Raw genomic sequence first — 118162 nt, forward strand, 5'->3', positions numbered from 1 at the left:
TGTTAATTGATGGTATTGTGGGTTTTGCCCAACCAAACTAGGTAAAAGTGATGTTAAATGTTGAGTTGTCTATTCTTTTGTCGTTTGTATTTATTTTTGCATCACTTTCTGCATGTAAAACTGTAATTATTGTCTATAAAAATGTGTTTTGTGTTAACATTTTTGGGTGCCTGGAACGGATGAATTGGATTTCTATTATTTTCAATGGGAAAATTTGCTTTGGTTAGAGTACGTTTTGGTTCGAGTTGGACCTTCTGTAACGGATTAATGACGTTAACCGAGGCACCACTGTAGATTTAAGTAAATGTGTGTTTGGTCAATTGTGTTTATGACAGAAGGTAGCTGACAGGATGTCTGCACCAAACAAGGAGGATCGTCTCCTTGTTGGGAGGAGCTACAGGTCACCTGAGGGACTTGGGCACCATGTCAGCATATGCAGCCGAGGTGAGAGCTACAGCCCTTTATGTGGCGTAGAGTCACGCCCCTTCCACGCCCCCTTTGTGTAGCGCAGAGCCATGCCTCCACGAACCATGGAGCCACACTTTTTATGAAGGCTCCAAGTATGACCCACGCCTTCATGAACCATAGATCCACGCCACTGTCAGGTATCACTGAGCCTGACAGGTATCCCCTTCATGTAGCATAGAGCCACGCCCCCTTCATGTAACATAGAGCCCCTAATGTGTCTTCATCTTCAAGGCTGTGTGCTTGTGTAGTGCGGTGCTGGATGAATGTGTAATGTCTGTCCTAATGAGCGCTGGCAGCGTATTGGCTAACATGTGAGCAGGAAGCAGATGGTTCTCGTCCCTCTGCTGGCTTCCAGCCCAAAGCCACTGAGCTGCTGCAAGCCACTTTGTCAGCGCTCAGTCGACATGTCTCCTCCTCCTCACAGCGCCTCCTCTCTGTCAAACATCTGGAAGGAGAGCTGAGCCGCTGGTGGAAGTGTGTCAGCATCTCACACACACACACACACACACACACATACACACACAATGTTGGTCATTTGATGGCCTGCATGTTGTGTTGTTGTTACGTAACTGTGAGGGGGAAACCTTTATTGTTGTAATCTTTCGTTTTTAATTGGCATCATACCCGCGTGTTTAGCACGTCTGCCTCACAGCCAAGTGGTTCTGGGCTAGAATTTGGCCTCTGACCTTCTTCTCCTCATGCTTGTGTGGGTTCTTTCCCCGCCACAGTCCAAAAACATGTCATCTTCTAGATTATCCGCATGAGTGTGAATGCTGGGATAGGCTCCAGCTCAGCCATCAAGAGGATAATGGATGTATTTTTCTTCTACCGTACTTTACAAAATAAACGTTTTAAGTGTGAGAGAACCCGCTAAATGTAGCAAACAGTTCATCAGAGGTTAGGTATTTGGGCTGTTTTTAGTGGTTCCATTTTAATTGTGGTCCGTTTCTGCAATGTTGGGGCCCCAGGGGTCGCTCAGTGCCGGCCGCATGTATTTGTTGTCCTCAGTGGGAAATGTGCTGATGTGATATGCGGCAAGCGGACAGCTCATGAATCAAAGGCAACGAGGAATTGGTTTAACTGATGATGTCGCTTCAGTCACGCTGTGGCCACCCAAACGACACCATTCTACACTGCTTTGCTGTGCTGATTGCTAGTTCTGTCCTTAGGTCTAGCCCAGTCCTCCTGCAGGACATGAAGATCCACTTGACTGAAAACCATCTCCCCATCCCAAGTCCACAGTCCTTGCTAGGCTAGTGTTACAAAATATATGTAAATGTGTGTATACAAAGAAATAATAAATGTAGCTGTCAATGGTGTGTTCAGGTGATGGACGGTGGCTCACAGACACCACTGAGGTCCTGCTGAGGAAGGCTGGTGTCAACAAACAGGTTTGTTCTAATCCACTCATCTCTTTGTTGTGAGGAAAGTCAGTCGCTCTGACGGGAAGTGATTGATTAGCCTCCGCAAGCAGAACTTCCTGCTCCACTAAAACTCTGATCCCCCCCCCCCCCCGACCTGAAAGATGTGATTGCCATGGTTACCACACAGCCTCAACGAGCTAGACATCACTCTTCCTCATGACTTGCCAAACAAAGCATTCAGACTCCGCCCACCGACATCAGGACCACGCGGTCGGTGCCCACGGACCTGGGCCAACATGGCCTCCGTGCCAGATCATGTGACTTCAGTGAGTCAGATGAGGTCTGCATGTTGGTGTGTATGGATTGCGGAGATGTCAGACTATAGGAACGCTGGAAGCCTGGATTGCCGCCATGTTGTGATGCTGTTGCTGATGTTCAGGTGATGCTGATGTTGAGTAAGTCGTGATGCGGCGTGTTTTCGCTTGCTTGAGTGAACCTGCATCTTGTGAGGACTTCTCACCTTTTTAACCCTTTAGCACGCTCACCACCCCTTCTCACCCCCTCTCCGCCACTTTGTAATTAAGCGTTTAAAGAACATCATGCAGCCATTTGCAGCCGCTCTCTGGGGAGGGGTGTGCAACTCCTCCTCCTGCCTCTTCTCTCTCTTTCTGTCGTCGTGACCCGGCTTGCCGCTGATTCTGTCTCGCTGCGCTGGGGCATCTTTGAGTCTGCTGGACGGATGTGTAGAACCCCGCCTCCTCCTACCTGCCCCCCGCCACAACAAGCATTCATCTCCCTGCCGCCTTCCTTCCGACAAGTCAGCAGCGTAACCTGAGGCAACACTTTGTCACGCTGCCACAGCCACAGAGACCCCGCCCCCCCTTCTCGCTTACCTCCACGCCGCCAAACAACACCCCCCTCCTCTCCGCTCGCCCCCCAGCCTGGCGTGAGCGAGCGAGGCAGCGTGGGCTGAGGCAGAGGAGAAGCAGGCAGGAGCAGCATGGAGGGCAGCTTTGACACCGAGGAGAGTTTTGACGACCCCTCCTGTCTCGCCCCCCAGCCGCCCGGATCCGTGTCGCCCGCCAGGAAGCGCGTCAATGAGGTGAAGGAGACCAAGACCACGGTGAGTTCTTCTTCTGCCTCCGTGAAGGTGCGCGCGTGTGTGTTGCTGATGACAAGATAGCCTTCAGTTGTGTTTCTTCCTGATGTTTGAGAACTTCTCTTCTGTCACATGACACCCTTGACACAAGCTGTGTGTTGTGTTGTGTATGTTGATGACGTGTGTGTGTAGGGGGTGAGGGGTAGACGGACGCAGGTTTTGTGACCCGCAGCCGTCGTGTGTCTGCCGCCATTGTGAGAAGACATGCAGCAAGTCCAGTTTCCATGGCGACAAAGCAAAAGCTGAGCTTCAGATCTTCAGCGAATAAATACAACAGCATCTTCACACACACACACGTCAGTGACGTCAGGTGTTTTTGTGCACTGTTGCGACTCGCGTTACACTTTGCCCCCCCCATCCCCCACCCTTGCGCACGCACTGTTGTCATGGAGACGCACACATGGCTGACCCTGAGGTACAAGATGGAGTCGTGACCTTGCTTTCACCTTCACGGTGTGACCAGCATGAAGTCTCGGCGTCTCCCAGAGTCTTTTTGTTGACTTGTTGCTTGGCAGGGGTGCGTAGTAGTGGGGGCGGGGGGTGTATTTGGACCACGTTGTTTGGAATGATGAAGACGCGAGGAGGCGGCAACAGATTGTTTTGTGGTGTGGAGAGGGCCAGGCGGATGTTGCCTAGCAACAGTGGCATCCTTCAGGCTGCGCATCAGCTGATCACACCTTCATCACAAAACCATGATGAGGGACGACCTCCGAACCCTCACGTGCGCGCTCTCAGTCTGACAACAGGCCAGCGTCTTCGCGGCTTCAATAACTCACATGGCTGTTGTCATGGCAACCACTGCCCATTACGTCGGCCTGTCAGCCGGAAAATGAACAAAGTGATGCTCGCTCGTCACGTTAGCGTAGACTAAACGCTCCACTTTTCTTACCACAAGCCAAATGTGTGTGTGTGTGTGTATGTGTGATTATGTAAGCGGGTTAGTCATCTGTTTGTGGTCCACAGGGACATTATGGGATGGAGGATGGAGGCGTCCAGTGCTCATTAGACTGAAACAATGTTAAACATCTGTGTCATGGTGTGTGAAGCTCTTCTTGCTCACAAATATCATGTACCATCATTTCAACACAATTTATGAGAAAGATATGTAAGAGTACGCACAAAACATGCCGAAAATAAAAATATTTGTAATGCTACGGAGAAAAATGTAATGTCTGTGTCCAAATGAGCAGGTATTGCTGCTTAAGTCCGGGAAACAACACAAAGAAACGCAGCAACAAGGCCACAGGAACAATCGTAAAAAGTAGGGCTGTCAAAGACGGAAGTTTCCTTTTTCATGGCACTTTTTTTTGGACACGCGATTAACGTGTGCATGTCCTGTTTGACCCTCAGCCCACACCGTAGTTTGAGGAACGCAGCTGTGACTGTGGAGCCACAAGCAGGAACAAATATTGATCAGAAATGGAGAAAGAAAAGGCTATTTTGATTGGGAAATTTGCTTCTCACAACAAGACCGTTATTTGAGTCTACTTTCACTGTGAGTTTAGTTGTCACGGCCGCTGTTTTTTTCAACTGTCATTTTTACAGTGGTACCTTGGAATACAAGTGTTTTTTAGATCCGCTGATTTTTGCTTTGAACTGTGAGATAACATTTGGGTTACGAGCTGCTATTTACTGGCCGGCGTAGCAGAGGACAGCTATTTGGGGGCTTGTGTCAATGTGACCATGACTCAAGATGACAATGGATGTAAATAGCATTAGCAGTGCTAGCATTAGCAGCGTGCTAGCTAGTCACCAGGAAAGATTTTCAATGCATCAACAAAACAAACGTACATGAGAACCATCTAATTGATCTTATGTATTGTGTAAAACTATGACGGGGACATCAAATTAAAAGCACTAAATGAATACAGAGCTACCATCCACCAGTACCAGCCTGGACTTGTTTTTCAGAGCGGTGCACCACACAAAAATCACATTAGCGCTTAATAAGGTCGTCACATTTGACCTTTATGCATTCTCTCATGGTATCAGCATTTGGGAGCAAATAGCAATCACAGGCACAATGTGATTAATCGTGATTAAATCTTTGAATTGATTGACAGTCCTCGTAAAAAGTACACGTAACAAAGGGCCATAAAAGACAAAGAACTGAGGAATAAGCGGGAGTGGAGTGCTCTTGTGTGCGCGCGTGCGTGCGTGCGTGATGTTACATATGGAGGGGGGGCTGTTACATCATTTCGTCCGTGAGACAAATGAAAGCTGCGGAGCATGCAGTCTTGGCTGGGATGTCAATCTCCCCCCTGAAGACCTCCAGAGCATCACCTCATGGTGGCGACTACTTGACCTTTTTCCTGTTCTCACGCCTCATTTTCCATCCCGTCCCACACGCTTCACGTCTGCTTTGACTTCCTGTCTCTCTCCGTTGGCTGCAGATCAACGGCGTGACGTTCCCGCTTCCTGGAGAAGGACCCGAGCAGCAGCTTCTCAAACCTAACGAATGGAGCTACTGCGATTACTTCTGGGTGAGTGACGCGAAGACATCATCGTGTTGAACATGTCCTCGTCTTCCTTACAGTAACATGTATCACTCATTCTAGATACTCTACAAATACGTTGCATTCGCGTTAAAGTTGATGTGGTGGCCAGCAGGGGGCAACCTCCTCCCACATGTCCAATGATGGACATCAGGTCATGTAAGCTAAACCTTTCCTGTTTTCCAGACGGACAAGAAGGACCCTCAGGGGGCAACGTCTGTGGCGGGCTTTGAGGTTCTCCTGCAGAAACAACTGAAGGGCAAACAGATGCAGAAGGAGATGGCGGAGTTCGTCCATGAGCGGTAAAAAGACTTGTACAGTAGATCTTCTAAAACTGTCCCTGTGCTGTCCTTTCACCCGTTGGAATGAGCGCATGACTTCTTTATCATTATTATTATTATTATTATTATTATTATTATTATTATTATTATTATTGTTAAGACATTTAACATATAAAACGTCAGGCCTCAATGCTGGGGTGTCCAACATCCGGGCCGGGGGGGGTCATTGGCTTCCCTTGGCTTGGTTTTGATTGGCCGGTCTTCCCAACATTGGACGCCAACTAATCCGTGGTGTGTTCCAGGATAAAGATCGAGGAGGAGTACGCCAAGAACCTGTCCAAACTGTCCCTCAGCACTCTGGCGGCGCAGGAAGAGGGGTGAGGAGGACCGACTGGCCGTCGTCGTCAGGTGTACCTAATAAAGTGCTTGTACTTTTTGGCAGGACTTTGGGAGAAGCTTGGACTCAACTCAAGAAGAGTCTCCACGACGAAGCAGAAGTTCACCTCAAGTTCTCCAACAAGGTGTGACTCGCTGACCCGTCATGAACGCACAAATTATGTTAATGAATACATAGTTTCTTGTGAACACGTGAATATGTTATGAACACATGAATATGTTGAGCACATGTCTTGGCAGCTTCACTCTGAGGTGGAAAAACCTCTGCTGACATTTCGAGGCGACAACTTCAAGAAGGACCTGAAGAAGTACGACCATCACATCGCCGACCTCAGGAAGCAGCTAGCTAGCCGCTACGCTGGCGTTGACAAGGTACGCTTCCTACATGGTGGGAGAGGCTGCATCTCACTTGCACTCTGTCTTTTGATTGCACAAGTGTGCACTTGTGTCCTTATACTCAGTCTTTTGAGTGCATAAGGGTGCGCTTGTGTACTTGAACTCAGTCTATTGAGTACATAAGTGTGCACTTGTGTACTTCACTCAGACTTTTGAGTGCACAAGTGTGCACTTGAGTACTTGTATTAAGTCTTTTGAGTGCACAAGCGAGCGCTTGCATACTTACACTTAGTCTTTTTGCATAAGTGTGCACTTGCATACTTACAGCAGTTACTCTTTTGAGTGTGTTCACTCTGACAAGTACAGCAAACCAACTTCAGTAGTCGCCACCCTAGCTACGTAGCAGGAGGGGAGGGGCTAATTGTAGTGGTTGCAATTTACGATTAAAAAGGAGAGAAGAAGCGGGTAAATTCTGTGATGGTTATTTTAGGTAAGTGTACAATGATAGTAATTGATTTAGGACAGCACTACACTGGCAACACTCACACACTGGATAACTAAGTACACCGTGTACAAAGTATACTTGCTGAAGTGTACTGACACAGCTACAAGTAGTCTTGTATGACGCCCCCATCAGGACACACGTCACATTGTCAGCTATTACCGGATAAGAAGACGTGTGTGTGTGTGTGCGTGTGTGTGTGTCTGTGCATGTGTGTGTGTAAAGGCTCGCAAAGCTCTGGCTGACCGACAGAAAGATCTGGAAGTGAAGACCCAGCAGTTGGAGATCAAACTGAGCAACAAGACAGAAGAAGACATCAAGAAGGCTCGCAGGAAATCCACACAAGCAGGTGAGAGGTTGCAGCAGGGTCAGAGGTCACAGCCAGAGCATGAAAAACATGACAAACACAGTCAAAATGAAAAAGCTCTTCTGACTTATTAGCTCCCTCTCTTGGCCACTAAAGGCAATGCTGCTGCTGCTGCTGCTGCTGATGATGATGATGATGGTGATGGTGATGATGGTGGGGTGTGCGTGTGTGCGTGTCCTTTCCCTTCAGGAGATGACCTGATGCGCTGTGTTGACCTTTACAACCAGACGCAGTCCAAGTGGTTTGAGGAGATGGTCACCACCAGCATGGTAGAGACAATCAGTCATAATACTACTACTACTACTACTACTACTACTACTAATATCCATCACAAGCATTGATGTTGTCCTTTGGTGTCATCAGGAACTGGAGAAACTGGAGGTGGAACGCATCGAGTGGATCCAGCAGCATTTGCGCCAGTACACCACACTCAGACACGAGACAGACATGTTCAACCAGGGCGTGAGTTTCACAACCTTTCACTTCCTGCTTCACACTCTCACATCACTTTTTTTTGCTTCTGACAACAATCAATCACTTACTTACTAACTTACTAGGTCATTTACTTACTTACTTAGTCATTTACTTAGTTACTTAGTGATTTACACAGTTACATGGTCATTTCCTTACTGAGTAATTTGATTAAATACACTCGCGTACTTACTTATATACTTAATCATTTACTTCCTTAGTCACTTAAATACAGTCACTTAGTCATTTTGTTAGTTAGTTGCTTCGTTATTTAGTTAGTCATGTACTGTAGTTAGTAGCGTGTGGACACAAAGCACGTATGCTGAGTGGACGTCGTAGTCGTAGCGTGTGAAGAGAAACATGAGGTATGTCCTGAGCGTGTTGGTTTATTTCTAATAAAGCGACACCAAGGGTGTTAGATTTAATGAACAGTGTGATTGATTGATTGAAGCAGAGGAGTGAAAAAAACACCTCAAGAAGACAGCAGCATTGTGGTCTGCACATTGAAGGTGTGACTTCCTCATGTAGTTCTTTCCGTGCTCTGACGGGTGGGGGGTCTTTCTTTGATGCGTCACCCGATTTGGTTCCTTGAAGCAGTGTGTGCATCTTTGACCGTATCTTTGGGATGGTGTTGTTCCAGCTTCTAAAATGGCTCCCAGATTTGAAGCAAGGAGCAGAAGTGTTGCTTTTCATGGGGTTTAATACGTTCATCCAAATGTGGTCATTAGAGTAAACTGCTTTACTTCTTGAATAGAGTTAGACGTAGCAGGGGTGAATAAGTGAACGAGTCATCAGAGACCTGTAACCGTGAGTCCAAATTCAGTTTTGAACGACTCGTCGATGACTCGCTCATGTCTCCTCCAGACGGTGGAGCCGGTGGACCGGCTGCTGCAGACGGTGGACCCGGCCAAGGACAGAGAGCTTTGGGTCAAAGAGAACAAGACGGGCGACGTGCGGCCCGTGGACTTGGACATCTGAGGCCACGCGGGGTGTGCACGTGAGCATGGCGGCTAACACTGATCCAGGGACAGCGCATGAGGGAAAGAAATGGTCTCAGTACCAGCACCAATATCAGAACCAGGACCAGCATGTTCCATGTACATCTGCTTGAATGCCATCAGACATTTCGTGCTGTTGTGATGTCACCAGTTTTCTTCTTTGTATGAACAAATCTTGTCTTTATTTTGGATATGAAGAGGAACTGTGAGAGTATTTTCTTCTGGGTGGAACCGCATGCTTCTTTGTGGACACGTCCTTCAACTGCAGCAACCTCAACGAGAAGGTTTGGGAATGCTTGGGAATGGGATCAGTGTGCAGGGAAAACACCGGAACACCTTTGAGTGCCTAAAGTGTTCTTGATCTGTTCTCCAGCGTTTGTCTTATTTTTGATAATTGTACAGCCATGACGGCCCAGTGGCCCCCCCCTGCTGGTTTTATCTGTGACTGCATGTACGTGAGTGTTTGTGTCTACACTGTTTGTGGCGTTTGTCTTCTTTTGTTGAGATGTTTCAGTGGTGAGTCCACAAAGCTCGCTCATTTGTGCTGTTGTGTTAAATCCGTGTTCTCAATGTGACACGTTCTGTTGACCGCGCTCTTTGCTGCCCTCCTGTGGTGACACTTGCCCATGTCATGCTTTCCATACCATGTTTGGAATGTCCACACTGGAATGCGGCGTCCATAATAAAGCTCCTCTTGGAAAAATCAACATGGCCTTTTCGTGTCGTTATGTAAGCACAAAGCGGAACATTCTGACCTTTTTGTCCACCCGACGCTGACGGCTTTGTCCCGGTGCACACTGGGGGGGGGGGCAGGTGAGGCCAAGCGAACCTCCGCAGGCTCCTTAAATTCATTCACAATTCATTCAATTAAACACTGAAACAAAGCAAAAACACTGTTCTTTAAATGACACATTTAATGTTGGAGAAATCACTCTTTGTATTGCCTGGTGTGATTGACTGTATGTTTACTACTACAACCACAGCAAACTATCGTATTATTAAAGATTATTCTAGTCTCTTTGTCGGCCAGGGTGTCCACATTTTTTCCACTGAGGGCCAAATGCAGTAAACAAAGAATGTGGGGGCCATTTTATTCACTGAACACGATTAAACCAACTGAGTGTAGGCCCTCAGGCAGCACTTTGGACACCCCTGTTGACGCCATCCTGTTAGCTGTTTGAGTGCTGATTTGCTGATGACTTGAGCTGGCTGCAGCTTGCAGACTGTTTGAACATTTGTCAGTGTGTTCGTCGCAGACAAAGGTGTGTTGGGAGTGTGTGTGCCTCATCGGTTGAGTCAGTCGGTTTCGACCTTCATGTGGTGATAGGATTAACGTTGTTAACCTGAGCCGTATTCCTTTCTTAAGGAGCTCAGGAGGCGCAGCGTTGTTGCTCTCTACTTAATCAACTAAAAACACACGCACACGCACCCACACACCCACACAGCATCAACACAACCACAGCAGACACCACAACTACTGGAAGTCCACGCAGGTTTTTACTATCATGGACGTGTTGATCCAAGCCTACATGGGGAACACACCTTTGTGAGACAATGCTAACTTCGCATGAGCGTGAGTTTTTGTTTGTGTGTGTGCGTGTGTTAAAGTTTCAGTCCTGCTCTTTTTGTCCCAGACAAAAACCTGTGTGGCCACTGGCAACAGCAGCCTACTGTTTCTTCTCCTTCAGCTTGTCTTTAATTTTCTGAGGCTCGTCGTATTGGATCAGGCGCAGGATGTCCTTGTTGTCCATCACACCCTGGATGAACTCGCCCTCCGAAATTTTATCTGGCAAACAATCCAGCAAACATAAACTCTAAATATTCTCATTCATGCTGGTCATTTTATTCTCCGGGCATTGAATGCATCGCATCTGGACTTTCCAGAAGACATTTGGCCTCTCATCTGAGCAGGCTTCATCGGGTCATCGTGTGACTAGGTAGGACAGCTTTAGTCTGAGGGGTTGGTGCAGGCCGGGCTACCACACCACCTCTCCCCCGCATCCAGTGCTGCCTTTTCATCCGAAGATTCAATCTAAGAAATAAACAAGACACAGCCATGTTGGTTTCAGGCGTGTCCATGACCATCGTTACGTCTGAACGGGATGCTAACAAGTGGATTCCACCCAAACGACCGTCAGTGGCTGACAGAGGCCCCACTCCATTGGGGCTTAACAACCGTCGTTTTTGTCCTTGTCTGGATGTGCCTCCTTCCTTTAGAGGATAAATACTTTGGATCCTACCTAGTCATTGAGCATGAACTGATGAAGCCTGCTCAGATGAGAGAAGCGTAACGCCTAAGAAGCATCTAACCTGAAGTCCGCTTGCCGTGGATTCAAGGCCCTGAGAATCCAGCAAACACAACAGCTGACCTTTAAAAACCTTTAAGACGGAAACAAAAAGACGTCTGTGGTGCTTCAATTACCGTTCTCCTTCTTGCCGAAGAAGCTCCAAATCTTCTCAGCTCTTTTTTCGGGCGTGTTTTCATCTTCTGGAAGATTCTCCTGGTCATCAGCTGGTATCATGTTGAAGATGGACTGCATGCAAGTCACATGACTTTTTAACGTTAACCATGACACTTCTTTGGCTTTTTGTGCCACTTTGTGGACGTGGAGTCCTGCAGTGTACTTTGGTGTCTGCCTGGCTACCGATCTAAGAAGAAGATAGCAAGGTGAAGAAGAGGCTCCTACCCTGACAATCTCCAGGATTTCGTTCTTGCTGATGGTTCCGTTGCCGTCCACGTCGTAAAGAGCGAAGGCCCACTCCAGCTTCTGCAGGGTCTTACCGCCCGAGGTCAGGTGCAGCGCCACGATGTACTCCTGAAAGTCCAGAGTGCCATCGGCGTTGGTGTCGAAGCTCCTGAAGACGTGTCTGGCGTAGGCGGTGGGGTTGGCGTCGGGGAAGAAGCTCGCGTAGATGCCCTCAAACTGTTCCTTGCTGATCTTTCCACCGGGACACTCCTTCAGGAAGGACTGATACCAGCTGCACAGCTCGGCCTCTGAGTACTTGGTGTTAGACTTCAGCTCCTCCAGGAGCTCCTTGGACAACGTGCTGCTCTTTGTGTTCCCCATTGCTGCTGCTTCTTCTCCTTGGCTGGTCTATCTGTGTTCACTGTGGCAGCAGAGGAGATTATGATCATCCAGATGGCTCCGTGGCAGATTTAGAAGATGACCACGTCACCGCGCTATGACACCTAAGAAGAGGATTAAACACAGCAGGCTTTGGAAGCTCCTTGCAACGCTACAACGCTGAAGATCCAATGGAGATCTTCAGAAGAGCACTTCGTACTACTGAGACACACTGGATTTTATATTCGGACGTTTTGCCTGAACACATTCAACATCCGCAACAGACTCTGGTCCAGGATTAAAGATGCGGCAGCAGACTCTGATCCACTTCTAGAAGTCTGTTAGGTCTCCTCAGAATCAGAACTTCCTCCCTGGAAGGAAAGTTGGGCAAGTTCCATGCTGATGGACAGGTTTCCATGGTTACCAAAAGAACCAGCCATCCATCTTCTATGGCACTTGTCCTCATTTGGGTCATGGGTGAGCTGGAGCCTACCCCAGCTGACTTTGGGCGAGAGGTGGGGTACACACTGGACAGGTCCCCAGCCAATCGCAGGGCAATTTAGAGCATACAGTTAACATAAGGGAGGAAGTACCCGGAGAAAACACACAAACACGTTCCCACGGAGATCTGAACCCTTGATCTCCTGACCGCGGGGCCGACATGCAAACCACTTGACCACTGTGTGGCCATGGTTGTTCAGAGATGATGGTAATCACAATATTCCTCAAAGGTTGAATGGAGGCAATGGAGCCTGTTAGGAATGGAACATTTTCCACTGTGTTTTAGGAGTATGGCGACATATTTGTGCTTATCTAGCACACAGACATAACACACTCAGAAGACCTTTTGCTTGGAACAAATGCACACTGTGCAAACACACACACACACACAGTGTGTAGATATGCCACCCTATTTCATATCTGTCTGAGGAGCAACTGGCTGTCCAAACCTCCACTGGCTGGAGCCTAATATCCCAACAATTAAAAAAGGGACAGAAGTCATAAAAGAAAGAGGAACATTGGCCGCTAATCGCTCTCTCCAGTGCTGGCATTGCGATTTGATTTCAATTGTAAACTGTCCTTGAGACTCCTAGACAAATTTAAAATATAATAAAATAATTAGAATAGTTAGAATAAAATAATCGCCCTGTGAAAGGGCCGGTCTGAAGAGGAGTCTGCCTATTTACGTCTCTGGTGAATGTGTCACATGGGGGTGGTCACGGTCGGGTTGTTGTGACTGGTGGTAGACCATCTTAGATAACAATAGGTCGTTCATCTGCCTGGTCTTCTTCACCTTCACCTTCTCAGACAATCTTTGGGGGAGATGGGTATGAGGACATTGCTCTAAGCAGATGATAGATGATGGTGTGAACCTACTCATCTGTTTAGATTGACACAGATGGCTTCTTTCACACCCCATCCAGAATTTAGACATTGATTCCTCTTGAGATGCTCGTGTGTTGCTGAGTCTGGACCTGAAGAACCTGTTCTCCTGTGTTGTGCCATGTGTTTGTGTACGGGTTGCTTGGTCTCTCCAAGGTAGAGGTCATTGTGTTCCTCACTGCACGGCACTGCAGAAACAGCATTGCTCGGTTTGACAAATAGAAAGCGTACCGGTGCCTCCATTTAACCTTTGAGGATCTGGGTGATTGACAACCTACACAGCTTAATAGCAATACAGACGTCCCTCGCTACATCGCGGTTCACCTTTCACGGCCGCGCTGTTTGGCAGATTTTTTTGTGTGTCATTTTGTATGCTTTTTCTTACCGCGCATGAATGTGCATTGTTTTCGGCGTCCTGATTGGCTAAGGGACTGTAGACCATTGTCAATCTAACTCCTCCGTGCCGTGTCTCCTGTTGCGTTCGATCGCTAGCAGTGTGGCTCTGAAGTGCTGTATGCTTGCAAGTTTTCTACCCGACAAAACCCACAATGACGACGAAACGTTCTGCACCTTCAAGGGCACCTGCGGCACCTCACTATTAATAACTTCTTATGTGTCCAACCTCATAGGTTGATGTTTAAAATTCAGAAAAATGTGAGAAGATGTTGATGCCTGTCTGAGAAAACATATATACTGTAATATATTAGATATAAAACATATATAATCACTGTAAAAAATAAAGCTGACAACTTCGCAAATTCCGCCTATTGCGGGTTATTTTCAGAACCTAACCCTCGCGATAAACGAGGGACCACTGTGCTACATTTTAGCAAGTTGATGTGAGAAAGCAAAGAAAGTGAGCATCTTCACTATAAAGAGCTGAGATTATGTTGAGCGCTCTGATTAGCATTAGTATTAGCATTAGCTGCAGGGAATGAGTTGATTAGAAAGTGCTGTTTTGTCTTGAAGAAACCTTGTCATGGTTTCATGTTGTCCTCACCCTATCTATCTACCTTTGACCCCAGTAAGGTCACGGACGTGAAGGCATCTTTTGAGATTGTTTTTGGCCTCCGCTGCGTAATCCTGCGTGTTCATCCTGCATGCCTACTTTCACCAAACCAGATTAATTTAATCTTTAAAAATGTCCTCGTGTACTTTGGCATAATCACATTACGTTCAGGAGCTCTTTTTGTCACAGAGCACACAATGCTCGGCCTCCCTGGGGGGTGGGGGTGGGCAGGTGGACAAGTAATACTCTGATGTAACCACACATGAAGCAATCTTACATTGTGTTAGAAACCAAAAGGTACACGAGCATCACTGCAGGACTCAACACATGCTCCAGTTCAAAGGTCACGGGGACAAAGAAGAACCCCCCCGCCCCCAAGGACAATGTAGCTCTAACAATGTCCGTGGAGACGTCAGCGAGACGCAGCAGCAGTTGTAGAAGATTCTAGCAAAAAGCCTGTGGATGTTAGCAGCGTGATGCCAGTTGATCTTGTGGCTGCAGCGGGCAGGCGGAGAGTAAGAACCTTGTTGTGGATTATAATCCCTAATCTGTTCTTTATGAATACGCCGAGCGCAAGTCTGGCATATAATTTGCCATTTGTGGCCGGCGATATGGCGGCAAAGATTTGGAAGGGGAGGAGCGACGCTGAGGAGCGGAAAGAGCGGACTTTGTGTGGCGCCAGCGGGAAGCGCGGGGATGACTCCCTAAAAGAAGCGGGTTTCTTCACGGCCAAGGAGCCTCCACGCCAACCAGATTATGAAGATTTGACGCATCTGCCGGCAGGCGAAAGACGGTGGCTGTGCGTCAAAAGCCGGGATTAGTCGCCTTCTTGGTTCCGGCCTGGACCATGAGGCTGGAGCGCGGACGGCGGGCTTCGCTGGCGCTCACCCTCAACTTTGTGGCGTTCGCCTTCGCCCTGTCGGCCGTGAGCACCAGCTACTGGTGCGAGGGCACCAGGAAGGTGGCCAAGCCCTTCTGCACGGGGCCGCCCGTCAAGGTCAAGCAGTTCTTCTGCATCCGCTTCAACAGCTCCAACATCAACGACAGCCGCCTGGTGCAGTACATCTTTGAGACCGGGGAGGAGAAGTTCCTGCTCAGGAAGTTCCACACCGGGATCTTCTTCTCCTGTGAGCAGGCCGCAGACATGAACGGTAAGAAGGGGAGCCACGTCCACTAACATGTCAGACGTGATGTCGAATAGGAGCTTTGAAGCTGTGATGACAAAAGACCAAAGACGTGTTCAATGTTTCAGTCCGAGCTGCGTGAAAGCTCATCTGAGTGAAGTCATTTTCTCTGCAGTCGGGTGACAGCGGATAAAAGGGCAGACTTTAGGGGAGAAGGTCAAGCAGTGAAGTGAGTGAGCAGTTTTGTCATGTTGTGATGACGGAATATTCTATATGTGTGATGGCAGGCTTCGAGTGTCGAGACTTCTCTGAGATCGCACCTGAACACGAACGAGGTCAGTACCTCGTTTTGGACACATTCTACAAAAGGTGGGGTCCAAACGTTTTCCTTCAGCGAGGGCCACATAGTGAAAAATGAAAGGGTGCAACTTTGCCGCTTTGATATTTCATAAAACAACACACGTAGTTATGATAAGAAGTACATATTACATATATACATACATATTATATATATATATATAATATATACATATTCACCTCAGCTTTGTCATATCGGTGAAAAAGCCTATTATTAATATCAAAATTCATTCTTTCCTCTTTTTTGCAAATTTTCCAAATATTTCAAATTTCTTCTTAAATATATTTATATTTTTTCATCTCGTAATATTATGACTTATGATTTCCTAAATATTTTAAATTATTCCACAGCCTGATTTTCCAAAACTGACCATTTATTTTGTTTTGTTTGTTTCTCATATTACAACTTTAAAAAAATAATGTCTTTTTATTATTATTATATAACTCCTATGTGACTAAAATGACATTATTTTTCTTCATATTACAAGTTTGTCAACTTTATTCTTGTAAAATTGCAACTTTTTTCTAGTATTTTGACTTTATTCTTGTAAAATACAGCTGTTTTTTTTCAATTTTTGCTGTTGTTGTGTTTTCCAACTATTTCAATTTTCTTCTTGTAAATTTTCTTTCTCTTTTTCCTGCACCTAATTTTCCAAAAACAACTTTATTTGATGCTTTATTCGACTTTCACAATAGTACAAATAACATCTTTTTTCTTTAATGTTCCAACTTTGTGCTACAAAATGATTGTGATGATATTTTCCTCATAATACTACAATGTTATTGTAAAATTCAGGCTTTTTGTCATTAGATTGAAACTTTTTTCTTTTAATATTTTCACTTCATTCTTGTAAAATCCATTTTTTCTATTTTTTTTTTTTTTAGCTTTCTTGTTAGAATGTGCCGCCGGCCAATAAAAAAACAGGCCCCTGGGCTGCCTTTGGACAACCCAGTTCTAGAAGCTGGTCTCATCCACCATGCCGGTGCTTTAACTGCATGATGACATGATGATGATGGCTAACTATGGTGTGTGTCGCAGGCGTCCTGTGGCTGTGCATCGTGGCCGAGACCTTGTATCTAACCTTGCTGTTTGCCGGCGGCGCCCTCATGACCTTGGAGCAGTGTCCTTGCTTCAGCGTCATGAACAAACTGAAGCTGAGTGCCTTTGCCGCCTTGTGCACGGCGCTGTCAGGTAAGCAGGGAGGATGTCAAGGTGATTAATTAGCCATGATGCATTCACATGTCATTTTTGTGGACGCTGCAGGAGACAAAAAGAGAGCAAAAAACAAATATAAAACAAATAGATTTAAAAATACAAATGAACTTCCTTCTCTCCTTGCTTTTTGAGGGTTTTTTTAAGTCACAAGCAAGAAGGAGCCCCATGTGTGTGCTACTGCCAGGGTAGTAGAAGCTGCTCGTTGAGAAGAGCGATACGTGCTTTCATGCCTGAGTCTCTAAAAGGGTCCAACAAGACCAGAGAAAGTTGCTAGATTTGTCACTTTTTTTGAAAGCCAGAATCTGAATAATAGGGTCTGAAGACTGGCTAAATATGGCAACAACGTGGCTAAGTTGGCAACGCTGATCCCTCCTGCTACGTCTTCTTTTTCTCTGGCAGAGCAGAGAAGAAGCTTCTCTGTTAAGAAGCAGAGTTATGATGCCATCTACTGTAAGGGGCTGGAAGGACAAGCTACATTCACCGACAGTCCCGTTATAATGTGTTTATGAGCGAGGGCCAACAGGTCGCCAAATCTATTAGTGGCTAATCAATGAACACATGAAAGACTTTGCCAAGTAGAGTTTGATAGTAATGTGAAAGTAATCTATGGCTTCACGTTCTACTATGGAAAACTCCAGAAGACTCCAGGACTATAGGACAGTCACATTAGAGTAGGTCTCGCGCAAGGAGGACTAGTCAGACTAGTTAGACTAGTTACCAGCAGGTCATTGTGGTGGTCTCCACTGGCTGACTGAGGATTTGCTCGCTGGTTTGTGCAATAATCCGATTGGAGGCGGGCAGCTTTTGGGCCGTGACCAAGACCTGCCCAGTGGACCTAAACACCCCCGCCCCCTCCCCTCCCCTACCCGCACCCACCCCTCCCTCCTCCACTGTTGTTAGGATTTAATCCTCAGTAAAGCTGCTGGGAGGCCGACCGCTGGATGAAAGGGAGGGCCAGAGTCCCACTGGGGGGCTGAGAGACGGACCACCCTGCTCTGAATATGATCCCTCCATAACAGAAAAATTAGAAACATGATTTGATTCTCTTGCATGATCACTTTTGTTGGGAGCCAGGTATTATGTAAGATACAGTGTCAAATACGTTTTTCCGTCCAAGTTTACCCTTTTACAAGGATATGAACATTCCACCATCTGTATGGAACTTTCATTGCAACAGAGAGATAGAATGTAGAAAAAAACATTCAAAACACTCACGTGTTCGTTTGGATTTGATGGCGTGCACAAGCGGTAGCAGATTTGGCCCGTCTATGATGTCATCAGCGGGTAACTTTGAAAAATGTTTACACTAAACATGTTTTTATAGTTTTACAATTACAATTTGACATGCATAAAACAGTTCTAAAAGCACATAAATGATGAGTGAAAGGGATAAATGAACATTTAAGCTTACTTTTACCTTGACTGAAGGAGAGTTAAAAATGGATTCGTTTAGCATCCGTTTCGGTTAGAATTAACGACGCTAACCGAGGTTCCACTGTACTCCTAACCTCAACTCATGATGTGTATAAACGACACCTGTCACACAAACACTCTCTTCCATTCAAACCTCTCCAACCTGGATTTTGTTTACATTCTATCTCTCACTGTGACAATAAAGCTACTACGTTGAAATCTGTGTCGGGAGGTAAACTAATCAAAACTTCTTTTCCTCAATGTATGCACTTGATATACATGCAAGCAAATAACGATGTTTCATGGCGTGTGAGGACTAAACAATGATTTGAATTCTGCAGGCCTTTGTGGGATGGTGGCCCACATGATGTTCACCACCATATTCCAGCTGGCCGTGGCCATGGGCCCAGAAGACTGGAGGCCCAAAACGTGGGACTACAGTTGGTCTTATGTGTAAGATTATTTTAACTACTAAGATAACATTAGCATCAGCTGCTGCCAATGCTAAATGTGGGTGTTTTTGGTGTTTTTTCTAGTTTTGAAGTGATGTGGTGAGAGCTAGCTTCAACATTGTTAATGTGCACCTGTGTTCGCCATCAGTAAGCTCTAACTCCCTCCTCCTCACAGCCTAGCATGGGGGTCTTTCGGCACCTGCATGGGCTCGGCGGTCACGGCGCTGAACCGCTACACCAAGACCATCATCGAGTTCAAGTTCAAGCGGCGGAACATCGAGAAGAGCCTGCTGATCAAGCAGAAGCTGATGGAGCTGGACCTCCACGATCACATGTGGTACATGACGGCTGATGCCGAGGCGCCGCCGCTAGAACTGCCCATCAACGGACACAAGCCGTCCACGGGAAGCGCTTACATGCTGGAAATGGACCGTGTAGCGGAGCCGCAAGGAGAGGCGTACTGCTAAAGCAGAGCGGCCCCTTCTGCCCCTGTGGCCCACTGGAACACATTTCCTTGATCCCAATTGACTGTTGGATTTAAAAATCTAATACCGGAATATATTGGTGTGTGTGTGTGTGTGTGTGTCTTGTGGAAATAATGTAACACGCTCGGCTTTGAGACAACATGCATCTCATCAAATCTTCCACGTGATCATGTGATATAACAAGCGGTGGGAGGAAGGGCCGCCATCTTGATGCTAAGATGCATCCTACATGCTGCCTCTTTGACCACATGACCTTTGACACAGCGCTGCATCAACATATGGACGTCTAGAGAATCATGTGACTGGACATATTGTTTATGTAACCACACAGAGCACCACATGGCGGTGCTTACATTACGTTGTGTGTGTGCTGATTAGCGCCTCAACACATGATGACATTGATAGTGAGGGAAGGATTATTGATGTACAGTAATCATTGCCACTCATTGCCAATCATTGTGGATTATGCACCTTTTATTTAAGTTTGTTGTCTGTGTCTACTCATGCAGCATTTGGAGTAATTACATCATGTAGAAACTTTCAGTCAGGTTTTTACTATGAAGCTTTAATATTTTTGACATGACACAGATCATTTGTTGTATTTGCTCATGCACTGTGTGTGTCACTCACTGAAGATGTCCATGAAGATGCTAATAAATAAGTTACAGTATGTCATCAATCATCATGAAAAGCTCATTACCTCTTTTGAAGACAGAAAGGGGGCAATATGATGAGTTCCAGAAGTCTTGCCTTATTATCAAGTCCTCTTCCAGCAAGACATTACTTCCGGGGGCGGAGCTACCGTGGCCAGGAAATAGCCGCTAACACATGTCTGACAATGCTAATGCTAATGCTAACGCTAGCGTTAGCATTGTAGACCAAGCATTGAAGTACCTCACCTCCTTCATTGGTGAGTCCTTAATATTGATTATAAATTGTGCAGTGTAAACTGCGTGACTATGTTGTATAGTTTATTGGTTCCAAAAAGTCATCTTGTTTCTCGGAGGGTTTGGGCCGACCAGCTTCTTCTGACAGGTGTTAGTTTAAGGCTAGATACATACTTTGTCAGGTCGATACAAATATCTATAGCATGGGTAATATCAGTTTCGGTTCGATAATAGCGTGATGAGATGGAAATTTTTCAGTTTTCACCTGTTTCTTTTTTTTTTTTAATTTTTATTTTTTAACAAATATGTGTTTTATTTGTTTTTCATTGGGCCATTAAATTGAGCTGCACTGGGGCACTCTGCTGCACGTGCCTATCCCTGAAAGGCTATCGCGTGGGCGGCTCTCTTTACACTCAGGAGTGTATACTCTATAGGTAATATTAGTTCATATGTTTTAGTTATTTATATGTCCAGTGAGATTTTTCTTTCTAATACAGAAGAGACAGTATTTCTATCATTATTTAATTCCAGAGAAGTTATTTTTTCACCACTGAAACTATATTTTAATCATAATGAAAACGAGAAGCCTATCTAAGTGTATTTCTTTGGTAGATAGTATCTTCTAATATAACACTTTCCCATCCATACAGAGGAGGGATACTTTGAATGTATAGAAATGATGAAGGCACCTTTGAGTACTTTCAGTATAATTTGAGTTTGTCATTGCTGGACTGAGTGTCCTGTTTATTGTTAATGAATATATGGTTAGCCTAACAAAAGGGAATAATTGTATTATATGTATATGTATTATTATGTTCATCAGTATACATCTGGGCAATCAATCTGAGGAGATTGCAGTCATGATGAGATGATGGCCCGGGCGAGGTGGAGATGAATGCATCGGCAGTCATTTACAAGTAAAAAAATAAAAAAAAAAGTTTAAGTGTGTGTGTGTAGGCTCATGAGGCACAGAAGGGAGAAAAAGGATAAACAAGAAAAAAGATGTAGAGTCACAAATTTTATTAAGCTTATTTTTATGTCAGCAACAAAGTCAACATTTGTAAGGTCACATGTTCATTTGGTGTCATGTTTCTTCTTCAGTCTAGTTGAAGAGGACACTGTCTCCCCCTGCTGGTGAAAGACAGAACAGCTCCACAGGTCTTCAAAGCGTGGCTCCTGCTGGGTGTTTGCGGGCGGGGGTTTGACGTGTCACGGCCTAAATAAGCACTAGCTGCGCAACTTTTCCATCTTCATTTGAGGTCACTAAGAACCTCTACTTTTGTTTTCCAGCAGCAGCTAAGCATTGTTAGCATGAATGTGATTATTATCAACTCATTCGTTTATTGTTCTTTAAACTACCTGACATTGTACACAAAGATTTTTTTTAAGTTGACACTTTTTATTTTTCAAATGTTTAGCTGACAAGCTAAGGAGTCTTTGTTTGCTAGAGTAGTACCTTGCGAATGTTGGAGCTTCTGAAGCTCTAGCGTGTGTTATGAAGGTGCTGAATTGTTTTGAATTGGGTTTTTACGGCATGACTTGATGCATTGATGTGAATGAAGTGTTGCGATTTAATCTGGCTGCACATTGACATAAATCATTGGAAATATATTCTATGTCACTATGGAGGGCTGAGATACTGCAGGTTTTCTCTCCAACCAGTTTCTCCAGCAGGTGATTTCATTGATGAGCTCCTTCCCTCAAATTGAAGGAGGTGTTGATCATTCAAATCACCTGTTTTAGTAACCAGTTAGAAAGAAAACCCGCAGTGGCTTGGCCCTTCATGGCACAAGTTTGACACTCCTGTTCTATATGAACTGAATGCAATGATACCCCGGTCCACGCTCAGCTACTCGCCTTGTTTTTCAGGCGGCTGAAAGGCATCACAAGCAGAGAAGTTGTGATTATTATTTGAGGAAGGTGATTGTGAACAAAGCCACACTGATGTTCCAACATATGAAAGACTCCTACCTTGGGTCCGATGTCGCGACTCTTGGCTCGCATCTTGTTGGCAAGCGATTCAGCCACATCAGCTCTCTCTTCGGCCTCTTCCAGCTCGTGCTGAACCTTCCTGAATCTGGACATGTGCATGTTGGCCTGCTCCTCCTGGGGGAGACATGAAGAGTCGTAACAGCAGCCACTAGCTCGTCGTGGCTGACCGTGACGATGGCGGCAGACTCACAGCTTCTTCTGCGTGACGTTTGTAGGACTTCATCTTGATCTGGAGCTTGTCCACCAAGTCCTGCAGCCGAATGTTGTTCTTCTTGTCCTCTTCAGCCTGGAAGAGGCCACACAGCCTGTGAAGACGCTCTGACCCGAATCAACCAGTGAGATTGTTTTGGTACCTGATAGCTCAGCTCTTTGACCTTCCTCTCATATTTGCGGACTCCTTTGATGGACTCGGAGCATCGCTTTTGCTCGGCTTCCAGTTCAGTCTCCAGCTCACGAACCTGAAGAATATTTTAGAGAAGACCAAGTTGAGCTAATTGCAAATAGCCACTCACGTTTTAGGTACATAGTGACAGTTAAATCAATTGCCAAATTGATCATTTTTATACCCTGGCCTCCAGCTTCTGCATCTGTTTCTTCCCGCCTTTCATAGCCAAGTTTTCCGCCTCATCCAGGCGATGCTGCAGGTCTTTGACGGTGACTTCCAGGTTCTTCTTCATCCTCTCCAGGTGGGCGCTGGTGTCCTGCTCCTTTCTCAGCTCCTCAGCCATCATGGCAGCCTGCACGTGCAGCAGGTTCAGAATTCTGCACATAAACAGCAGCTTAATGGGAGCACCTTACATCTGTGATGGCTTTCTTGGCCTTGTCCTCTGCATTCCTGGCCTCCTGAGCAGCTTCCTCTATTTCACCATGTAGCTGCGTAACATCTATCTCCAACTTCTTCTTGGTGTTAAGGAGACTGGTGTTCTGTTGAAGCCCAAGCAAATGTTTGAGGTAAAAACCCACAAAGACAATGGTTGAATGAGGCTTGTGATAAAAAACACCTGTGAATGAAGAAGTCCAGCACGCTCGCTGGCATCAATCAGCTCTTGTTCTGCCACTTTGCGGCTTCGTTCCGTTTGCTCCACGACTCCTCGAAGCTCCTCGATCTCAGCCTGCATCAAGGTGGTCCTGCGCTCCATCATAGCCACCTGCTCCTTCATGTCATCGTGACTTCTCAGTGAGTCATCCAGGTGGATTTGGGCATCCTGAGAAAATATTTTGTTTCCTCCATGATTCCATTTGACCAAACAATCTTCTGTCAAAACAAAGCAACAAATATTCACACCTTGAGTTGCCCCTGGACGTTCCTCAGCTGTTTCATGGCTTCAGTTGCCTGCCTGTTAGCATGGCTCAGCTGGATCTCCATCTCGTTCAGGTCTCCATCCATTTTCTTCTTCATTCTCAGGGCATCGTTCCTGCTGCGGACCTCAGCGTCCAGAGTGGCCTGCATGGATTCTACGACTCTCTGGTTGTTCTTCCTCAGCTGGTCGATCTCCTCGTCTTTCTCTGCTACCTTCCGATCCACTTCGGCCTTCACTTGGTTCAGCTCCATTTGAACGCACAGGATTTTGGATTCCTCGTGTTCCAGGGAGGCCTTAGCAAGCGAACATTGTCACAGGTTACACTAGTTTATGTTCTTTGAATGTTTCTTGGCAAGGCATGCTATTGCTACCTCAGCTTCTTCCAGCGCAGTTTGCATGTCATACTTTTCAGTCTCAACACTCTTTTTGAATTTCTCCATTTCATGGATGGTTTTCCCGCTTTCCCCAATCTGTTCTGTCAGGTCTGCTATCTCCTCTAGGTGTGTAATGAGACACATTTTAGGAAGTGATCTCTGAAACGGATTATTGTGCTAATGTTTAACTCACGTTGCAGGTTTTTGTTTTCCCTCTTCATTGTCTCCAGGTGGTCCAGGGCCTCCTCATAGGAGTTCTTCAGTTTGAACAGCTCCGTGCTCAGTGATCGAGATTCCTTCTGAGCGCCTTCCAGCTCAGCCTGAGACTCTTCATACTTCTGCTTCCACTCAGACAAAATCTGAATTCATGGAAACATTTGGGCCTTCTTTGTTAATGACAGGAAGTAGTGAGTCGGACCTCCAACTTGCGATCCAAATACCTTGTCAAAGTTTCTTTGCTTCTTGTCCAGTGTGGCAGCTAAGCTGTTGGACCTTTCCACATCAACCATGAGGTCCTCCATCTCGTTGTGAAGTCGCTGTTTTGTTTTCTCCAGCGAGGCACACTTTGAATTTACCGCCTCGATTTGTTCCTCGGCCTCTTGGAGCCGCTGGGCCAGCTTTTTTCTGTCAGAAATAAAATCCTATAGACTTTGTAGTCAGTAGAATTATTCCACGCAGGAGCCTCGGCTTACTTTGCTTCCTCCAGCTCCTCAGTGCGCTGGATAGCATCCGTCTCATATTTGTTCCTCCAGAGAGCCACCTCGGTGTTAGCTTTCGACAAAGTACGCTGCAGTTCCGCCTTAGCTTCCTGTTCCTCCTCGTACTGTTCACGGAGGAGATCGCAGTCGTGACGAGATGATTGTAAACTGTGCGCCAGAGCGTTCTTGGCCTGTGGAGGGACATAGACGGTCATTAATAAACTACTTAAAAGTGTCTGCAGTTGTCATCTTTGATTACTTTTGTTTCCTCCTCCATAAGTCTTTTCAGGTCATCAATTTGTGTGTTGAAGCCCTGCTTTCCTCTCGTCAGTTGGGATATGACACTCTCTCTCTCTTCCAGTTGTCGGGATAACTCGGCTACACCAAGCAGAAAAATGTCAGTTTGACTTTCACAACATTTGTTCAGAAGCACCTCATGACTTTAATTTGGGGCAATTTGGTTTCTTCAAAAAAGGATGCAAACCAAACGCTCACTGTTTATTGGTCTTATTGAGCACGTGTGTGTGATGAACAGACCAACTTTATTCAAAGACAGAATTCACATACCGGTCTCATTTTGAAAACGGGCCTTCTGATTGGTGAGATCGGAAATATTACGTGTGTTTTCATCATTCTTGGTCTTTAACTCGACTAGCTGATCCTCCATGGAGCGGCAGGTCTTCTCCAGACTGACCTGTGCAGTTGAAAATATAAAATGTATCACAATAGCGTCAGGATTCTGGAATCATTCCCCTTTTCTCACCTTAGTTTTAGCCACAGTTTCCATGTTAGTGGCCAAATCATCAATCTCCATTTTCAGCTCGCTCTTCTCCTTCTCAAGTTTCTGCTTGATTCTCTGCAGGTTGTCTATCTGCTCTCCAAGCTCAGCCATACTGTCCGCCTGCTTCTTGCGCAGTGCGGCGGTTGTGGTCTCGTGATGGAGCGTCGACTCCTCTAGGTCTCGCCTCAGTTTCAGAAACTCGGCCTCCCGTTTCTTGTTCATCTCAATCTGAGCAGCAGTCGCTCCTCCGGCCTCCTCCAGCCTCTCACTGACCTCCTCGATTTCACGGGCCAGGTCAGACCTCTGCTTCTCAATCTTGGCTCTCATGGCACGCTCAGCCTCTACTTCTTCCTCAATTTCTTCAATTCGAGCCTTGGAAGAATAAGAGGAGGGGTGTTATGGAAGAGGTACTGTCAGCGTGGTTCATGTTTGACTAAAAGCGTCTTTACATGGAGTTCCTTCAACTTCTTTTGAAGCTGATTGTTGATTGTTTGCTCATCTGCAATCTTGCCGAGTAGCTGGTTGTTTTCAAACTCCTTTCTGTGGTGACAAGAAAATAAATGTCAGGTGCAACCGTCCGCTTGTCTCTTTTGTACCAACACATTCCATCCACCTACTTCTTCATCCTTTCCTCAGACTGCTGTTTGTCATTTTCTAAATCCATCACGGATTCTTGTGTAATTTTTATGTCCCCCTCCAGCTTCCGCTTTCCCCTCTCGAGGTCCATGCGGACTTTCTTCTCTTGCTCAAGTGAACCTTCAAGCTGGAGAACAAGTCACACGGCTCAGGTTGAATTAATGTTTTGTCATTAGCTGCGACTCACATCATCCACTTGCTGCTCAAGCTTTGACTTGGCCTTTGTCAGAGAGTTGACTTTGTCTTCCTCAGCTTGAAGGTCATCCATGGTTTGCTGGTGGGCTTCTTGAAGGGCCTTCTTCTCTTTGCTCAGCTTGCTGATGCTTTCCTCCTGAGCCGCCAGCTCCTCCATGAGATTTTTAACCTGCAAAAGGAATAAAGGTAACAAGAGTGTCATCAGTTTTGTCATGAACATCACAAAAATGCCCAACAGTCCCACAATCAAACCTTGTTTTCAGTGGCGTGTTTCTCTTTCTCCACTTTTGCCAAAGTTATCTCGAGGTCGTCAATGTCCTTCTTAAGCTCAGAGCATTCGTCTTCAAGCTTTCGCTTCTTCGTGGTCAACTCAGCGTTGATTTCCTCTTCATCTTCCAGCCTCTCAGTCACCTCTTTAAGTTTGGCCTCCAGCTGGATTTTACTTTTAATCAAGCCCTCACATCGTTCTTCTGCATCGCAGAGGTTCTCAGAGTCCTGGGGAAGTGTAAAAGAGAAGTCAGAAAATAGCATACAAGGTTTCATCGGCAACTGTAAAGCACAGTGACACTCACAGCTTGTACTTGAAGTTGGAGATTGTTCTTCTCCTGCAGCAGAGAAACCATTTTCTCCTCCAGATCCTTCCTCTTGGCTTCTGACTTGGCTAGGTCCTCCTTACATTTGATGAAGTCCTCTTTCATGGTGGCCATCTCTTTCTCTGTCTCTGCACTCTTCAGTAGAGGCTTTATCTTGAAGAAGAGCTTCATCCATGGCCAATGTTTGACATTCATGAACGAGCGCAGATTGTATTGTAAAATCCAGACGCAATCTCTGTCAGATATGCAGATCACATGTTTTGGCCTCTGCTCAAATAATTTCATTTCGGAAAAGCTTAAACTTCATACTTTTGAGCAATCAAGTTGGAGTATTCTTTCCTCATCAGGTAACCACGACAAACTGCTTGTGTCTGCGTGACAAGAGAAGCTAGTTTTTCATCTCGCAGCTCCTCCAGAGTTCCAAGTAGACCAGCTTTGAAGAACACCTGGAAGAAAACATCCTTTGCAACAAATTCATGTCGGAAAAGTTAAGCACAGTGTGCCAGAACGCATACCTTAGTCGAGCCAAAGCGGTACTGACTGTGATCAACATCAATAGAACCCAGAAGCTTCTCAGAAGCTTTCTTGCCATCGATGAACTGTCCCTCTGGGATGGCGCTGGCATTCAAGATTCTGTATCTGCTCGTTTTGAATGAAGGTGATGACAAACTTTAGCGATGTACACACAAGCATAATTACATAAGCCGTATTGGACCTCTACAGGACCACATGACTCCAGACACTGTATTAGTATGTAGGACAGAGTATGAAGGACCTTTGTTTGAAGTCTGCATACAGAATCCTGCTAGGGAATCCCTTCGTGCAAATTCGAATTCCTTCCAGCACACCGTTACAGCGCAGCTGGTGGATAACCAAGTGGTTGTCCATTATACCTACCAAAACCAAAAACAGTGTGTGATGTTTTTTTATTATTTGGGTCTTCATCTTTAATTTTATCCAAAATGACATCTTTGTTGTACCTGGAGTTTTAACCTCATTCGGAATCAGACAACGTACAAAGTGTGGGTGGGTGCTTCTCAAGTTAGTCATCAGCTTGCCAAGATTTTCCTATAAACGATACATTCCAGGAGGATGGTCAGCATAATACAGAGGAAATTATATTTTGCTAAGAAGTAGCAACATTTTTTGTACTCTGAAAACTGCAGACACTGTCTGAAAGGAGCCGCCCTTCTTCTTTGCACCTTTCTTCCCACCTTTGCCGGCATCACCACCTGAGTCTACGAGACAGAAACAGAGTTGTGATTTGCTTTGAGGACTTCTCGTTGGTGTATGTCACTGTGCAGGTATCTCACCTGCTTCAGCACCAGAGAATGAAGCATAGAGGAAAGACAGCAGTTTCAAAGATGACTTCTGGTACAGCTGCACCACAGACTCGTTCAGCGGGTCTTTGTTCTTCTCCAGCCAGCCAGTGATGTTGTAGTCCACAGTGCCGGCATAGTGCACCAAGGAGAAGTGAGCCTCCGGCTTGCCTTTGACCACTTTGGGCTTTTGGAAAGCATTATTTTTTCCAAGATGTTGGTCGTAGAGTTTGTTTTTGAAGGAGGTGTCTGATGACTTGGGGAACATACACTCCTCTTCAAGGATTGAGAAAATGCCCATTGGCTGTTGAATGGAGAAAAAAGTGTAATGATGTCTGACAGGAGGCATTTTGTGGATGTCTTAGCACATGTACATGTATGAGTGCCTAGCGCCTCCCAGCCAGGTCGGAGAGGCGTAGCTGCGAATTGGCAGCCACATTTCTGTCAGTCTAGCCTAGGGCAGCTGTCGCTACAGATGTAGAATACCACCACCAGTGTGTGAATGTATAATGGGTTCACCGTGAAAGCTCTTTAGGTACCTTTTAAAAGGCACTAAATAAATGTAATCCATTATTATTGTTATTATTATTATTATTATTATTATTATTATTATTATTATTATTATTATTATTATTATTATTATTATTATTATTGTCTTAGTGGGCCATCTACAGTAAGGGTTAGGAATGTCTTCATTGTAGATTGACAAACTAGGGGCCCCCAAACAGCATCTTGCTTAGGGCCCCCACAAGGCTAGAAATGGCACAGTATGTGTCTCACCTTCTCAATGAGCTCGATGCAGGCTGCCAGGTCCATGCCAAAGTCAATGAACTCCCAGTCGATCCCTTCCTTCTTGTATTCTTCTTGCTCCAGCACAAACATGTGGTGGTTGAAGAATTGCTGCAGCTTCTCATTAGTGAAGTTGATGCACAACTGCTCCATGCTGTTGAACTAAGATCAGCAAGATCACTTTATGACCTTCCTCCACTATAGCCACAGCATTAGCAGACCAAAATTAGGTAAGAATCTGAACTCACGTCAAAAATTTCAAATCCAGCGATGTCCAACACTCCAATGAAGAACTGTCTTGGCTGCTTTGTGTCCAGCATCTCATTGATGCGAATCACCATCCACAAGAACATCTTCTCATAGACAGACTTGGCCAGAGCGCCAACTGCATTGGCGACCTGAAGTAAGAATGAATTACTTTTGTACTTTAGCTGTCATCAGCAGTTTGGAGCTGTTTATGTTCTGAACCAAATCAAGTACATTTATCCCTTGCCACTTCAAAGTTCGAATTTTGCAGTGTCAGTCTATCACGGTTTTTCAAAAATATATCAATTAAATAAACCATGCTGTTTTGTGGTTTAATACCGCCTATTGTTAGTCAGAAATATGCATATTGAAGTAAGTTTTATGTATTTTTTAAATTAAGCATTTCCGAGCACAAAAATGGCTAAATTAACTAAATACATATACTGTATAAGGCATTTGGAAGACTCATTCAAAGACGCTGTGAATGATATGTAGTACTTTACACTGGTCACAAGGTGTCAGTAATGTTACAGTAATGTTCGGTGATACACAAGCATACTGCACACCCATTTAACCCGCATTTAATGCTAGCAATTGATAAGCATTTAGACACCACCTTGTTTGATGAGAAATCCTCCGGTTATTGTACTTCTTCATGCTCCATACTAAATAAGACTCCATTCTTAACTTCTGGAGGTTCAAATTGGTATTATGAGGCTTGCTTGCCAATTCACTCATCATGGGAATCATTGACCTGGGATGACATGCATGGTGTTGGAAGCGGTACCTGAGGGACCGTCTGACCCTTTGTGACGAACTCATTCCCCACTTTGACGCGGGGGTAGCAGAGGCCTTTCAGAAGGTCGGCGGAGTTTAGCCCCATGAGGAAGGCCACTTTGTCAGCCACTGAGAGAGAAACAGCAACCTTTTGCTAGTCTGAATCTCAGAGGTAACAGAAAGACCAGAGCCTCACCCTCAGTGCCGTCGGGCTCTGCCTGCTCCTCTCTTTGCTTCTGCTTGAACTTCATGTTCCCATAATGCAACACAGCACCTGTCAGCTTGTAGATGGACATCTTCTCTTCATTTGTGAAGCCAAGGATGTCAGTGGCCGTCTGTTGGATTGAAAAGGAGTTAGGTGTACACAATTAAAGGCATGTTTACATCATAGAAAGGACAGCTAGCTTACGTCTGTAGCTACAAGCTCCTCTTTGTCATCAATGCTGGCCACAGTGATCTGCCCCTGACTTATCAAGGGGAAGTCGTATGGATTTGTACTTATCAGCAACATTTCTGCACAAAGAAACAATTCCATTCCTTTAAATGTCATTCTCTGCCTCACTACTGCTTTCAATGTGTTAGCTGCACCACCTATGAGCTCTGGTTTGTGTCCAGTCATAATCTGATAGAAGATGTGGTAGCTTCTTTCTTCTGTCAACTGAAAAGTTACTCTTGACTTCTCCAGCAAATCTGCAGCAAAGAACAAGAACTGCTGATACCTGCACATGGATGGACATTTGGGTTTGAAAAGCTAAACTTACACGTTTCAATATCAGCTGAAGCAAGCTTCCCCGTTGTTCCAAAGTGAATTCTGATGAATTTTCCCTGAAAGATGTAAAGTCTCCTCACCAAACAGAAAAAGGTCAATATCAAGACATCATTCTGGAGTCTCAATGAAACACTGACTTGGAAGATAATATCCACGATAACCTTTAACCCCACTAAATAACTGTACTAATCATTTAGCGGTGGGAACCTAAAAAGTTCAACTTTTCTTCCCTGCTACTTACAAAACGTGAGGAATTGTCATTCCTCACAGTCTTGGCGTTCCCAAAAGCCTCCAGCAAAGGGTTTGCTGAGATGATTTGATCCTCCAGCGTCCCCTGAAAAACACAAACATCAGATTCTGAACTTTTCAAGTTCAAGAGAGTTCAAGAGAGTTTTATTGTCATGTGCATAGTACAACAGCAGTTATACCATGCAATGAAAATCTTATTCTGTTCATTCTCCCAAGAAAAGAAAGAAAACAAATGAAAGAATAAGAACATAAGAAACATAAACACATAAACATATATACCAATAAATTAAGCAACAACAACAGACAAGACATTAATACAAGTAAATAATACAAATAAATAAATAAATAAAGTGCTATGAGTGTGTGCGTGTGTTGCGTGCGGCGTGTGCGAGTGCTTCGTTGAGGAGCCTGATGGCCTGTGGGTAAAAGCTGTTTGCCAGCCTTGTGGTCCTGGACTTCAAACTCCTGTAGCGTCTGCCTGACGGTAGGAGTGTGAATAATGAGTGTTGTGGATGTGTGCTGTCCTTGATGAGGTTGTGTGTTCTTCGTAGGACTCTAGATTTATAAATGTCTTGCAGTGAGGGGAGGGCTGCCCCAACAATGTTCTGTGAGGTCTTGATCACCCGCTGGAGTGCCTTCCTATCACGTGTTGTACAGTTACCGTACCAAACAGTGATGGAGGCGGTAAGGACACTTTCGATAGTGCATCTGTAGAAGCAACTCAGGATTGTGGTGGACATGCCAAATTTCCTCAGTCTTCTCAGGAAGTACAGTCTCCTTTGGGACTTCTTCAGAATTTGTTGGGTGTTGTGAGACCAGGTGAGGTCCTCGCTGATGTGTGTGCCAAGGAACTTGAAGGTTTTCACCCTCTCCACCTCAGTCTCATCAATAAACAGGGGTCTATGCGGCTCCTTTTCCCTTGTTCTTGGGTCGATGATCATCTCTTTAGTCTTATCTGTATTGAGAAGGAGATTGTTATCACGACACCAAGCTATGAGGTCCGCCACCTCTCTTCTGTATGATGTTTCAACACCACCAGTGATCAGTCCGATGACTGTAGTGTCATCTGCAAATTTAATGATGCTGGTGTTGTTCTGGGAGGCCACGCAATCGTAGGTGAAGAGCGTGTAGAGGAGTGGACTCAGCACACACCCCTGTGGGGTCCCAGTGCTCACAATTCTTGAGCTGGATGTGCGGTTGTGGACTCTGACTGACTGGGGCCTGCCTGTGAGAAAGTTAAACACCCAGTTACAGAGGGGGGGAGACAGGCCAAGTGTGAGGAGCTTATCTGTGAGTTTGTGGGGGCAGACTGTATTAAAAGCAGAGCTATAGTCTATAAATAGCATTCTGACGTATGTGTCCTGGCCCTGTAGGTGAGAAAGGGCTGTGTGGATGGCAGTGTTGACTGCATCATCCGTGGACCGGTTCTGGCGATATGCAAACTGTAGAGGGTCCACGGTTGCCGCCGGGATGCTCTTTTTGATGTGGGTCATGACTAATCTTTCAAAGCACTTCATAACAATAGGAGTGAGTGCTATAGGGCGATAGTCATTCAAGCAGGTCACGTTGCTCTTCTTGGGTACGGGCACTATGGTGGTGGACTTAAAGCAGGTCGGTACAGATGCTTGTGCAAGCGACAGGTTAAATATGTCAGCAAGCACATCAGCTAGCTCTGATGAGCAAACCCGAAGTGCACGTCCTGAGATGTTGTCTGGCCCTGCTGCTTTTCGTGGGTTTGTTTTGTTCAGAACCCTGCGCACATCAGCTGATGTCACCATGAGAGGTGAGTCCTGTGTGCTCCCCAGGTTCAGCCACCCTCTCTGCTCATCAGGAGTTTGGGTGTCAAAGCGGGCATAGAACTCGTTCAGCTCATCTGGAAGTGTGGTTTGGCTGGACGTGGCTACGCTACTCTGCTGTCGATAGTCTGTGATGTGCTGGAGCCCCGCCCACACGCGCCGAGGGTCTGAGGTGGAATAGTAGCCCTCCAGCTTCTGTCTGTACTGTCTTTTGGCCTCTCGTATGGACCTCCTCAGGTCATATCTGGCCTTTTTGTAGTCATCAGCGGTGCCCATGACAAATGCAGTCGAACGAGCACGTAGCTTAGCCCTTACATCACAGTTCATCCACTGTTTTTGGTTAGGGTATTTTCTGTAATACTTGGTGGTGGTAACAGTCTCTATACATGTGCTAATGTAGCCAGTAACAGCAGAAGCATATTCATCCAAATCAACAGTACAATCTTCCCTCCCCGCTGCAGTTTTAAACACATCCCAGTTTGTGCAGCCAAAGCAGTCCTGAAGTACTTGATCAGTTTCTTCATTCCATACTTTAACTGCTGTACGTACAGGGGGAGCTTTTTTAAGAAGTTGTCTGTATGTTGGATAAAGGAATATAGAGATGTGGTCAGCCTTTCCAAAGTGGGGTCTTGGAACAGCCTTCAAAGCACCTTTCATGTTGCAGTAGACTTGGTCCAGGATGTTATTTTCCCTTGTGGGAAAGCTCACATACTGGTAATATTTGGGGAGGACAGTCCTGAGGTTACAGTGGTTGAAATCGCCAGATATAATAAATACAGCGTCTGGGTGTTTGGTCTCGTGTTTATCAATGATGTCATGCAGGAGGCCTAGTGCATTAGCAGTGTTAGCTCGTGGTGGGATGTAAACAGCAGTTAAATACACAGCGCTAAACTCACGAGGCAAATAAAAAGGTCTGCATTTCACCATCAGCAGCTCAATGTCCTGCGAGCAGTGCTTTTCCATCGTCTGTACGTCTGTGCACCACCGTTTGTTTACGTAAACACAGACGCCGCCACCTCTGTGTTTACCAGACGCTAAAGTCCGATCTCCCCGGTAAGCAGCAAATGATTCCAACTGGATCGCCGAGTCCGGTATATCCTCCGTCAGCCAGGTTTCTGTGAAGGTGAGGACACAGCATTCCCTGATCTCACGTTGAGCTGTAATCCTTGCTCGTAGTTCGTCCATCTTGTTTTCAAGAGAGCGGACGTTGGCTAGCAGCAGGCTTGGTAGCGGTGGCCTCGTCGCTCTAGCTTTTAGCCTAGCATGCAGGCCGGCTCGCTTGCCTCGTTTACGCCTCGGATGCTTTGCTCGCCGGGTATTCAGCTCACCAGGTCCGCAGGCTGCTGCGTTCTCCCGGCGCAGAAGAAAGGCAAAGTCTGAGAGGCTAAATGAAGGTTCATGGTGAACCCTGCCGATGTTCAAAAGTGTCTCTCTGTTGTAATGTACTGCATGAGTGTGTTGAATGTCCAAAATGAACAATAAAATAGCAAAAAATAGAAAAACACGGGAGAGTGTCACAGAGACGTCTGCCACGGAGGGCGCCATCTTTGATCTGATTCTGTGATCTGATTTTCTCCCCCATCTTGGATTGCATTCTCATACCTGCATCTTTCCAGATGTTTGTTCTTTCTTATCACTGCCGCCAGCCACTGCGATTGTCGCAAAGTACTGGATGACACGCTTCGTGTTGACCGTCTTTCCTGCACCAGATTCTCCACTGTAGAAATAGAACGACACGTGCAATGAACAACTGAATCGTGACAAAAACACACATTCAAGTTCATGCGAGTGACTCACGTAATCAGGACAGACTGGTTCTCACGGTCTGGTAACATATGAGGAGGTTTCAGTCAGCATGCAAAGTTTAAGAGGTCAGTTTGGACAGAACCTTGACGTCACCTGTGAGCATGTTCTGATAGGCATTATCAGACACTGAGAAGATGTGAGGAGGAGCCTCCATGCGCTTCTTCCCCCGGTATGCCGACACCACTTGTGGGTCATACACCGGCAGCCACTTGTAGGGATTGACCGTGACGCAGAACAGCCCCGAATACGTCTGTGGGCAGGAGAGTACGTTAAAGGGGAGAAGTGCAAAAGCATCTGCGCGGCTTCATACTCACATATATCATCCATGCTGCATAACGATCTTTGAGGTTAAACAGCACAGACGGCTCGTTGAGGTGGGTCATCATTGCCATGTCCTCAATCTTGTCGTATTTTGGGGGATTCATAGGATGGCAGTCTTCATCGCTGACTGTTACAGTCTGCAGTGTCAAGTACACTCAGCAAAGTTGTTCACCAAGTTGTATCTCAGGCAGCCTCTCAGCCACTTTAACGCCAACATTTTATTATTTTCTTCTTGCAGCTTTGAGTTCAGTGTGTTTTTTTTTGTCTTCATATGTGTCACATTGAAGTAAGGACAAATCAGTTATACCCCAAGACCTCTAGCCATAGCGCAAAACTGTGAATAATGGATGTGCCCATAAAAAATGCCTATTTTTGGTTATCTAAACGCTATAATATGCCTCCCAGGGCTATTAAACAATTTTTTTATTCAATCAGATGCCGTATTCTGCAGAGTAGCTCCAGTATTTCAGAAGAGGCAGTAAAACATGAGAAAGCATGCCGTGCTGTATACTATGCTTTGTGAAATGAGAGGGACATGCTGTTCCTAACAAGGAGCCCTAGACTACTTGGACCTTTCTTCTCACCTCATTTTTTTCAGTCTTCACTGTGGCTTTGCCACCCTCTTTCTTCTGGACGACACCTTTGATGTACAGCTCCTTGACGTCGGGCACAAAGCAGGCCGTTTTGGCATCAAACGGTCGGTTCTGCGCCTCAATCCGCTCCTTCTCAGGTTTGCGGAGATAGATGGATGCTGGCCCATACTGAGCCATCTCGGCGTCAGAGCTCATGGTGGCGCCTGAAGACGATGAGAAAACATGAGAACATCAAACTACATCACAGCACAAAGATGAACAGTCTCAGATTTGGAATCAGCTCACCTAATTGTCAGTGACGTTGTGTGCTGTGCGTTGTGTCAGCTGGCCTCTGATGTCTGAATGAGAAGCTTCAGCGTGAATTAATGAGTGAAGGAGGTTCCTTTTATCAGCATCAATGTTCTGGCCAGACAAACCGGACATTCCAAACTTGGCAATGTCACTTTTCTAATGTCAATCCGTCCGCATTATCGATCTCGGACGGTTCTTAAAAATGGTGGAGGATCTTCTGGAAGTAATAAGAGGATGTCTTTTCGACAGGTGATGATCCTCCTGCTCTATTTTTACTTGGCTGCTGTACGTTGAGTTGCTGTCATCAGATACTGCATATTGCCTGTTTCACATCTCGTCTTTAGCACTGACTTCATGAAACAGTGCTGCCAAACCATGATGTCTATTAAGTGTCAGAATTGTTATGTTCAAGAAGGCAACGCACATGACCTCTAGTGCATTACAACTTTCACATTCATTCTTGACTCAAAGACCACCTGCTTTGTCTCCTTCAAGGCACCTTTCTTGGCTTTACAGGCCTTAGCGTCCAGCAGAGGTCACAACAATGTGTTCTTTCACCGCTAACACAACAAAGTCAAACTCCCAGAAATGAACAAGTGAGCTAAGCTTGCACTGATACATTTGCAGGAGAAAGGTCCTCAACATCCACTGGACTTTTTAAGAACAACACTAGAAATTCACAGCTGGAATCAAAATCAGGATCCACAAGTACGTCTAAAGACTTTTAAAGTGACATCCTGATAAACTGTGGCAGGTACTTTAGTGTTGTGAGTCCACATGGAAAGTGGAGGTGTTGGCATCAGCCAGTATTTAAAGCATTGCTCTTTTGTATGGAAAGGAACTGCCTTGAAATCTTTACTGACATAAATGAAAAGTATCTTGACACTAACTGACTTATAATAGACTTGAAGCAGTCATTGCAATGCCTTCACACAACCTGCCGTATTTCCAACTTAAGAGGGTGATGGTGTGTGGATGGGAACACATGAGGGCTGCATTTAGCCCGGGAGGGTGTGTGAAACCTAAGCTGGAGAACAAGGTGTGGAGATGTGTGAACAGCATCACAGCTGAACCAGCAAGTTTGTTTGCCTTCAAGTGTCACGCCATGACTCTCTCCTTCATGTTGGCTTATTGAGGTTGCCAGGTCGGCCCACTGTGCACTTCCACTCTCCAGCCAATCAGTTTCTTGCATGTCCTCTTGTCTCCTACATAGAGTATGACTGCTTTTGATGATGGAGTTCTTCTTTCTATTTACCTTTGTCATTTGTTGCTTTGAGTTGGCTCTTTGGGTGTAGAAAGTCATCAGCATTAGCAGGGGTTAGCTCGACACGCTATGTTTGTTAGTTTTTATGACAAGTTTTTTTTTTGTCTTTTTTTTTTTTTTACAAATCAGCTTCCCGCAACACTCACCCGCATGATGAGCATTATGAGGACATGCGTAAGCATGTTGACGGAGGACTGGACAGTGTTTGTCCTCTCTTGGACGTTTTTGACCTTTATCACGAGTTCATCAGCTTCCTGCTGACAGATACAGGTGGTTCACTGTAACTGTACCTCTTCTTGTGGGATTCCTGCAGACGCCTGCAAGACAGCTGGATGTCCTCATCTCAGAGTCGACGACAAACGTTCACTTTTATGCTCAAGATGGAACGGAATGTTAGTGGTGCTTTGACAGCAGACAACATACTACATGCTCATTTACTTTATAGACATAAAGATGCTGGGTAAAAGTTTTTATTGGAAGTAAACGTGAACCAAGGTTAGGTGTAAAGCTTAGTGTAAAGGGGTTAGGGTTAGTAAAGTAAGTTAGTAAAGTAGTAAGTGTAAAGTTAGTAAAGTGTAAAGCTTTCTGATCATTTCTATTAAGAGAACAAAACATTTTTAAGGAATTTGAGTGACCTTAAAATGTGGTGCAAGTACAGTGGGCTCTCGTTATTCATTTGTTCCAAAATGTCATACGAAAACCAAAGCCATTTTTCCCATAGCAGATAATGTAAATCAAATTAATTAGTTCCAGACAACCAAAAATATTAACAAAAAATACATTTTACAGTGAACAACTAGTTTTACATTCAGAAAACAATATGAAATATCGATAAATGAGGAACCTTTACCTTTACTGAAGACTTGAAAATTGTGGGGTGGGAGGGATTCACACCAACAACAGCTTCTCAACATCTTCCATCGTCTGTTTTGTTAACACCTTTAGCCCTTTCCTATTAGCTTCCTTGTTTTCTTCATTCTTGGCCAGGATGGAAATTATTGTTGATGCGGCAAACTGACTACTTTGTGTAACATTTTCATTTGAGTCTGCCAAATGGAATGAAAACTACAAAATGACACTAAGTAGTGTGAGATATCGGGTTGGGTGTGTGATCCAAGATGGCTGAATAAACAAGCAATGCTGGGAGTATCGTTCACACCTTTATTAATACCACAAGATTCAACACAAATACAACACTTTGTTACATGCAATACAGAACGTGTACGATAACCGAGACAGTGTAGGAGAACCAAGGCAAATGGAATCATTTGAAAACGACGATGTTTGAAAACCGAGATTTGACTGTATTAGAAACAGCTCTCAGTATGATGCAAACTACAGGCATAATAATAATCATATTGTTCAAAGAATACTTCTCGGCGTGTCATTAGAATTATCAGACTACAGTTTCACCACAATAATGTTTACATGAGTGGAACATCATGCAGCTTTCTACTCCACTTTTCCAACAATGTCACGACTCTTAGCTCGTAGTTTATTCAACTGAGACTCTGCGACGTCCGCTCGCTCTTCAGCCGCCTCCAGTTCGTGCTGCACCTTGCGGAACTTTGTCACATGAATGCTGTTTTTTTCCTCCTGTGATTGCGGAAGACGGGGAAAGACATCAGACTACTATCAAGTGATGTCATAGTTACATAATTCTTGACAACTCACCGCCTCCTCACACTGGCGCTTGTATGCTTTCACTTTCAGCTGCAGCTTGTTAACCAAATCCTGAAGCCTCACCGTGTTCTTTTTTTCTTCATCACTCTGAAACACAGGAGAAGGGAGTATGATTTTTTGGGGCTCTCTTTGGAGCACCCGTGAAGCTGAGTATGTCCTTCTGACCTGATAAGTCAACTCTTTAATCTTCCTCTCATATTTGCGCACTCCTTTTATGGCCTCACTGCCACGTTTCTGCTCTGCTTCCAATTCATTTTCCAACTCTCGAACCTGAACAAAAAAACAGTTGAACTCGTCTGTTGTTTTTGTCTTTTTTGTCAAGGACTCTTACCCGGTTCTCCAGCTTCTGAAGCTCCTTCTTTCCTCCTTTCAGAGCTAGCTGCTCTGCCTCATCCAAACGCAGCTGGATGTCCTTAACAGTGGTCTCCAGGTTCTTCTTCATCCTCTCCAAGTGAGCGCTCGTGTCCTGCTCCCTCTTCAGCTCCTCGGCCATCATGGCAGCCTGAGTGAAGGCATTGTCCAAGTTAATTTCTCCACCACTTCCTTGTTTAATTGACAGAAGAGCGATGTATCTTACATCTGTGATGGCTTTCTTGGCCTTCTCCTCAGCGTTCCTCGCCTCCTGGACCATGTCCTCAATCTCCAACTGTAGCTGAGCCAACTCAGTCTCCGTCTTTTTTTTAGCGTTCAGTAGTCCGGTATTCTGCTCGATGCACATTCTTACAATTATTATAATATTAACAGTGATACAACTACTGCATCATCAAGATAATAATTTACTCCAAGGAACTCAAGGAGATCTTTTAAGAAGCTTGCAAATGAAAAATAATTCATACCACCTCCTCACCTGTGAATGCAGCAGCTGAATCCTCTCGCTAACTTCCATCAGTTCCTGCTCAGCCAGCTTGCGACTACGCTCTGACTGCTCCAGTGCCGTCCTCACCTCCTCCATCTCAGCCATCATCAGACTGTTGCGTCGCTCAGCGATGGCCAGTTGCTCTTTTGTATCTTCCTGATTGCGGAGCGCCTCGTCCAGGTGGACCTGAGTGTCCTTGACACAAAAACATTTTGTTCAGACGAGTGATCCCTTTGCTTTTCTACAAGAATCATGCAAACCTTCAACTGGATTTGCAGGTTCCTCAGTTGCTTCGTGGCCTCAGACGCCTGGCGATTGGCTTGGCTGAGCTGGATCTCCATCTCATTTATATCCCCTTCCATCTTCTTCTTCACCCGAACTGCGTCGTTTCGGCTGCGTGTCTCAGCTTCCAGCGTGCTCTGTAAAGTGTCCACAGTTCTCTGGTGGTTCCTCTTCAGCTGGTCAATCTCTTCGTCTTTCTCAGCCACCTTTCTGTCCACTTCGGACTTGATCTGGTTGAGCTCCAGTTGAAGGTGCAAGATTTTGGCCTCCTCATGTTCTAGAGAAGACTGCAAAAAGAATAATAACTACCCTGTAGGGATCATTTGGATCATGTGATGAGATCGCCACAAACCTCAACTTCCTCAAGAGCCGCCTGAGTGTCTTTCTTCTCCTGCTCAGCTTGTTTTGCGGCTTTATCCAGCTCGTGGATCATTGTAGCCGACTGTCCGATGTTCTCGCTGATGTCCGAGATCTCCTCTGAGTGATAGAGTGAGAGTAACCATCGCTACATCTCCAACAAAGAGAATGAGATGTGTCACTCTTACGCTGAAGGTTTTTATTTTCTCTCTTCATGCTCTCCAGGTGATCCAAGGCCTCCTCGTATGAATTCTTCAGTTTGAAGAGTTCGGTGCTCAGGGCTCTGAACTCTCTCTGAGACCCTTCCAGATCCGATTGACTCTCCTCATATTTATGCTTCCATTCAGACAGGACCTACCAGTGTGGGAAGCTACGAATGAACTACGAACTTCTACAAATGAAACCTTGGTTCTGACATCGGAGTTGTCCCCTGCTTTCCAAATACCTTATCAAAGTTTCTCTGTTTCTTGTCCAAGGTGGCATTGGCTGCATTTGACCTTTCAAGCTCCACCATGAGGTCCTCCACCTCAGCCTGCAGCCTCTGCTTGCTCTTATCGAGTGATGCACTTTTGACATTTGCTGCTTCTGTCAGCTCCTCGGATTCCTGCAGCCGCTGGGCCAGCCTCTTCCTGTGGACCCCACAGGAACAGTATGAGGGGAAGAACCGCAATGAGGCAAAAAACAATGCATAGTCCTCACTTTGCCTCTTCAAGTTCCTCTGTGCGCAGGATGGCGTCCGTCTCGTATTTGGTTCTCCACTGGGCCACGTCGCTGTTGGCCTTGGAGAGGCAGCGCTGTAATTCAGCTTTAGCCTCCTGCTCCTCTTCATATTGCTCCCTCAGCAGCTCACAGTCATGGCGGTAAGACTGCAGACTGTGGGCCAGGGAATTTTTTGCCTGAAAACACACATAGCATATTGGGGCACCCTCTCCAAATGGCCGAGAACAGAAGATCTAGCATCTGCTTAGAGGATGTATAGCATATTAAACATACCAAATATGATCAAACCTCATAAAGAACAAACTAACTTTAGCCCCTTCATCCAGAAGCCTCTTCAATTCTTCAATTTGTTGACCGCTGACAGATTTGGCTCTGCTCATGTGGCCGAGAGCACCTTCTTTCTCTTCCAGCAGACGGGAAAGTTCACCTACAAAAACCACAAGCAGGTTTCAAACTGTTACTCTAACCTCTAACCAGATCTAGGTTTCGCATCTCGACGCTCACAATTCTCTGTCTGCAGCCGCGCGTTGAGTGTGGTGTAATCACTCAGCGCTTGTTGGGCTTCATCAGATTTGGTCTTGTACTCGTTTGCCTGATCTTCAAGGTACCGGCAGGTCTTCTCCAGGTTAGACTGGGAAGTTAAACATTCAGAGTCACGTCAGTGCAGGGAACTGATTAGTGATGCCAGCCATGACAGTCTCTTACCTTGCTCTTCACAATACTCTCCACATGGCTCGCCATGTCCTCCATCTCCATCTTCAGCTCATTTTTCTCTTTTTCCACTTTTTGCTTGACTCGTTGCAGGTTCTCGATCTGGTCAACCAGTTCGGCGACACTGTCGGCTTGTTTCTTACGCAGAGCTGCAGTAATGGATTCGTATTGGAGGGTGGACTCCTCCAGGTCGCGGCGCAGCTTCTGAAATTCAGCCTCACGCTTCTTGTTCATTTCTACCTGAGTGGTGGTGGCGCCTCCGGCCTCCTCCAGCCTCTCGCTGATTTCCTCCAGCTCCCTGGCGAGATCTAACCTCTGCTTCTCTACTTTGGCTCTGGTGGAGCGCTCTGCCTCCATTTCCTCTTCCATCTCCTCAATACGAACCTGCAGTAAACATTTAATACACTTAAGCCCTTCAGCAATGACCACTGTTGAAGTATGTCTAGAGTCTTAAAAACCTGAAGTTCTTTTGATTGTTTTTGTAGCTGAGTGGTGAGGGCTTGCTCATCCTCGATTTTGTACTGCAGGTTGCTGATTTCTAAATGTTTTCTGAAAAATAACAAATGTTTTTGTTCATGCATTGCTACCATCTCATTCTTCAGTGTTAGCGGCTGTTTCTGTCACATTAGAAGCTCATGCAATGATCCCTTGACCATGTAATAATCACAAATATAACTTGAGTTGAATGTGAATAGAAGACACTAAACTGCGTACTTAACAAGTCTTTCCTCCATCTGCTGCCTCTCATTCTCCAAGTCCGTGATGGTCTCCTGAGACAGCTTCATGTCTCCGTCTTGCTTTCTCCGAGATCTTTCCAATTCAGCTCGCAACTTCTTCTCCTGCTCCAGTGAACCCTCCAGCTGATGGAGAGAAACAATAATGCACCTCACACAATAAGCTTACAAAGATTGAAACAAATTATACCTACATCATCAACCTGCTGCTCCAGCTTGATCTTGGTCTTCATCAGCACGTTTACTTTATCCTCCTCAGCCTGGAGGTCATCAAGCATCTGCTGGTGAACCTCCTGCAATGATTTGTTCTCCTTGAAGGATTTCATCAGGTTCTCCTCCAGAGTTGTAACCTCTTCTACCAGGTTCTTGACCTACAAAGAGAAAGGCCTGAGCTGTGACCTTCAGTGATGGCATGTTCTCCAAGGATTTTTGACAGGTCGGCACCTTGTTTTCAGTGGCATGTTTCTCCTTCTCCACTTTGGCGATGATCAGCTCCAGATCGTCAATGTCACGTTTGAGCTCGGAACATTCATCCTCCAGCTTCCGCTTCTTTGAGGTGATGTCAGCATTGATCTCCTCTTCGTCCTCTATCCTCTCAGACAATTCTTTGACTTTGGCCTCCAGGTGAATCTTGCTCTTTATCAGACCTTCACACCTCTCCTCGCTATCACATAGGTTCTCCCGTTCCTGTGGGACATGGGCCAGATTTGGATTTAGAGATTTGGCTGTAGCCACCACCAGCTTCACGAAAATTATGTTTTGCAAAATGATTCTCAAAAGTAATTTGAAAGTTGATTACAAATTTGTTTCCTGGTTGTTCTGCACTAAATTCAAATTTTGTTGTAGATTTCTGGACAGAGCACCCAAATGAAAGCTTCTTTCAGTGAGCTTTGTAGGTGGTGTGTTCACGCACTGCTTGGATTTGAAGGAGAAGGTCATTCTTCTCCTGGATGAGCACCACTGTTTTCTCCTCCAGCTCTTTCCTGCGTGTCTCTGACCCCGCCAGCTCCTCCTTTAGGTGTGAGAACTCCTCTTTCATTGTCTGCATCTCCTTCTCAGCCTCTGCACACCGCAACAGAGGCTTGATCTTGAAGAAGAGCCTCATCCAAGGCCAGTTCTTCACATTCATGAAGGAGCGGATGTTGTACTGGATGATGAAAATGGAATCTCTGCAGAGTGGAGAAAAAAGAAACAAGAAGTCTTTCCAATAACCGAGACAGCGTATGAAACCGCGACATATTTGGGCAATAATCGGCAAAAATATAATCCTACAAAAAACAAGGTAGCACGGTATCTGCTTTACAGAAGTCACCCTCATGACAGAAAACCTCATTACATAGGCTGCTGTCCCTAATAAATTGGCAAATGAGTTTCTCAAAAGACCTTTTCTTTGTCATCTCCTTGAGCTTTAGCCTGATGACATAACCTCTGGCAACAGCCTGGATCCGAGTCATCAGCACGGCCAAACGCTCATCTCTCATCTCCTCCAGAAGACCCAGAAGGCCAGCTTTGAAGAAGACCTGCAAGGAATCATTAGCATCATTGCGAAAGGGGAAGAAACTTCTAGTGGAGCAGCAAAGGTTTCTGAGTAACACCTTTGTACATCCAAATCTGTACTGGGCGTGGTCCACATCGATGGAGGAGAGCAGTTTCTCTGACGCTTTCTTGCTGTCGATGAACTGTCCCTCGGGGATGGCACTGGCATTCAGGATCCTGTACCTGCAGTAAACATAGTCCAGAGTTAATGGGGGGTTGTGGCATATGTCATCATACCAGATGTGGTACCTCTGTCTAAAGTCTCCATAGAGGATCCTGCTTGGGAATCCCTTCCTGCAGATCCTGATACCTTCCAGCACACCATTGCAGCGCAGCTGATGCAGAACTAGATGGTGGTCCATTGACCCTGCAAGAACAATCCCTCTGTCATCTCGTCTTCAGACACTTGTCTTGTGTGTTCTTACCTGGAGTCTTGGTCTCATTGGGGATGATGCACCTGACAAAGTGCGGGTGTGTGGACCTGAGGTTTGCCATTAGCTTGTTGAGGTTCTCCTGAGGAGGTCATCAAAGAAACAGGCAACAATCGTGTGCAGAGGTCCACAAAACCAGCATCATGTTTGTATCATACATTCATTTATTTTATCAGATTATGGTCAAATGTCATCAGTTGTCATCTATCAGACCACCAGGTGACACTTTCACCTGATCTTATTACCCTAAAAAGTGCAGAGACCGTCTGGAAGGATGAAGCTTTTTTCTTGTAGCTTTTCTTGACTACATCAGCTCCTACAAAAACAAAGAAACAACAACAACTGTACAGTGACAGAATGTGTTTTTGTTCGAATATCTCCTTGATTTCATGAAAGAGAACTGACCGTCAGCTGAGGCGTACGTTGCAAAGAGCTGGGAGAGCAACTTTAGGGATGCTTTTTGGTACAGCTGCACCACATTGTCATTTAGCGGGTCCTTGTTCTTCTCCAGCCAGCCGCTGATGTTGTAGTCCACTGTGCCGGCGTAGTGCATCAGGGAGAAGTGAGCCTCAGTCTTTCCTTTGGAAGGTTTGGGCTTCTGGAAGATGCTGTGCTTGCTCAGATGCTGATCGTAGAGTTTGTTCTTGAAGGACACATCTGTCGCCTTTGGAAACATACACTCCTCTTCCAGAATGGAGAAAATACCCAGTGGCTGCATAACACAGTTTTTATTGATGGAATGTGATGAACAAATTATTTCAGACTAGAAAATACATTTACTCAGAAATAGCAGAAAAGGTGATTTTGATGTTGAAATTATTGAAATGTGTTTAGAAATGTCAATGCATGACTTTTCTGATGTCAGCTAACAGATATGAGAGGTAGGAGAGAAGTGATGCACCTTCTCAATGAGCTCGATGCAGGCTGCCAGGTCCATGCCAAAGTCAATGAACTCCCAGTCGATCCCTTCCTTCTTGTATTCTTCTTGCTCCAGCACAAACATGTGGTGGTTGAAGAACTGCTGCAGCTTCTCATTGGTGAAGTTGATACACAGCTGCTCCAGACTGTTCATCTGGCATAAATGTTACATTAGGAACATCTGTTTTTAAATTTTTTTTTAACTTGATGTCTAATAGGGCTGACTCATTACCTCAAAAATCTCAAATCCTGCAATATCCAGTACACCAATAAAATGTTGCCTTGGGAGTTTAGTGTCGAGTTGCTGGTTGATCCTGGTGACCATCCACAGGAACAATTTCTCATAGACAGCCTTGGACAGGGCGCCCATAGCGTTGTTCACCTGAGAACCAAAGCATAATGTCATGTCATGTGTTTGTATGTTCATGGGTTTGACATGTTGAGTACCTGCTGAGGCGTCTGGCCTTTGGTCACGTATTCGTTACCGACTTTAACTCGAGGATAACACAGCGCCTTCAGCAGGTCAGCGGAGTTCAGCCCCATGAGGTAGGCAACTTTGTCAGCCACTATGGGATGTATGGACAAAGTCACATGGACACGTGGGGGTCTTGTTAATGTACTGTAGAGGAAAGTTTTGCTTGACTCACCTTCAGTGCCGTCAGGTTCTGCTTGTTCCTCACGCTGCTTCTGCTTGAACTTCATGTTTCCGTTGTGCATCACAGCTCCAGTCAGCTTGTAGATGCCAATTTTCTCCTCCATGGTGAATCCCAGGATGTTAATGGCACTCTGGTGGAAACAACTCAGTGTTTCACCTGCTCTAGTAGAATCACAACATAGTACATACAGTTGTTCTGCTGACTCACGTCTGTGGCCATCAGCTCCTCTGAGTCGTTGATGCTCAGCACAGTGATCTCGCCCTGGCTGATGAAGGGATAGTCGTAAGGATTGGAGGTGATCAGCAGCATCTCTGCAGAAAAAAAAGGGCAGAGAGAGTCTCACCATCTTCATCTCACATCCTCATAAATTAGTTTTTACCGATGAGATCAGGCTTCTTGTTTGACAGGATCTGGTAGAAGATGTGGTAGCTCCTCTCAGCTAGAAGCTGGAAGGTCACCCTGGATTTTTCCAGCAGGTCTTATCAGACATGGAGCCAGAGAAGAAATATTGATTACGCCATCGACTCATTCATTGTGTCATCGTGTTACATTGTGTAACGTACATGTTTCTATATCAGCTGATGCCAACTTGCCCTTTGTTCCAAAGTGGATGCGAATAAATTTCCCCTGCAGAAAGATTTTTAATCATCTTGTAGGTTCCTCATAATGATGTGTGATTGTTGCTCTCAGAAGTGGGAGTGACATCATACAGATCATACAGATCACACGTTTTGAGTTGGAGCTCACAAATCGAGAAGAGTTGTCATTCCTCACAGTCTTGGCATTCCCAAAAGCTTCCAGCAGAGGGTTGGCCTGGATGATTTGATCCTCCAGTGTTCCCTAGCAGAGAGGCAATCAAACTCAGCCAATATTTTACGATGATTAAACATCTACCCATGAAGGAAAAAAACCTGCACTTTGCCAGGAAGTTGCTCCTTCTTGCTCGAGTCTCCAACAGATGCAATTGTTGCAAAGTACTGGATCACCCGCTTGGTGTTGACTGTCTTGCCAGCGCCAGACTCTCCACTGACACCATGAAGACACCATGAAGACATCACGAAGACACCACAAAGACACAATGATGACATCATCAAGACATCAGGAGGCCACCATGAAGGCAACTTACGTGATCAGGATTGACTGATTCTCTCTATCTGTAGAAAGAAAGGACATTGGGATGTTATTGATCTTGATGTGTGATTTACTGATATCAAAGAACATTCTGGGTTGTTCAAATATTCCAGAATGTTTTGTTCCAGATCCAGAAGACCATGGAGAAGAGCATTTGTGAGGCCAGAAGTCACTGATGTTTGTTCTGAGAAAGGGGGGTACCTCTGTTGTAGTTCATTCTTCCACACCAAAGCCACGCAACACCTGTCACCTGTGAGCATATACTGGTAAGCGTTGTCAGAGATGGAGAAGATATGTGGGGGGGCCCCCTGACGCTTCCTGCCACGGTAGCCCGCCACAACCTCCGGGTTGTAGACGGGAAGCCACTTGTAAGGATTGACAGTCACGCAGAAGAGACCTGAGTACGTCTGGCAAAACCATCAAGACAAAAACACCACAGCTGAACCACCAGATGCATGGCTGCTGCTCATGTGTTGATGCTGCTCACATAGATCATCCAGGCGGCGTAGCGTTCCTTCAGGTTGAAGAGCACGGCGGGTTCATGGAGGTGTGTGAGCAGAGCCATGTCTTCTATCTTGTCAAACTTTGGTGGGTTCATGGGGCGAAGGTCATCCTGGTGCAGTGTGACCACCTGGAGCGTGAGATCCTTCTTAATACTTTCTATGTTCTATGTGTGTTCTATGTTAGTGATGGACATGCAGTAATTGACTGCAACACGCACATACAGTTTTTCAATGCTAATATTTTTATTATTGAGCTTGTACAACTGTACTGCCTCATATTGAGTTGCTTTTAATATTTTGAGCCTGTGGTGTAGCTGAGTAGTGACCAAAATGTTAACAGTAACAGTATGTTAGTGTACATTTGTACAAGCACAATAATAAAAATGCCGGTTTTTTTGGAATCTCAGTGAAAACAAAAGATTGACAAATGAGAATAAAACCTCAGCCCACCCTGCCGCCGTCCTTCTCCACGGTGACCATGCTTCCATCTTGGCTCTTGATCTTGCCTTTAACATACTCGTGCTTAGAGTCGGGCACAAAGACGGCCACTTTGGCGTCAAAGGGCACATTTTGGGCTGCGATTCGTTCTCGCTCTGTTTTGCGCAGGTAGGCGGCAGCCACTCCAAATATTTCCATGTCGGCATCACTCATGTTCTCTCGCCACCTTTAGCCTGAGGACAAACAGAAGTAGCTAAGAATGAAGTCTGGGATGAGTCGCGTCACACTCACCCGAGTGCTGCTGATCTTCAAAAGAAGTTTAGAAGTTTGACAGAAGAAAAGTCGGCCGTGAGAAGCTGCTGATAGACGTGAGACCACAACATCGCCCTCCACAAGACACCAGCAGCTTTTATACCTTCTTCACTTTGCTTCTGCTCTATTTGGAGCTGAACTATGTGCATTTTCTATTTCATATGTCTATGTTTAGCTGTCTTGTGTCACTTTTAAACATGTTAACCCTTTGGACCCAGCATTAAAAACCAATGAACAGCTTACAGGCTTTAGGTGCCCCAACATGACCAACCTCATTTTGTGGGATCACAGGAGATTAGGGTGTGTTTGGGCGTCGCTGGGTTGATTGTGTGTGTGTGTGTGTGTGTGTGTGTATGTGTTGGAGTCCAGACTAAGGCCTGGCACATCCATGGCAGTTATTCCTCATCACGTACGCTTGTGATTGTGTTTAATCCGCCCAAAGACAACTGTCTGAACATGCCTTCATGTCCTCCTGTTCCTACAGTATGTCCACCACACTGAAGATTCTTTCTGCATGTTTACGTATATGCTTACTCATCTGTTTGGACAAAAAAAATATTATTGATGTCATAATCATATTTGATGATGAAGAGCTTTTCTTTCACAGATGTCAGAGATGTTTGATGAGGATGTGATGGCTGTGTTGGGAGAGAAGACAGACCGTCTAATTGGCTGCTAATGTCAACTGACGGCCTGGCAACAGCTGCAATTCTGACATGATTGCTCTTACACTTTCTGGAGCTACCGTCTCGTTTTCACAGCAAATTTGACAAAAAATGGACTTTTCTACACAGCAGTGAGTTGGACCATGTCCTCCAGGGAAGAAAAAAACACGAGAAAGTAGTCTGCTCTGGATGAGAAGGTCAGTGAACAGTGCTTGTCCAACAACGTTTCTCAAAGCATGCAGACAATTCATGCTGACAGTGGGCGGGGCCAGCAGTGACTGCCATTTGGAAGCATTGAGTCGTCTGCTCTAACGACTTAGGGCTGGAATGCCCAGCAGACAGTGAGAATGACTTTTTAAAATGCGGCGATTAGTTCAGAAGTCCAAGTGCTCCATGTTGAGTCGGAGCTGAAAACGAGGCTGTTTGCTTTTCTAATCCACCTTCTAAAAGGAGGAACACAACAGGTGTGCAGTCAAGTCAGTCGGGTATTCTAATACATGACAGCATTTTCATCAGATCCTTGCAGGTTTTTTATGTGTTTTAAACAATGACATCACTGTCATCATGTGCACTAAACACCTACTATAAACAAAACACGAAGTTTAGTTGGGCAAATTACTTTTAAAAAAGTAATTATAGATAGTAGTTACTTTCCCCAAATAGTAATTGAATTAGGAAGAAAATTACTCCATAAATGTTATTACCAGGAAATGTAATTACAGTGTTACTTTTATGAAAAAGCCTCAAATATGTAAAAGAATTGGGAGTTAGTTTTATAGTGCAGAGTTTCCCCTAGGATTTTCTGAAGCTGTGGTGGTGGGCTGCATGGGACTTATGCCGCTGCTGCATCTGCAAATTTTTTTTTTTTATTATGAATTTTTTATGACTTAACGTTTTTCACAAACGGATCCACTCGTAGTGATGTCATCACACCACACGTGCAGTCTGTGACATCATCGCTTGAGTGCTCAAAGCCAAACGGCGCAGTCGCATGACCGCTGTTGTCGCACATCAAAGATGTTGCGCATCGTGGACAAAGGAGTTGTGTGCGCGGCGTACTCTTGCTGGCCGCGGTCTGCAGTGTTGTCATCGTTGTCATGGTTGTGAGGGTCAAGGAGAGTTTACGTATACCAACATGTCAGCGTTATCTCTGGAGGATGACTGCCTGCATCCTGTTTGCCACGAGGTCTTCTCCAGCAAGAACTACAGCTACCAGCTTTTAAGCATTCTCGGAGAGGGACGCTTCGGAATAGTGGCCAAGTGCCTCAACTTGAACACATCGGATCATGTGGCGGTCAAGCTCTTGAAAAGATGCAACATGAGCAACTTCAACCAAGAAGTGCAGGCGCTCCAAAAGATCCGCTTCCTGGACAAACACCGAAACAGCTTGGTGAGGTTTATAGAGCACTTCATCTTCCAGGACTTTCCTTGTCTGGTTTTTGAGATGCTGGACAAGAGCCTGGAGGACCTGATGACGGAGCGAAACATGACACCCTTGAATCTCCACCAAATCCGCCCGGTCATGTCGCAGCTCCTGATGGCGTTTGAGGCCCTCCAGGCTTTAGGAATCACTCACACGGACTTGAAACCTGACAACGTCATGCTCGTGGACCACAAGCACGTGCCCTTCCGAGTCAAGCTGATCGATTTTGGCTTGGCCCACCCAATAACATCGGTGCACGCGGGCATGACCCTGCAGGCCGAGGCTTACCGGGCCCCAGAGGTGACGCTGGGCCTCCCCCTGTCGGAGGCCATCGATATGTGGTCGCTGGGATGTACCATCGCATACCTCTTCTTTGGATTCGACCTCTTTGATTGCATTTCCCTTTGCAACAGCATGGAGACCATCTGTCATCTCTTTGGTCAGCCTGGAGATCATCTTCTCAACCAGGCCAAATACACCAGTGACTACTTCACACTGGACGCGGACCACCGATGGACAGTCATCTCAGCAGGAATGGAGCCGGCGATATCTCGATTTAATCTGAGCTCGGGGTCCACTTTTGAAGACCTGGCTATGAGATTCTTGCAGACCACCTCCACTGTGGAGTATGACGACTGGCTGAAATTTGTGTGTCTTCTAAGATGGCTTCTGAGCGTGGACGCCAGGAGCAGAGCCACTCCCAGACAAGCTCTGAATCATTCTTTTCTTACCATGGCCCACCTGGACGACTGCTCCTACAAGGAGACCACGCTCGCCTGCATGATGGTCGCACCCATCGATGACTATATTGCAGTTATAGGCAGCCATGACGGCTACGACGAGGAGGAGCCTAACTGTATGGAGGAACTTCATGGAGAAGGGGAACCCGAGGAGGTGGTGGACTTTGACGTTGAAGATGACTCTGGTTGGTTAGTGGATGCTGATGGTGTGGTGGTTCTTGACAGTGAAAAGGACATTAATGTGTTGGGAGAGCGTCCTGGGGTTCTTGTTGTTGATGTTGAAGTGGACCCTTGTAAAGTGGTGGACCTGGATGGTGAAGATGATCTTTATGATGATGAGGACATTGAATTAGCAGAGGATGATGAAGATGCTGAGAGCAGAATCATCAGTGAGCGCTTAACAGAGGACGACGCTTTACTTCCTTGATGATAGAGTCCAAACCAAGGATGAAGCCAGGCGTTCACATGATCAGGAGGATCATCAGGTGCATCTTTCCTAGCTGCCTTCAAATGTGACCTTCAGAGTGAGGACATTGGAGGAGTCTGATACTAAAGTGGACTTCATCATTCACATGCTTGATGACTTTTATTTTGGAGTAAACCATCAATACTTTCCATACACACAAAACAAGTTGTGATCTTTTGATTTGACGGAGATTTCCTTCAGGAGTTCTGATGAGAAATATTCAAGTATCTTCATAAGGTGGTCGTTACCTTGGACTCCAGTCGACTAAAGCACGCTGGATAATTATTTAACACGAGCGTCAGTGTGTCCTGTCCACTCAGGACAAAACCTGGACATAGCAGGACAGGAATGTATTGAATAATCATTTATAATAGCTTATAATGATCACATACGACACAATCCCTTCAGAATCAAATCATTTTTCTTTCTTGTATTTCCTCATGTGAGCCGCGATGGCGTTGGATATCTCCACATTTCTTTTGTTCTGACCAAAATAGTCCACAAACTGTCCATCAGGTCCAACCAGGTACATGATGATGGTATGGTCCACCTGAGAAGAAGATGAGGTCGGACTGAGAGGAAGCTCTTTCACTGTTTGATGCATGCTTGTTACATGCGACTCACAATGTAGTCGTTGTCTTCGTCTTTGGGTCCTTGGCTGTAGTAAACTCTGTAGGACCTGGACACTTGCTCCACTTGAGCACTGGTCCCCGTCAGACCAATCAGCTTTGGAGAAAACTCTAGAAAACATCAAACGCGAAGCAATGAGCACAGCTCACCATTATGGTACGGAGTTCTAACAACAAATCCCATTATAATGTGTTTGTGAGTGAAGGTGAATAGATATCTTAAAAATAATTAAGAAAAAAAGGCAGCACTAAATCCACCTGTGGCGCTCCAAATGTACAGTATTTATGGCAGGCTGCCAAAAATGAATGAATGAATGAATGAATGAATGGAAAACATTGAAGTCAACACAAGACGACAAAGTGAGAGTATTTGCCGTATTTTTTGTGTACCTTTGACGTACGTGGCCATGGCTTCTGGCGTGTCCCTGTCAGGGTCAATGGTGATGAGGATGGGCGTCAGTTTGGGTAAAGACTTGATTTTGTCTCCACAAAGACAAAGCAGGTGTTAGTTGGCATCACAACCTCCTGACTGTCCAGTCTGATTTCAGTAACACTATAAACCAAGCTTTTTTATTTTACATGCTAAAACCGCTCCAGTGTCAGTCTTAAGCTGTGGGCAGCGTTGAATGGGCGCTTGCACCCCCACACAACTCAGGGTTCATGACTTGGAGGGCAAGCACATTCCATTTCCTGTTGCCATTGGGCGGCGCTGAGACAAATTAAGAAAGTGACCAATGTATAGATTGAAGGTGTCTTCATTACTGTATTATATGTACCAATGACAGTATGATGAAGATCTGACCTTGTGTAAGTGAGTCATTGACGTTTACAGTTTATAGTGGCGAATTGTCTGATCATCAAAGATTGTTGCCAGGCCGTGCCCACATCTTATGGAACAGCCTAGAATCCTTCCCAACATAACATCGTCCATCTGTCTAGTATGCATTATTTTCATTTGGGCTCATTTGGTGAAAGTGCCGAGGACTACTTGGTTGAAATACAACCCCTCGTTTTTGCCTAAAACTGCACTGGAAACCAAAATGTCCAATTTCTGTTCGTTTTGAAACATAGGTTGTTGAGACTTTTTTGTGCATCCTGCCATGATTGACGTCATTGTGACGTTCTGTGAAAGTGGTGGCAGGTGGTAATTTTTTTCAAGTTTAAAGGGGGCGTTACTGAGTGAGTTTGGGGGGGGGATTCGTGTTAGGGACCCCTGTGCTATCAAAATTTTCCCCAAACCTGATGCATCTGCAAAAAATATGTTTCAAGATGGCCTTCACATGTCTGTGCTTGGGCCCTAATTAGTGGATAACTTCATCAAACATTCATCATTTGTCTTTTCAATGTGGCCCTAACCCTGCTTTATAATGTTTTATTTTATGTATGGAACATTCCCTGGTGGCCAATAAAAATCAAGCTTTGGGCCACAATCGGCCCCAGGGCCACACTTTGGATACCACTGCACTATATGGACGAGAGCGGTAAGGCCACACATCTAGAACCTTCCACAGGCCGTTACTGCCTTAGAAAGAGTGAATCAGCAGCTGGCCATGCTGAACATCCAAAGCACTTTTTTACCAAGTTCATCCACCACCTCCATCATCTTCTCCAGCTCGTCCGGGCAGATGTCAGGACAGTGAGTGAAGCCAAAGTAGATGAGGATCCACTGGCCCAGGAAATCCTCACTCTTCACCGCCTTCTTGTTGTGATCCACCAGAGAGAACGGTCCACCAAGTGCCGGACGTCCTATCGACTTGTTCCTCTCTTTTTCCATCACTGCAACAGTTCAATTGATTAGGGACATGTGTCGTACTTGACGTGAAGCACACCTCCTGCTGCACAGCTTCACTTACTTTCTTCTTTTTCGCTCTTGAAATATTTCATCCCCCCAAGCAGCGCTCCCCCGATAGCGAAGGTGATGGCTAAAGATTTCCACGTCACAGGCTTCAGGGGAAACAATCATGTGATTATTGCCACTTGAATACCTGACTGTCCAGGCTACTTACGTCAACAAACATGGTCCTCATGCTATACAGGCAGTCCTCGCGTTACCACATTTACTGTTCTGACGCTTCGTGGTTATGTATGCACCCCTATAAAGGATTAATACCGTACAAAAAGAAAAAGTAGTTACACGCACACAGCAGCAGAATATTTAGTCATGTGTCGCTGCATCGATGAACATGACTTTTGTTCTTTTTCGTTAACTCTTTTCCCTTCACGATGTCTTCCAAGCGTGAGGGAGACTCTTCTGATGTCGGTGTATCAAAGAAAAAAGTGATAAGTGAAGTTAGACCTAGTAAAATTAGGAAGTGGAGAAATGAACATTGGTGGCATGCTCGCTCCAATTAGCCGCTCAAACGCCACGACCATCATGAAGGACAAAGATGGTATCGCTGAACATGTGAAAGCATCTGCTGCCATGAAATGGACAGTGACAACTAAAGAGCATAGTGGTTTCATTATTTACACTTCCTCCTGCCAGTAAGCCTGTCTCTCCTTCATTTGCAACACCTCTACCAGTGTGCAAGACAACCACAGGGAAAAAAGTAAGGAGTTCTCTTTTTCTCATTTTATTGTATTTGATATGCCCTTTATGTGTTTACAATGTGAGTGACTTAGGTGTTCATTTAGATATAATTCGACTTAAACTAATACTTTCCTTACATCGCTGTCGTAGGAACGGAACTTGTACACAGACCGATGACCACCTGTATAAATTATATTATTAAGGAAATGTCGGTCGAAAAGTTTTAGGGTTGAGGGCGCCACCTGTTGGTGACAACAGCAACAGGCATTGAAGGTTGAATGTTTGGTGTGCTTCAGCAGAACTTACCCCAGACTTATTTGATGTGTCGTGTGATGGAGGAGGTGTAGGAAGTGTGGAAAACAGCCTGGAGCTCTGCTGATGTCGACATGGTGGTGTCCTGCAGGCGTGACGCTGACTCACATGAAAAATGAATTATATTCATCAATTAATCACACTTGACTCACTGCAGTCCACATTGTTGAGCACCGTTGTCTTAATAAATGGAGTCTTTTCATGTAGGCAGTGTTTGATCATGCAGTGATCGCTGATGAACAGAAAGTTTCAGCCTTATATTTTTCCACCTAGTACTTGCTAGCTTTGACCTACCCGGCAGCAGAAGCTCCATGGTAGTGAGAGCGTGTGCGTTAGTCCTGTCTCTCCCCGAATTACACTGTGAAGAAATCTGACTCTTTGTAAGACTTTAACGTTGCCGCCAAGCAGCCTGCAGCCAGCACGGAGATGCACAACATTCAGTGACATTTTGCTGCACCGAAATAGTTTACAAAACGTGACAACACGAGAGAAATAGCAACACGGCATTCACATTGCTGCTCCCAGAACAGCTATTCGAACCACAGCAGGTCAGCGGAAGCCACTTGTGCTGGTCTCAGCTCAATGAACAGGAGGAAGCGGAAAGGGATTCTTCTTCTGTCATCAACTTAGGTTTCTCCGTTGCCCTCTAGCGGCTGTAGAAAGAGCTACATTGTTAGTGAATAGAAAAGTCAGAAAGTTACCACACGTTTCAATAAAATATATTAAATAAAATGAATACATTAAATTTATATTAATCATATGATAAATAATTACAGATAAATTATATTTAGATACATGTTTAAAATATAAATTAAATATTTCAAATGCAAATTACATGAAATAAATACGATACAGCACAAAATCTGATGCAAAATGTCAACATTTAATAAAATAAAATAATAACATTTCAAACACAAATGACGTGAAAAAATTATAACACAGCACAAAATCTAATGCAAACTGTCAAAGTTGCTTGTTTTCATCAAACAGTCTTATTGGTCTTATTGGTCTACGATTGTCAGTCAAACAGCAGCCAAAGTCTTCCTTTGAATTTGCTCTTAAATTGCAGTTCTGCAGTGCGTTGGCCAGTCGGACCTGTTCTTGTTGTGTACGTGATACCAACACACAAAGGGAAAGATGGTGATGAGGACACCTGCAGAGACTCTCAGCTTCCCCACCGTGGACCTGACAGAGACAAATGGACTCGGTTTATTTCCCCCAACAAGAAGATGTGACATTCAACAAGCTGGTGTTCACTGCACCTTCCAGAGTGGCGACACAGGAGAAGCCACACCACTGTCAACATGAGACCAGAAATCTCTCTAAAGGAAAAAAAAAACACCAATTTAACTTCAATGTGTGTGTGAAGATGTAGTTTTAATAGACAATATAAATTAACAAGTCATGACCTGCCCTCCTCCTGCTGGAAGATATCTACCGGGTTCTCTTTATAAAGTTTCCATCCCATCATCACAACGACTCCGCAGCACATCGTCATGTGGAGGTCAGCTACGCGTCTCCATGGCAACGTCTCTGCAGTCAACAGCAAAACAATGTAGGATGACTTGTGATCTGACACTGCGGCCACTTGGGGGCACTGTGTACAAACATTCATTGTTGAACCGTGAGTTAAAATCAAAGAGCAAAAAAAAAGACATGAAAAGTTGCATGTCAGCTTGAAATATTGCTGCTCGGTGTTATATTGATACAAAATTAATACCAGTCACTTGGTGTTGGAGGCCAATGAGTGCACAGAGGAGTGCAGGGACGCCATAACCGACCTACACCATAACACAAACATTGTAAAGAAAAAACACAATTGGATTAGTCACCGGAGGCAAACAAATTATGTGAGGTGATGTATTTGCTATTTTTTTTGTTCTATGTTTATTTGCTCACCATCCACAAGGCAGCGTCCGGGTCGTTGATCTGAGAGTTCAAAGTTCAGAGTTGCTGACAAAAGTCTCAACGATAAATAAAAAGTTGGAGAGAATAAAAGCTCACCTGCACGTAAGTTGCAAGGCCAAAGAATAAGCACATGAGGACGTTGCACACTCGCCAAATGATGAGCAGCAAAGTCTTGAAGCTGACTGATGAGCTGAATTGTCTCATGTTTCAAGTCTCTCCACTTCACACGTCTCCGCCCGCACGCGACGTTAAAGTGTACTTCACCAAGCACACCATTGGGAACTCTTGTAGTTTGTATTTCCCAATAATAAATGTATAATTTTATATATTGTGTTATTATACATTATACTGTATACATTATTATCACATTGTTTTAAAGCGACATTTTGTAAACTCACAAAGAGTGTAGATGGTGACGGTGGAATTAACAGTGGGAAACGAGCGAAGCACACCTGGCAACGTTCGCATTCTAAAAATAAGGGAAACTGTGGTAAATTCTGGTGTTCTGGTGCTGCTAGCGTAAAGACTCAACTGCCTGCTGCTTTACAACAGTGTTACTGGCGTTCTTTTATTTTGAAGGCCTGGTATGATGCCGATGTTGCCCGAGTGTTGCCGAGAGGGCCGGAAACTGCTTTTTCATTAAAGTTAAAATACGGGAAACTATTAAAACGACAGGGCGAAGAAAAAGGGCAAAATACGTAGGAAACCAATAGACAGTTTTTTAAATATTTTTAAATTGCAAATTAACTCACACTTTTGGTAAGTTTGAAAGACAAACGCGAAAGTGCCGATGGTGTTTTTTTTACTTCCGGGTTTGTTAGTGTTGGTGTGAAAAATAATAAATAGCAATAAAAATAATTGAAACTATTTCAATGTCATCGTTTTATTGATATTTATCACCGTCTTGCAGAATTTACAATTATATATATATATATATATATATATATATATATATAAAACTTTATCCCATGTCAGTGTCACTGGTCAGCTGATCGCTGCTTGTCTCCTCCTCCTCCTCCTCCTCCTCCTCCTGCTAGCTTAGCTTAATTTAGCTTAGGTTAGCCTAGCTTAGCCAAACTGGATGTTGTTGTCACCGCCGCCTTTGCAGGCAGCTTTTAACACCGCCTGTTAACAGCCTCGTCCATTTACTGCACTCCGAACTCTCCAGCAGCCCCCAGCCTGTATGGTGTTGTGAAGCGGAATAAGAAGAAAGAAGCCGCCGGTGCTGCTGATGGAATTTAAACACACAACAATGGCGAGTCCCAGCCCCAACAAGTCGTCTCCGTGCAGCAACAACAGCGGCTCAGTGGGCGCAGCGTCGGCAAACAACCAGCAGCAAACATCTCAACACATTACAACAGTCAGCAGCTTGCAAGGTGAGTTGATCTTATCTTGAAGGTGAAGGTTAGCTGTTAGCTGCCGGGGGCTCAGGCTACTCCCTGGACTGCAAAGAGCAACCACATCATCAGATGTCATGAAAATGAACATTAACCGAGGACATCTACCAAACTCCACTGAAAAACGTGTCGATCCTGAGGTTCCATGGAATTAATTTGTCTGTGCACATTACCGTACACTAGCTCATGAAATAGCAACAGCGTTTGTGACTCAAGTTCAACTTGGCTTGATTATTCCTGCAAACACAATCGATGATGTTTTGTAGCCTGGACGTGAAGGCGGAAAGTGTTGGGTTCATGTTGAATGATGTAAACACTGTGGCGGGATGATGTTTACAATCTAGCTGCTCTGCTGTGAGATCATTTCACGTGTTCACTTCCTGTCAATGACTGCTAAATCTCTGATTGTAACTTCCAGACTCCAACACCTGCTGGAGATGTCAGAGTGAAACAGGTAGGATCATTTGATGTGTTTCTACTGCATGGCTTCATTTGATATCAGCCCAGCTAATGACTTGCATTTGATGAAATCCACTTTATTCACACTTGACAATGAGTCACAACCCAGTTGCATGTTGTGTTTATAGCTGCGCTAGATTGGAGGGTCTTTTAACCTGTACCAATCCACATCCATTTCAAGTGACATGATGGTACATAGTCCATATAGAAGACAGTGATAATGTTTTTCTAAAATACAGTACATTGCTCCTTTTCCGGGGGTTATGTTAAAGGACCACCAGCAAATGGTGAAAAAAGTCATACGCCCATAAAAATGTCTGTTTTTAACACACGGCTCACTCCTCCCCCTCCACACCCTCCCGCTTGCTTGACATTCTCCGATTTCGGTTCAACATTTGCAATAAAAGTTAGTTGTGTAATTACTAGCTTACATTCAGCTGTATTCAGGCACACGCTCCGAGCAGCCGGTGCGCCTCTACGGAAGTCAGGAGAAGCGGAGTATAGAGTGGGAGGAGCTACCTGGCATGGCCCAGCAAGGTGCACTGTATTCAGGCACACGGTCCGAGCAGCCAGTGTGACAACACAGAGGTCTCTGGCAAACCTTTTGCACTTTTCAAACACTGCGGAGCTGGCGTTTCCGGTGGCTGATAAGGTTTCTTGTGTGCTCAATGTGTTTTCCCCCCCCCTCCTCATCACGCAGCATTTGGTACAAAGGCCTTCCCATCAAAATGTTTGTTTACAAGTGAGCTCAGGGAAAGTTATGACAGGCCGTTAACAACACAGGCAGGAGAAAAAAGGAGCGCTTGATTTGCTCACCCACACAGTATGGGGCATCTCGCCTCATTGGAGCACTTTTTTTTAATGATCAGTTATCTGAGTTATTTTTTAATGTTATCGGATTGATTGATGACGTCATAATTCCCTGAAAGCGGTGCGATTCTGGTGCCCCCCCCATAATAAAGTATAGAATGATGGTAGTAAGATGGATGCTCCCACAGCTTTAGATGGTGTGGTGCTTCCACGTTGAGTAATCTTGTCTTGTGACTTCTCCCTCTATGCTGCTATCTAACTGAATGACGGTGAGCTTACCAACAACACTCCACTTAAATTTTTTTAAATTTTTTTTTACCCTTCATCCTCACGCCACCCCAGCCCTCCTCAGCCTCATTGTCAGCCGTGTTGGATGTCTCCATGCTCGTGTGCACGTGCATGTCCACGTTCAGCCTGATAGAGAAAGTTGCCAGAGAGCAGGCCGGTGTGTTTTGTCAAGTGTGAAGGAAATAAACGTTGTCTTCTCGCCTCCAGGCTTTCAGATAAACCTCTCTGGCGCCCCCCCAAGTAAGACAAACCTCGTTTTGTTGATGGCTTTGCTTGGCTGTCCTGATGCTCACCACTAATCCACGTCAGCAAGGCTCCAAATGGGCTTGTGCCTGAAGGGCAAGAAGATGAAGCTTGAACAGCAGACGCCCCCCCCCCCCCCCCCCCAAGACTTGAAGCTAGTCGTCCTTTTCAACACTTGTCTTGCAGCCTTTCAGCTGTCTTTACGTCACGCTGAACCGCATCACAACATTCATGCTGACGAAGCAACCAAACATGTCCTCCATGGTGGACTTCATCATGAAAACACGCACACACACACACACACACACACACACACACACACCTATGCATGGACATTCATAATGATATCAACCCATGCAGCGTTTCCCATACATTTATTTATTTTGGCCAGCCCGCCATTATTAAAATTGGACCGTCACGGAAAATTTGACGCCATTTATTTATTTATTCATTATTTGGCGCTAACTGCTCACCCTCACAAACATAATAGTGCTGTGTGTGTGTGTGCTTTGTGTAGTCTATCGTTGCAATTCCGTCCAGTAGATGGCATCGTAACGCTGCATAGGTGCTCTTTGAAATGCAAGCGATAGCCCAACACTCTCGCTTGACGGACAGACGGTCTTCGACGTGACACACAACAACAGGGAAGTAGCATTCTATGTGGCAAACGACGACTAACAACACGGAACTTAACTGTTACTTACAAAGTGTCCGCAAGGCATTCTGGGTACTCTAGTGGCAAAACTACGATATGGTGAGATATTAGCTGTGCAGCGATGTGTATGTTATTTTTGAAAAGAGCACACACACACACACACACACTGATTTATCCATCGTGGCCGATTATGCAAATTAAACAATGACCCAACGCCGCAGATACTTTGCAGTCTTGTGGGACAAGGTGTTGTAACGTCACGCAAGATGAGCTATAATGTGTGGAACACTCTCCACTCACTGGACACTGGATTAGGTACGCCATGGAGTGAGCTCCACGTCAATGCAAACACGAGCTAGCAGACGATGGATGGTTTGTTTCTAGCGTTCATCAGTCAGAGCGGCACAAGTCCAAAGCTCAGAGCCTCTTTTAACTTCTTTCTTCACAGGGACCACTCTTGCTCTCTTTCGGCGTCTTCATTCCTCAGTGGAAGATCTAACAAGCGACTGCACTCACGCTTTGCTTTGGTCTTCTTTGGTCTGCATGACAAGACTACCACACACACACACACACACACACTTGAGTCACCACTTGAAGCCGTACTTTGCCTTGGTTGGAATTCCAGCACACATTCTTGTTGTGTTTGGATTTATTATGTCATTGAAACACTTATTATTAAATACATATTATTATACTTAACTGACATACATACATGGTCTTTTGGAGCAGCTACTATACTTTTATGCAGTACTGATCTAATATTAATGAATGGACTGTTCCCTGTATTGCCACTAGGGGGTGCTAGTGTAGCGTAGCATGACTCTTACGTTGTTTTCACTTTTATGTTCATGTGCGTTGGTCTTCTTCTGGCGTGTGCTTCCATGCATGGACCATCTCTTCCCTCGTGCATTGGCGTCTTCTTTGCACTCTCCCTTTCACCGCTGACCTTTCACCTGGTGTGTTTGTGAAGCTGATTCCCTTCTTCTGGCTCTCAGGTAAACGTAAAGCCCTCAAACTGAACTTTGCCAACCCTCCCATCAAGCCCACCACCAGATTCACACTGAACACGGCCGGGCTGCCCTTCCAGAACCCGCACATGTGAGCTGCCACCGCCGTTTGCCGTGGATGTCATTTTGTGTGTGTGTGTGTGTGTGTGCTGACCTTGTGTGTGTTGAAGCGAGAGGCTGAGGACGCACAGCATCGAGTCCTCCGGGAAGCTGAAGATCTCCCCGGAGCAGCACTGGGACTTCACGGCCGACGACCTGAAGGACTTGGGCGAGATTGGCCGCGGGGCGTATGGCTCCGTCAACAAGATGGTGCACAAGCCCAGCAACCAGATCATGGCGGTCAAGGTGAACATCTCGACAAGTGATGGAAATTTTGGCTCGGCTCACTAAAAAGAGCCGTCTCTTTTGGCTCCCAAGTTACAATGCAAATTTCTCACAAACGAATCGACTCTTAAAAGCACCACAGCGTGTTTAACCCCCCCCGCTCAGTGTGGACACAGGGAGCCACTCATCTTAACCAATGACATTCGCCTTTCTTAGAAAAAAGACGTGAAAAAAAAAAATTGGCTCCCAACAACACGAACTGGCTCCTGTTGTTCATTTCAAGGAGCCGGCTCTTACAGCCAATTTGTATGCGACCGACACATCACTAATCTAGACGCCATACATCCGTTTTCTATAGCGCTTGTCCTCCTTAGGGTCACGGCGAGAGGCAAGGTTCACCCTGGACTGGTTGCCAGCCAATCACAGGACACGTACAGTACATACAAACAAGTATTCCCACTTACTGTACATTCACACTTACGTGCAATATTAAGCCTCCAATTTGTTTTCTAATAAGACAAAGTCACTCACTATCGCCTCCTCAGGAGCAGTGTGGTACGACAAGACCTTCAGACTAGAGCTGTCTTCTTTAGACCTTTTTTTTTTTGGTTGTGATTATATTTCTGCCACGTCTTTGAGTTTCTGACATGTTCTTATTGGTTGTCAAACATTGTGCCATGACGTCATCAGAGTGTGTGTGTGTTGCAGAGGATTCGCTCCACGGTGGACGAGAAGGAGCAGAAGCAGCTGCTGATGGACCTGGACGTGGTGATGCGCAGCAGCGACTGTCCTTACATCGTGCAGTTCTACGGCGCTCTTTTCCGAGAGGTGAGGGAGAATGACACATATTGTTATTATTATTATTATTATTATTATTATTATTATTAACAGTCGTGATAGTGACAAAGCTGTGTTGTCTTGCAGGGCGATTGTTGGATCTGCATGGAACTCATGGCTACCTCCTTAGACAAGTTTTACAAATTTGTATATTGCTCCTTAGATGATGTGATTCCAGAGGAAATCCTGGGAAAAATAACTTTAGCTGTAAGTTCCGCACGCTGTCCCTCCATGTCAGCAATGAAGAACGACTCTGACGTAACTTTCTTTTGTCTGTCAGACTGTGAAAGCACTTAACCACCTAAAAGAAAACTTGAAAATAATCCACAGAGGTAGCTCACGTCTCTTCTACTCCTCCTCAGTACCGTGAGATTCCGTCTTGCATGTTCTTCTTCTTCTTCTTCTTGTTTCCTGTGGCAGACATCAAGCCCTCAAACATTCTTCTGGATAGAAACGGCAACATCAAACTGTGCGACTTCGGCATCAGCGGCCAGTTGGTGGACTCCATCGCTAAGACCCGGGACGCTGGATGCCGACCGTACATGGCGGTAAGTGACCTCGCTTGAACTTCCACTGCTCCTCCTTTTCGACCAAGGGTGTCCAACCTTTTTCTTTTAAGGGTTCCACACATAAAAATGAAAGATGGGGGCCACTTTTTAATCCATGTTGTATGTTTAAGATGGTAAAATCAATCTAATGTATTTCAGTATATGCTCAGCTATCTCAACAAACCATCTTAGCTTTGTCTTTTAACTGCCAAAGCTAGCAATTAATGCCATACAGGGGGTGTCCCAACCTTTCCCAGCGAGGATCATAGTGAAAAATGAAGAAGTTACGTATATTTCAAGAAGAAAGTGCATCTCAGCTTTGTGATACAGCGTTCCCTCGTGCATCGCAGGGTATAGGTTCCCAAAATAGCCCGCAATAAGTGAAATCCGCGAAGTAGCCAACTTTATTTGTTTACAATTCTCATATATGTTTTAAGGCTGTAAAACCCCTGATCGAGATAATGGAATCATCCCGGATACTATGATGCGGGCTGCACTTTGTACCCTCTGATGTGATTATATAATATCATATCATGTTAATAATCAATTCATGCTGCTTTCCAATGATGGTGAGGGCCCCCAGGCCACACATTGGACACCCCTACTCTAGAGGCTCTATTTCTACACTCCTCTACTCTTATTTCATCCTCCTGATGGATTCCACTTCTTACATTCTTCATAAACTGTGTTTTAAGCACTTTTTAAATCTTTTATTTTCACACTGAAGCATTAAAAAAAATATTTTTAAAGGACACCTCCTGAGAAACTGAGCATGTCGACCTTTGCCAAAGACGTGATGTCATCTGGCCAAGGTTATTTTCTATCTCGGGGGCGGGGTAATGCTGACATCAGCTGAGGGAACACACTCCTCTTTACCCCTTCCCCTACAGTGCCCCCCAGCAGTTTTCCACTCTAAATTTGGCGAGGGCGCTATCAGGACACACAAACACACGCACACGCATGGTGGCAGCGGTGAGTGTTGTGATGTGAGTATCAGCAGGTGTTAGAATGCGTCGATGCTTCATTTCCTGTCTGAGCTGATGTCACAATGAAGTTCACCAAAGAGAAGGTCACCAAAGATGTCTCCTGATGCTGGATGACATCAGCAACTAATTCAGGCGTGTAAAAGTGTCGCTGCCGCTGCCGCCATGTGACACACTTTGTGGGCGACACCGCTTTAGCATGCGACAAGGAGCGAGCAAATTTGAATTTGAGGGAATCACTGATGAATTCACGTCAACTCGCTGACACATCTGATCCGTATCTGTCAACCCTCCGATTTTCCTCGGGGATCTCCCTTATTTTGCCCTTCTTTCCTGGCGCCCTCCCGCTTTAATAGTTTTGAGTATTTTCCTAAAGATGAGAAAGCCAGCGTGAAAGTGCAGCTTGATGAGTGTTTGATGTTGTTTCCAGCCAGAGAGAATAGACCCCAGCGCGTCCAGGCAAGGCTACGACGTGCGCTCTGACGTTTGGAGTTTGGGCATCACGTTGGTGAGTTGGATAGAAGTCTGCCTCCCAATGTCATCACCTTGTTGTCTTTGGCTCCTGAAATTATCGTTGTCATGATCACCTTTCAGTATGAGCTGGCGACGGGCCGCTTCCCCTACCCAAAGTGGAACAGCGTGTTTGACCAGTTGACCCAGGTGGTGCGGGGCGAACCCCCCCAGCTCAGCAATTCTGAGGAGAGACGCTTTTCTCCCAAATTTATCTCCTTCGTCAACGTGTGGTGAGACCGCTTGTTGTGTTTTCTGTAGGGATGTCAAAAATAGCGCGCTAACGGCGGTAACTAATTTATTTCATGAATTATGTTCAAATTCTCAGCGTCATTACCGCATGCGCATCATGTCAAGCCACCCTTCTGTTGTGACGGCAGATGGAATTAGTAGTACTGTCGTGTTCCAACACTCACAGAGTTTGCCGCTTTTTGATAACTTTATTCTGATCTGAACACATCAACAGCAGTGCACTTCCAACACCATATAAACTATGTATCGCCAACTCACTAGCACGTCTCTAGTCCACTCGTCCTGGGAACCACACTTCCTCATTGTCACTAGACTACAGTGAGGTGCGTTCAATTTGCTGCATTTAAGTATGCTTGGAAGTCCCAGAAAATACATCTACGCCACGGGTCTCAAACTCAATTCACCTGGGGGCCGCTGGAGGTAGAGTGGGTGAGGCTGGGCCGTGTCAAGTATTGGGAGTAGGGCCGGGAATCTCAGGATACCTCACGATACGATATGAGATGCATGGCTCACTGTAACGGTGAGATCTCGATACGGTGATAGGGTGAAACAAATAAATTATTTCATAGATTATATTTTGATGCATTCAGTTGGGATAGGCTCCAGCGTACCCGTGAGCCAATGGGGATGAGCAGTATAGAAAATGGGCGGAATTTTCACAGCATATTTAACGAGAATGTAAGCAGCAAGGCTGCAAAAAGTAGTTGCCCTATGAGTATTTACTGACCTGTTACATGTACTGTCATGTTATTTTGTGTGTTAGCACCACGATTGCAGGTAGTGTTCTGTCTAGTGACCCCCCGTTCATTTTTCCAGGTGACATACTCGCTCTTAGTTAAATGCTTGCACCCTGTGAGCATCATTGGCTTAACTTAGACCTCGCAGGCCGGATTTAGAACAGTCTTTGATGTCAACTTGCATGCCGCAAAATTTGACTAGGTGGGCCGCAAATGGCTCGCGAGTTTAGTTTGAGACCCCTGATTTACACTCAAAATGTGAATTCAACTGAAGTTACGTGATGTCTTTGAACGCATCCCTTTATTCAGAAGTTCTGCTACTATTAAAGAGACTATGATTAAGCCAATACATGCTATCTTTTAGCCTGATTTACATTTTCAGTTTATTTGGAGCTGTCAGTACATACAAATATATATTTAGATAGAATTGTGTCCTGTCATTTATCTTTCTTTTCATAAAATACGGCAAAAATGGGCATATTTCACACATAGTGGCAAATGGTGATTAATCATGGTGATTAATCATGATTAATTTATTTGAAAACTAGTTAATTTGCGTACAATTTTGAATCATTTGACAGCCCTGGTTGCCGTTTAGACTTGTATCGTCCAATAATTAGGTGGAACGTGCCTGCCCCCTAGTGGCCAAGCTTCTAAACTGCACTTTTTCATGTCACATTATTTCTTGAAGCCTTACCAAGGATGAGTCGAAAAGGCCAAAGTACAAAGAGCTGCTGGTGAGTTATTATTCTTTGAACTTGTACTGCTGGATTGACGTTGGTTAGTAGTCACTGACTCGCTCATGTTGTCTTCATGGTGTGCACCTTCAGAAAGACCCGTTCATTCAGATGTACGAGGAGCGCTCGGTAGACGTCGCGGCTTACGTGTGCAGACTTCTGGATCAGATGCCGACCTGGCCCAGCTCGCCTTCCTACATGGACTGACTGCAATGAGCAGACGCAACAATAAAGACTTCATCCTGGAAAGCAAACAAAGCTCTCGTGTACATTTGTCCCAAGACAAGCAAGCTGATCATCTCATTCACGTCTGTAGGATGCATTTCTGTTGGGCATGTTTTCACACACACGATCAGTCAGTTCAACAAATAACATGATTTATTATTATTATTATTATTATTATTATTATTATATAGAGTATTGACTCCTGCTGGAACCATGCTGTCTGTGAATTGTTACTCTTGATTGAAAGCGTCGTCTTTGCTCTCCTAAGAAACATGTTTGTGTAAAAGTCAGCACTGAGATGCTGACCTTCTCTGTGTAAGTGAGGGTATAATGCTGATAGTATATTAATAAAGACAACAAGAGAATGAAATCAAAATGTGTCTGTATGTTATTCTACCTCTCCACGCACTAGCAACATACAGTAGCTTTCATTTCTTAGTTTCTTGAGGTGTTTTGGATGGAGTGAAGTGACACTCGAAACATGTCAAGGTAAAATTTGATCTAATATACCTAAAAGATACTAAACATATACTCAATAAAAACACATAATGAACCTATTCAAGCTATTTTGGTGTGACTTCATGACGTTTTTTAAGTTAGTTTTACCAAATTAGAAGTCTTTGTTTTCATTATGCAAACACAACGTTTAGTTTGGTAGATCTCACCTTTTCATACACATTTTGTATGATTTTGAACATTTGAAACGGTCATTTGAGGTAACGTTTCCCTGAAACATTTGTCTGTTGAAACAATGACCAGGAGTTATGAATAGTAGTTGTAATAATAGTAGTTTGTAATCATTAATCATTTATTTTAATGTTTTTATTATTTTACAAATTGTCTTTCTTATTATTTAAAATGCCATTTTCACATATTTTATGATTTGGACCTCTTTCTGTTGTTGTGTATTAGCTTGGCTATATTGTAAATCACAGCAATATAATTCAGGGTTTAAAATAAATCAATAATTATTTAAGTTAATTATTAAGTTGTAATAAAAAATGAAGATATAGATTTTTTAATTGTAAATGTATTTAAATGAATAATTTCTTAAATGAATAATTGATTTAAGTATTGTATTCTTTACTTCATTTACCTGAGAGTTGGTGAATTTGCAAAAAGTATGTGTATCGGATCAGTATCGCCGATACCGGCCTTAACTGTACTCAGTATGGGATCCGAGACGAAGTCTGTGGTATCGTACATCACTATCCCAAACTGGTTCAAGCCCCGCTCCTACCCTCTGAAAGCGACTCTTGATTGGTCTAGAGTGTAGGGACGTTCTGCAGCAAATTCTTTGACGTCATCAACAAGTGCCGGAAGTGTTGTGTTGACATGTGTCTCGCCAGCAACCTCTAATTTCTGCTTCATGTCAACATAGAAACTTTTATTTGATATTTTCCCCAAAACGGCTGCTGGGAAATGTTTGAGCAGGAATCCACGTGAGAGGTTTCGCTTTGTTTTGGCGTGACTATTATGAATCTGCTGAGCTCAGCAAAAGTCAAAAGTCTGCTGTCGGCTGCTCTTCCGCTGCTCGCCCGGCGTGAGTGTCCTCGCCATCGCGCCGTCTTTCAGCTGTGTCGCTCCTTGGCCGCCACGAGTGTTGTTGTGGACAAGATGGACAAGGCAGCCAAGCACGGCAAGCCGCTCCGGAGGCTGAAGGCCAAGGAGAGCCGCAGCAGGCGGGGAGACCTTCACGGACCTTCCACCGTGTACGTGCAGGTGGTAGGTGCAGGAAGCAGGGACAACGCCGCGTCGCTTTACGTCTTCTCGGAGTACAACAGGTGCACAGCCACACCCAGTCTTTCACGTGCAGGAGGTCCTCGGTCTACGTACGACTTCTGTTGTTACCCGAGCGATGGAAGTCGAGTTTAGTGTGAGTCAGAATTGATACATTTAAAATACACGAATAAAAAGATGAAATACAATAATTAACCAGCAGGAGCTTGGAGTTTGTTTTTCGGAGAGACGATTATGGCGTCACTGTTTGATGTGTGCGCTAACAGGCTAGCATGGAGGTTGTGCACCGAATAAATATGCACATTAGCACTCAGTTACATCACCAAACCTCACCTTTATTAATTCCCGCACAGTAACAACATTTATGATAAAAAATATATACTGAATATACTTAAAGTGTGATGTACAGTAATCTCTCGTTTATTGTGGTTAATTGACCACAGTAAGTGCATTTCCACAAAGTAGTATTCAATTTTAATAAACGGAATATCTTCCATAGAGCATATAAAACCTGTTTATAATTTTCTAAATACGGGTTTTAACATTATTAGCCCTGTCTCCATGCAGTGTGAAAGGTAATGTAATATAACATTATGTCCCGTAACGTTACTGACAACAATACGACATATAACTTGCCTTTCAATATTTTTGACGAATAATAGGCCATAGTCAAGCACGAAACGGCCATCCATTTTCTATGCTGTTGTCCTCACTAGGGTCGCAGGGTGAGAGGCGGGGTACACCCTGGACCTGTCGCCAGTCAACTACAGGGCACATGTAGACAAACAACCATTCATAACTATAGACAATGAATGAAATGAAACGGTAATACACTGAAAGGGGCGTTGTAAGGGAGGGAGAGCTGGCTTAGTGGGAGTCATAAAACTATGACGCTACAACCACCCATGTATTCTTTTGTCGCGTTCTTTTTTTTTTTTGGTACAGTATTAATCATCGACGGAAGTGCGTACGTAACCATGAAACACGATAAAACGAGGACCACCTGTATTTCTTCTTATTTGGACTGACATGTTGCCACGACTGGTGGTGATATAGAAGCGGTGGTTGTGCTCGTGTTTCCAGGTATTTGTTCAACTGTGGTGAAGGAACACAGAGACTCATGCATGAACACAAGTATGCACACGTTTCATAAACGCATCATGGTGATGATGATGGTGATGACGATGATAATGATGGCTTCCTTGTATCAGACTGAGAGTGTCTCAACTGGACAACATCTTCCTGACCAGGATGAGCTGGGAGAACGTCGGCGGTCTGTCTGGTCAGTCATTTGTCACACTTGTCATATTTCACGCCTGCTCCTCCTTCATGTCCACGTCAACGCCTGCAGGGATGATCCTGACCTTGAAGGACACGTGCGTCCCTGACTGCGTCCTCTCCGGACCTCCTCAGCTGGTCAGTGACTCTCAGGCTGCTTGTCTTGTTGTTGTTGCTCGTCAAAGAAAGTAAAAAGTGTTGTTTGTGCTGGAAGGAGAGCTACGTGAAGGCCATTAAGACCTTCTCTGGACCGCTGGACAGCATCAAACTTTGTACGTCTTCAACAACTTTGTTTGCCGTTAATGATGTCTTATTTTCTTGTTAAAACTGTTTTTGTGTTGTTTTTCTCGCAGCAGTTCGTCCGTACACTGATGAGACGTACACAGATGACACCATGAGCGTCTATCAAGTTCCTATATTTGGTCAGTAGGAAGCTTCTCTCTCGTCATTTCCTCAGTCAGATGTCTCCTGTGTCAACTTCTTCTCCTTTGCCAGCAGCGTCGCCTGAAGGTAGCCGTCCACCAGGGAAGAGCCGCCCGCCAAGTCCCGCCTCTCCCGGCAGGAAAGAGCAAGCAGGTGACTTCCTGTTGTGTGGTGTTTGGAAAAGGTGGAAGGTTTGATCGTCTATCTTATCATCTTTTTATGGAGGAGACCAACCACAAGCAACAAGAGATGCGTCTTTGGTGGTGGCCTTTATCTGCAAAGTAGGTCAGCTTCTCCTACAAATGCTGCTTCTTACCACTTTCTCTTTAAAATAACACACGTGTGTGTGTGTGTGTGTGTGTGTGTGTGTGTGTCAGCTTCATCCCAAGAAAGGAAACTTCTTAGTGGCAGAGGCAAAGGAACTTGGACTTCCTGTGTGAGTCATTAATTCCTCCTTGACAGGAAAACCAAGATTCATGTTGCTTTTAAAATAAAAAATAAATAGTATCATTCTGTCATAGCGGCACAGCGGCGATCGGGCCGCTCATCACTGCCCTGAAGAGCGGGAAGAGCATCACATATGGCGACAAAGAGGTGCGTGTTTCTATTTACAGTCGTGCCTAGCTCCATCGCGGTTTGAACATCGCTCTCTCACTCTATCGTGTTTTTTTTCACAAATTGATGAATAAATGATCGCTGTTTCCTTGAATTTATCATCTTTCATGCTGTAAAGTAGGGGAATTGGCGTTTGTGACAAAGGAAAAGTGCACTTTTTGGGGAATTTTGCCCATCATCCACAATCATGAACACGTCTTTCTCTTTTCTGTGCGTTCTAAAGATATGAAAACAGATAAAAAGAGGCCGCTAAGAATGCATGTAATGGGACACAACCATTCAGCCTAGAAAGCCTTCTGAAAAAATCTCCAAAAAGCACCAACAATGCTCCATTTACATAATGTGACCTGCATATTAACCAAGCTACGACATTGTTAGCCTTATTGTGATTGACATTGTTACGCCCAAGAACTACGTTACAGGCGTAGTGACACCTCGTCACACCACACTGGCTAGCTACTAGCCGGCTAGCGACAAGCTTCACCACACACTCGCTCACAATGCCTCAAGCCACTAGCGAAAGGTAACGCTACATGTTGGAGCTGCTGCTACTGCAGCTGTGTTTTTGTTTTTGCGTTTGGAAAAGTTAATGCTAGGTGTAGCATTCCTTTCTATGTTGCTATGTGAAATCTATGCTTAAAAATATGGAAAAATAGTGTAAGTATTACATGTTATCATGAATGTACTTGTTACGATATGCTCACTGCATGGATAAAAAAAACATCAAACCTTGTAGGAGCTTTTTGGAGGTGTTTTAATCACGGGCTTTCTCGGTGGAATAGGTGTGTCCCAAAAAAGTGCACTTTTCCTTGAAGACCAGAATTCAACCTGTGACTGTAGTATCTTTCATTGGCCACTAGGTGACAGTAATTGTTCGGCGAGACAAGCACCAGACGTGATCGTCGGAACAACAGGCTTTTATTGCAGTTTTAATTTATCTCACAACAGGCACCGTAATAAAAACATAATAATAGTAATCGTAATAAGACGGGTTACCGTTGTGGCAATAGCCCACAACAAGCTAAAACTGAACTCTGAACCCCCAACGTCACTTCCTGTTTGCAACCAATTCTGTTCCCCTACAAATAAACTTTCTTAAATGTTTTATTTTCTCTTATTATATCTACTATACTGGGTAATAGGAGTGTAAAAGTCACTATAGGGGTGTTATTTCATGTCTACAGGGCATAAATGATGTTAAAAACATATTTAGAAGGTGGTAACCAGGTTTTCTATGTCATAACTGTGAAAATATTCTATTTATAAAGAAGGAATTCTACTTGGCGCAAATTAACTTGTTGCGGTCGGGTCTGTAACCAATTAGAAACCAGGGATTACTGTATTTAGTCGACAAAAATAAACATTGCCGCTCTCCTTCAGATCCGCCCAGAGCAGGTGTGCACGCCCACTGACCCTGGACCAGTCTTTGTGGTGATGGAGTGCCCATCAGAGGACTTCGTCCAGCCTCTTTGGGACAGTCAGCACATGACGAGGTCAGGTGTTTTACGGGGGGGAGGGAGAGGACATACTTGTCATCATGTAATCATGCAATTGTTGATTTTGCATAATTGGCCATGAAGCTTTTGCAAGAAGTGAGTAAAAAACATGAAAAGCGAAAGAAATACTTTCTGCTGTCGCTGCTTTTTGTTGTTGTTTTTTTTTACATCACAAACAAGATGGAGCTGCATCCGCTGCTCGTTGAGAAGAGCGATACGTGCTTTCATGTCAGACTCTCCAAAGATTTCTTCATTATATTTGTTGCTAGTTAGTTGGAAAAGAGTATGTAGAGGAGTCTTGAATACTCACTGAAGTGCGTAACACCTGCTACGTCTTTTTATGATTTAGGTGTGTTACAATGTGTTTATGAGCGAGGGCCAACAGGTAACACCAAAATATTTGTGGCTTCACCTCCAGGTATCAAAGCGGGGGCACGGAGGACCCTCCCGCCCTTGTGGTCCACATGACTCCGGAGTCGGTGCTGAAGACGGATCAATACCAGAAGTGGATGGAGAGGTCTGCGCCCTCACCTTTTTCTCCACTCGGACTTTCTACCTTCTTTGACCCTTGACGTCTCGTTTCACCTGCAGGTTCCCGCCCACGACGGAACACCTCATCCTCAACGAGCACGCCAGCTCCGCCCACAACATCCGCAGCCACAAGATCCAAGCCCAGCTCAACATGATCCACCCAAAGATCTTTCCAGACCTCCAGTCTTGGCGAGCTAAGGTGGGTTTTCATGACGCAAAGTGAGACAATCTAACCATGATGAAGTTGGTGTTGTCACGGCGACTCAGGAGTCTCAGGCTGCTCTTCGGCCATCCAACATGCGAGCTGAGTGTCTTCTCAGGTTCCAGCTGCGACCTGTCGTGGAGTGGCAGAGGTCAGCGTGACCTTCATCAGTCAAAGGCGGCCATATTGTCCTCCCTGTAACCTTGCCTGTGTTGTTGTGCTCCTTTAGAGACGCCGTCCCCACCTGCAACAGTGAGGACTTTGTCAAAGAAGCCTTTGATGTCCCCAACTTCCTGCAGGAAGTGGAGAAAATACGCTCCAGCGGCGCTGCAGAACCTTCTGGTGGGCTTCATGAAAATAAACAATTGTTGCATTTACTCCTTCTCTTCCATGGAATGTTCTCTGTCTCGTTTGTCTGGTGCTGCAGGACAACCGGACTATCCTGAGCTGGTTTTCCTGGGAACAGGATCCGCTCTGCCAATGAAGATGAGAAACGTCAGCGCCACGTTGGTCAACATCAGGTTAGCAGCTGACACCCGAACCTCTAAAAAGCTAGGAAGTTCCCTCAGGTCCTTCCTGCTTTTTAAAAGTTGCTGCCAAATATCTCCATGTTCTCCCAGCCCAAGTCAGTCACTCCTCTTGGACTGCGGCGAGGGAACCTTCGGTCAGCTCTGCAGACACTACGGCAACGGCGTGGACGAGGTGCTGTCAAAGATCTCCACCATCTTCGTGTCGCACCTGCACGCCGACCATCACACGGTCAGATCAATCAATCAAGCACCGTCTCAAGAATTAGAACTTGTTTTGACTAGAACTTTGCATCCATGCAGGGCCTCCTCAAGTTGCTGTACCAAAGAGAACGAGCGCTGGTACGTCACGATGATGTTTGTACTTCTTATTCTCTGATGACTCTCTAATGACCGTTTATTTGTGGCGGCCCACATCAATGTATGGGAAACCCTAATTGTACGTGTGTGTGTCAGGTGACTTTAGGGAAGGCGTGGAGTCGTGTCTCCCTGCTGGCGCCCGCAGACATGATGAGCTGGCTGAGGCAGTACCACCACGGCTGTGAGGAGATCCTCCACCACGTCAGGTACCCGCATGCACCTCCACCGCCACGTGAGAGGAACGCGTCCGCTTGGAACGTCACCTTTTCTTGTCTCTTACAGCTTCATCTCAAACGACGTGCTGCGCTTGAAAGCCAAAGCGCCAACGCCAAGGACGCAGGCGTCCATCCAAGCGATGCTGAAGAACAACAACTTGGACAAGGTCTGATTGGACTCTTCAGCGTCAACGTCCTCCTAGCACGATGACGGTCCTCACTGTGTGTGTGCGTGCGTGCGTGTACATGTGTGTGCGTGTGTGTGTTAGTTCCAGACATGCACAGTGCGTCACTGTAAGAACGCCTTTGCCTGCAGCTTCACTCACCAGACAGGATGGAAGCTGGTCTTCTCTGGAGACACCATGCCCTGTGAGGCCTTGGTGCACATGGGTGAGTCCACCTTCCCACTTGGACGTCCTTCCTGAACATTTCTCAATCTGCCATGGTCCATCTGGTAGCTTAAATATTTCTGTTCACGGATTTAATCCAAGCAAAGCCCCCAGCGTTCATTAGAGACCACTCGGCTGACTGCTTGGTTTCCTGTGGGACAGGAAGTGCATGATTCCTCTCTTTGACTGCAGGGAAGAACGCCACCTTGCTGATCCACGAGGCCACGCTGGAGGACGGCCTGGAGGAGGAAGCTGTGGAAAAACGCCACAGGTGAGGACATACTCGACGCTACCAGATAAAGATAACCAATCGTCACTTCTGGTTTGTCTTCTGGACAGCACGACGTCTCAGGCGATTGACGTCGGCATGAGGATGGAGGCGGACTTCATCATGTTGAACCACTTCAGCCAGCGCTATGCCAAGATCCCGCTCTTCAGCGAGGACTTCACCGAACGCGTGGGAATCTCCTTCGACCACATGCGGGTGAGCCGCAACGCATGGTGACGTTGTGTTTTTAACACGTGACCTCATTCTGTTTGTGACCGCCTGTCTTGTGTCAGGTTCGTCTTGGAGACTTGAAAGTCCTTCCCGGGCTCATCCCAGCACTGAAGACTCTCTTTGCCGAGGAGCTTGAGGAGATGGAGGAGAGACGAGAACGAAGAGAGCTGAAACACCAGCGAGCCATTGACTCTGACGTGATGGTCAAGCTGGAGGAGGTCCAAACGGGCCGAGGGGCCAAGCGGGACCAGGAGGACGTGCTGACCTTGGAAAGCAAAAGACTGAAAAGCCACTGATGTGTTTCATCTGCTTTGACTGACTTATTTTCAGTTATTTCATACAAAATGAACATTTAGATTTGTCAGTTTATTTTATTGCAGTATTTTTTTCCCTTTAAATAAATTAAAGCGGCGCCATGGCGTCTGCACTTAAGTTTTGTCTTGTTCATTGGTAAATATAAGCAAGGCTGACAGCATTGCCGCCAGCTGTTTTGGTTTTGTGTGTCTTTGTGCTTGTCACACAATGGAAATCACACCTCAAGAATGAAGAACAAAGTGCACTGGGAGCTTAGTCATTAATCATTTCAAGACTTGGAAAGCAAAAAACTATCAGCATGTAAATAAAATGAATGAAACACTAACACTGGCTGTGTTTGGTCGGATGTGTGATTGTGTCGTGACAAACTAGCAAACCTTTTAAACAACATGTATTATTAGTCTGTGATTTTCATTACATTTACTCTTTAATGACAATTCCTACCAAATGTCCTTGTAAATAGCTGTATTATTGTCAATTATACTGCTGAGTGATGACATGGTTAGATCTTTGAGCTAATATAGGAGTCGATAAACTCCCTCAGGCGCTCCGCGACTTCTTTGGGTCTTCTTTCTCACAGACGCTTAGCTGCTGTCATTAGCTAATCATGCTAAGTGTTGCGTGTTAAGTATTTGGTGAGCAGTGATGTGTGGGAGCACCAAACACTGAGGTACAAATTATGAGTTTAAGTAACACAATTATAACGTTTTTAATAAAAAAAAATGTTAGCTTAGCTTGGCTTTAGCTATACAGGTGGGGAACAAGGTGACTGTATCCTGCTAACAAGGCCTGAATTATTGATCAATTCCTGAATTTATAATTCGGATGTGTGAATATGACTGTAATTGTCGTTTTTAAATGAACCAACAAAAAAAGTCGATGTGTTTTTTCTCCAGCCGAGTTGAGGTACCAGGACACCTCCTTCTATGTCCGCATGGGGGGGTCAGAGAACCATGAGACAAAAGCCTCCAAGCTGTGACGCAGTCAAGCACCAGTGTGACGTCAGAGGGTCCAGGAATGTTGTAGAAGATGGTCAGGTTAGTGTCATGTACAGAGCTGATGTGTTGTCAAGCGAGCACGTTTTGATTGGCAGGCCCGAGTGCACTCTGGCATGGCTGAACTTTGGTTTCCCAATGCTGACCTTTCAATTAGTGAGAGAAAAGAAACCCAGTGGAAGGCCACGGTTCCTCTGCTCTCTCCTGCCTTGTTGCTGTTTTATCTTCCTGTTTGTGTCCCAGCTTGTCCATCACACAGCTCATACTCCTAATACTTAAAGCATCACAGCTGCCTCGTCACTGAATGTGCTGATGATTCAAATGTGACTTTTCAGAGATGAGCTATTTTCTGAGGCGTGAAGCCGTCAGATGGAGACGCTTGGAGACTCCTTAAAAGGTCTTCACTGCCAGCAAGGTCACCTAAACGATAAGCGGCTTTTGCGAAACGCCGCCTTGATAGACCCAATCATCCCACCGTGAGGCGCTATCTAAAAGTATTTATCATAAATTTGGTAAAGCAGCTGTGGCTTCATGCTCAGTGCTCAAACATGATGGATGGATTTCACAAGCTGAGCTGATATTTATGGTCAAGCATGGAGGAACTTTGTGTTCCTTCAGGAGCAAGCAAACGTGGATGTTACCTAAACAGAAGGAGTGAATGTTTGCCCTACTTTACACACGCACTCGCATGCACGCTGCTTAGCTGACTGTAATGTGATCGCTTCCCTGTTTATTTGCACAAGTAATATAAAGGTAGGGCAAACGCAGAGTGGTTTACCCTTACAGTAGAGCCTCGGCATTGGCAGGGGTTGCGTTCCAGGACCACCAGTAAATAGCGAACGTCTGCGAGTAATTAATACGCCCATAAAAATGCAAATTTATTAAAACGTTTTTTATTGACTTAGGGTGAATGAGATGTGCTTTCTTTGGAAAAAATGGCCTATTTTTGGAGCAAAAACAATAAAAATGAAAAAATTAAAATTAACCACAAATCCACGGGCTGTGAATACTGAATCATGAATATGTGGGATGCACTGTGCAGTAATCCCTCCTTTATGGTACTTAATTGGTTCCTGACTCGACCGTGATAGGTGAATTTCCACAAAGTAGGGTTCCTTATTTATAAATGGAATATTTTTGTATTTACAGCATACAAAATTTGTTTACCACCTTTTAAATATAGCTTTTTAACATTATTAGAGCCCTCTAGACATGAAATATCACCCCTATAGTCACATTTACACTCCTTTTACCCAATCTAGTAGACATAACAAGAGAAAATAAGACAGCTAAGACATAGAAATCCTGTTTACCACCTTCTAAATGCCCTTTTTAACATTGTTATAGTCCTCTAGAAATGAAATAACACCCCTATCACATTTACGCGCCTATTACCCAATATAGTAGACGTAATAAAAGAAAATGACATATAAGACATACAAAACCTGTTTACCATCTTCTAAGTATGGCTTTTAACATTATTAGAGCCCTCTAGACATGAAGTAGCACCCCTATAGTGACATTTGCTCGCCTATTAGCCAATATAGTAGACATAATAAGAGAAAATATGACATATAAGACATAAAAACCCTGTTTACCATCTTCTAAGTATGGATTTTAACATTATTAGAGCCCTCTAGACATTAAATAACACTCCTACACATATTGTAGACATAATAAGAGAGATTTGGTCCAACGTCCCTTTCTCTTAAAGTGAATGTTTGTTGACAAGTGAGCTCGGGGAAGTTACTGCAGGCTGTTAACGTCATAGGCAGGAGTGCTTGATTTGCTCACCCCCACAGTACGAGTATGGGTAATCTCGCCTCACTGGAGCGTTTTTTTTTTTTTTTTAAATCAGCAGGTATCGGAGCTATTTTTAATGTAATCGGATTTATTGACGGGCCGCACGGTGGTCTAGTGGTTAGCACGTTGGCCAACACAGTAACAGCTTGGAGATCGGGAAGACCTGGGTTCGATTCTCTGTGTGGAGTTTGCATGTTCTCCCCGTGTGCGCGTGGGTTTTCTCCGGGTACTCCGGCTTCCTCCCACATTCCAAAAACATGCAGGTGAGGTTAATTGACGACTCTAAATTGCTCATAGGTATGAATGTGAGTGTGAATGGTTGTTTGTCTATATGTGCCCTGCGATTGGCTGGCGACCAGTCCAGGGTGTACCCCGCCTGTCGCCCGAAGTCAGCTGGGATAGGCTGCGACCCTAATGAGGAAGAAGCGGTATAGAAAATGGATGGATTTATTGACATAATTCGTCATAATTCCCTCATATTGGCCCCATAATTATGGTGCACCCCAAGTCTAAATGTATTTGTACTTTTCCCTGTAGGAATCATGTGACTGAGAAATAAGTTGTGACCAAAGAGTAAAAAGAAGCCATCATAATCACCCTTGTCATCTGGTTATTGTTTATTGGGCGTGGAATGAAAGGAGACGGGTCGGGGGCGCCACCCATCAGACACGCCTCCCCCACCTGAATCCTGCGCATCAATCCAAAGTCAATTATGCGGCGCCCTCGCCTCCTCTGCACCTCGGTTCTGCTCCGGTGGGAATCAAAGTGGGAGCTAATCTGAACGGACTCGTGTTGGAGGGGCCGGGACCGCCACGCCTGGAGGTCACACTCACACGGACAGCCGGGTAATTGTGAGCGGGCTTATCCTCCTGCATTACTGTCCGTCAGCTGTCTGCTCACATCTCCATCCTGGTGCCTCGACCGCATCAATCCATCTGCAGATGGAGACCCCCGCCCTCTCGGCGCCTCCCACCAAGGCAGCCCTACAAAATAAGAACATTAGGATCAAAGATCCACAAAACATCTCTGACAACTCTCAGAGAAATGTGACTTTTGTCGTTGTGGCAAAGCAGTGACACATACCATCAATATTCTATCTACCCAAGTTAAACCCCCCTGCCCTCACGCCTGTATGGATGGTGCCTCCCCCCACTCGGCCTCTTCTGAGAATAACAATCAGCTTGGCTTGACAATCAGCACTGTTGATGCTGAAGATGCAACACTCAAGTGTCCATCCAGGGCCTTGGACATGTCCCTCAGTGTGAAAGCTCAGGCAGATCTGTGCTTCCCCGTGCCCGCTTCCAGAAACACTAAACAGGAAATGGTTCCGCACCTCAACATTCAAAGAGCTATGCTTTGTCAGGTTTCTGTCTTTGTCCCATCTGTCTCAGGAACACCCTTGTCTTCTCTTTACAAAGCAGATGAAGGGGTGGAGCTTAAACCTCTGGAATACAGTAGACCCCCGCTTTTTGTGGGGGCCCCCAGAATGGCGAAAAACTGCCAGCAATTGATACGACCATAAAAATGTTTCATTTTGACTCCTGCTAGCTCGATGTTGCCGTTCTTCTTTGTTTTCGGATCAGCATTTGCACTAAAAGTGAGTGCTGTAGTTATGAGATTAGATTCAGCTCCAGAAGCCTCCGCTTCTCTCTTCAATTGCCATTGTTCACTCACAACACAATCCAGGTTTAATCCCTAAATATGTCTCAAACACCTATTCCACACATAAAGGAGTATAACATGTATCACTCATCTACAGGGGTGTCACAAGATCTCGCAAGATTAAAACGTGACAAGATTTCTCCTTCAGAAAAAAACTCCCGTGGGCACCAGGCCTGGGACGATATTAGTTCATCACACAATAAATGAAAATGGAGAATCAATACATCGCCATGTGCACGCTTGTTTGTTTTCTTCGGGCAGGAAGAGGGCTCACTCTGTGCATTGCTTTCAGCACCTTGGCGCATTTGTTCCGTAGAACAGCGGCATGAACGGAGTGAGCCCTTTTGTCAGTCATGCAGTCTCTTTGTCTCGGTGGGTGGAGGCGGGACCGCTAGCATACACACAGAGTGCAGAAGAGTGTAACGTAGTAGAAATCAAATGAGTAGATTGCAATATATTTTTGATATTTTTTCATTGTACTTTCTTAAAGGTAAAGTTAAAATTGTGTCTCGTTCTCAAAGACCCAATTTCATGTCTCGAGTGTTATGGTGCCTTCAAGGACCCATGGAGATAGCTTGATGGAAAAACATTATTAAGAGTGGTACAAGTATGATGTACATTTTGTCATGTATTCATAAATTATTACTGACTGTGTTTTCTGCGGAAAAAACATCATATTTTCAGAGACAGCTTGTGAGGCCGTGAGTGTGCGAATATGTGTGGATCCACTGTAAAGCAGAAAGACATGCATCCATACTGGAGTTGTTTTCCAAAGAGGGTTTGCTAATGAGGTGACAGGAAGGTGAAGCGGCGTTACGTTGTGTTCAAGTGTCATAGACGAGCTCATTGTCCTCTCGGAACCTTTAACTCAGCCTTCTCTCCAGCCTCGTGGATGTACTTGTCTCCACGCAATGACACCCATCTCACGCTTGTTCCGACCAGGGGGCGGGGTTAGCCCAGTCACAGCCAGCCTTCTGCAAACTCTTGTGGATTATTGTCTCGCATACGAGCAAGCAGACTGTTTGTTTTGAAAGGCGTTGAGCATTTTCCAAAAATGACAACTTTGTTTGTTTCCCGTAATGTTACGACCTTTTAAAAAAAAAAAATACATTTTTTTTGAACGCTTTTCTACTAAAATGAGGTTATTTTTCCTCATAACATGAACTTATTGTAATAAAATTGTGTGTTTTTATCTTGTTAGAATAAGACTTTTTTTCCTCTTTAATATGTTGACTTTATTCTTGGAAAATCACAGCTGTTTTTTGTATTTTTGCTCTTCTTTTTTTAAGTTTCAGACTCTCTCAACTTCTTGTAAATTTTCTTCTTGTGATTATGACTTCATTCCCATAATATTTTGTCTTTATTATCATAACATTAGAACCTTTTGCGCTACTACTGCAACTTTATTTGTTGTTTTGTTTGTTTCTCATAATATTGTCACTTAAACTTCTTATTCTTCTTCTTCTAATATAGCAACTTTATGCTATTAAAATGGCGTTCTTCTTCCTCGTAAAATTACAGCTTTTAAAATGATGACTTTGTCTTGTTAGATTGCATCTTCCATCCATCTTCTATGGTGCTTATCCTCACTGGGGTCGCCGGATTACATCTTTTTTCTCTTAATATTTTCACTCTGTTCTTGTAAAATTACCGCTTATTTTTGAATATTTGCTGCTGTCTTTTAAAAAAATTTTTTTTGTTAAATTATGTTTTTAGAATTTAGCTGCGGCTGCACTTTGGACACCACTGGGTTCGTGTGATTTTTTTTTCTTCCACATACAGATCATGATGTGATCAGTGACTAAGCAGAAGTCTCCACTGAGGTGCATCTGGTCTAACATTCACAGAAAAACTAGCCAACTCTGGTCTGTGAAACATTGCAGCTTGAAGTGCAGGAAGTGATGGGAAACGCGTGTTGAAGCTTTTTGCCATGAGAGTGTGCCGTGTGCTCTTATTGTGCATTATTAGCTTGACAAACGATCCCTCTGCTTCAGAAGAACACTTTTGTTTGCTTGAGCTCAAATGAGCCACACGGGAGATGGCGGCTGTTTCTTCTGTGCTCACGTTTAATGAAGGAGATGTTTGGCGCTGCTCTGAAGGTAAACTGCTCATCAGGGAGACCAGAGTCATCAGCTAGCTTTGCTGCAAAGATGGCACGCCATGCATGGTGTAACAGTCTGCGGTGATGCAACAGATGCACAACTTTGAAGATCTTGGAGCAGGAAGCAACCTGAGATCATTCCCACGACCAAAACGACACATTAATGAACAGCAGATGTTCTGTGATCACTGCTCACAAACTTAATGGAAAGTCATCTCATCAGCGCCGGTAATGTTAATCATCAGTCCTCGTTATGGATCCAAAACTCCCACCTGGTCCTCCTCCACTTTCATTTTACCTTCAGGCAGGCCTCCTCATGATGGAAGTCTCCACTTTTCCTCCACTAGCAGACCAAGGAGAAACGCTGGGCTTTAGAACTTGTAGAGACGTCAGCACTGAAGCTCGAAACCACACAGCCAGACAAAGACAACATTTGTTGGCCGGCGAGCGGAAGAAGAGAAAGAAAAAGGATTATCACACCGAGCGGAGATAAACATCAGCTCCCAGAGGGAAGCGAGGAGACAAAGACGGATTGGCCTTATCGTCCTAAACAGCAACACGCGTGACAGCTTGATTTAAGAAGTCCTGAGATAATTAACACCTCAGCCTGATGTCACCACGGTGGGCCGACAGTAAAGGACAAATCCCCCACGTCCTGACAATCCACACTCTGTTTCAGCACACAGAAAGAAAAAGACTCAAAAATGTCTTTTCCTGCAGTGTGTTGTCATGTCACAGCACCGTCATCCTGTCCTGTCCTGTCCTGTCCTGTCCTGTCCTGTCCTGTCCTGTCCTGTCCTGTCCTGTCCTGTCCTGTCCTGTCCTGTCCTGTCCTGTCCTGCCCTGTCCTGTCCTGTCCTGTCCTGCCCTGCCCTGCCCTATTGTAAAATGAATGCTCTTTTTCCCATTTCTGCTGTTGTTTTACTTTATATCTAACTATTTAAACTTTCTTCTTGTAAAAGACTTTTATTGCTGTAATATTATATCGTTTTCCCCAACCTTTGTCTTGTTAGATTATCTTAAAATTATAGATAGATACGTACTTTATTTATCGGCAAGAGAGAGTCACATTTCCAGCAGCTCTGCAAAACTTAAAAATAAAACAAAGCAAAAAAGGGAAGTTAAGAAAAATAAGAAAATGGAATAAGAATAAATAAATAAATACGTAACAGATCACTTCTATTTCAATAATACACAATAAATAATAATAATACATAATAATAATAATAATAATACATAATAGTTAAATAGTTAGTAGTTAAGTTAATTTAAAAAAAATAGTGTTTTTTTTTCTTGAATATTTCAAATGTATGCTACTAGAAAAATTCCGACCTTTTCTCGTTAAATTACACATTTCTTCTTGTAAAATTACTGCAGATTTTTCCATTTTTGCTGTTGTTTTTTATTTTTTTTTAAATTCTTCTTAAATGACATTTTTAGAATGTGCAGTCAGCCAATAAAAAAACAGCCGCGGGCTGCAAATGGCCCCCGGGCCACAATTTGGCCACCCCTGCCGTATGTAGACGGTACCAGTCACGCCATTTATGTGGCATCACCCTTCTTCCAGGAGCTTTCATGGCAAGGTACCTGGTGTGAACGCGCCACAAACGGCGTGATGCGTTGCTTTAGTCATTCCAAATGGCTGCTGGGTTTCCTCAAGGAAGCAGAAAGTTTATGTTCCAAATGAATGAGCTCTTCCTGAGCTCACAGGTTCCTTCATCACAGGGAGATGAGCCGATAATGTAGAGGAGAAAGGAGAAGGTTTCCATTCAGGAGAAACAAACAGACTTTAGCTGAGCTAAGGCTTCTGGTGGTGGTGATGAATTGGTGGCGACTTATTATTGTGTTGCAGCGTGGTGATATAATCTTAGCCCCTCCATAAATCGCCGTCCGTGTCCTTGTTTTAAATTTATTACACGCTGCAAAAACTTTTACTGCTGCCTTGGACACTTGCTGGTGTTTATTCAGGGGCGAGCCATCAGTTACAAGTTTGCACGTCGTTTGTTTGTTGATGTGTCGCTAATTGGATTCTGCAGGACTCCTCGGAGGTCCAGGTAAGCACAATATGGAAGGATGGCACAGGGAGCTCGGTTATTACATTCGTGGCACCGCCACACGTAACCCTGAAGTCATGTTTTCAGTGCAAACATTAGAACCCTCGCTCTGATTACACATCCTGCAGAGTACGTTGAGCCAAAGAGCGTCTTCCACGGGAACTAACGCAGGGCACATCTCATCTTCTCCCAATAACGTTTCTACATCAGCTATTGCTATTGCTGGGCCGAGGTAATAACATGCTAGCCTGGGAGGACGCTTGACATGACACAAACTTTCTGGATAAGTTCACTTTTGACTTGCAGCCTACTTGGAGTACAGCGGAATCTTGGTTAGCATCATTAAATCCATCCAGAAAGTCAGACTTTAACCCAAATGTAAATCCACTTCATCTGTTCCAGAAAGCCAAAAATGTTCATTAACAATTGGAGATGCATATAAATGCATACAGTATAAATGATGAAGGAAAGGGATAAACAAACATATGAGGCAGGGGTGTCCAAAGTTTTTCCTCCAGCGAGGCCACATCGCGAAAAATGAAAGGATACAACTTTGCCACTTGGATATTTTAGATATGCTAAGAAGTTATACAGCTTGTGGGGTGTTTTTGTCTCCTTCACCTGCCCTTCCCTGGGGTGGCCCGTTGGGGCCGGTTGATACCGGGGGGGAGAGGCTTGCGGCGCTTTCCTTGGACTGACCTGGGCCGTGGGCATTTTTGCGCGCTTGGGGGGGATTCGGTAGTCTCCGGGGGACGGTGCCCGTACTACTGGTGGCCTGCATGCCGCTGTGGTGGCTTGGGGTTGCTGCGCCATGGTGGCTGCTGGGGGGCCAGGCTGCCTGGTGGGGTGGGGCTTGGTACTGCTCGTGGGGCCCGTGGGCCTGGGTGACAGGAGGGGGATGGTGAGCATGCGCCCTGGGGCCGGGTCCGCCGGGTGGGTGGTGCTTTGCCGGGCGCTTGGGCCGCTGATCTTTGTGCTATGCTGAGCTGTTGTCTGTGTCTCTGCCTCCCCCAGGTCTGTCTGCGGGCTTGTCGGGGGTGGTGCTCCGGTGTGCGGGTGGTGCGCCGTCGGTTCTGGGGGCGGGTGGGTGGTCTGGCTTCCAGTGGCTGGTGGGGTCCGGCGGCTGGTCTGCTGCTGGTCTCGCCTAATCGACTCTGGTGCTCGGCCTCCCTCCGGCTGGGGGTGCGGCACTCCCTCTCCGGGGATTTGCTGCCCCGCGGGTGTCGGCTGGCGCTGTGTAGTGGGTTGCCCTGCTGCTCGCCCGTTTGCCCACCCGCTTGCTCATTTGCTGGCTTTCCTCCTCGCTTGCTCCTCTGTCTGCCTTGCTGGCAACGTCCTGCTGTAGGGATGGGGGGGGCTTGGATTTTCTTGCTCCCTCGTGGTCCGTGTTCTCCCCGGCTCGGGACTTGGGTTGTGGGTCTGGGATACACAGGGGTTTTATTTTGTTGTGTTTGTTTCTCATAATTTTACGGCTCTTAAAAAAAACAACATATTTTAAAAATAATATTATGCGTTTATTCTTGTAAATTTGCTCCGTTTTTTTTCTTGTTAGAATCTGACTTTTTTTCTTTTCATATTTTCTCTTGCAAATGGCAGCTGTTTTTCCATTTCTGCTGTGTTTTTCATCTCAACTTTTATCTTGTAAATGTTTGTCTTGTAATGTTATGACTTTATTCCCATAATATTTTGACTTTATTTGGATATTATAACTTTCCCCAACCTAATTAAAAAAAAATTGCAACATTATATATAATACATTATATATATATATATATATATATATATATATATATATATATATATATATATATATATATATATCCGTAGTCTCATTAGGAGCATGCCCCCACGTTGTCAGGCATGCGTACAAGCACGTGGGGGCCACACAAACTACTGAGAATCATTTTGAGTTGCTACAATGACATTTTAGCTAAATGGACCAGTGTGCTGCATCATTTTTTCACTTTCATTTTTGGGGTGTCTTTGATTTCCCCCCTCTATAGGGTGATCATTTTCATTTCTATCAAATGATGTGGCATCATTTTGTTACGAATACATCACCCACTTATTATCAGGAAACATATTCAAGATCATTTTTCCCCCAGTTTAGATCTGATGTGTTTTCCTAGTGTTCCTCTAATTTTTTTGAGCAGTGTATATATATAATTTTTTCATTGAACTTTTCTTAAAAGTAATGTTAAAATCTTAAATCTTCATCTCATGACGCCCCAATTAAGAACACAGTTGGACTCGGGCAGTAAATGAATAACACAACAATAGGCGTGCCATATTGTACGCTGGCTGGAGAATGCACACAAACCGAGGCAAAATTGTGGCATAAATTTTCCACAAAATACGCCAGCCACAGCGGACACTAAGTGAGGTTCCACTGTGCTTCCAACAAAAATACGTACTTCAAAGTGAAATGACACATTTGAAAAATGACTGTAGTACTGAATTAGAGTAAGATGAGTAAATGTTATTGCTTACATGGCGAATGAGAGACATTGTTGGTAGCCTGTTGATTGCACACACCTGCTTCCTTGTGCGTTGCATTGTTTTGCATCAGGCCACCACCTGAGGACGGCCGCTAGTTTGTCACGTCTTCTCAAAGCAGACACATTTATTGGCCTTTCTCTTCACGAGAGTGCAAGAAAAGCCAGAAAGCTCCTTGCAAAGAAGTCTATTACTGACGCTGCGTGTCATTTCCCATCTTCAATAAGGGCCCTTTCTCCTGTGTCCTAATTTGCCGTGTTGGGGGATTGCTTGTTTTCTCAGCGTAATAGGCCATGCAGACGAGTAATGGCCACATTGCTGCATAGTTGCATTCTCTCTCATCTCCTGGCTGCCTCATTATTCCTCCCCTGCTATGTGCGAGACCACGTCTCCGCTTCATGCTGGTCAAATAGCTGCTGCGGGAGTCAGGGATGAATGGCTCATCTCCGGGGAAACAGAATCTAGACCAAAGCCTTCCTGGGTGCCGACCTCATAATTAAATTGGCACATTAAATCTCTCATATTGCGCTGGATTTAATGAATATTCACCAGGCTGTGAGCTTTGCTTTAGTTTGCCACATTGACCTCATCGAAGCGCTCGCACCCTCCTGTGTAGCGCACTGACATCTTTGACCCCGCCCAGCTGCACAGTGGTGACACTTAAAAAAATTTAAAAATCATTCTTTGTTAATGTGATAAAACAAGGAGTCCACACCTGAAGGCTCTTTTCACTCAGAGCCAGAGGTGTCTCTCCTGATATGCGACCTCCGCTTAGGTCTCTATGGCCACTACATCCCGCCTGCTTCCTGCTTTGACCACGTAAACTCCCCCCTACGTAGCACACACACGCACATTAGTTCTGTTTGTTGTCAGCTCATGATAGCGAGTTGACAAAGTTTAGCTGCTAACGTTAGCTCTCATTGAATGTTTTGCCGATCATAACAACAGCATGACCAACAATTGTCGGTCTCTTCTCTGGGACTGCTTTTGTGTGTGTGTGTGTGTGTGTGTGTTCCGACATGATGACTGTAACCTGCTCCAGTACACATTGGGCCTGCACAGCAGTTTCCATGGTGATGTGTCCTGTAAAGCACAATGATGCAGTCACCATGACCTTGGTTGGCCGTCTAAATGACACCAATTGGCCCAATGTGAGGTAGGCCAGGGTGATGTGGCCGCATGATCCAATTTAGGCAAACGGTGAAATAATGCGTCTCTCCATGGTGTCTCCACACTAATTGTCCTGGCAGAAGCACCACATTCCCAAGTGGATGCAGCGCGGTGTGCTTGTTAGCTGAGCCCGCAGGAAGCGTGCGGTTCATGGGAACAACATGTTGGTCTTCATAATGTATCTACCTGGATCCATGCAGCAATGCGTCATAGACAAAGAATCCAATGTTCCCACATAAATCACAGCATGCTGTGCAGCTCAGGTCGGGTTCAGCAACTCTGGTCAACTCGGAGGGAAATGAATCATTCATCAGCTCAACTGTGCGGAGCTGTGTGTGTGTGTGTGTGTGTGTGTGTGTGTGTGTGTGTGTATGGCGGTGCAAGGTGTGAGTCCAGCATTGAACATACTTCAGGGTGATCGTCAGGAGTCAGTAGCTTATTGTAACATTAAGTTCTCACACAGAACTCTGGTTTCTGTCAAGACCTCACTGGTTCCCCAAACAAACAAAAGCCAACTTTATTCCCTGGGATATAGCAGAGGGATCAGCAGATTAAGGCCGTAGTCAAACGAGGCCAATCCTAGTGTGCCTGGGCCCACTACACACCTCAAGCATGTTTGGCTAGTGCCAGGGGTGCCCAAACTTTCCACCGAGGGCCGCGTGCTGAAAAATCAAAGATGCGGGAGACACTTTGATATTTGACACTTTGTAAACCAACCCATGTTATATATAGTTCAAGAATAAACAGCCTCCATCTGAAGCCTTGTGTTGTAGGTGATTAACAATATCAATATTCACTTTTTTCCTCACTTTGCACTTTTTTCATTTTTTTCATTCAAATGTTTCCAGTTTTTGTTTTTTATTTAAACTATATTCTTGTGAATATTAATAATAATAACAATATAGCTTTATGCCAATATATTTTGATTTCATTTTTGTAATTAACTTTTTGCCAAACTAATTTTCAAAAACGCAAAAAAAAAACGTAAAAGACGTATAAGTACGTCATTAGGATTGGGTGTTTGGGTTTCTAAAAACGTATAAATACGTCTTTGGTATTGAATGAGCTAACGATAACCAACACAATAGACAATAGAAATAACCCAGAAGTCAAACCTACAGCATGCTTGCTTTTGTGTGCACTATAAAGACGTGTCATTTAATTCATGTGATCTCGCCTCTTGCAAGTAATTCATGACAGCTGCCGCCTTCCGCGTAGAAATAATCACAATGTGAAGGATGGAAAGGCCGAGTGTGAGTACACCCTTGTGTCTCCTTGGACTTGTGGTGAGCGACGGCATTCAGCAGATACTGCAACCAAGTATGACTTGATATCATCGGGGCGACCGCGGTGTTGTGATTTATTTACCACATTCTCAGGTGGACTTGATGAGGCGAGGAACGTCTAGTGTGAAAGGAAGTGCAGCAATGACTTGTCACTTCTGCTCGCAGCAGTATAGGAACACACTGTCTCCCGTTCACAATGTACCCTACACTCATCCTCAGTGATCACTCATCAGATTGTGCAAATGTAAAAATGTGACACTTCTTCTTGTTGGTGTGATGGTGGAAAGGCGAGCGTGAAGCTCATAGTCCATCCTTTGTGTTTGTGCTCAGTGTGAGCATCCGTGAAGAGGCAAGACAGGCCCAAGGCAGCGTGGGCGCTACATGACATCCACGTCGTGTTCAAGGACACCCGAGGTAACCAAGGAGCTCACACTGCTCTCCACATCACTGAAGTCTTCAAAAAAGAGGACACTCTCCATTGTTCTGCTTTGACGCTACAACCTCCACCCACCAGGGCCAAAAGATGAATACTACAAGATGATTGGCCGAGGCGGGTGGCCCCGTTGCTAGGCAGCGACCGCTTGTTGTGATGTTCATACTCGGAGGACATTGTGACGCCTGGAGAGCCGCAACGCTCGGCCATTAATCACACGTCTCTTAAATTAGAGGCCGATCAGATTAAAGTTTAATGACTTAACGATCACGGCGAGCAAAATGGGTCACTTCAGCACCAAACAGTCACAGAATAAAAAACACGGCAGCTCTTTGGTCTGCTAACATTCAGTGCAGCTGATGGAAATCCAATAAGTGAAATCTATAAAAAGGTTAAGGATGACAGCGGGAAAAGGGTATTCAAAATATCATCACAACAAGGCCAGATGCAGAAATTTAATGGAATGCATCAAACATTTACAAGTAAAACAGGAAAGTAAAAAAGTAAATAAAAAATACTGAAGGAAGTACTACTTTACTACTACTACCTCCACCCTGGATAGCAAATGTACTTTTTACTCTACCGGTTGGATGCGTATGTCCGTGACGTATGCAGATGTCACAGAAACACAACTTGTTGACCTTGTGTGACCTTGTGTGTGACCATTAAACCACAAACAGGCGCAAGGTAGCCAACCGTAATGCGATCGCTCCACCATAGTTACATTTAACAAACTTTCATAACACAAGGACTCCAAAACAATCCACAAAGTCAAAACAAAAACATGTCATTTAATCAGGGGTCGTCAATAGAGAGAAGAAATCGAGAACAGTTGCAAAGGTGAGCATGTAGAGACAGAAATGACAGGCTGTCATGTAGATGAATAAGATAAGTGGTACCTCGCTTTTTGTTATTTATTTGTTCTGAAACAAAAACCCAATCGTACGAAAACCGAGGCGATTTTTCTCATATGAAAAATTGTAAATCTCTTTGTCATAGACAATTCAATACGCATTTAGATAAACGGCTTACGATAAGATTCAAAAACCATATATTTTAAAAACAGAAGGATTCGATGCAGTGTACAAACGATCCGATTTGATTCGATGCTATTCAGTACAATTCTAATGTTACATTTCTTCATGTAGACGTGAATCTTACATTAGAAAATAAAGAAGCCACTTGCATAAAAGTGTCAGTCTTACAGTGTTTTCAAATGTGCAAAAGAGCACATCATATGCCCAAGCATGCTGTCAGGCAGGGGTCACCAATCACGGGGCCGCAGGAAACGTTCAGGCGCAATGATAAAAAACACACTTAAGTAAATAAAATTATTTGTAAATAACTCCATAAAATTTTATGTAAATGGATATCAATTTTGGAAATATGGGCCATTATTTTATTCAAATAATATACAGTTAAGAAATCCCACAGTTTTTGCATGTTTAGTGCGAGTGGAAACTTGTCCCACTTTGTTCAATGCTCCTTGAACGCACCATCTAACTTTCTCCCACGCTGCACAGATGGACTATTTATTATACTGTATTTTTACCCTTTTTCTTTCACATAGTATTTGCTTCCAAATGCTGATACTATGTGGGAATGCATAAAGGTAAGATTTGATGACCTTATTGCGTGCAAAAGTATATATTTGTGTGGTGCGCCTCACTAAAAAACAAGTACAGACTGGTACTGGTGGATGGTGGCTCTGTATTCATTTAGTGCTTTTAATTTGGTGTTGTTCCTGTCTTAGTTTTACACAATACATCATAAATATGATCATTGAGATGGCTATAATGTACATATGCTTTGCTGATGTGTTGAATATCTTTCCCGGTGACTAGCTAGCACTGCTAATGCCAGCGCTGCTAATGCTATTTACAGCCATTCTCGTCATGTCTCGCTTCATCATGCTAAGCTAGCAAGCCGAGTTAAGCTCTCACATTTTTTAAGAGATGGACTGTAAAGCATTTGCTAGTCTTGTGATACATGGTGCATGTCTCTTCCATCCATTCATCTAAGGATTTGTGGCTGATTCTTATCCATCCAGGAGGCCGATGCCCATGCAGCCGTATCGCTAGTCAAACCGGATATCCGGTCGCACTGGTTTATCCTTCCCAACCCTAGTAAATACAAGTAATCCATTCCAGACACCCAAAAATATTAACAAAAAAATACATTTATAGAGAATTATTAAAGTATATGTGCCCTGCGATTGACTGGCGACCAGTCCAGGGTGTACCCCGCCTCTTGCCCAAAGTCAGCTGGGATAGGCTCCAGCATACCCACGACCCTAGTGAGGATAAGCGGCGTAGAAGATGGTAATTATTCAAGTTTTACATGCAGAAAGCAATGTGAAATCATTACCAGTGAGGAATCGATATAACTTGCTGTTGATGCAAACTTTAGATTGAATTCAGTGGTGTTTCCCACCTTCTTTATCAAATTGCTGTCACTCCCAACTTTCTTATGCCCCCCGGTGGGTTATTTAGCAGAAAGGATCCTTAAATTACTTCTATTGCCATCTGGTGCTAAAGTAAAAAGAAAATAAAATGAGCTTGACCTTTTTAGGGTGCCCCCCCAAGGAGCCTCATGCCCCCATATATATAATGGTAGGTGAAACACTGAGGTGTGTATGTTTGTGTGTCATGTCCTTCATGTGCAGGAAGTACGTGTTAGCTTTCCCCTCATCCTCCTCATGCAATCCATTAAACTTGTTGATTATCGTCTTCTAATTAGTGAGTAAATGTTGCCTGGCACGCTGAGGCCGTAAATATGGACAACGGCCGCCTGCGTGCACAATTGATTTCTTGCACTCCTTTTACAACCATGAATGAATTATTCAGAGCGTCCACACCTTCCAGCCCCTTGCTGACCTTTGACAAGGACTTTGTCTGCTTCTTTGCGCCTCACTGATAAACTGGAGACGCATCACATAGAAGCCGTCAAGCAGGAGGGTGCTTGGTGTCGGGGGTGCTCACCTGCCTGCCAAGAGAAACATTTACTTTGTTTTTCTTCTCATCGCTGTTGTTTGCCAAATGCTTTTTATTGTCCGCTCGTCCTCCATCGCTGCTCCTTCCAGTTGGAGTTGGAGAACCTCCATAAGGCTCCCGGCGTTGCTTGTTGGCCAGAATTCCCACCGTGCACGTGAAAGAGAATAAAACATTTGCAGACGAGGACTCGCAGCTCCGAGTTGAATTCCCACACTGCAGTGCGTACGTTTGCATGAGCGTTCACAAGGAGAGCAGCCGCGCTTTCATCGCTCATTTGCTTGTTTTGCTTCCTCAATCCTCCACACTTTGCTTCGACTCGGTGAACCATCTGCTCCCCAGACATTTCAGAGATCACCATCAAGAGGCCGTGAGCTTCATGTGCACGCTGCTGTCAGCCCGCCAGCAACAACACATGTGCATGTGTGTGTGTGTGTGCGTGTGCATGTGTGTGTGTAAGAAAGTGAAAAACACATCAGTAAGACTTGGTGCTGTTTATTTCTCACTGCACACAAGAAGGTTCATCAAAGGCCTCACCATGCTGCGTCAACACGCTGGCTTATAGTTTAAAACCAACAGGTGGCGCTGTAACCCCAGACGCTAAGGCCATTTTAGCCCATCAGAGACCTGAAGAAAGTCCCTTCTGGAAAAGACATCATTCTGGATGGCATGTTCAACAAAAACATGTTTCTTCACAAATGGACATTGCCTTGTTGGTCTTACACTCCAAAGGACATTTTGTTGTTTCTTGTATCTGTCAGGTTCATCACTGGGGGGGGGTAAATACATCAGATGATATCTTTTAATCCAACACTGCACACCATTAAAGCAGGGAACACATTCCTATTCTAGATAGTCATCTTCATTCAGTGTGGTCCAAGATTGACCCCCACTTCCTCACACACACACACACACACACACACACACACACTGAGAGCAAGGTGTTGATGTTGGATGGTGAAGGGTGGAGCAAACTGCAAATTGATCAAGGTTTATTCTCCAGTGTGTCTCTAAACAAGATGGACAGGAGAATTGGTGCGGTGTCTGCAGTGATGCAGACACTGCATCTGGTCCGTTGTGGTGAAGAGGGAGCTGAGCCGAAAGGCAAAGCTCTAAATTTACTGGTGGGTCTACGTTCCTACCCTCCCCTATGGTCATGAGCTTTGGGTAGTGGCGATATTAGGGCCGCAAGCGGCTGAAATGACCCTTTGTAGGGTGGCTAGGCTCTCCCTTAGCGATGAGGTGAGAAGCACTGTCATCCGGGAGAGACTCGGAGTAAAAGCGCTGCTCCTCCGCACTGAGAGGAGCCAGATGAGGTGTCTCATAGTTGGTCAAGATGCCTTTTGGACGCCTCCCTGGGGAGGTGTTCAGGGCACGTCTGACCATTAGGAGGCTTCTGGGAAGACTCACGCCTTGAGATTCACCAGGAGGAGCTGGACGAAGTACCCTGGGAGAGGGAAGTCCGGGCTTCCCTGCTTAGGCTGCTGTTCATGTGACTTGCAAAGTGCATCAACATTTCCATCACAAATATTGGAAATATATTTGTTACAAATCTGTACTTTTGCCTTTGTGTCTACACTTTATGGACGTCCTGTAAAGTGAACTACAGTGAAGCAATCTGCAAAACCTGAATGGAGGCAACTGGGCTCTTTTTCCTCAAGATGTTGTAAATGATTAGGTGTGGAGTTTGCCTAATTATGTCCCTAGTGGGTGTGTCCCCTAGGGTTATTGTTGTTGTGACCAAGCGTGGCTGGTGGCGACCGTCTTGCTTAACAATAGGTTGTTCTCCTGCCTGGTGGCAAAACAGCTTGTTAGTGGCCACTCTTCCTGCGGAATGAGACAATCTTTGGGGACATGTCAGGTGAAACGATAGGTGATAGCACAAACCTCATCTTCTGTTTCAAGAGGTTTGACATAGATGGCTTCTTTCACACCTCTTTCAAACCAGCAGTACTCTATGTCCACAATTTGGACATCGTTGTCCTCAAAAAACACGATTCAACCTTTGTGGCTCACGATGACCTGGATGACTGAGAGTCTGCACAGATAAAGTGCAGCGGGTTGCGTTGCGGGCCTGTCAGATTTGACCACCCCCATCTGGAGGACGCTCAGGCGCTGGCGTGTTGACAGAAGCAGTTGCCTCAGTCAACCTGGCGCGCTGATAAAAAGCAGCGTGTCTGCAGACTGAATAATGACCTGCTGTCCTCGGGCCCGCCCATCACGCCGCAGGACAGCGGGCAAACCGGCCATCACCACACGAGCTCTGCGAGCCAAAAATCACAGCGAGTCTGAGCACTCAGCGTGTATTAGTGAATTAAAGGCAGCCAGCAGGAGCGCCTTTTGCACACTATTTGCACCTTTTTGCTAGCAGGAAACACGCTGTCAAACATGGGCAGGCATTTAGTTTTCCCAAGGTGCCATCAGGCTAAACTAAATGTTTCATATCACTTCTCTCATTATAAAAGTACAACTGGTAAGATAAATGGTATTTTTTCAAAACGACTTCCAGAGTGGGAAAATCTGAAAACGCCGGCTTGTCGTTGCCGTGTAGACAGCCAAGCCGCTACTTTCTGAAAACGATGACGTCACCGCCCTGTCGCAGTCACGTGACCAGAAGTGATAGGCCGACACGTCAACATAATATCTGAATATGTGGACTGGCATGATTCACCCCAGTTGACTTTCTCCTGATATCCTCCAAAATGTCTCTCAGAAAGAATTCCAGTCTAAACAAGCGGAAGACGACGGTCTTATGCACATGCGTTCTTTCTTCTTCTATAGTTTAGTGTGTCAGGTGGTTCCATGTGAATGTTTGTTTACAGCGCCCCACGCAGGTGTGCCTTGTGTATTACATCCTTTTCACTCAGTGATTCGTTCCTGTCTGAATGCAACTATTTACTAACTGGTATCCTTCTGGATTTTGCATCTTAGCTAGAAATGTCTCAGACGTGCGTGCCTGTTTGTCATCAGTCAGGTTTTTGAATTTCATGTTTGGTCTCTCAATGTTTGGTCTCCTAGTGGCAATTTCAAACGCCGGATGGATGTGTCCTTCATTCTCACTTTGCCCATGTCTTCTGTAAAGTCTTCTGTAAAAGAAGTTGAAGTTGTCTGTTTAAATTCTGCGGCTGTGTGAGAGGAAGCAAGAAATTAGTATCAGCAGGCGGCGCTGTCTCTGTTTGTCACATGAGTTCCTCAACTCAGCCAATTCAAGAGAAATAAAAAAACACTGCATGACAAGCATGATTGGTTGTCTCCAAGCTGGCAGTGGTTGGTTCCAGAAGCAAAAGGCCATCTTGAACAAGAAATGTTGTGTTTGTGTGAAGTAGCAAAGACTTTCATTACCGCTGACCTTTTATTGGCCGCCAAGATAATTCTGCTCTGGAGTGTCTCTTCACAAGGTTCAGGTGTGGCAGACGCCATCATTTGGCCTTTGTGAGGAAATGTAGCTGCTGTGGCTTTTTATTCCTCATGCATTATTCATTTGCAGCGTATGACCGGTAATGCATCCTCTATCTCGTAATGAGACAATGCTCATTAGAACCACCCCAACGCTCACTTATCAAACTCAACCAAATCAATCCACTTCTCCTGCTGGAGTCAAGAAAAAGGTTCAGATATTTCTGAGCCACGTGTGGTATGTCGCTGTTTAACACTGAGACAATTTTAACCAATAAGAAGCCAAAACACTTGAAATGTGTTCAAACTGCGCTTGAACAGTCCTCAAGTGACAGTAATTGGTTCCAGACTTGAGTCCGATAAGTGAATTTTAGCCATTGCATGTCCATCTCAGCCATGGCATGTCCGTCTCAGCCATGGCATCTCCGTCTCAGCCATGGTGTGCCAGCTGGGCTCTGCTGGTTCAGTAGCCAGTCTCCATGCAGTGTGAAAGGTAATCTAATCTAATGTCATGTCTCATAACATTACTGATGCCTAGTGACCACAATACCACTTAGAACTTAACAGGCTCATGGTCAACCACGAAACAGCCATCATTTATTAGTTATTTTTGGGGAAACCGCAGAATAGTTAGGGAGCGATATTTGAATGGCGATATAACGAGGGACGACTGTATAGGAAACATTTAAACATGGTTGTCATGTGACAGTCCAGTGACGATCCCAGGATGTGGCTTCACCAAAATGTGCTACCTCATTTCCAAAAGCATGAAAGCTCATTTTAAATCCATGAAACAATTGTAATGCTTTAATAGGGTGTCAGATATGTACTGTATTTCTTCAGACAATTTATGGAAAACGAGCTAGGAAAATATCATGCTTTTAGTTTTTAGGTACAAAAAACATCACCAGTGTTGTCTATATTTTATACTATATCCGCCATCATGTGACTTGTTAGCAGCATCAGAATCTTCATCAATCTTCATCAGCTTCTTGATCATGCATCGTCTTCACGCACAGTCAGCACCAGCGTAGCCTTGTTTATCACGTGGGATGGCATGCCAGCAGCCTCGCTGTGCAAACGCTGTTCACATGGCACACAATAAACAGACAATCAGGCCCACTTGTTTGGCTTTTGCTTGTTGATTGCCTCCTTTAACGCTCTACCACTGCAATGCTGGACTTTGTGACTGTGACACAAAGACCACGTCTTCACGTGCACTCATGAGTGTGTTTTGTTTTCCACATAAGGACATCCTCCGCTTCCTCTAAAGTCCAACACCCCTCACAGCGTACAATTCAGAATTCAACCAATGTTTCACGCAAGTATACAATCCTACGGCTTCTAGAACTGCTTACTTTTATCCTTTTTACTTTTTACTCTGTACACTTCTACATGTTGGACATTAGCTGATGTGTATTTTCATGAATTGTTTCATAGTAAATGTGCTGAGGTCAGTGTGGGAGGCATCACTTGGACCATCACTTCTCCTGTAGGTCCTGCTGAGAGGAGCACTCACACTCGTACCGTGTCTAGCCCCACTTCACACTTAAAGCATGGCACGTTTGCCTCGTGTGACTGTTAGGAATGGAATCTTTTCCACCCTGTTTTGAATAAATACTGCAACATATTTGCGCTTATGTACAACAGAGAGATAACACACAATCACAAGGCCTTTCACTTGGAACAACCCCCCCTGTTATTTTTAATGATCTAGCCAGGACTGGTTGAGAGCAGATCAGACCAATACACCAACAAACAGTTGATGAGAAGTTTGCTGATCATTGGGACCGCCTCCACAGAAAGCTTATGAGGAAGAGGAGTCACTCCCGAGACCGCTCTGACCTGGCTAGACTCCTGGCTGGGTGGCTGACCATTCTCTCCAGTGCTGGAATTTCAATTGCTTGTATTAATTCTAAATGGAATCAATTGTGAAACTTACTTCTTGGCTTTTGGTAGTTATTTCACAGTCACTTAAAGAACCCAGGTGGTTCCTGCTCTGGTAAAAGGGGCAGACCGACAATGAGCGTGCTGATTGATGGCAAATGGACGAGTGTGAGAGTACAACCTAATTGCTGGCTCGCGCAAGTGAAAGTGCAGTCCTGGTGATGGGACATATGTGTCCTCGTCACATTTGTAACCCCCGCCTGAACTCCCCCTGTGGGCCAACACATCTGCTGAGCCCTGGGCCTCAGTCAGCGGGGGTGGTGATAGCTGATCACCTCTCCAACTGGATTGGATGTCCTTCACAAGGTCACAACTTTATACTGCTCGTATGCAGACCTGCTAACATACCGTACATTCATCCCTCCTTTATAGCCCTTCACCGGTGCCAGACCCAACCGTGATAAGTGAATTTTTACAATGTAGGATTCCTTCTTTATAAATGGAATATTTTTGAAATGAGAGCATCGAATACTTGTTGACCACCTTCTAAATAGGGTTTTAACATTATTAGAACACTCTAGACAAGGAATAACACCCCATAGTCACCTTGAAGCGACATTTACACTTGCGCGCATTTACACATATTTCATACTTTGCACACATTTTGACGCTTGAATGTGCTTGTACGTTTCATTGCTCTGCAGGTACGCATTGTGTTTCCTTTCTCCAGTACTCATGAGTACTCATAACATTTCAAGCTTGGCAGGTCTGTGGATGTATTGATTTACATCTTATGCACAGCAGAACACACATACTTAGAGGTAAGTGTGTGTGTGTGTGTGTGCGCATGCATGTGTGTGCACAGAGAATGAGGTGAAGGACAAAGTGGATGGTGATGGACTTCTTGGTCTTACAAGCGTGGTGTCCTACGTGAAGTGTGGCATCCAGGTCTGTGAAGAAGACAGATGTCCTCCATGGTTGTGCGCCTGTGGTCAGCTGAAGTGGACTGGACGGGCTTGGTGGAAACTTCAGCAGCAGCGTGTCTCTCGTTGTGAGGTTAATGAGCCGGCGTCCACCTGCAGCAACCTCAGCAAGATTGGAATTTCCACCCCCTTACTTAGCATTTGTCATAACGCTTGAGTGCAATGATCACATGACATTTACTGTTCATGCTGCCATGGAGAGACAGAGAGAAGGTCATTAGTCAGTGAGCAGAAGAACAGACCGGACCTTTCTGGAAAAGACTTCCCATCGGAGGCTCTTGGCGTGAACAACGTGCTCAGCAGCTTGCAGCAGTTGAGGAATGTCTTTGAGTGTTTGACCCTCAGGGACGCCTGTCCGAAGAAGAAATAGCTCTCCTAATTAAGTCCAGCCATTGAGCAGCACACTGGCCAGCCCAGTAGACTCTAACTTTACTGAAAAATAAAAGCTTATGCAAGGAAAGCACTCACACTTTCATGGAGCGAGCATCCTGTTTGATCACTTGACATGGATGCGGAGAAGCACCAGGAGCTGATTAACTCCAAATGAGGACTCATTAACGTTCCTGCTGGATCATCACGTGAGCGCTTGTTGATGAAAATCTGAACTGACAAGTCTATAATTGCTGGACACTTCTGAATTGGCGTGAACGACCAAATGATGTGGACCAGGACGAGGAGACATTGATGGCCCGGTGTGGAAGGTCGTCCGTGTGGCGCCCAGGTTCGGGTAACCCGAGTCCAACACGGCAATGGACGGGAGGGACCTAATCAAGTCTCCTCCTCATCTCGCCCTTGTCATTGTCTCGTCTCCCTCGGCGTTCCGCCATGTCCCACTTTCTCAGTGGGCAAGATTTACCACTTTGCAGAGGCTCGCCGACATGAAGGCTATTTATTTCCTCACTCAGACGCCTGGCAGATTGAGAGCTTGATATGGAGGGTGGATCTGGGTTCCCTCCACTGAGGATCATGTCCTTAACCGCCAAACTCCCGCCTCCATTGTGTGTGTGTGTGTGTGTGTGTGTGTGTGTATGTGTTTGTGTGTGAGGTCATTGGAGTGCAAACATGAGGTAAAAATGAAATGTCATCTTCTGTATCATCAACATCTTTGGCCTACTGATGGCCACGCCCCCTTGAGTTTCCTGCTGTCTTCCAGATGCAAAGCAGCTGACGGGTCCAGCTGTGGAGCCTCCAGGAGAAGTACTCTGACAGGGGGGGCTGAGGGGGCGTGTTTACTTGTCTGGCAGACGGCTGTGGAGATGTCAGGGCCTCAGAAAAGAGGAAAGTCCTCTAATAAATGTTCTCTGTGCATCCTGTCTGGACCGCCGGCTGGAACAAAGAAGTTGAAAGCCATTTGGATTGGGGCTGCCGAGCAGAACTTTGGTGAAATTTGCCGCCACGATTACGGAACAGCAGGCGGAGGATCAGCAGCGATTGGCTCAAAGAGGTGCTGATAAGCCGGGAAGAAAAGACTGGTGTTGACATCCGTCTTCCACGCCTGTTGGTCTTTGAACTCTGACTTTTGTGAAGAGTAAAGTTGTTTGACGGCTGCTTGGAGACGATGATGTCATCCGAATGATGAAGTGCTCAGTGGCGGGAAGCGACACTTTCCATCTGACTATTTGGTTGCACGACATTGCACATTTGCTCTGCCATAAATCTGATGTATTTCTTCCCTCATTGATTGTGACGACTGACGTACAGACCACGCCCCCTGCATCTCACCTCCCACTCATTGGACCCCCTCGTTATCCAATCATGAATCTGAATTCTTCATCTAAGCAAGACATTTTAGACAATGATATATGCTTCCAACGTTGTGAGAACACTTTAGGGAACTTTTGTGTTCCCATCGCACAAAAAAGGCATGCTTGGAAGAGTTTGCTGTGGAAGAACCAGAATCCTATTGCTGTGGTTATGGTTTAATTTATTTGAACATTCATAGAAGTTACATTGGAATACATCACATATTACAATTCAGTCCCACATGTCCGAAAGGAGTAGGGAGCTTATTTAATCGTAGCCCCCATCCATTTTACATCAATGGCAATACATTTGTTAACTTCCTATAATCCAAATGCACTCTTTGCTGGTTTGAAATACATAGGAAAATGCTAAGTTAATGTATGATGTGGTAAAATAGTTGTCAAGTTCTCGTTCATATTACAACAGCATATTATAACAGGACATACAAGTAGTTGGATAATGGATAATGGATAATGAGTACCGACAATGAACTCACAAGAATGAAGAGTTAGTAATAATTGTAGTAGTGATTCCACATAGCATTGACAAATAAAATAGAACAGAACAGAACAGTGCACCTGCAAGTACAATCACACTGAAAAGTACAGCATAATGCAATACACTGTCAGTACTTGGATGTTGCTTGCACTCAGTACGCTAAAAATGGTGAGTGTGCAGTGATGGACACTTACCAATAGGGGTGTCTTCCACTACAGATTTTCATAGTCAAATCTCATTTGTTAGCTTTTTGGTTTTTTTAAAGAGCAGAGCTAATGGCGATACCGACAAATAAACAGATCTCATTTGCGATGTTTTACACCTCAAAGAAACACTCAAGCAAATAAGCATGGTAGGTTGTGCAACAACAGTGCCTTGAAATATTAAAGTGGCACAGAAAGACAAATGCAACTGAAATACAGTTGTTGTGTGAAAAGTGCACATAGAACAGGAACAACATGGCTTGAAAAAGCACAGCTTGCCAAACCTCAGTTAGCAGCCTCATTTCTTGCATTCAAATGGACTGTGGGGATATAAAATGTGTTACCTGTTTGAAATGATACACTGCTGCTGGTTGTTGCACTTCACCTTCTGGAGTCATCTTTAATCTTTTCTATACTTTGGATGATTTTTTAATAGTCATTATGAGCCAATAAGTCCGTCGATATTGACGGTCTTGCGAGCATTCAAAGCTAGCTCTCTCTTCAGCTCCTCTGGACGGTACCACTTGAAGCCTGGTGATTTTTATTAATATGTGGTAAGTATAGGTCTTCTGTTAAACACACATCACATTTAATTCTTTATTAACACAAATTAGGCTGTGTTTTTCTTAAACCCCCCTACGTAGTCAGAATGGTACCATCTTGATCACATGACATTTGTATATGATTCAACGGTGAGATTGATAGTCGAATCAGACTCCTCCAAATCGAATTGACGAATAATCGACTACTCTAAGACACCCCAACTTACCACCCTCAAAAGTCATACATAGCAGAAAGGGAGGCGCTACCAAATTCCCACCTGATTTGAAGCAGGGCATATACGCAAACCAGAATAAGCATAACTTATTCATTTTTAATGATTATACAATGGACAAGTGGGGAAAAAAGCTAGCAGATATTTTATTTGGCGATCCAAATGTTGGTGATAATGCTTAGTGGAGTGGTTGCAATTTACCTTAAAAAAGGAGAAAAAGCAGGTGAATATTGCAATGGTCATTTCCATGTGTGCACAATGACACGAATGGATTTTTGACAGCACTACAAGGTCAACATTCACACACTCAGGAGCTAAGTACACAGAGTACACAGCGTACATAGTACACAGCGTACACAGTACACAGCATACATAGTACACAGCGTACATAGTACACAGCGTACATAGTACACAGCGTACACAGTACACAGCGTACATAGTACACAGCATACATAGTACACAGGACCTCAGGTTAGGAATAAGTTCCATTCTTGGACTGTGATGTAAGTGGAGTGTCAGTGTAAGTCAGAATTCACACATAAATGAACTCCTAAAAGATGAAATACAAGAATGAAATGAAAGAGAAATAAAAAGAGAGAAAGTCCTTACTTTTCTGACCAAAAAATACATAAATGTTTTCAAGCGGATACTGATAAATGTTATATATATACAATCTATACTGTATATATATATATATATATTATGCCCACCCACTGAAAACATCTGCACGACCCACTTTTGTGTCCCGACCCACCTGTAGAGAATGGCTGCTGTAGATGACAGAACAAGGAGAATGTTCTATGTGGAGAAAGGAAGAGAAATGACACGTCATCATTTGTCCTGCTTTTTGTTTGTACTCGGCAGCAATCACATCACAGATGTGGTCCATTACAGGTGTGGGACACCTTTTGGGACACGTAGTCTTTCAGTGGTCCTGATGTTGCAGCGTTATTATCTTCAATGAGCACAAAGCTGCTCTAATACCGACACACTCCCCCACCTGCCCTCCAAACACACACACACACACACCCGCGACGGTGATTGTAGACATGGAGGCTGATCAATAACTCCCTTCAGGCCAGATTTCACTCTGATGAGGCTCTCTGATGTGGACCGCGGCGTTGGCGAGCCGAGACGTCCCGTGAGAGAAAATGTGAGGAAAAGAGGCTTCATTATGTCGGGCAGCTTCCACTCAATGAGCTCTAATAACTTTAATAAGCTGCTCAGGCCGGCTGAGAGACAAAGCACAAGCACGGAGACAGGACTGGATATAGATAATACATAAATTACAAGAAGTAAATATGACGTGGGAGAAGGAGGGAAGTCAAAGAAGAACTCAAGAACTAGTTACAGCACACACCGGAGGAAGAATATGTGCACCATGCAGCAGAAGAATGCAGTGTGTCCCTACAGACACCGAGGATGAATAACATCGCTTATTAATGAACTTTCTGAACTACATTATGTCCCCCAAGCGGTAGTGCGCCAAAGAAAAGGAAAGCCATCACCATGGAAGTGAAAATGACATGCCTGCCAATATTGGCCGCTTGACTGTGGCAAACTGTCATTAACTCATTCAATCCCAGCCATTTTTCCAAAGACAGCCCCTTCAATACCGGCTATTTTAGACAATTTTGACAGATCTTTCAAGGCACACAGAATATTGTGTTCTCGGCTATATAAACATGGACCAAAAGAACCAAAAGATTAGACTTCCCTCCTTTCGTCAGAAAAAAAAGTTTGTTTCTACCTTTTTCCATTCTTTAGTCATCAGCAGTAGAACATAGGTAAGTTTCAGGGAAATATCAGTTCCTGACTAGAAAAGGGAGGAAAAACAGCTTTTAGTGAAAATATACATTTCAAGCATAACTTTCACTTTGACACAAATATTTTTTGCTTTTGTGACAACTGAAATACCTAAACAACTATACCAACATAAACAACACACAAAAATGGTTGTTTTACAGAATACAAAATAACCATTTCTTTACAAATATAACACCATGAACTATTCACAATTTTCACATTTGCATCTAAACTAGTGTGTGCATGCGTGTGCGCGTGCCTGCGTCTGTGTGTGCACGCATTAAAATGTCCCTACGATGAGTAACCTTCTGCACGCTACACTCCTCCAGGCCCGCCCACTTCCTCCTTCCTGTCAAGTGTGATTCCTCCATTCACACGATCCCTGCCGAGCTCTTATCAAATGCGCTTCTCCCACCCTGTGGGCGTTTTTATGGCTTAAAAGCGCTCTGAAGTGAAATGCATCAGTGGAGAGAAAAAGACATACAGTATAAATACGTTGTTGGGATTGGGCATTCAGGTTTATGAAAACATGTAAATACATCTTTGGTATTGAATGAGTTAAGGATAAAGCTGATTGAATGCCAATGAATGCATGAGGGGTGATGGATTCAGTGCACTGTTACAAGGACATCTGGGAGGAGAAGAGGAGGTGGACAGGCATGCAAGACAACCACAGAGATAAAAGTAAATAGGGGTGCACAATAATTATCAGGCCGATATGAGGAATTATGACATCATACCGACAAATCTGATCACATTCAAAAATACCTCAGATAAGCGATGATTTAAAAAAAATCTCCAATGAGGCGAGATTACCTGTGCTGTGCTGTTGAGCGAATCAAGCGCTCCTTTTCTCGCCTGCCTGTGACATTAACGGCCCGGCTGTTGTGACGTCCCTTGAGCTGACGTGTAAACAAACAAACATTTGCTGTTCCAGAGGAAGACATTTTGTGTGCTAATTGCACCAAATGCTCCATGATGAGGGGAAAAAACAACTGATGGGTTTCGACTCATCAAAGATTATCAGCCGCCTGAAACGCCAGCGTCGCTACGATGCCAGGGGCTTGCTCCTATCGCCGCAGCGTTTGAAAAGTGCAAAAAAAAACCTTTGCCAGAGACGACCTGAAGGCTAACAAGCAATCTGCGATTTCATCATGGATATGATGGCGCTGGACGACCAGCCCTTTACCATCGTTGAAAATAGCAGCTTTTGTCAGCTAGTAAACCCCTTGGAGCCACACTTTGTACTTCTGACCCGCCTCTATTTTTATAATGTTTTCTTAATAGTAGTGATCTCATGATATTGCATAAGGACACATCTGCAGGCACAGTTTGTCAAATCCAACTTTGTTTGACTCCTTCTTACTTCCACGTGTGCACAAACTAGACTTACATCTAAATGTAATATATACTGCTCCCAATACCCAATATATACATGGGTCTATAGGGTGATCATTTTCATTTCTATCAAATGATGTGGCATCATTTTGTTACTAATACATCACCCACTTATTATCAGGAAACATATTCAAGATCATTTTCCCCCCAGTTTAGATCTGATGTGTTTTCCAAGTGTCCCTCTCATTTTTTTGAGCAGTGTATATTTTTTATTTAATATATACTGCATATATGTTTTAAATTTAGATGTAAGTGTAATTTGTGCACACGTGGAAGTAAGAAGTAAGAAGTGCCGTGTTTATGGGCGGCTTTGTCCAGCTTGAGTGGGAGGGGAAGGAAGTTGAGTGGGTTTCGATTTAATGTGCTGTCCGTGCGATATCTGCTGGAGAACAACAGGCCACGAGGAGAGGATAGCGCCCCACCGCTGCAGCTCCCGTTGTGTTGCAAACCGTCCATTTAAATAGAAGATAGTTGTGTAGTTGAGCTGAAAAAAATTCTGCACTTTGTGTCGCTGCTTGTCATTGAGCAGTGACAGCCCACTGAGCTCCAACATCTGGATAAACACAAGCAGACATGCAGGCGCATACTGCAAAGCTGAAAGAGAACCTTTTCAGCATTTAGGAGATTATATTTATTAAATCTCATTGTAATTAATAAGTGTAAATGTAATAGAATAAAATAAAAAATAAAAGAGTATACCTACTTGTGGCCCATCCTCTATAAATAATATAATATAAATAAATATATATTTAAATGATATGTATTTATTTGTATATCTTTGTTATTAATAAAATATTAAATGTTTATTTTGATTTAAAATCATTCATTCATTTACTAATGTTTAATATTTATTAATGTACTCATATGCATTACTATTTTCTTAATATTTATGTCATGAATTTAAATATTAAATAGATTCATTGTAATGATTTATGAATTAAAGACAACTTTTATGTATAATGTATGTATATTTAATGCACACGTATTCTTGAAAGATTATGATCATACAAGTCCCAATTATAAAAGTCCAAAATGTTGTAAGAGAAAGTAAAGTTGCCACCTCAGATCAGCGCTTACTTCATCATGAATATTCACTTCCCTGGCCTTTTCTTCAAGGTCATGACCTGGATCAAATATACAGGAAGTGTGTCCAGTGGGAAGACAAGCTCTTTGTGAGGATAATTAATGACTGACTTATTCATGTCGTTCTTACCCTTATGAGCATCTTTCACATCGTGATGAACCTAGAAGAAGAAGAAGAAGCTTTTCTCCCTCTTGGAAGCTTTAACACTCGAACTCCCAAGGCAGTCATTTTGACTCTTTTCAAAATTTGCAATGTCATAACTTATTTAAAAAAAAAACCTATGTACCCATAGGACCCTGGCTTTTCCTAAATGTGTGTATATTTTATTCTAACATTGTTTTATCATTAAAATTTCAAAACACAAAAGAGATCTGAGTGTTACTACCTGGAATGACCATAGCAGTCAAATTGACTGCCTGCTTTTTACAGGGGGTGTCATATTTCACTATTTGCTACATTTTTCCCGCCCTTCCTCCTGCTCTGTTGGCTGTTTGTTTTTTATGCTCTGTGATGCTAAAACCTAGCTATAGCGTCACTCTAAACCCAAGAGAGACAAAAATGCCAAGTAGAAAGAAGGTGACAGCTATGGAGGCTTTAGCCTTGCTTCAGAGAAAATGGTTGCAGTTGGAGTTTGCACGTGTAATTGCAGAGAAGTGTCAATTCAATCAAACACTCCATCACTATAGCTTTCATTTAGTGTCCTGATGGGTTTTTTACCTATTCCACCAATTTATTTTGAGATCTTTTCAATGATAATCCTAATTATATACAAAGAGTCAAAATGACTGCTATGGTCATTCTACGTAGTAGTTGCAGAATTCTGGTAGAGCGAGTGTTAAACCTGCTGAAGGTCACTGAGGTGGTCTTCTGTGAGATGTGTGAAATGATTATTTCATGTTGCTGTAAAACTTGTATTCTTTTATTAAGACCAATAATAAGACAATATGATGTAAGTTGCTGTCTGGTGTCCAACAGGACAAACGAGCCATCAGTGGACACACAAAGAGAGACAAATGTCCCCACGCTGCAAAGACTCATGTTCATTTCATCCACTGATATTTTTCATAATTCACCCGCCTGCTGCAAGTCAAAACATTTGTTTTTTTATTTTTCTTTAATATTTCAAGTCTACTACAATAATGACATTATTTTTCCTTATAATATTACAAATTGATTCTTGTTATATTGACATTATTCTTGTAAAATTACAGCTGTTTTTTTTTTCATTTTTGCTGTAGTTTTTTTTCCAACTATTTCAACTTCTTCTTGTAAGATTCAAGAGAGTTTTATTGTCATGTGCATAGTAAAACAGCAGTTATACCATGCAATGAAAATCTTATTCTGTTCATTCTCCCAAGAAAAGAAAGGAAACACAAGAAAGAATAAGAACATAAGAAACATAAACACATAAACATATATACCAATAAATTAAGCAACAACAACAGACGAGACATTAATACAAGTAAATAATACAAATAAATAAATAAATAAAGTGCTATGAGTGTGTGCGTGTGTTGCGTGCGGCGTGTGCGAGTGCTTCGTTGAGAAGCCTGATGACCTGTGGGTAAAAGCTGTTTGCCAGCCTTGTGGTCCTGGACTTCAAACTCCTGTAGCGTCTGCCTGACGGTAGGAGTGTGAATAATGAGTGTTGTGGATGTGTGCTGTCCTTGATGAGGTTGTGTGTTCTTCGTAGGACTCTAGTTTTATAAATGTCTTGCAGTGAGGGGAGGGCTGCCCCAACAATGTTCTGTGAGGTCTTGATCACCCGCTGGAGTGCCTTCCTATCACGTGTTGTACAGTTACCGTACTAAACAGTGATGGAGGCGGTAAGGACACTTTCCATAGTGCATCTGTAGAAGCAACTCAGGATTGTGGTGGACATGCCAAATTTCCTCAGTCTTCTCAGGAAGTACAGTCTCCTTTGGGACTTCTTCAGAATTTGTTGGGTGTTGTGAGACCAGGTGAGGTCCTCGCTGATGTGTGTGCCAAGGAACTTGAAGGTTTTCACCCTCTCCACCTCAGTCTCATCAATAAACAGGGGTCTATGCGGCTCCTTTTCCCTTGTTCTTGGGTCGATGATCATCTCTTTAGTCTTATCTGTATTGAGAAGGAGATTGTTATCACGACACCAAGCTATGAGGTCCGCCACCTCTCTTCTGTATGATGTTTCAACACCACCAGTGATCAGTCCGATGACTGTAGTGTCATCCGCAAATGTAATGATGCTGGTGTTGTTCTGGGAGGCCACGCAATCGTAGGTGAAGAGCGTGTAGAGGAGCGGACTCAGCACACACCCCTGTGGGGTCCCAGTGCTCACAATTCTTGAGCTGGATGTGCGGTTGTGGACTCTGACTGACTGGGGCCTGCCTGTTAGAAAGTTAAACACCCAGTTACAGAGGGAGGGAGACAGGCCAAGTGTGAGGAGCTTATTTGTGAGTTTGTGGGGGCTGACTGTATTAAAAGCAGAGCTATAGTCTATAAATAGCATTCTGACATATGTGTCCTGGCCCTGTAGGTGAGAAAGGGCTGTGTGGATGGCAGTGTTGACTGCATCATCCGTGGACCGGTTCTGGCGATATGCAAACTGTTGTAAAGTTTCTTCTGGTAATTATGACTTTATTCCCATAATATTTTGACTTTATTTGTGTAACATTACACCTTTTTCCGCAACCTAATTTTCCAAAAAGTTACATATTTATTTCTTGTTTTGTTAGTTTCTCATAATATTGCAACTTAAAAAAATATATAGTTTTTTAAATTTTAAATTCCAACTTTATGCTAGTAAAGTGACATTTTTTTTCTTCATAATATTACAACATTATTCTCTTAAAATTACGACTTTTTCTTGTTTGATAACCATTTTTTTCTGCTATATTTAACTTTATTTTTGTAACATTATTGCTATTTTTTAAATTTGTGTTCTTGTTTTTTTTTTTTGTTTTCTTATTAAATTATATTTTTAGATTATTCTGTGAGCCAACAAAAAAAGAGCCACTTTGGACACCCCCCTATTTTATAGAATAGAAATGAACAGAAAGACAAAATAATCCAACAAGTCCAAAAAGTGGCACCTGCTCCCTCGACATTCATGGTGTTGTCATCTCCTTGACGTGGCCCAAGTGTAAAATAGAAGAATAGTTTATTCCATCACATTGAATGTGCACTGCTTTCTTATTCATGAATTCAATGACACGTTTGACTAATCAGGCCATGTTAGCGCCTCCTGCAGGTCTCGGTGCTGGCGGCGTCACGCCCTCCACTCATCCCACCAGGTCAATTATAGTCAGAAGGCCAAACAACAGCAGCAAAAAAACCCAAACACTTATTGTCATTCTGCTGAGCAGCTTCACCTGGCAGACATAAATAAATATGGAGGGAAAAAAGTCCAGTTAATATTTCATGAGCAATATGCAGCTTGTAAATGGAAGCGCTCAAGCCCGCTTTTTCATCTCATCAAGACCCAGACTTGCTGTAGAACTTTGAAAGATCACTGCACCGCCACCTGTGCCATTGTGTGGATCTCACTCACACACACACTCACACACTCACACACACACACACACTCACACACACACACACACACACACACACACACACACACACACACACACACTTTTCAACCCTGTGATTTCCTGCCTTATTGTCTTCCAGGTGTTCTGCAGTGTGGAGCGTTCTTGCATCCTTGTTAAAACATATTGCTGCTGTCGTCCTGATGCTGTTTTCCTCCTCCTCCTCCTTTATGCAACGAACTGAAGATTCATTTATTCCGTAATGGCGCCGTACAGCCACGTAACTTCTGCCTTCCTTCAGCGTTTCCAGAAGTCCAACTTTTTGTGCGATGGTGAGCATCTTCCTCTGCCTTTCGGTGCAGAACGTGTCGTTGACATTGTGGGTTTTGACGGGGTGAAAACTTGCAAACATGCAGCACTTCAGAGCCACACTGCTAGCGATCGAACACAACAGGACACACGGCACGGAGGAGTTTGATTGATGGTCTACAGCCCCTTAGCCAATCTGGGCGCAGAAAACACTGTGCGATGTAGCGAGGTATGACTGTAACGCCACAAAAAATGGTCAGAGCACTTGGAAAATAATACAGCACGTTTCCAACAGGCTCTACAAAATAACAAAGACTGATCCAAAAAATGTAAGATTATTATTTTGGTGTGAATCACAGTTTGGGGGGAACGATGGCGCTTGGTGGAGGTCTGCGCTCTCTGAGTGCTTCTGGAGTGTGTATAGCGCTAGCTGACATTGGAAGCAATAAGGACACTTTCATCTAGAACATGTCTGTAAACTATATCCTCTTATTGATCGTCTTTACATGACAGCATGTCATTTGTGTCTCTACGTGGTCACATCTACTATTTATCACCTGATCTGCACATCGACGAGCGACCGCATACATGAAATGATATGATTTGTTTTGACTTTGTGGATTATTTTGGAGCCTTTATGAAAGTTTGTGAAGCGTGACTGTGGAGCAGCGATTGCAACACAGTGTGCACGTGTTTGTGTTGGTGTATCAGCCCAGTGCCCCCAACACACACACACGATGCACATGCGCGTGTGCCCGTGTGTGTAGCAGTAAACTCGGGGAAAGGCTGTGTAATAAATAGGGGTGTGACGAGACGAGACGATACACCAGATTGGGTCTACTAGACAAGACTTTTAAGAAAAAATATTTAAAATATGTGACAATATATTGCAATCTGCTAATTTCATCTCTGCTATGTTACACTCTTCTGCACTCTGTGTGGATGCTAGCGGCCCCGCCTCCACCCGCTGAGACAAAGAGACTGTATGACTGACAAAAGGGCTCCTTCCGTTCATGCCGTTGTTCTATGGAACAAACATGCCATGGTGCTGGAAGCAATGCACCGAGTGAGCCCCTTCCTGCCTGTTTGGAGGCAAGCGATGAGAAAAGCAGACACGTATGCACAAGGCGATATACTGATTATCCAGTTGACTCTCATTTATTGTGTGATTAATTAAATCACACAATAACAAATCACTTTCATAAAAACAGGTCTCGTGGGCACGAGACCTGGTTTTTTTGGGATTTGTTGAAGGCAGCAGTTTATAGCGGGTGCAGCATGTGTGTTGTTAGTAAAAGATGAGACGTGTTAAAGTAAGCGGCTGCATAATTAAAGTGCTTCCTCCTCTTGGAAGTGCCGCTCATTGACACAGATCGTATTAGGCGCTGCTTATTACACCCACACACAGCTCATTCATAATTAACTCATAAGCTACCTCGCTTGGACTTTATTGGACGTGTGTGTGTGTGTGTGTATGTTGGGGTTTAATGAGCTGCAGTGTGAGCACGTGGTGGTTGTCTGCCTGTCACAACCGGTCAATGCTGACTTCTAGTTTCCTGTGGCGGAACTTAAGAAGGCAGTGATGGGTGTGTTTGCGCCTCCTGGTCTCCACAGCAACCATTCAGCCCAATCCTTGATGAGGTTCACGCTGCGCCGATAACCTTTCACCTCATTTGTGGCCCGTTTGATGGTAAGATTCCGGGCCAAGTAGTGTGACACGATGACGACACAAAGAGATGTCTGTGAGTAACTGATGCTGAGGAACATCTGGCCTGATTGATGATGATAATCTTTACCTTCAGTTTTGTTTTAACCTTTCTTTTTTTGAAAACCATAACGTGTTTGTTAGCAGCTCTTAAGTGTATCGTTGAGTTAGCACAAGTGGTAGTTGTGCATTTCTGATGTCTCTCGCCGTGTCTCAGATGGAATACTTCCACCAATAAGTACACTGTGTACTTGGTTGCTGAGTGTAGCGCTGTTCCAAATCCACCTACTGCATATGAAGATCACAATATTCACCTCCTTCTTCTTCTTCTTCTTCTTCTTCTTCTTCTTCTTCTTCTCGCCTTTTTGAAGGTTGTAAAGGTTTGGTAGTCCTTCCCCTTCCGCAATGTTGCCAAGATGGCGACTATTGAGTAAAACAAATCATCTGCCAAAATGGAGGATGATATACCCAAGCTCAGGTTGATCAGACTTTTACAACAAAGTACCAGCGTCTTTCCTGGAGTAGGATCGGGTGCATGTGCTTCATATACAAATAAAACGCCAGATGGACAGGCGGATTGGTGCAGCATCTGCAGTGATGCCGACTCTGCATTGGTCCGTTGTGGTGCAGAGGGATCCGAGCCGAAAGGCAAAGCTCTCAATTTACCGGTCCATCTACGTTCCTACCCTCACCTGTGTTCATGAGCTATGGGTAGTGACGAAGATGAAGGTGAAGGTGTACGGGTACAAGCGGCCGAAATGAGTTTTCCCTGCAGGGTGGCTGAGCTCTCCCTCAGAGATGAGGCGAGTAGCACTGTCATCCGGGAAAAACTCGAAGTAGAAGCGCTGCTCCTCCGCATTGAGAGGAGCCAGATGAGGTGGCTCGGGCATCTGGTGAGGATGCCCGCTGGGGAGGTGTTCTGACCCGTAGGAGGCCTCGGGGAAGACCCATGAGACGTTGGAGAGACTATGTCTCTCAACTGGCCTGGGAATGACTCGGGATCCGCCAGGAGGAGCTGGACAAAGCAGCCAGGGAGAGGGAAGTCTGGGCTTTCCTGCTTAGGCTGCTGCCCCCGCGACCCGACCTCTGATAAACGGTAGAAGATGGATGGATGGAAAATAAAGAAATAGAACAAAAAAAACTCCAAAGGAGTCAGTGCCTCACCAGCCATGAACCTCATCCACATGACTGGATGTCATGTATATTTTATGACGTCTTCTATTCCTGGTGAAAGGTAGCAAGATGCCGGATGGGAAGTTGTCTTGGCGTGAGGACACACAATGAAGTGGCCAGGATTGATGGCGTATCGATTAGCGGCTTAAGACGCTAACTCTTCTTCTCTGCGTGCGTCTGCTGCTCACACGGAACCGGAGCCTTTCTGCCTGCCTGCCTGCTTGCTACGTGCACGCTGCTCAATGAATGAGGGAAATAAAACCATCTCCGCTTGCTTAGTGCTGGTCGTGATGGCAATTAAAAGACAAATGAATTTATTTATGTTCCGCTGAGTCAGTCTAGATGAGCTTTTAATGTGCTGTAAAAGTGACTACATTCAACTCCACATGACATCTGTTAGCTTCTCCTGTTGCTGTTCCTATTATTTTGTCCCTTCCTTTTCCTCCTCCGTCTTTTTTGTCCTCAGAACTCCCTTCTGTGGCAGGAGGTGTTCCCACTGGGCACACCTGTAATTGATTGTTGCAGCTACTCAGGCTCACTGCTGTCAGCTGAGTATTGCTGGATGATTCCTTTGTCTTCCACGGCATTCAGACAGCCTCTCATCTTCGGCATGTTCTCCTTTTCCTCCATTTAATTCTAATGGCTTTTTTCTTGTAGTTGAGTGCTCCACATTTTGGACTTCTGACTACTGCCCAGTGGACCGCAGCCTCCTCCTGCCGTGTTTGGGAGTTCTTTTGTTTTTTTGGACTGCTCCATGGTGTGCCTTCTGCCCTGTCGTCCCGTGTTAAAACTCTTTGGACTGCATTAAAGAACCTTTATATATTAGTTGCAACTCTCCGCCTCTTGTCTCTGCATCTGGGGTCCACCAAACAATAGAAGCTAATGTATCAAAGTCTACTGGTGCGTCTGAGCACGGCGTGATGGCTGTCATGTAGAAATATGATAAGACATTGTTGATATGTAAAGTTGTTGTAATCAATGAGGACGTTTTGTGTTTGGCGTGCAGGATGCTTGCAGATGAGCGGTGGCGTGCTGAGCGATGGCGCCGGCGTCGTGATGGATTGAGAAGAAGAGGGAGACATGGAGGTGGTGTGGAGCGTTGTTCATCACCTGCTGCACACGAGATAAGCACGCACGCACACACACACACACAGATCCCCCCCCCCACAGAGTAAATTAAAAGACAACATTGTCTCACCTCAGCAAGCTTTAAATCAACTCACTTATGCTGGGAATTTATTTATTTACTTTCTGTGGACTTAAGCAGACGTCAGCTTGAGATAATCAATCTTTGCTGCTTGTTAATTATCTCTGAAACATTCCGTCACAACCTTTTAGCGCGTCTGGCGTGGTCCTATTTGTGGAAGTTGTGGTCTCAAACAACCCGGCAATGATGAAAGTATGGAGCGAGAAATTGAGACACCCGTAATGATGTTTCTAACACAAGCCAAACTCCGCCCTCACTCGCGGTGCAACCGGAAATAACACAATGTAACTGCACCACCACGGACATGCGCGCAAAACAATACTGTTTCATACTCATTCAGGCCCAACTGCATGCCTTGCGGGTTATAAATGAGCATACAATCATGTACATTTGCAACCACTCAAGTCTGTGTATGAGGGGAGATGGGGGGTGTACACAGTGTACTTACTGAAGTGCACTGGTGAAAGTATTCCACGTAAGACTCAGCCCATCAGTGTGCACTCGCCATTGTGCACTTTGTGAGCGTAACGTCCAGGTCATTTTGACGTACTCGTGTGAACACACTTGTGCACTGAAAGGCTAAGTGTGAGTGTGCAAGTGCGCCAAATGGGACACATTAATGCTGCTCACAAACTCTGGCAACCCACCTGTCCCACTTTGGATCGGGCGAGTGCATGTGGAGTGTTTTAATGACAACACTTGATGGATGATTCACATTTGCAAAGACTCGTTGACGTCGCCGAGCTAATTGAGGGCGAGACGACGACATCGCCGGAGCAGCAAGCAAGCGGAAGCGGAGAGGATGTGAGCGAACGATTGGGAATGATGGTTTTTCCTCATTTTCCCGAGGACGTCTCCTGATTGCTCTTCTTCGTTGGTATTCCTCGTCCACACGGGCTGAAATGAAGCCAATCAAAAAGTGGCAAAGTGAGCCGTGCTGATCTGACCCACTTCACCACCAGCAAGTCACCAGAGAGCGCAGCAAGAAAAGGAACACATGCTCTCACATCTCCAGCCAGGGCGCCGTGCACACACACGTGCACTATCACGTGAGCAGCCATCATTTTGCGTGTCAGTCAAACCGAGTGGACATATGGTGTCATACACGTACAAAAAACTCATGAAATAAATAATACACTCAGTAAGTCATTATTTGAAAAAAATATTTTAAAAAAACTTCACAAATTGAAAATATACTGTAACAGAAAAAATATATAAAATTGTATAAATAAAATTATATACAATTTTATATATAAAATGTATTTTTTAAATTCTAGATATATTTTTTAATTCCCTCGTGACCGAATGGTACATGCTCGTGCCGCAGGTTTGGTTCCCGGCCAGGACCCCAACATGAGTCCTGGGAGATGAGGCTTGTGTCTGGAAGGACGTCCGATGGAAAAATGAAATCAAATCCAACTCAAAATGTAATTAAAAAAAAAAAAAAAGGTATGATAGATGCATTTTTGCCGATGTGTCCAGACTTACAGTTTTGCACCAGTTGCTGGTTTAAAAAGTACACGTGAAACTGCTAAGTTGTGTATGTTTTAGTCAAGTGTAGCGTGCTCCTTCGGTGTTGACTGGGATGCTTTGGTGTCACTGGAATGAAAGTTCTTCTGCCCATTGATCCCCTTTAGGTCAAAGTGCCACCGCATCATAAATTGTCAGCGTGGCGTTGGCAGCCTCGTTTATGTCACTGCCACACGTGGCGCCCAACCGCCCGGGAGGGACGCCGTCAGCGCGGGACGTCCCGCTTGGGACAGGACGTTCAATCAGCGTCCATGTTGGCGGTGACATTTTGATGGAATGTTTTCTATTCACATTCCCAACTCCCCGCCGCGGCCCTTTCCATGTGACAGTGATGTATTTGGAAGTAATTACCAGTGGCCGTGATGGATGGCACTGTCTCGCTCAGCGCCACTATCCTCTGATGAAACATGTTTCCCACATGTCACACGTCACATACGTACGTACAGCTCCGCTTCTTCTGTGGATTTCACACACACACCTTGCTGCTCCATCCACACTCTCTACACTTAACTATACCCTCTACACTTAGTACACTTAACCACACTTAGTACACTTAACTACACTTAGTACACTCACTATACTTGCTACATTACCTACACTTAGTACACATACTATACTTACTACACTCGCTACACTTAGTACTTTCAGGACACAACTACACTTAGCACACGTAGTACACCTTAGTACAGGTACTTACTACACATTACTTAAACACACCACGCACAATTAGCAGCCAGCATGAAAATGTTTGGGATTGGTTCCAAGGAAGCATTTTACTTAAGAAGAATTGTAGGTCTTAGTGACTTACAGTATCAGCAGGAGCCGACAGGAAGTCTGTCCAGGTTGAGAAGGTAGCAATCATCCTGTGTGTGTGTGTGTGTGTGTGTGTCCACTGCATCATCTCCGTGAGGAGCAGTGATGCTCTGAGGAGTTGTCATTTCTTTTCCAAAGGTGTAATGCATTGGGAGCGAGCTGTTAGTATGAAACAACTCTCCACTTCGGGGAGGTGGAAGGTTCCAGACCTCCACACCTTCTCCTGGGCACCGCCGTGTCTTATTATTGGCCCGTCACTCAGCCATGGATTTGTATTCCGAGGAAGAAGCCGCTTGTTTTCCACATTTTGCTCGCTGGCTCTACATGGGCTTGGCTCCCAGGGCGAGATGCCACAGGGCCGTTTAATGATTGGACGGCTCAGACTTTGCCAGAGGCGGCGAGCCGCAGGCTTTACTGGCACATGTCGCCTGTGAGGTGGACTCACAAAAAGAACACCACCGCCAGGGAGGGGAAGAGCGGCCGGCATCCTCCCGGGACGCCGCTGGCTAAACAACAAATGATGGCGGCTAAAAGCGCACTGGGGAGGATCGGGAGCGCGCCGCATGATGATGACTTGCTTAATGAGGACAAATGAAGCGGCGTAATGTGACCTCTAGCCAGCACAGCTGCTAACACGCAAGCATCTAATTGGTCATCACCAAAGGCGCCATTAGCCAACCATTCCTCTACATTATGGGACGTCTCCAAAACAAAACGGTTGCCACGGCGTTCAGGCTGACGCTGGCCTGAAGCTAAACCAGAAGAATGATGACAAGCGCTCATCTCGTGTTGATCAGCAGCGCCACACGGCAGAAGGCGTGTGCTATGCTAAACGTCTTCATCATATTTTGACTCAAATGAGAACCTTTCGGCTGTCAAAGCGACGAGGAAGGAACGCTTTGAGAAGAGACGGTGCAGGACCAGCCGTAGAAGCTGCCTCCTTCGACCTGCTGCTTTTCTGCAACATTTTATCAAAGACGCTCAAAGTTTAATTTCCCCCGACTGCACTTTGCATGCTTAAAGAATTCATTCTTTTCCACATTTATTCATTCTAATCATTTGTGTTGTAATTCATCCCGTCACTTAGGTCCAAATGAGGAGTTTCAGTTGAGTGGAATCGTCTCACTGAGCAGCAAAGTGTGTCAAATAAAAACTCATTACAGGATTCCAAACAGCCTAAACACTCTCTGGCTGCAAAGCTTTGCTCTTCTTTTCATCACATAAAAAACACTCAGCCTTCATTATGTTGCCTTGCTGGCTGGCTGGCTGGCTGCATGACCTCAGCTCACTTTCTCAAAGAAATGAAACCTTTGGGCCCCCAGTGGACTCTTGATGGGATAGCACTGCTTGGCTCGAGCTAGCATGGCGCTGTCCTAAAGTTGGGGCATACACTGTAATGTACATGCGATAGACATTTGCATGCATTATACACAAAAGCTTTCATTTCATCATTCATATTCAAAAGAAAATATGCATTTCATTTCAATTTTAATGAAATATTGATGACTAATTTAAATTATACACCAGGGGTGTCCAAGATTTTTCACCAAAGGTCGCATACTGAAAAATCAATTACTTTTTCTAAACATAGC

The 118162-nt window shown here is 44.7% G+C and overlaps 9 protein-coding genes and 1 long non-coding RNA gene across 39 annotated transcripts in view; 5 read left to right on the forward strand and 5 right to left on the reverse strand.

The window, feature by feature from the left end:
* LOC129170683 (growth arrest-specific protein 7-like) overlaps positions 1-9544 on the forward strand; it is a 23558-nt gene extending 14014 nt beyond the window's left edge. For 2 of the 14 annotated variants that reach the window (XM_054758483.1, XM_054758485.1), the window contains 12 exons: positions 1-1720; positions 1795-1859; positions 2893-2955; positions 5385-5474; positions 5673-5788; positions 6070-6144; positions 6210-6288; positions 6404-6535; positions 7227-7350; positions 7465-7637; positions 7732-7830; positions 8704-9544. The exon at positions 1-1720 is cut by the window's left edge. In XM_054758483.1, coding sequence (XP_054614458.1) covers positions 1552-1720; positions 1795-1859; positions 2893-2955; positions 5385-5474; positions 5673-5788; positions 6070-6144; positions 6210-6288; positions 6404-6535; positions 7227-7350; positions 7465-7637; positions 7732-7830; positions 8704-8817 — 1299 coding nt within the window. In that variant the 5' untranslated portion in view covers positions 1-1551 and the 3' untranslated portion in view covers positions 8818-9544. Of the gene's footprint in view, positions 1721-1794; positions 1860-1882; positions 2956-5384; positions 5475-5672; positions 5789-6069; positions 6145-6209; positions 6289-6403; positions 6536-7226; positions 7351-7464; positions 7638-7731; positions 7831-8703 lie in introns of those variants that run through there. The other 12 variants (XM_054758488.1, XM_054758491.1, XM_054758492.1 and 9 more) reach the window with 12 other exon arrangements.
* Positions 9545-9690: 146 nt separating this feature from the next.
* Positions 9691-19999, forward strand: LOC129170687 (germ cell-specific gene 1-like protein). Its single transcript, XM_054758508.1, has 5 exons — positions 9691-15445; positions 15706-15753; positions 16815-16967; positions 18746-18857; positions 19032-19999. The coding sequence occupies exons 1-5, from the start codon at positions 15142-15144 to the stop codon at positions 19321-19323; spliced, it is 909 nt and encodes a 302-aa protein (XP_054614483.1). The 5' UTR covers positions 9691-15141; the 3' UTR covers positions 19324-19999.
* Positions 9734-11977, reverse strand: rcvrna (recoverin a). Of its 2 annotated transcripts, XM_054758511.1 has the most exons (3): positions 11525-11972; positions 11260-11371; positions 9734-10623 (listed from the first exon to the last, which is right to left on the reverse strand). In XM_054758511.1, exons 1-3 carry the CDS (start codon positions 11903-11905, stop codon positions 10505-10507), a joined length of 612 nt encoding a protein of 203 aa, XP_054614486.1. In that variant the 5' UTR covers positions 11906-11972; the 3' UTR covers positions 9734-10504. The 2 variants fall into 2 exon arrangements, with proteins under 2 accessions (XP_054614486.1, XP_054614485.1); XM_054758510.1 differs by having other exon boundaries at positions 11260-11977.
* Positions 20000-21261: 1262 nt separating the features above from the next.
* LOC129170679 (myosin heavy chain, fast skeletal muscle-like) lies at positions 21262-35817 on the reverse strand. The gene is made up of 40 exons (XM_054758469.1): positions 35749-35817; positions 35455-35666; positions 34864-35007; positions 34643-34799; positions 34541-34568; positions 34346-34460; positions 30940-31032; positions 30691-30754; positions 30521-30619; positions 30339-30442; positions 30126-30264; positions 29940-30058; positions 29155-29304; positions 28898-29068; positions 28112-28421; positions 27951-28036; positions 27779-27866; positions 27574-27691; positions 27314-27437; positions 27108-27244; positions 26778-27033; positions 26458-26700; positions 26198-26374; positions 25992-26137; positions 25824-25914; positions 25357-25746; positions 25161-25287; positions 24853-24971; positions 24588-24784; positions 24336-24519; positions 24089-24254; positions 23893-24017; positions 23506-23814; positions 23222-23425; positions 23019-23144; positions 22787-22957; positions 22574-22678; positions 22411-22506; positions 22200-22334; positions 21262-22101 (listed from the first exon to the last, which is right to left on the reverse strand). The coding sequence occupies exons 2-40, from the start codon at positions 35656-35658 to the stop codon at positions 22078-22080; spliced, it is 5841 nt and encodes a 1946-aa protein (XP_054614444.1). The 5' UTR covers positions 35659-35666; positions 35749-35817; the 3' UTR covers positions 21262-22077.
* A 2384-nt stretch (positions 35818-38201) lies between these two features.
* Positions 38202-48458, reverse strand: LOC129170680 (myosin-8-like). 8 transcript variants are annotated; one of them, XM_054758474.1, is made up of 38 exons: positions 48014-48458; positions 47521-47700; positions 47284-47440; positions 47029-47056; positions 46814-46928; positions 46650-46742; positions 46466-46529; positions 46282-46380; positions 46110-46213; positions 45894-46032; positions 45694-45812; positions 45479-45628; positions 45230-45400; positions 44734-45040; positions 44574-44644; positions 44323-44410; positions 44147-44264; positions 43957-44080; positions 43745-43881; positions 43275-43530; positions 42806-43048; positions 42556-42732; positions 42342-42487; positions 42086-42176; positions 41622-42011; positions 41421-41547; positions 41225-41343; positions 40896-41092; positions 40642-40825; positions 40385-40550; positions 40192-40316; positions 39818-40126; positions 39549-39752; positions 39279-39404; positions 39033-39203; positions 38867-38971; positions 38693-38788; positions 38202-38614 (listed from the first exon to the last, which is right to left on the reverse strand). In XM_054758474.1, exons 1-38 carry the CDS (start codon positions 48185-48187, stop codon positions 38471-38473), a joined length of 5814 nt encoding a protein of 1937 aa, XP_054614449.1. In that variant the 5' UTR covers positions 48188-48458; the 3' UTR covers positions 38202-38470. The 8 variants fall into 8 exon arrangements, with proteins under 8 accessions (XP_054614449.1, XP_054614452.1, XP_054614451.1 ...); XM_054758477.1 differs by having other exon boundaries at positions 47521-47664; positions 48008-48458; XM_054758476.1 differs by having other exon boundaries at positions 44574-44641; positions 46820-46928; positions 47521-47664; positions 47987-48458.
* A 3223-nt stretch (positions 48459-51681) lies between these two features.
* Positions 51682-55656, reverse strand: LOC129171047 (protein SCO1 homolog, mitochondrial). Of its 3 annotated transcripts, none has more exons than XM_054759350.1 (7): positions 55346-55656; positions 55046-55150; positions 54063-54153; positions 53788-53985; positions 52600-52692; positions 52205-52320; positions 51682-52130 (listed from the first exon to the last, which is right to left on the reverse strand). In XM_054759350.1, the coding sequence occupies exons 1-7, from the start codon at positions 55556-55558 to the stop codon at positions 51996-51998; spliced, it is 951 nt and encodes a 316-aa protein (XP_054615325.1). In that variant the 5' UTR covers positions 55559-55656; the 3' UTR covers positions 51682-51995. The 3 variants fall into 3 exon arrangements, with proteins under 3 accessions (XP_054615325.1, XP_054615326.1, XP_054615327.1); XM_054759351.1 differs by having other exon boundaries at positions 54216-55150; XM_054759352.1 differs by having other exon boundaries at positions 54216-55154.
* Positions 55657-55976: 320 nt separating this feature from the next.
* On the reverse strand, positions 55977-57235 carry tmem220 (transmembrane protein 220). The gene is made up of 6 exons (XM_054759930.1): positions 57056-57235; positions 56951-56980; positions 56772-56832; positions 56461-56584; positions 56314-56373; positions 55977-56236 (listed from the first exon to the last, which is right to left on the reverse strand). The coding sequence occupies exons 1-6, from the start codon at positions 57161-57163 to the stop codon at positions 56110-56112; spliced, it is 510 nt and encodes a 169-aa protein (XP_054615905.1). The 5' UTR covers positions 57164-57235; the 3' UTR covers positions 55977-56109.
* Positions 57236-57976: 741 nt separating this feature from the next.
* On the forward strand, positions 57977-67330 carry map2k4a (mitogen-activated protein kinase kinase 4a). 3 transcript variants are annotated; one of them, XM_054760308.1, is made up of 13 exons: positions 57977-58335; positions 58775-58810; positions 60121-60153; positions 61807-61909; positions 61989-62163; positions 62851-62970; positions 63067-63186; positions 63260-63311; positions 63400-63527; positions 64941-65018; positions 65105-65253; positions 66701-66746; positions 66840-67330. In XM_054760308.1, the coding sequence occupies exons 1-13, from the start codon at positions 58191-58193 to the stop codon at positions 66951-66953; spliced, it is 1299 nt and encodes a 432-aa protein (XP_054616283.1). In that variant the 5' UTR covers positions 57977-58190; the 3' UTR covers positions 66954-67330. The 3 variants fall into 3 exon arrangements, with proteins under 3 accessions (XP_054616283.1, XP_054616284.1, XP_054616285.1); XM_054760309.1 differs by lacking the exon at positions 60121-60153; XM_054760310.1 differs by lacking the exon at positions 60121-60153 and having other exon boundaries at positions 61819-61909.
* Positions 67331-68284: 954 nt separating this feature from the next.
* elac2 (elaC ribonuclease Z 2) lies at positions 68285-75898 on the forward strand. 5 transcript variants are annotated; one of them, XM_054760663.1, is made up of 24 exons: positions 68285-68755; positions 69795-69845; positions 69923-69993; positions 70063-70127; positions 70204-70261; positions 70343-70411; positions 70485-70565; positions 70638-70693; positions 70790-70848; positions 70934-71006; positions 72408-72520; positions 72942-73040; positions 73115-73253; positions 73322-73407; positions 73486-73598; positions 73684-73777; positions 73877-74015; positions 74087-74125; positions 74240-74349; positions 74426-74525; positions 74628-74748; positions 74940-75018; positions 75087-75231; positions 75309-75898. In XM_054760663.1, the coding sequence occupies exons 1-24, from the start codon at positions 68448-68450 to the stop codon at positions 75540-75542; spliced, it is 2502 nt and encodes an 833-aa protein (XP_054616638.1). In that variant the 5' UTR covers positions 68285-68447; the 3' UTR covers positions 75543-75898. The 5 variants fall into 5 exon arrangements, with proteins under 5 accessions (XP_054616638.1, XP_054616640.1, XP_054616639.1 ...); XM_054760665.1 differs by having other exon boundaries at positions 70641-70693; XM_054760664.1 differs by having other exon boundaries at positions 70488-70565.
* A 218-nt stretch (positions 75899-76116) lies between these two features.
* LOC129171404 (uncharacterized) lies at positions 76117-89521 on the forward strand. The gene is made up of 3 exons (XR_008566786.1): positions 76117-76231; positions 76458-76598; positions 89459-89521. It is a non-coding gene; the product is annotated as an uncharacterized LOC129171404 (long non-coding RNA).
* The last annotated feature ends 28641 nt before the right edge of the window (positions 89522-118162 follow it).

The sequence above is a fragment of the Dunckerocampus dactyliophorus genome, chromosome 18, assembly GCF_027744805.1.
Source record: "Dunckerocampus dactyliophorus isolate RoL2022-P2 chromosome 18, RoL_Ddac_1.1, whole genome shotgun sequence".
In the NCBI taxonomy this organism is placed as follows: domain Eukaryota; kingdom Metazoa; phylum Chordata; class Actinopteri; order Syngnathiformes; family Syngnathidae; genus Dunckerocampus; species Dunckerocampus dactyliophorus.

Bases quoted from the DNA above. Each gene is read 5' to 3' on its own strand.
- rcvrna (XM_054758510.1), bottom strand. From the start codon at position 11,905: ATGGGGAACACAAAGAGCAGCACGTTGTCCAAGGAGCTCCTGGAGGAG. The intron at 10,624-11,259 runs GTAATTGAAGCA...ATTGTTTGCCAG, and splicing joins CTTCGGCAAGAAGGAGAACG to ATAAAATTTCGGAGGGCGAG.
- LOC129170687 (XM_054758508.1), top strand. From the start codon at position 15,142: ATGAGGCTGGAGCGCGGACGGCGGGCTTCGCTGGCGCTCACCCTCAAC. The intron at 16,968-18,745 runs GTAAGCAGGGAG...TGAATTCTGCAG, and splicing joins CTTGTGCACGGCGCTGTCAG to GCCTTTGTGGGATGGTGGCC. The intron at 18,858-19,031 runs GTAAGATTATTT...TCCTCCTCACAG, and splicing joins GACTACAGTTGGTCTTATGT to CCTAGCATGGGGGTCTTTCG.
- LOC129170679 (XM_054758469.1), bottom strand. From the start codon at position 35,658: ATGAGCTCTGACGCCGAGATGGCTCAGTATGGGCCAGCATCCATCTAT. The intron at 28,422-28,897 runs GTGAGACACATA...TCCATTCAACAG, and splicing joins GCATCGAGCTCATTGAGAAG to CCAATGGGCATTTTCTCAAT. The intron at 26,375-26,457 runs GTTTGATTGTGG...TTCCTTTTGCAG, and splicing joins AACACGCCACTGAAAACAAG to GTTAAAAATCTCATGGAGGA.
- LOC129170680 (XM_054758471.1), bottom strand. From the start codon at position 48,187: ATGAGTGATGCCGACATGGAAATATTTGGAGTGGCTGCCGCCTACCTG. The intron at 46,033-46,109 runs GTGAGTCAGCAG...TGTTTCCACCAG, and splicing joins AGGAGCTGATGGCCACAGAC to AGTGCCATTAACATCCTGGG. The intron at 38,972-39,032 runs GTAAGAGTCCTT...TTTTTTGTTCAG, and splicing joins TTCAGAAGCTGGAGAACCGG to GTTCGAGAGTTGGAAAATGA.
- LOC129171047 (XM_054759350.1), bottom strand. From the start codon at position 55,558: ATGCCGTGTTGCTATTTCTCTCGTGTTGTCACGTTTTGTAAACTATTT. The intron at 55,151-55,345 runs GTAGGTCAAAGC...CATGTGAGTCAG, and splicing joins CATGGAGCTTCTGCTGCCGG to CGTCACGCCTGCAGGACACC. The intron at 53,986-54,062 runs GTAAGTGAAGCT...GAACTGTTGCAG, and splicing joins CAAGAGCGAAAAAGAAGAAA to TGATGGAAAAAGAGAGGAAC.
- tmem220 (XM_054759930.1), bottom strand. From the start codon at position 57,163: ATGAGACAATTCAGCTCATCAGTCAGCTTCAAGACTTTGCTGCTCATC. The intron at 56,585-56,771 runs GTATTAATTTTG...TGTTGACTGCAG, and splicing joins CCTCCAACACCAAGTGACTG to AGACGTTGCCATGGAGACGC. The intron at 56,237-56,313 runs GTGCAGTGAACA...TGTCTCTGTCAG, and splicing joins CTGTGTCGCCACTCTGGAAG to GTCCACGGTGGGGAAGCTGA.
- map2k4a (XM_054760308.1), top strand. From the start codon at position 58,191: ATGGAATTTAAACACACAACAATGGCGAGTCCCAGCCCCAACAAGTCG. The intron at 58,811-60,120 runs GTAGGATCATTT...TCTCGCCTCCAG, and splicing joins GAGATGTCAGAGTGAAACAG to GCTTTCAGATAAACCTCTCT. The intron at 63,528-64,940 runs GTAAGTGACCTC...TGTTGTTTCCAG, and splicing joins GATGCCGACCGTACATGGCG to CCAGAGAGAATAGACCCCAG.
- elac2 (XM_054760663.1), top strand. From the start codon at position 68,448: ATGAATCTGCTGAGCTCAGCAAAAGTCAAAAGTCTGCTGTCGGCTGCT. The intron at 72,521-72,941 runs GTCAGGTGTTTT...CTTCACCTCCAG, and splicing joins GACAGTCAGCACATGACGAG to GTATCAAAGCGGGGGCACGG. The intron at 74,749-74,939 runs GTGAGTCCACCT...CTTTGACTGCAG, and splicing joins TGAGGCCTTGGTGCACATGG to GGAAGAACGCCACCTTGCTG.